Source organism: Rana temporaria, chromosome 10, assembly GCF_905171775.1.
Source record: "Rana temporaria chromosome 10, aRanTem1.1, whole genome shotgun sequence".
Taxonomy (NCBI): domain Eukaryota; kingdom Metazoa; phylum Chordata; class Amphibia; order Anura; family Ranidae; genus Rana; species Rana temporaria.
The window spans coordinates 121,143,649-121,287,827 of NC_053498.1; the positions used below are offsets into that span (position 1 = coordinate 121,143,649).

At 44.4% G+C, this 144,179-nt stretch overlaps 6 protein-coding genes and 3 non-coding genes across 12 annotated transcripts in view; 2 read left to right on the plus strand and 7 right to left on the minus strand.

Moving 5' to 3' along the window:
* UBASH3B (ubiquitin associated and SH3 domain containing B) overlaps positions 1-17,763 on the minus strand; it is a 122,417-nt gene extending 104,654 nt beyond the window's left edge. The window contains exon 1 of one of the 2 annotated variants that reach the window (XM_040326135.1): positions 17,276-17,763. In XM_040326135.1, the coding sequence (XP_040182069.1) occupies positions 17,276-17,403 (128 nt within the window). In that variant the 5' untranslated portion in view covers positions 17,404-17,763. The remainder of the gene's footprint in view (positions 1-17,275) is intronic. The other variant, XM_040326134.1, reaches the window with a different exon arrangement.
* A 25,010-nt stretch (positions 17,764-42,773) lies between these two features.
* On the minus strand, positions 42,774-54,823 carry LOC120915555 (60S ribosomal protein L27a). Its single transcript, XM_040326137.1, has 5 exons — positions 54,680-54,823; positions 49,501-49,564; positions 46,940-47,015; positions 44,474-44,648; positions 42,774-42,936 (listed from the first exon to the last, which is right to left on the minus strand). The coding sequence occupies exons 1-5, from the start codon at positions 54,680-54,682 to the stop codon at positions 42,808-42,810; spliced, it is 447 nt and encodes a 148-aa protein (XP_040182071.1). The 5' UTR covers positions 54,683-54,823; the 3' UTR covers positions 42,774-42,807.
* Positions 44,806-44,933, minus strand: LOC120916674. Its single transcript, XR_005744084.1, has one exon. It is a non-coding gene; the product is annotated as a small nucleolar RNA SNORA3/SNORA45 family (small nucleolar RNA).
* LOC120916673 lies at positions 47,273-47,404 on the minus strand. The gene has a single exon (XR_005744083.1). It is a non-coding gene; the product is annotated as a small nucleolar RNA SNORA3/SNORA45 family (small nucleolar RNA).
* Positions 49,652-49,782, minus strand: LOC120916675. The gene has a single exon (XR_005744085.1). It is a non-coding gene; the product is annotated as a small nucleolar RNA SNORA3/SNORA45 family (small nucleolar RNA).
* LOC120915554 (peroxynitrite isomerase THAP4-like) lies at positions 54,820-65,386 on the plus strand. The gene is made up of 4 exons (XM_040326136.1): positions 54,820-54,906; positions 58,969-59,114; positions 61,608-61,704; positions 63,549-65,386. The coding sequence occupies exons 3-4, from the start codon at positions 61,637-61,639 to the stop codon at positions 65,092-65,094; spliced, it is 1,614 nt and encodes a 537-aa protein (XP_040182070.1). The 5' UTR covers positions 54,820-54,906; positions 58,969-59,114; positions 61,608-61,636; the 3' UTR covers positions 65,095-65,386.
* Positions 65,387-75,705: 10,319 nt separating this feature from the next.
* Positions 75,706-92,802, plus strand: TBRG1 (transforming growth factor beta regulator 1). The gene is made up of 10 exons (XM_040326138.1): positions 75,706-75,887; positions 78,432-78,575; positions 80,525-80,595; positions 82,360-82,568; positions 84,701-84,840; positions 85,208-85,354; positions 86,523-86,620; positions 89,161-89,271; positions 90,933-91,075; positions 92,402-92,802. The coding sequence occupies exons 2-10, from the start codon at positions 78,447-78,449 to the stop codon at positions 92,539-92,541; spliced, it is 1,188 nt and encodes a 395-aa protein (XP_040182072.1). The 5' UTR covers positions 75,706-75,887; positions 78,432-78,446; the 3' UTR covers positions 92,542-92,802.
* A 1,785-nt stretch (positions 92,803-94,587) lies between these two features.
* Positions 94,588-102,258, minus strand: PANX3 (pannexin 3). Its single transcript, XM_040326140.1, has 5 exons — positions 101,369-102,258; positions 99,048-99,190; positions 97,593-97,807; positions 96,645-97,321; positions 94,588-95,298 (listed from the first exon to the last, which is right to left on the minus strand). Exons 1-5 carry the CDS (start codon positions 101,544-101,546, stop codon positions 95,270-95,272), a joined length of 1,242 nt encoding a protein of 413 aa, XP_040182074.1. The 5' UTR covers positions 101,547-102,258; the 3' UTR covers positions 94,588-95,269.
* A 9,880-nt stretch (positions 102,259-112,138) lies between these two features.
* Positions 112,139-138,254, minus strand: LOC120915558 (sialate O-acetylesterase-like). Of its 3 annotated transcripts, XM_040326142.1 has the most exons (11): positions 138,194-138,254; positions 137,968-138,097; positions 125,589-125,774; positions 124,345-124,514; positions 123,224-123,362; positions 122,204-122,396; positions 121,613-121,725; positions 120,641-120,774; positions 118,135-118,289; positions 115,244-115,439; positions 112,139-112,533 (listed from the first exon to the last, which is right to left on the minus strand). In XM_040326142.1, exons 2-11 carry the CDS (start codon positions 138,020-138,022, stop codon positions 112,306-112,308), a joined length of 1,569 nt encoding a protein of 522 aa, XP_040182076.1. In that variant the 5' UTR covers positions 138,023-138,097; positions 138,194-138,254; the 3' UTR covers positions 112,139-112,305. The 3 variants fall into 3 exon arrangements, with proteins under 3 accessions (XP_040182076.1, XP_040182077.1, XP_040182075.1); XM_040326143.1 differs by lacking the exon at positions 138,194-138,254 and having other exon boundaries at positions 121,613-121,695; positions 137,968-138,159; XM_040326141.1 differs by lacking the exon at positions 138,194-138,254 and having other exon boundaries at positions 137,968-138,158.
* Between the last annotated feature and the right edge of the window lie 5,925 nt (positions 138,255-144,179).

The following is a 144,179-nucleotide window of genomic DNA, read 5'->3' on the forward strand; positions in this document are numbered from 1 at the left end:
CGTCTCACCTCTCCCCCTGACCTTTTACTGTATTGATCGCCGATCTGAGCGTGCCGTAGCAGCTTTGCGTCATGCGATAGATGTGGGTCTGGCGGCGTGTCCTTGTGTAAGAAATGCAGCGGTTTATCTTTTCTGTGATGTAATGGCCACATTGCTAAACGTTTACTGTACACACAGAACGGAAAAAAATCATTTAAACATTGTGACAAATGCTGCTCGTTAGAACCAAGAGATATTTTTAATTGCTTTGTGGTGCGGGATAAACCACTTCTGACCACATTGATGTCAGTGCGCTGCAAATAAGGACGTAGTTTGAGTGTCTGTATTATAAGAAGGTTCCAGATATGTCACAATATACAGCAACAGCATTATTTTTCAGAAAAGCCTCATCTTTATCCATTTAAGGACCCGCTCACGTATATATACGTCATTTTTTTTAAAGATGGATATCTCGGTAACGGCAGCAGCCACTGCCACAACCGAGATATCCATCTTTCCTGTGAGCGGTCCTTTAAACGATAACCGTGGTCTACGCGTTATCAGCGGCAGGAGAGGGCCCCCCTCCCGCGCCCTCTGTCGGTTACCGGAGCGGTTGGCAGCGGCGGAGGTGATCGGGTCCTCTCTCCTGCTCGGCTGGGATACGAGTGAGGGCAAGATGGCCCCCACCCGTCTCCATAGCATAGCAGGGCGGAAGCGACGTCAAAACGGCACTTCCACCCATACTTCTTAAAAGGGACATTTTCTTGTTGTCATTTTTTCAAATGACAAATATTTATTTTATTTTTTTGCATTTTAGTCTAAATATGAGATCTGAGGTCTTTTTGACCCCAGATCTCATATTTAAGAGGACCTGTCATGCTTTTTTCTATTCAACAAACTGTTTGCGGGATTCCTTGTGCTTCATCTTTAGAAGAGGCTTCCTTCTGGGGCGACATGCACGGCAAATTTGATGCAGTGTGCGGCGTATGGTCTGACCCCCCACCCCTTTAACCTCTGCAGCAGTGCTTGCAGCACTCATGTCTATTTCCCAAAAGACAACCTCTGGATAGGACATGAACACGTGCACTTAACTTCTTTGGTCGACCATGGTGAGGCCTGTTCTGAATGGAACCTGTCCCGTTAAACCACTGCATGGTCTTGGCCACCATGCTGCAGCTCAGTTTTAGGGTCTTGGCAATCTTCTTATAGCCTAGGCCTCTTTATGTAGAGCAACAATTCTTTTTTTCAGATCCCCAGAGAGTTCTTTGCCATGAGGTGCCGTGGAAAATGGCTAATTGGGCCCAATTTGGACATTTTCATGTAGGGGTGTACTTACTTTAGTTGCCAGCGGTTTAGACATTAATGGCTGTGTGTTGTAACAGACCACATAACAAGCTGAGAGAGAGAGAGAGAGAGATGCTGCAGACGGGACAGCACTGGATTGAGAGAGGGTAAGGGGGACTGGGGTGCATTACTATTTAAAGTTTATTTGTTTTATCTTAATGCAGAAAAATTTATTTTATTTTAGGTACAAAAAAAAATATTTTTTTACTTATAATACCACTTTGTAGGGGGGACGGAGGGAACGATAGAGGGTGTGGTAAAATGTGGCTCAATTGCCTGTTTTTTTTTTACAACACCCAACAGAAAGTGTAAACGAGCCCTAACACATTACATAGCATACTACTTACTAAACCCAAGATCACATTACTTAGCAAGCATGGACTCATCATGAATATATCTGATGGGTAATTCATTTTAAACAAAGAAAAAAATATATATATATTTCGGAAAATTATAAAAATATTAAGGCCTCGTACACACGATAGGTTAACCAGAGGACAACGGGCTGATGGACCATTTTCATCGGTCCAAACCGATCGTGTAGAGGGCCCCATAGGTTATTTAACCTTAGGTTAAAAAAAAGCCAACTTGCTTTAAAATTAACCTATGGAATCCTAACCGATGGGAAAAAAACGATCGTTAGTAGGTACGTCCATCGGTTAAAAATCCACGCATGCTCAGAATCAAGTGGACGCATGCTTGGAAGCATTGAACTTCGTTTTTTTCAGCACGTCGTCGTGTTTTACGCCACCGCGTTCTGACACGATCGTTTTTTTAACTGATGGTGTGTAGGCACGACGGACCATTAGTCAGCTTCATAGGTTAACCCAAGACAACGGTCCTTCAGACCGTTGTCCTCTGGTTAACCTATCGTGTGTACGAGGCCTAATACTTTGTGAATTTGGAAAAGGAAAGGCGTCATTATGTTGTTACCATAATTACAAAGTCTGGGCCTTATAAACAAATTCTGCGTGGTCTCCGATTCCAGCACCATCCCTGTTTAAGCCCACAAAGCAGCCTTGCCTACATGCAATTAAACAGCACATCATCATATGACAAGAGACTGCAGTGCTGCCTGGAAGCACTGTGGGAAGTATAGATCGGGCTGAAGCAAATTATATGAAACTAAAGTAAAAAAAGGTAAATGCAGGATCTTTCTAAAATCAACTACATGGAGTGGTTTCCCTATCTCCCATGTGAGCCTGTATTGTCCTGTCCATGGCCAAGGAGCACACCCATCCTCTGCCATGGCCAAGGAGCCCACCCATCCTCTGCCATGGCCAAAACGACCATCCTTTCTCTTCCATGGCCAAAGCGACCATCCATTCTCTTCCATGGCCAAAGCGACCTTCCATTCTATTCCATGGCCAAAGCGACCTTCCATTCTATTCCATGGCCAAAGCGACCATCCATTCTATTCCATGGCCAAAACGACCATCCATTCTCTTCCATGGCCAAAGCGACCATCCATTCTCTTCCATGGCCAAAGCGACCATCCATTCTCTTCCATGGCCAAAGCGACCATCCATTCTCTTCCATGGCCAAAGCGACCATCCATTCTCTTCCATGGCCAAAGCGACCATCCATTCTCTTCCATGGCCAAAGCGACCATCCATTCTATTCCATGGCCAAAACGACCATCCATTCTCTTCCATGGACAAAGCGACCATCCATTCTCCTCCATGGACAAAGCGACCATCCATTCTCCTCCATGGACAAAGCGACCATCCATTCTCTTCCATGGCCAAAGCGACCATCCATTCTCTTCCATGGCCAAAGCGACCATCCATTCTCTTCCATGGCCAAAGCGACCATCCATTCTCTTCCATGGCCAAAGCGACCATCCATTCTCTTCCATGGCCAAAGCGACCATCCATTCTCTTCCATGGACAAGGCACATGCCCCCCTCTTTTCTATAGCCCACCCTACCCCCATTAAATCATCAGGACCTGGCAGAAGTGTTCACATTTACAGTTATAAGGTGTGAATATTATCTATAACTTATCTTAACAAACAGTTCTAAATGGAGTTGCAGCAGCTTTGCAGATGACACTTCTTATATTCTTTGTATATTATTTAGGCTAAACACCAGGGCAAAGTTTGGAGCAATGCAGCGTATTTAGGAATTTAAACAAGCTGGTTATCTAAAGTTAGGTTTTATTTTTAGTTTTGCGTTGGGGAGATACCCCTTCACTTCTTGCCCCACAGACACAACAGGAAGAGAAAAGGTATAGTTACAAAATCAAGGGTTAAGCCCCTCTTGGACAGTTTGTGTCTCCAATGGAAAAAGCTAATCTATTACGGATAGTAAAACATTGAAATGTATTTTTTGTACAGCACTATGGAATATGTATGAACTATATAAATGTATAATAAAGTTTGAGATTGTGGTTTAGTGTTCTTTGTACAGCACTGCAGAATATGTCAGAGCTATAATCAATGTATAATAATAGTAATGTGTGACTGTGGTGGGACAGTAGAGGGTAAGCTCCTCTGGTGCAGAGAATTATGGGAATGGGTCTGTGTTTTTTTTTTTTTTTTTTTTTACACTACTGTGGAATATGTCAGAGCTACATAAATGTATAATAATGGTGTGTGATTGTGGGGGGACATTAGAGTGTAAGCTCCTCTGGTTCAGAGACTGATGTGGCTGGCTCAGTGTTCTTTGTACAGCACTGTGGAATATGTCAGAGTTTGTTACTGTGGTGGGACAGTTTAGTGTAAGCTCCTCTGGTGCAGAGAATCATTGGACTAGACCAGTGTTTTGGGAGTTATGGGAATGGGTCTGTGTTTTTTTTTTTTAATCACTTTAGCCCCGGACCAATATGCAGCTAAAGGAACAGGCCCCTTTCTGCGAATAGGTACTGCGTCACTTTAACTGACAATTGCGCAGTCGTGCGACGTGGCTCCCAAACAAAATTGGACGTCCTTTTTTTTCCCCACAAATAGAGCTTTCTTTTGGTGGTATTTGATCACCTCTGCGTTTGTTTGTTTTTTGCTCTATAAACAAAAAAGAGCGACAATTTTGAAAAAAAAAAAAAAAAATGCAATATTTTTAACTTTTTGCTATAATAAATATCCCCCAAAAACATATACATAAAAAAACATTTTTTTTCTCAGTTTAGGCCGATACGTATTCTTCTACATATTTTTGGTAAAAAAAAAAAAATAGCAATAAGCGTTTATTGATTGGTTTGCGCAAAATAGGGGATAGTTTTATGGCATTTTTATTAATAATTTTTTTTTAATACTAATGGCAGCGATCAGTGTTTTTTTTTCATGACTGACGTTATGGCGGACACATCGGACACTTTTGACACATTTTTGGGACCCTTGTAATTTTTACAGCGAAAAGTGCTATACAAATGCACGGATTACTGTGAAAATGACACTGGCCGTGAAGGGGTTAACCTGTAGGAGGCGCTGAAGGGGTTAAGTGTTTCCTAGGGAGAGTTTACTACTGTGTGGGGGCGTGGCTTTGCGTGTGACATCACTGATCGTCGTTCCCTATGACAGGGAACAGACGATCAGTGGCAGTCACACTAGGAAGAATGGGGAAAGGTTTGTTTACACTTACCTCTCCCGTTCTTCAGCTCTGTGACCTGATCGATGGACACCGGTTCCGTGTGCGCGGTCACGGAGCTCGCGACCCACGGCTGGGCTCTTAAAGACAATGTACAGGTACGTGCCTGTGCCCAGCCGTGCCCTTCTGCCGACGTATATCGGGGTGAAGCAGGGCCGAACTGCCCTATAGGCTCACTATGCAAGCCGCTTAGGGCCCCGCAAAGCTGCAGAGGGCCGCCCAAATTACTAGAGGCCCAGACAGGTGAGAAGTCATTTTCGGCCCCTCACGCCGCTTCTCAACTCGCTGGCTGCATGGAAGAAGAGGTAAGAAGTCAGCACCCCCCCCTTCTCACTTTAATGTAAGATGTAATTTCCGACAACAGAACACCCCCTCCCCCCGCTTCTCAACTTTAATCTTTAATTTTCAGCAGCCCCCCCCCCCCCCCCACTTTAATGTGACATGTCCTTTTTGCTTGGGGCCCCAGGGAGGTCAGGATCTGCACTAGGGTGAAGGGGTCCTTAAGTGGTTAAACCACTATGGAATATGTCAGAGCTGTATAAATGTATAATAATAATAGTGTGTGACTGTGGGTGGGACATTAGAGTGTAAGCTCCTCTGGTGCAGAGACTGATGCGACTGTCCCAGTGTTCTATGTACAGCACTGCTGAATATGTTAGAACTATATAAAATTAGCAGAATACAATTCTCTGATATTTTATCTGTTAAATATACATCACTAAGTAAATAAGATAATTGCATGAGCCTGTGGTTGGCCACAGGTGAATTGAGGCTCATATCAGGTTCACACTAATTTTTTTTTAAATGTACATAATCATCATCATTATCATTTCCCTTGGCACAAATTATAATATCCAAGTGATTATATAAGCACATGAAAGAGCGAGGGTTCTACAGGAAGCTTGCGCTGTGGGTACGCCTGGAATGCTCAACAATTACAAGCTGGACATCGAACTTTCCTCGCTTACACAACTCCGCGCTGTTCCTGCGACACAGGAGCCCCTCTTCACATGGTGTCACATGAGGAAACCCAGACAGGGGAAGTCACACTCTCAGAGCCACCAACGCTTTCACACTGATAAGTGTCACTAAATGAGTCGGGCAAGTCCTACATGTCCTTCGTACACAGGCAACTGCCTTTGATTATCTGGGGGATCTCTGAAGTATCACATCAGTCATATTTCTTCATAGGCTGGGTTTATGTACAATGCATTTTTATCCATTTCATGAATAGGACCCACTGATCACAGATGATGCACTTTCACATTCTATGCTATGAGAGGTAGACTGTAAAGACATTAAAAGTAGATGTAAGCACTCAGACTTCATTCTCTGTTGCTGTGCGTTCCATATGTCACGTGTTAATGTGCGTTGTATTGCAGCAGTCCATTCATTAAGGGCTGGCAATGCACAGGAACAGACCAAAAGCTGGACGTTTAGCATTTTTCCCAATGCAGCACACCACAACGCACAGCAGTGGGCAGTGGCATCACTAGGGGGGGCATGCCCCTCCCCAACATTATATTAGATTTTTTTATCGCAACGGCACCACCAGATGTCAGCTGAAGACAGCAGAGCACTTAATTAAATGAATAGGTGCCGCCACTGCGAAAACACTCTCACGGCGCCTATATAATCGGGGACAGGGTCAGGCCAGCATAGCGTCGGCGTTCGTGTCAGAGGCGTGACATCACAAGACACGGCAGTGTGGGAGTGCACGTGCCTGCGCTGTGTGTGCAGTGCACCAGCCCAGCAGAGGAGTGGAGCAGAGCCAGAGCACAGGACAGGGGAAGTGGGGCATCCATTTTAGAGGCGATTTGAGCAGAGAATTTTCACTACACATTTTACAGTCATACCACCTTCACACCCCCACAAAGAACAATGTATCAAATGTATTGTATATTGCACCAATAAAACAAAGGTGAATTTGTAATAAGACCTCTGGAATGCATTCTATTCTTGAAATAAATATAATTGTGTTTTATAGTTGGCCCCCCTACTTTTGTCCCTGTCCCGTCCCCCCTAAATATGACAACTGGAGAGGCCACTGGTAGTGTGTTTTGGTGGTCTTTAATGCAAGTTGGAGCTATGTGCATTGGGGTGTCATGCTAAGGCTGGCCATAGATGGCTCCGTTTTTTTTTTCGATGAGCTAGAGCAGGGGGTCTCCAAACTTTCTAAACAAAGGGCCAGCTTACCGTCTTTCAGACTTTAGGAGGGCCGGACTGTGGAAATTGGGAGTAGAGAAGGTCCTTAGGTCAGTGAAGAAAAAAAAAAGTGCCCCATCATTTGTTTCAGTGGAAGCAATTGTGCCTCATCATTGGTGTCAATGGGGGGGAATTGTGCCCCATTGTAGATGTCATAGGGCCCCATTGAGAGGAATAGGGCCCCATTGTTGGTGTCATTGGGAAAAATTGTGTCCCAGTATTGGTATTAGTGGGAGGAATTTGCGCCCCTTCACTGGTGTCATTGGGAGAAATTGTTGGTCCCATTGAGAGGAATAGTGCCCCATCGTTGGCTGTCATTGGGCCCATTGTTGGTACCATTGGGAAAAATTGTGCCCCAGCTTTGGTACTAGTGGGGGGAATGGTGTCCTCCCTTCATTGGTGTCAGTGGAAAGCAATTATGGCCCCAAGGGCCGGATAAAAGCAAGCAAAGGGCCGCATCTGGCCCCCGGGCCGCAGTTTGGAGACCACTGAGCTAGAGGACTGATTGAAAAAAAAAAAAAATATATATAATAATAATAATAATAATAATAATAATAATAACAGTTTTCCCCCCATCCACACATCAATGGAGGAATTCTACCCGCTGTTCCATTGTATTCTGAGAGTGGGACCCCTCGACTGTCAGAATATACTGATCAAGGGCTGCAGCTGATCGGCCGATCGACTAAAGATTTCCAACAGCCGCATTTAACAGAAGCTGATCGTTAGATCTACTTCTGTCGAACGGGATCGGCTATAGATGGAAATTCAGCCGGTCCCTGCTGAAGCAGCCACATTTTGATCAATCTATGGCCAGCTTAAAATTAATGGAATTGCAGTGAAAATGCACAAAACATTCTATAAATGTTTCTGCAACACATCTTATTATTATAAAAAGGTGCGTCTCAGCTAGGGCCGAAACAACTAATCGATTATGAAATTAATCGATTACAATTTTCATAATCGATTGGCCAGTAACATAATGGGGTTAAAAAAAAAAAAAAAAAAACTAAAATTAGCCTTTTATAGTACAAAAAAGAAAATCACTACTGTAAATATTACTTTCATTGTCCCACAGTAAAAAAATGAACCCCTTACAGTAGCGATTATTTGCTCTTTTTGTACTTATTTTTTTTAACCCCATTATGTTACTAAACATCTCAGGCCGGGGTCACACCTGTTTTTTGGTGCTTTTTGCAGAAACATACTACAGATCATTTCCATGTTTTCCTATGGGACACGTTCACATCTATGATTTTTTTTCAGCTGCTGCGTATTTGGAAAGGGAAAGGACTTTTTAAACGCAAAACGGTGCGATTTAGTTTTTTTTCAATATCCTTTAATGGAGAAGCTGCAGAAAAGCATGTAATGTGTTTTTGCGGCAATTTGTGTTTTGTAATCTGCCCAACAAGAAATTGGCCCAATTTTTTTTTTAAATGTTAATTATTTTTTTTTTTTTTAAGGCTATTATCCGATTAATCGAAACAATAATCGGCCAACTAATCGATTATGAAAATAATCGTTAGTTGCAGCCCTAAATAAATACAATTTATCTTGCTAAAGAATGTTATATCAAATCATTTCCTTTTAATTAACCACTTGCTGACCGCTGCACACACATATACGTCGGCAGAATGGCTCAGGCAGACAAATGGGCGTACCTGTACGTCCCTTTGAATTTGCTGCCCACCTGTGCAAGCGTGCCTGCGGGTCCCGCAAACTCTATGTTCTCTGGCAGCCTGCGATTGCGGCGAGGAGCGGCAGAACGGGGAGATGCCTATGTAAACATGCCTAGCAACATCACAGGGATCTACTGCTCGGGAGCAGTAATCTCTGTCATGTTGTAGTGAGCCCATCCTCCCCACAGTTAGAATCACTCCCTAGGACACACATAACCCCTTGATCGCCCCCTAGTGTTTAATCCCTTCCAGTGTCATTTATACATTAATCAGTGGCTATTTGTAGCTCTGATCGCTGTATAAATTACATTGGTCCCAAAATAGTGTCAAAAACGTCCGACATAATGTCGCAGTTACGATAAAAAAAAAAAGCCATTAATCTATCCCCTATTTTGTAGACGCTATAAGTTTTGCGCAAACCAATCAATATACGCTTATTGCGATTTTTTTTTTACCAAGAATAAGTAGAATACAAAATCGGCCTAAACTGAGGAACAAATTATATTTTTTTATAATTTTTTAGGGGATATTTATTATAGCAAAAGAAAATTCTTTTTTTTAAATTGCAAAACATGAGATATATATATATATATATATATATATATATATATATATATATATATATATATATATATATATATATATATATATATATATATATATATATATATATATATATAGTGGAGTGAAATTTAGAGGCGCTAGCTGATAGTGTGTGTACACTGAATAAATAATAGAAAAATATATGCATCAATAATAAATATAAATGAGTGAATGTAACAAAAAACATGTGAGTAAATCGTGACCATATATAACAAATATAAACCACAAAAGTTATTATAGGTCAAAATATGGTAGTGCACAATAAAAATTGGAAAATGACAATTGTGCCAAAAAAATAGAGTCCATATATATATAAATGATGAATCTTCAAAACCATAGACAGAAGATCTTCCACCTTCACCAAGATAAAGAAAGACCACCAAAAGTGCTCATGGATGGCACCTTACCGCAAATAATTGACCACTTTAATTAAAAAGAGGTCAATCAGGCAGATAAAGATAATATTCCAGACCCAGATCTCTCAGTCTCAATAGAGCAACACTCCACGCCACATGGGATAATTAAAGCAAAAGAGAGAAAATCGCCATAGAATAATATTGTTTTTATTGGGTAAAACAGAGAAAAAAACGCCAAGTGGCCTCTTACTTGATGGGGTGCCTAGCCCCGGCACTGAGGTTGAGAGCGTGGATATTATGGGGAGAATAGATAGAGTCCCGTTGCCGGCATTAGAACCGTGCAAAGCCGCACTAACGCTGATGGCGTACGTTCCACCCTCTGAGATGAGAGAGCCAGCGGGACCAGGAAGTGGGTGGGTCGAGCGTGACCTGCAAGCCTCGACGTACGTTTCGTGATGATGTCACGTCGTCAGGAAGCACGGTTCTAATGCCGGCCACGGGACTCTATCTATTCTCCCCATAATATCCACGCTCTCAACCTCAGTGCCGGGGCTAGGCACCCCATCAAGTAAGAGGCCACTTGGCGTTTTTTTCTCTGTTTTACCCAATAAAAACAATATTACTCTATGGCGGTTTTCTCTCTTTTGCTTTAATTATCCCATGTGGCGTGGAGTGTTGCTCTATCAAGACTGTGAGACAGAGATCTGGGTCTGGAATATTATCTTTATCTGCCTGATTGACCTCTTTTTAATTAAAGTGGTCCATTATTTGCGGTAAGGTGCCATCCATGAGCACTTTTGGTGGTCTTTCTTTATCTTGGTGAAGGTGGAAGATCTTCTGTCTATGGTTTTGAAGATTCATCATTTATATATATGGACAATTTTTTTGGCACAATTGTCATTTTCCAATTTTTATTGTGCACTACCATATTTTGACCTATAATAACTTTTGTGGTTTATATTTGTTATATATGGTCACGATTTACTCACATGTTTTTTGTTACATTCACTCATTTATATTTATTATTGATGCATATATTTTTCTATTATTTATTCAGTGTACACACACTATCAGCTAGCGCCTCTAAATTTCACTCCACTGTCCAAAATTGCATTCATGTAATTTCACAGAGAGCAGCTTGGCTATCTATATATTGTTAATTTATTTATTTCACTTATATATTGGCGCGAGATTTCATTTCTATATATATATATATATAAATAAAATAATACACACGCAATTTTTTTTTTGGTGTTCTTCCTTCATTGATTAGTAGCAGGTTGGGGATCTCTCCTTGACCAATCTGTATTGTTTAATTGCAGCAGAGAATTTTGAGGTCACTGTCTCTGCTAAAGTCCCATGTACACGGGACGCTGCTAAACGTATGTTCAAAGGCAGTTGGACGCTTTTTTTTCAACTGCCCCTGAACTCATTCAATGTTATCCTACGTGACCATGTACACTGTCTTGTTAATTGACGTTTTTTTAGCCAGTTGCATTTAACAGCGTTTCTTTGAAAGCACAAAAAATGGGTTCAGACGCCGAAGATTTCCACGTTTCAGATGCCAAACGTGACTAAACGCGGTAACGCAAACGCAGCAAAACTGCTCTCAGTTACCATGAAGTATGACAAGGTCAGAGGCATGCCACCGGGCCAAACAGGTACTTGTAGTCTGTCATGCTGTTAGACTGTTCCAGGTCTTTGCTAAATCAATCTACTACATTGCCAACCAGCAGAGCTTGCAATCCATCTTAATAAGCAACTGCTTTTTGCCAGCCTGGAAGTGAAATCAGTATGGACGGGGGTTTGCAGTGTCCGGAAGTCAAAGTACGACATTATAGGAAGTCAGTGACTTATAAAAAAGGACCACCGTTTGCCCCGCAAATTACCATTATTCTTATTTTCAATATAATAAAAGCGGTTTACCAAACTGCCCAATGGTGGCATAATCTGTCAAAGAATTGACTTCCAGCTGAAGCAATATGTCTGACAACGGCGGGTTTACCTGGGGAGAGGGGCAATCTGCTCAATGTCTGTCCACAAAAGGTCACCCATTGTCAAGCTTTCATTATCAAAGATCGCTTTGTATTACTTGTATATTCCAGTCCATACCGACAACTAGAAGACACCCTGACAGATATAAAATACGCCATCGTCCGACATGTGCCAAGGTGGGAACGGTGCAAAAAGATAAGTAATTGCTTCCTTTTGATCAAAGTGTCTAAGAAACAATTCACATTTTCCTTCTCAGTCTCTTTTTCCCCTTCTGGGTTTATCTGATTGGCTGAAATGGGGCAGCAGGACCAAGAGAGCCAATCAGATCTAATTCCACCCTGGAAAATAACTGTTCTTTTTTTAGACAAATGTATTCTTGCGGTTGCTGCTTTTATTAGATGGAGTCGCATTGAAGAATAAATACATTTGATGGAAGTTTCGATATCTTCATTTTTCTTTTTTGCATTCTTTTCTCAATGGCATTTTATGTAGATGATGTATGTTGAAGTTTAAAGTAGAACATCACCCAAAAGTTCCTCTCTTCCCGCTTCCCCTCCCTTTACATTTGCCACATTATTTTTTTGTCGGGGGGAGGGGGAAGACGACAGGTATCTGAATTTGCCAGGTAACCCCTCCCTCCCGCACAGCGTTTAGAAACATTTCACAGAACCAATCACAAAGCGCAGCACAACTGGGCCCCTCCCACAGCTCTGCTCTCTGCACAGTGGTGATCTCATTGCTACTTTTACAAGGTGATATCAGGAATTTTTAAGACACTTCCTGCACACAAATTGGATATTTTTTTGTGGTTATTGAGGAACATATTTGAATTAATATTTTTGTGACTGGAGTTCAGCTTTAAAAAAAAACAAAAAAACATTTAGCTTCAATTAGTGTCTCACAGCACATTAAGCAACGCATTTACTCTGTAGCTGCAAACACTCCGCTTCCCTATGCAAGTGTTATGTAACAGACAGAGTAACCTTGTTAGCACTAAATGGACACAAATTGCCATGCATTATAAAGTGATCACTATGCACGGCAGACAAACATCCCATGATCACATACAGCATTCTGTACATGGCTATCTTTTTCATTTTTATACAGAAAAAATGGAGACACATTGCTCACTACACAATGGTAGACAAGTCTTCCCACTGACCCCCCCCCCCCCCACAGGGTAGGGGCCTTCTTCCCACTGACCCCCCCTAGTGTAAGGGGCCCTCTTTCCACTGACCCCCCTAGTGTAAGGGGCCCTCTTCCCACTGACCCCCCTAGTGTAAGGGGCCCTCTTCCCACTGACCCCCCTAGTGTAAGGGGCCCTCTTTCCACTGACCCCCCTAGTGTAAGGGGCCCTCTTTCCACTGACCCCCCTAGTGTAAGGGGCCCTCTTTCCACTGACCCCCCTAGTGTAAGGGGCCTTCTTCCCACTGACCCCCCTAGTGTAAGGGGCACTCTTCCCACTGACCCCCCTAGTGTAAGGGGCCTTCTTCCCACTGACCCCCTTGTGTAAGGGGCCTTCTTCCCACTGACCCCCTTGTGTAAGGGGCCTTCATCCCACTGACCCCCCCCCCCCCAATGTAGGGAGTATTCTTCCCACGGACCACCATTGTAAGGGGCATTCTTCACACTGACCACCAAAGTAAGGGGGCATTCTTCCTACTTAAATCTTTGGGGGGAAAAAGCCAGCACACGAAAGCTTCTTCTTTGCAAAAGTTTATTCCAGCTTTGACAGCAGTTTCAACATGACAAATACTAATGCGTTTTGGCCTAAAGTCTTCTCAATGACCATGAATGTAAGGAGGATTCTTCCCACTGACCCCCCCCCCCCCACCCAATGCAAGGGGCATTCTTCCCACTGACCAGCAATATAAGGGGCATTCATCCCACTGACCACCAATATAAGGGGCATTCTTCCCACTGACCACCAATATAAGGGGCATTCTTCCCACTGACCACCAATATAAGGGGCATTCTTCCCACTGACCACCAATATAAGGGGCATTCTTCCCACTGACCACCAATATAAGGGGCATTCTTCCCACTGACCACCAATATAAGGGGCATTCTTCCCACTGACCACCAATATAAGGGGCATTCTTCCCACTGACCACCAATATAAGGGGCATTCTTCCCACTGACCACCAATATAAGGGGCATTCTTCTCACTGACCTCCAATATAAGGGGCATTCTTCTCACTGACCTCCAATATAAGGGGCATTCATCCCACTGACCACCAATATAAGGGGCATTCTTCCCACTGACCACCAATATAAGGGGCATTCTTCTCACTGACCTCCAATATAAGGGGCATTCTTCTCACTGACCTCCAATATAAGGGGCATTCTTCTCACTGACCTCCAATATAAGGGGCATTCTTCCCACTGACCACCAATATAAGGGGCATTCTTCCCACTGACCACCAATATAAGGGGCATTCTTCTCACTGACCTCCAATATAAGGGGCATTCTTCTCACTGACCTCCAATATAAGGGGCATTCTTCTCACTGACCTCCAATATAAGGGGCATTCTTCCCACTGACCTCCAATATAAGGGGCATTCTTCTCACTGACCTCCAATATAAGGGGCATTCTTCTCACTGACCTCCAATATAAGGGGCATTCTTCCCACTGACCACCAATATAAGGGGCATTCTTCCCACTGACCACCAATATAAGGGGCATTCTTCCCACTGACCACCAATATAAGGGGCATTCTTCTCACTGACCTCCAATATAAGGGGCATTCTTCTCACTGACCTCCAATATAAGGGGCATTCTTCTCACTGACCTCCAATATAAGGGGCATTCTTCCCACTGACCTCCAATATAAGGGGCATTCTTCTCACTGACCTCCAATATAAGGGGCATTCTTCTCACTGACCTCCAATATAAGGGGCATTCATCCCACTGACCACCAATATAAGGGGCATTCTTCCCACTGACCACCAATATAAGGGGCATTCTTCCCACTGACCACCAATATATGGGGCATTCTTCCCACTGACCACCAATATAAGGGGCATTCTTCCCATTGACCACCAATATAAGGGGCATTCTTCCCACTGACCTACAATATAAGGGGCATTCTTCCCACTGACCACCAATATAAGGGGCATTCTTCCCACTGACCACCAATATAAGGAACAGTCTCCTCCGCTGACCCCCCAAATGTAAGGGGCATTCTCCTCCACTGAGCCCCCCCCCCCCCCCCCCCAATTGTAAGGGCCATTGTTCCCATTGACCACCAATGTAAGGACGATTCTTCCCATTGACTCTTGATAAGTTACATTCAGCAGTGGGTCCCCTGAGAAATTAAAATGTGTTTGAAGGTTCCTTTGGGGTAAAAAGCCTGGGAACGGTTCAAGCAGAAGCTCTTTTAAAGATGGGATCACTCATTTATAGAATTAGTATATAAATACATCATTATAATTCATATTAATATCCTACCTATACATTTCATTCTGCTCCATTCCTACAGACAATGAGGAAGGTTTGGGTCACATCTACTTGTCAACTTAATACATGCGCCATTTTTTTACATTGGCTTCTAAACACAAAGAGCTTCAGGAGGAATTTACTAAGCAGTGTATAATCAATCACAGAGCTCAGCCCAGTGCTTTATAAATGCTTGATGAAGCTTACAAAATGCTTGCCAAAGCCATGGCCAGCACTCTAAGATGTGGATTCGGCACTTTTCAGTCTAAAGCTGAAGGGACGTTCAAGACAGCCGCTCCAAACTTGTTACATGCCTGCTGAACACAAAGCCCATCAGACAAGATTAAACCCTGCTCCTGTATACCCAACACAGAGGCCTCCAACAGGCTGCAAAAAAAAAAAATGCACATAAAAGCGAGATAAAAATTAGACAAAATTTATTGCCATCACTTTAATGACAACACGGCTTTTTATTGTAGGTTGTAAACTGCTGCAAATAATTACTAAGTGTCATAACCGTTCTTCAATAATAATCTCCACATGAATAGTCTTCATCCCTACATTAAATGACAATTCGCTATTGCAGAGCAACAGCTGGAGACGAACATACACACCTCATAGATCTGCGATAGGTTTGGGAGATATGGTAGGCTCAAAAGGTAACAAACAAACAATGTTATGTATACCTTGGTTATATATATATATATATATATATATATATATATATATTTTTTTTTTTTTTTTTTTTTCCACCTCCATCCTAGAGAAAAAATTTAACAAACACACTATTAAAAAAAAAAAAAAAAAAAAATCTATTGGTAATAACCGAGAGTAACTCTTATGCACATGTTCTGCAGAACAAATTTTTTATATATATATATATATATATATATATATATATATATATATATATATATATATATATATATATATATATATATATATATATATAAAAAAAATCATTCTATATGAAAAAATAATAAAAAAATATAAAATACAAAAAAATAATTGTAATTATGTAAAATTATATAAAAAAAAAGTAAAAAAAGATGCGATTATGTATTCTATATGAAAAAAATAATAATAAAAAAAAAATGTATAATATATATATATATAAAAAAAATTAAGATAAAATCACTCCCAGCAACTCTTTTGCTACTGTTCTACAAAAAATATAAACAAAGTATGTTTTTATTTGCGCCACATTAATGGAAACGTTATCGTGGGTGATTATCAATATTTTCTTTTAATATAGTTTACATAACTACATCATTTATTTTTCCTGCAGAACATTGGCATAAGAGTTACTGTCAGTGATTATAAATACATTTTTTATTTTTGTGTGTGCCCGTTTATTTATGTTTCTCTAGGGAGGAAGGTGAAAATAAATATATATATATATATATATATATATATATATATATATATATATATATATATATATATAAAAAATAAGAGAATAGAAATTTATATATTTTTTTTATTATTGATAATCGCCGATAGGCCCCCCCCTCCCCTTATTAAAGACCGTTTAGAACTTTTTCCCTGCGCTCCAGCTGAGTTGGCCCGTCTGCGCTGCACACACATTCTTGCCACATTACTAAACATTTGAAACTCTTGTTGCACATGTCTAAAAAAAAAATTCTACAACTCAGTATCCACGCTCTCTGTTGCAAGGAGGCACATCCCAAATTCTTGCCAATATGTTACAGAATTGGCAATTACAACCCGGGCGCTCACAAGAAAAATCGATAACCCTCACGCTGAAGCTGCACCCTCTGATATTTGCAAGTCATTTTTTATTAGACAGATGCTGCGCTTCCAAGAGATTTTGCAGCAGAGGCTCCAATCGTAACTTGGCCAGCCACGGATGGAGACATGCCAGCGGCGATCGTCTCCCGTTAGCACTGCAGCTGTGCGCTCTTGTTCGCTGCAGACGGTCTACAGTGCTTAACGCTGCTAAATATTCCGCGAACGTGCCAAACGCCATCCGCGCTTTTTTTGCAAATCATTCATAAATTTCTGAGACTAGACTGAAGTGTGAGACCCCCCCCCCCCCCCCCGGGTATTAGCGGACAAGACACAACTTACGCCCTGGCTTTCGGGAAGCCCATGGAGAGAAGGATTTCAAGGGAAGATCCATGCTTGATGGTTCCTGTGCGTTGCTGTCTATTCCTTCGAGGGATGATCTTGCTGTACATCTCTTCCTTGGCTGCCATGGTGGGAGGGTGGTGGGGAGAGGGGGGGTGGGGGGGGGGGGCAGTTTACTGTCTCATTCAGCCATGTCACAAAACACAAGCTTATGATAAGAGGCAGCTTGTAGTGTCAGCAGCTGCAGCAGCTTCCTGCAGTAGTCACAGGCAGCGTAGGAAGTGACACATTGTATCAATGATCCAGCACGCCTGCTGTGACCTCACAATTCTCCAGGAGAGCACCCCCTGCACTTCCTCCAGCCAGGTAATGGGCTCCTTCCTTACAAGTCATGTTTGAATGGATCAAAAAGATGTGTCTTCAGGCCACGCTCCCCACTCCCTCCTTCTTAAAGGGGCAGCAAAGGAATCCAGTGTGTCAGTAAGAAGCAGTATAGTTGCCCATTTTATGCACATTCACTGCCTCTGACAAGGATTACTGCATCCAGGCTGCCACCTGGTGGGGGATAATTGGAGCTGCAAGATCTGATTGTGATTTGCAAGGAAGAAAAAAAATGTACGAGGAGTTAAAGCGGATGTGCCATGGGGAAAAAATATTAAAAGCCAGCAGCTACAAATACTGCAGCTGCTGACTTTTAATATAAGGACACTTACCTGTCCTGGAGTCCAGCGCCGATCGCAGCAGATGACGAGCCGATCGCTCATCACTCTGCTGCTCCCCCCGCCATCCACGCTGAGGGAACCAGGAAGTGAAGCGCTGCGGCTTCACTGCCCGGTTCCCTACGGCGCATGCGCGAGTCGAGCTGCGCCCGCCGATTGGCTCACACGCTGTGTGCTGGGAACCGAGTGTTCCCAGCACACAACGGGCGACAGACGGGAAGTCAGAAAAACCCGTCTTTTGCCCGTAGCGTGTGGCCGGAAGTGGGTGCAAATACCTGTCTTTAGACAGGTGTCTGCACCCCCCTCCCCCCTGAAAGGTGTCAAATGTGACACCGGAGGGGGGGAGGGTTCCGATCAGCGGGACTCCACTTTAGGGTGGAGAACCACTTTAAGCTGGCCCATACACGTATATTGCCCACCGGGCCTATTCTGGCACGTCTCTCCTTCATGCAAAAATCACAATTTTTTTGCTAGAAAATTAATCAGAACCCCCAAACATTATATATATTTTTTTTAGCAGACATCCTAGGGTATTCCCTAGGATGTCTGCGCAAATACGGTGTGACAAAGTATTGCAATGACTGCCATTTTATTAAATGGCAGTCATTGCAATACTTTGTCACACCGTATTTGCGCAGCGGTCTTACAAGCGCACTTTTTTGGGGAAAAAAATCACTTTTTTTAATTAAAAAATAAGACAACAATAAATTTTGCCCAAATTTTTTTATATATTGTGAAAGATAATGTAACGCCGAGTAAAATGATACCCAACATGACACGCTTAAAAATTGCGCCCGCTCGTGGCATGGCGTCAAACTTTTACCCTTAAAAATCTCGATAGGCGAAGTTTAAAACACAGGTTGCATTTTTTGAGTTACAGAGGAGGGCTAGAATTATTGCTCTCGCTCTAACGATCGCGGCGATACCTCACTTGTGTGGTATGCGGGCGTTACTTGCGTATGCGTTCGCTTCTGTGCGCGAGCTCGTCAGGACGGGGCGCTTTAAAAAAAAATTTTTTTTTGTTTTCTTATTTTTAATTTAGTTTATAATTTTTTACACTGAAATAAAAAAATAAAAAATTGATCACTTTTATTCCTATTACAAGGAATGTAAACATCCCTTGTAATAGAAAAAGCATGACAGGTCCTCTTAAGTATGAGATCTGGGGTCAAAAAGACCTCAGATCTCATATTTAGACTTAAATGCAAAAAAAAAAAAAAAAAATTTAAACTGTCATTTTTTCAAATGACAAAAAAAAAAAAATGTTGCTTTAAGACGCTGGGCGGAACTGACGTTTTGACGTCACTTCCCCCCAGCAGAGCTATGGGGACGGGTGGGGGTGATTTTTTCCTCACTCGCAACCCCAGTCAGCTGCCGAACGGACCGGATCGCCTCCGCCGCTACCGACGGCTCCGGTAAACGGCGGAGGGCGCGGGAGAGCAGCGGGAGGGGGGGGCCTCTCTCCCGCCACCGATAACGGCGATCTCGCGGCGAATCCGCCGCGGAGACCGCCGTTATCGTTTACAGGACCGTTGGCACTAAAGATGGATACCTCGGTTGTGGCAGCAACAGGACGTATTTTGGGCAGGTGGGTAAGTGGTTAATTGGCAGACAGAATATATAAAAAATCCAACAGATTCCTCCAGCCCGCTATACGTGGACGAATCTCCCGATGACAGCCAGCCCCGCCACCCGTCAAAATATTCAAATATTTTAAAGGATGCCAGGTGGCAAAAGAGCCACCAACCAATCGATATTTGTACAGTGCATAGCCAGTTTAAGGTTTCTGTTTGGAACAATGGTAAATTTGTCCCAAACATTGCAGTTCTGGTTCTGAAAAGCCAAAACATCTATGATATTTAAAAGAGATGTATGGGCTTTTTTTTTTTTTTTAAAGAACCATAATTACCTAGGTGGATGCAGCATCAGTGTGATGCTGTATCTGACCCCTGACACCTCTAACACTGAGAAAACTGGAGCGATCAAACACTGCCGATCGCTCGGTTCTTACAGCTCTCTAGCCCCCCCAGTGCTGGGCTGTGGAGGGGGCGGGAGCGGCTGGCTTAGGCTCTCAGCGGATCGCTTAGAAGCTGGGCGCCGGTCGTCCAGGCATGTCAGCGGATCCCGACTCCATTGTTGCGATCTTGCCTGAGTCTGGACCAGCTGTGACTTCGGCCAATAGCGGGCTTCAGCCTGCTGTCTGCTTAAAACGGGTCACAGGCGTGCAGAACGAATTGCTCTCCCGTGATCCACAGGAGAAGTACAGCCAAATGAGCATTGGCTGTAATCTTGCTTTAGGGCTGGTTCACACTGGTGCGACGTCAGAGTTCGGATGTGATTCGCTCCGCACTGCAAATCACATGCGATTCTCTGTGCGATGCAATTTCAGTCATACAAATCGCATGGCCGAATTCGCATCAAAGTCGCGCAGAACCCGTTTTTTTTTTTTGTCCGCAGCAGAATCGGATCCCATGGGTGTTCACACCCATGCGATCCGATTCCTGTCCAAGTTTGCAGATCGCACTGCGATATGCGAACTGAGTTGGGGGTGTCATTACCCTTTAATTGACACTCCCAGCAGTTCGCATAGGGCAGTGTGAACTGCCGCCGAGAAACATGCGATGCGGGAACATGCGCAGTGAATTTTCAGCGTTCCCGCATCGCAGCAGTGTGAACCGGCCCTAAAGCACACTCAGTTTGGGTGATGTCACCGAGGATTCCCAGGGGTATTACTGCAGCTGGGAATCAGTAATGTTGCGGCGTGGTGTGAGGCATGTACAGATTAATGGGTGACGGATCATTCTGAATGATGCTGGATTTACTTCAGAAGACATTTATTAAAAAAAAATAAAAAAATAATGTAATGCCAGTCAATATGTCTGCCTTTCAACCAAACATGCAGCCTGGATAGCCAGGAAAGGCCTTCCTGTACCAGACCAGGCCACATGCCTTTCAATACAGGGGAACATACCTTCCATGGGGAGCCTCCCCCCTTTCACAGTACCATTGTCCTAATGTTAAAAGGACAAGGGGGGCCCCCTTCTTCACCCACCCACCTTGAGGGGTCTTTTGGTGGAATCTGGAAGCCCCAAATAGAAAAAGAAGGGGGGGTTGCCAGATATCTGCCCCCTTATTTTTTACTTTTTGCCATAATAAATATCCCCCCCCAAAAAAAAAAATTCCTCAGGTTTAGGCCGATACGTATTCTTCTACATATTTTTCGTAAAAAATAATAAAAAAAAAAAAAAAAAAATTAAAAAAAAAATCGCAATAAACGTTTATTGATTGGTTTGCGCAAAAGGTATAGCGTTTACAAACTAGGGGGTCGTTTTATGGCATTTTTATTAATATTGTTTTTTCTACTAGTAATGGCGGCGATCAGCGATTTTTATCGGTACTGCGACATTATGGCGGACACTTTTGACACATTTTTGGGACCATTGGCATTTTTATAGCGATCAGTGCTATAAAAATGCATTGAATTACTAGAAAAATGCCACTGGCAGGGAAGAGGTTAACACTAGGGGGCAGGGAAGGGTATGTTCCCTGGGTGTGTTCCAACTGTAGGGGGGTGGCCTCACTAGGGGAAATGACTGATCGCTGTTCATACATTGTATGAACAGACGGTCAGGCATCTCTCCCCTGACAGGACCGGGAGCTGTGTGCTTACACACACAGCTCCCGATCCTCGCTCTGTAACGAGCAATCGTGGGCGCCCGCCTGGCACGCGCATGGGAGTCAGGGACAACCCTTAGTGGCCACGTAGAGAGCCGACGTTATAGTACAGGCTATCGCGCAGGGGAGCCGACCTGCCGCCGTAGAACTGCGGCAGCTGGTCGGCAAGTAGTTAAAAACGCACTCACTATGGAAAAGTCCTTTAGGCTAGGTTCACACTGCTGCAAATTCAAAATCGCGGTAAAAATCGCAATTTCGCGGCTGCGGTTTTGCAGGGTTCAATGTAAATCGCGGCCCGAAATCGCAAAAAGTAGTACAGGAACTACTTTTTGAAATTGGTGCAGCGCCGCAGATGCGGCGTCGCACCAATTAGGACAGTGCCATTGCCGGCAAATGCCGCTGATTTGAGATACGATTTGACATGTGAAATCGCATCTCAAATCGTACCAAATCATACCCAGTGTGAACCTGGGCTAAATGAAATTAAAACACTAATACCACATACACACAATCGGCTTTTGCCTGGCCAAATCACATAAAAAAATAGAACATGTTCTATATCTAAACTCTGATGGAATTCATCGGAATTTCCAATGAAAAACTCAGGTGGGGCTACACACCATAGGAAAATCCTATGTAAAAAGTCCATCGGAAATTCCGATCGTGTGTACGGGGCATTACTGACTTTAATTAAAAGTTAATAATGTCTTCCAAAGCAAATTCAGCAATAATCATGGTGTCTACTATGTAATCTACATCCATTGGGATGACGTGTTGCCCACCGATATGTACAAGGTGTACTACATGACAGATCCCTAGCTGTAGCCATTTAAATTTACCGCCAGGAGGATCTGTATCCCAAGTGTCAAGGCGCCACTAGACAAGTCAGTGAGGCACCCGGTGCTACAACATGCATGAATGTCGGAGCTTGAAGGGACCCAAACTGAGCATCCAAGTGGCCTCAACATAATGTTTTTTTTGTGGCTAAAAAAACATGCAATCCTTACACTCCAGGCTATTTACCCCCAAAGAACAAGGCCTGTCATAGGAAGACACAGCAACTCTTTCAACATACAAATGTAACACAGCAAATAAGGACAAGAGTGTGAGAAGTACAAAGCACAGCAGTGTAACTGGGCACAGATAAAATTCCCACAGGCTGAAATGCTGAGAATGTCTGCGTTTGGCATATTTGTTTCCTCAGTGAATGTGTTGTCTTGTGTGGAGCACATTATTTATATAACTGAATACTTCCTACGCTGCAAGGTCACAAAACAAAACACTTATTTTTAGTAGGGAGCAGAGGATGCCCAGTGCAAGTTTTATACAGTCATTGGATTGTAATTACCGTCTAACAATGTATAAATATTTCCTGCGGACGGATCCAATCCACAAACAAATGCAACAATTTCATCTACTGATCACACAAAGGAGGGTCTCTTACCAGTGCTGGAAATTGCTGGGGGGCTGCCAGGGCGGGTACAGAAGGACCCCAGAGCAAACACACTGGCAAGCTGTGGCTGATACAATGCTCAGGTCCTTCCCCAAATAATTAAGCCCAGGCTGATGCAATAACCAATCAGGTGGGTGTCATTTGTTCTGGATCAGACTGTGGGGGGGCTGCTGTGTGGCCAATGTGATTCATATCACTGGGGGACATCAAATCCTGTTAGATCCCTTCTGTCCCTCAAGAAAAAACTGAACAGCCAACACTCCCTTTTGAACGATCTGAATCAAAACAAAGATACATTTATAGAAACAAAAATGTAAAGTAAAAAGTTACTCCTTAATAATAAAAAGTTAACCTGTATAGAATTGTTAGGGCCTTTTCACACTGGGGCAGGAGCTGCGTCGGCGGTAAAGTGCCGCTATTTTTAGTGACGCTTTACCGCCAATTTTGTGGCGCTATTTGGCCGCCAGCATGGTGATTTTACCCCCGCTAGAGGCCGTGAAAGGGTTAAAAACTGCAGCAAAGCTCATTGCTGGTGGTATAGCCGTGGTGTCCCATTGATTTCAATGGGCGGAAGTGGTGGAGGAGCGGTACACACACCGCTCCAAAGATGCGGCTAGCAGGACTTTTTTACCGCCCTGCTAGCGCACCGCTCCAGTGTGAAAGCCCTCAGGGGGAGACACAGCAACGGCTGTTTAGGGGCGGTTTGCAGGCGCTATTTTGAGGCGCAGTAGCGCCTGCAAACCGATCCAGTATGAAAGTAGTCTCATGATCCACTAAATTCTAAGGGTCCATTCACATGCGTGATCATTGCATGTCAGCACATTTTAAAAGAAATATATTTCAATCAGAGCAGATCATACCAGGGCATGATGTAGCACCTCAAGAGTCATAACAGTCAGTTGAAGCTTTGTTTACAAATAAAGCTTAGACCCCTTTCATACTCATGCGTTTTTCAGGCGCTAAAGGGCTAAAAATAGCGACTGAAAAACGCCTGAGTGTGAAAGGGATCTAAGCTTTATTTCACACTGGAGCGGTGCGCTGGTAGGACGCAAAAAAAAAAAAAAAAGTAGCATCTTTGGGGCGGTGGGGGAGTGGTGTATACACCGCTCCTGCCCATTGGAATGAATGGGCACTGCTGCCGAAGCGCATGCAAAGCGGTTCGGCACCGGCGCTACACGGGCAAATTTAACCCTTTCCTCGTCTGCTAGCAGGGGTTAAAAGTGCCCTACTAGTAGCAGAATAAAGCCACTAAAACTTGCGGTGCTTTACCGCCTAAAGCTGCCCACAGCTCAGTGTGAAAGGGGCTCTTAAGGAATTTTAAATAAAGTTAAAAAGCATTGCAGCACATTTTAAAATGTAGATGTGTGTTTACATGCACTCAACACACATTAGGGCCTCATTCACAAGGGTGGTAAAAACAGCCTGTTGAGCCATGATCCCTCCTTTTTTGCCCACCTCAACACAACACATAGCTGCTCAGAGTTCTACTTACAAAAAATAAACCCCTGGCGCATTTGGGCAGTACTGCCGGCAAATAGGAGCTATTCAAGTGAATGGTGGTGAGGAATGGTTTCCACATAAATACCCATTCTGCTGTCAAAAAAATAAAAAATAAAAATTCAGGAGGCAGCAGTATCACCTCCTGAATGCATGTCAGCTGCTGCACACAATACTCTGTGCCTGAACTTTGTCCAACCTCAGAGTTTTATTAAACCGAAAATTAGACACCTGGCAGAGAAGCAAACCCTGCCTTTATTCAGAAAGACAAGTTTGGAAGTCAAGCACGCTGCTCCTTACTAGACACGTGTAGAATGGAAAAAACGTGTTTAGTTTGGTAGCGAATACATTTGTTATGTATTCGTTTCGGTTAAAATTAGTTTAATTTATTAATTTTCTAAAGAATTCCAACTTTTCAGAACGATTAGAATTCGGATCGGTCAAAAAACGTTTGGGAAGCCGGCCGCCCGCGTCCTTAACAACCATGAGTCATTATCTGTCAGCGGGCTTCTCCACTTACAGATGAATATAAAAATAAAGAATGCCCGCAATTGAAAAACGTTTAACCACTTAAGCCCCGGACCTTTAGGCAGCTAAAGGACCCGGCCAGGTTTTGCGATTAGGCACTGCGTCGCTTTAACAGACAATTGCGCGGTCGTGCGACGTGGCTCCCAAACAAAGTTGGCGTGCTTTTTTTCCCACAAATAGAGCTTTCTTTTGGTGGTATTTGATCACCTCTGCGGTTTTTATTTTTTGCGCTATAAACAAAAATAGAGCGACAATTTTGAAAAAAATGCAATATTTTTTACTTTTTGCTGTAATAAATATCCCCCAAAATTTTTTTAAAAACATTTTTTTTCCCCTCAGTTTAGGCCGATACGTATTCTTCTACCTATTTTTGGTAAAAAAAATTGCAATAAGCGTTTATCGGTTGGTTTGCGCAAAATTTATAGCATTTACAAAATAGGGGATAGTTTTATTGCATTTTTTTTTATTACTAATGGTGGCGATCAGCGATTTTTTTCATGACTGCGACATTATGGCGGACACTTCGGACAATTTTGACACATTTTTGGGACCATTGTCATTTTCACAGCAAAAAATGCATTTAAATTGCAGTTTATTGTGAAAATGACAGTTGCAGTTTGGGAGTTAACCACAAGGGGGCGCTAAAGGGGTTAAGTGTGACCTCATTTGTGTTTCTAACTGTAGGGGGGTGTGGCTGTAGGTGTGACGTCATTGATTGTGTTTCCCTATTAAAGGCATCACACGATCAATGACGGAGCCACAGTGAAGAACGGGGAAGCTGTGTTTTCAATTATGTTTGAGTACAGCGTCGCATGACGTGCAATTGTCAGAACTACGCAGTGCCGAATCGCAAAAAAAAATGCTCTGGTCAGGAAGGGGGTAAATTCTTCCGGGGCTGAAGTGGTTAAGGACGGGGGCGGCCGGCTTCATGGCCCGCTGCTAAACAACCAGCTATTTCTTCGCACAGAATTCAAATTGGTCGAACGTTTTTCAACCAATCCCAATTCTAATTGTTCTAAAGAGTTGCCATTCGTTAGAAAACGAATAAACAAAACAAATCTTAATGGATTTCTATGAAATTCGTTACTATTTTTTATTTGGAGACATCCGAATAACCAAAAATTTGTTTGAATTTGTATTCGGACTGAAACAAATTGCACATGTCTACTCTTTACACAATATTGGAGGGCCTACAACGGTGGTTCTCAACCTTCCTAGTGCCGTGACCCCTTGATAAAATGTCCCAAGTTGTGGGGATCCCTAACAGTATAAAAAAAATCGTAACGTGCGTTTTCAGCACCCAAGACAAGACAAGTAATTTGCGCCCTTAACCCATGGACATTTAGCGCTCCCTGAGTCCCTTCCACTCGTACTGTATTAAAACCCCTTATGGTACATTTTAGGATCTACCACCCTGTACGGACCAGTGAGGAGGCGCAGCGCGACTCGCGCATGCGCAGTAGGGAACTGGGAAATGAAGCCGCAACGATTCACTTACTGATTCCTTCACCGTGGATGGCCGGTTGGGCAGCCAAGAGCCGAGCAATTGATCAGCTTCGGCTGCCGACATCGTGGGCACCCTGGAGAGGTAAGTGTCCATTTATTAAAAGTCAACAGATGCAGTAAGTATTTGTATCTGCTGGCTTTTTTTTTTTTTATAAATTCTTTATATAAGAAGAGCGAGCATGCGGATATACAGAATACCACCATAATACAGGTCGAAGAATCATTAAAGGGTTTGTAAAAGAATTTTTTTTTTTATCTTAATAGCTTCCTTTACCTTAATGCAGTGCTGTTTTCATGTCCTCATTGTTCGTTTTTGCTCTCAAGTTGCTGTAATTCTTCTCTGATCTCCACACTTCCTGGTTGTCCGTATCCTGATGACCACAGTACTGGGAGCTTTCTCTCTGTGGTCACTAATCAAGGAGGTGTGATTACTGTGTGTCTAAAACCCCTCAGCACCAATCAGTTTTGTTTTCCAAACCATCACTGCCCTGTATTGGCTCTGTACAGCAGAGGGAGGAAACAACATGCAAAAACGAAACTACAGGTACATTATATGATTGATTTTTATCTATTTTTAATCATTTTTAAAAGGAATCAGTTAACTATTATGTCTCTATACCAGAGGTGCCCAACCAGTGGCCCGCGGAGCCCTCTGATGTGGCCCGCGACCTCCTGCTCTGGGATGGAATAGAATAGAATACTGTTTTTAAAAGGTCAGTTTATTACTAAAACCTGCGGGTTACCTGCACTGAGCCATAGACTTCTGTTATTACCTGAGGGTTTAGCGAGCTTTCTGAAAGTGAACCAAAATTGCAAAATATAATAGAACTCTATTGCAAAGTGCGGGAAAGCCAAAAGGTACACTGTGTTGCACACGTGACGCGAGTAAACCACAGTTCATCAATGTGGAAGCGGCCTTGGGCCCCTTTCACACTGTCAGTCTGACAGTCCGACTAATTGGACTCTCCATTCACCTCTAAAGAGTGGCAGACATAAACCGACTTGTGTCCTACCTCCAATCCGATCCACTAAAAACAAGAGTATAGCAGAGTAGACACGGACATGCCATCCACCCGCTCCACTCATTGTGGCCCACGACCGGTTACCAAGATGCTTAAGTGGCCCTCGCTCTTCAAAAGGTTGGGCACCCCTGCTCTATACCCTGTAAACAGTCATTTCAGCATAACATTTTTTTTTAATGTAGTATAGGTCTACTTTTCATTAGGGAGTATCAGCAATCTATGGAGGCAGTAGTGTATTTAGGTTTTGTGCTGCCCTAGGCCTGACTAAACTTGTGCACCCCCCAATTTAAATATGACCCACCCCTTCCTGACAAGGCCACACCCCTTGCTGTTTAAGACCCGCCATTCACTTACTCTATCCAAAATGAGAAAAAAAAAAGTGTTCCTATACTTCCACTTTAGGCACAAAATTCTGATCATTTTATGGAGAGGACTAAGAAGATATAACCATGACAATGGTGCAGCAGAAAACATATAGCACAGTGAGGAAGGTTTGTGGTCCAGGGTGATAGGACAGTCAAAATTAGAAGCACCCCCCCACACACAGTTTCAGAATGCTGTCTGCACGCATACCAGAAGCAGTGCGGCCGCTTTACGGGTACACTAGACTAATTTGCCTCTCTGCCCAGTCCGCCCCATAAGACTGACGCTACACTAACAGTGTAGCGCAAGCCGATGGGGACCCTTTCCGTGCTGCCCTAAGCCTGGGCCTTGTTGGCCTAGGCCAGTGTTTCTCAATTCCAGTCCTCAGGCCCCCCCAACAGGTCAGGTTTTCAGGATTTCCCTCAGATGAAAAGGCTGTGGTGATTACTAAGGCAGTGAAACTGATCAAATCACCTGTGCAAAATAATGGAAATCCTGAAAACCTGACCTGTTGGGGGGGCCTGAGGACTGGAATTGAGAAACACTGGCCTAGGCCATGATACAGCATTGCACTGAGGATGAGGGAGGCTCTGCACCCCTCACAACCAAGTTTCTATGGCAAAACACAGTTTTATATTAAAGAAAAGAAGACTCAGACTAACACCGCATAGACCCCAAGTCTAGAGTTAGAGAAGAAAGAATTGGGGAGGGGCAAAGTGACACAACAAAAAAAAGGGGGGGGAGGGGGTTATCCCCAGTCTCCCACAGAAAGGGGAGGTGGAGAGAGCAACTACCTTCAGCCAGACCCACTATCCCCATCCGGGGAGCATTCAGATTCGTCGGACCATCGGGGAGCCAAGCCATCAGCTCCCTATATTCATCGGAGTAGACGAATTCATGCCAAAAGTAAAACATTTTTGAAAATTGCTCAGAGGCCTTTTTCCGTGGCTATCAAGTCCTCCGTTGCTTTGAGCTCCGAGACCTTTCTCAACCAGATGGCCACCGACGGGGTTGGGACTGCTTCCAAAGCCGAGGGATGTAGCTTTTCGTCACTGTGAGTAGGAGAGGCAGAATGGATCTCCTGTAGATTTTACTAGGGATGTAAGAGAAAGAACTCCGGGGTAGCTGGCACCTCTCGGTCAGTGAATTTTTGCACTATGCGATGTACTTCTGACCAAAATGGCTGGAGAATACGAAAAAAAAAAGAGACCAAAAGATGTGAAGGAGTGATCCGGTTTCCTCCCCACAATTTCAGCAAAGATTTGTACTCTGAGGGAACATCTTGTGGATTTTCTCTGGAGTGCAATATCTAGCTGCTGGCTTTCGATAATTGATAAAACATGCCCCCTCAGCTGAATTTGAATTAGGCGCGCTTACGCCGGCCCGATTTACGCTACGCCGCCGTAACTTAGCAGGCAAGTACTTTGTGAATCATGTACTTGCCTCGCTAACTTACGGCGGCGTAGTGTAAACACGATACACTACGCCGCCGCAAAGTTAAGGCGGTCTTTCTGAATCCACCCAACTGTCACGGTCCCTACCATGCCAAGTAGACGGCCAGGCGTGGTCGTGCCCCAAGTGGCTCTAGGTGGTATTGAACCCAGGACTGTATGTTGCTGCATCTGTTCATTTACCTCTGAGCCACTCCTCAGTTTGGTATTCTGCCTGCTTTCCAGCTAAGCCTGGTTCTGAATGATGTGCTGATCTCCTTTCTTTGGATCTCCTTTCAATCTGCACTTGTCTCACCTGATTCAGCTGAGGCAGGTTACCCAATCAACTAGGGTATAAAACACTGCCTCTCTGAGGGATTTGTACGTTCATTGTTCTGCCATTGCCAAAGGTTCCGGTGTTCTGTTTCAGCTACAAGACTGACTCCAGCTTTTGATCCTGGCTATGTTGATCGTTTATTCTGAATTCTGGAATCCCTGACCACGGCTTTACTTCAGCTATCCTTTGGCAAATCCCCATCAAGCCCCCGTGCACAGACTCACAGCCCAGGTAGATTCTTACCTTGTTACTGTGTGCTGTGTGTATTTGCAAGGGTGAGCATACAACGCTGCATTATGAACTCCAACCAAGGTAAGCCCTTACACATACGCATCGAAGAATAAGGACTCTTGAAGATTTAATCTACTGTGATCCCTTACTGCCAGAGAATTAGCAACTATACTCACAGAAAGAATCATCCTCCCCTTAAAGTAGAGCAAGATATCCTTATGCTGGACCTACTACATGAATCCAGCTGAAAAGGGCGTAGTGGGGTCACCTACAAGATCCACCTTCTAAGGAACCCCTACAGCCAACAGCACAGGAGTAGGGGTACTTGGCACTGGTCAGGGGTTTCATCCCAACGCTCTATCCGAAGCGCTTCTAGTTGGGGAGTGGGCGCATGCCCTTACGCTGAGCCGCTTTAGCCACACCTGCCGTGTGGTAGATAGGGAGAGCCCAACAGTGCCCTGTCACATTAAAGGGGTTGTAAAGCTTGTTTAATTTTTTTTTTAATAAAAAAAAGAACAAAAAAACACATCATACTTACCTCCTCTGTGCAAAAGATCCTCCTTTAGTGGGATCCCTCAGTGGCACTAGTAGAGTGCCACGTCGGAGAAGCGCTCTCCTTCGGAACACCTGTGCGGGCGTGCTCCCGAGTTCTGCGTCTCTTGACACAGAAAGCAGGACTCAGCCCTGCCTTCCACATCATTGGATTTGATAGCCCTGGGAGCCAATGACTGCGCTGCTATCAATCCATCCAATCAGGACCCGAGACATCGGCTTTTGCACGTCCCTGGTGCGGGCGAGATAGAGTTCAGGTTAGTTAAAGGGAGGCTGCAGCATTACAGGAGGTTTTTCATAGAATGCTTTGAAGTGAAAAACCTTGAGGGTTTACAACCACTTTAAGCTCAACATTTAGGGTCCCCAGGTGACATGTGTTTGCGCCTAGGTTTTTACCAAGCCTGTAACAAATGAAAAGTAGGTAGGTACAGTAACCTCCATCTTGAGCTCCGACTGAGTCTGCATCGAAGAATCAAAAATGCAGTATTAGCTCCTCCGCCTATAGCATCCTGAACGCCCGTCCTTGAAGGAAACGCTATTAAAAAGTCACCAACCAGCCCTTCCCCAACAATGAGGCTTGGAACCAGAGTGTCCGGCACCTGGAAATGACTTCACCCCTACCAGGATTAATGTCCCTGCATCATCTGGTCAAATAGGAATCCAGACAGGCCACAAACCCAAAGCAGCTACTGCGCTAGCCCCCGCCAAAAAGTGTCCTACAGTGCACGCACCCAGACTGGAAACTCACGCTGCCTGTGACAGTCCCTGTCAAGTGGATATGCCAAAATTCCGTTAAAAAAAAAAAAAAAAAAAAAAAAAGAGAACCTGCTCCGATGGGGCATACACAAAGTTGGAATATCCTTCTGACTTTTTCCATCAGCAATTCAGACCTTGTGTACGCGGCATTAGTCATGCACTCCACAAATCTGGCCTTTATGGAAAAGTGGCAAGAAGAAATGCATTGTGTAAAGAAAGCCGTTAAGTCCCGTTTGCGAGGAGCCATGTGGGGGACACAGCAAACATGTGGAAGAAGGTGCTCTGGTCAGATGAGACAAAAATGTTACTTTTTGGCCTAAAAGCCAAACGCTATGTGTGGCAGAAAACGAATAACGCACATCACCGTGAACACACCATCACCACCGTGAAACATGTTGGTGGCAGCATCATGTTGTGGGGATGCTTTTGTTCAGCAGGGACAGGGAAGCTGGTAAGAATTGATGGAAAGATTAATGAGCCAAATACAGGGCAATCTTAGAAGAAAACCTGGTAAGAGTCTGCAAAAGACTTGAGACTGGGGTGGAGGTTCACCTTCTAGCAGGACAACAACCCTAAACATACAGCCAGAGCTACAATGGAATGGTTTAGATCAAATCATATTCATGTGTTAGAATGGCCCAGTCAAAGTCCAGACCTAAATCCAATTGAGAATCTGTGGCAAGACTTGAAAATTGCTGTTCAGACACTCTCCATCCAATCTGACAAAGAAAAGGTGGTAGAGACACATCCAAAATGACTTGCAGCTGTAATTGCAGCGAAATGTGGTTCTGTGAAGTATTAACTCAGGGGGGCCGAATACAAATGCACACCACACTTTTCAGATATTTGTAAAAAATTAAATAAAAATTAAAAGCATTTATAATTTTCCTTCCACTTCACAATAAATGTGCCACTTTGTGTTGGTCTCACATAAAATCCATTTACGTTTTTGGTTGCAACATGACAAAAGGTAAGAAATTTCAAGGGGTATAAATCAATTTTTCAAGGCTGTAGGTAAAAAGGTGTGGGTAGAAGAAAAGGATAGTTTGTAGCTGCTATATTTTGTCACGCAAATCAACAAATACTCATTGGGATTTTTTTTTTTTTTTTTTATGAAAGACATGAAGCAGAACACATTTTGGCCAAAAATTTTGAAGAAATGTTACTTTTATTAACCACTTGCCGACCGCGCACCGTCGATATACGTCCACAAGGTGGCTCTGCTGGGCGAGAGCACGTAATATGACGTCCTCTCTCCCAGCCGACGGAGGCGCGCGATCGCCGCTGGGCACACACGATCACGCGGTACAGAGCAGGGACCGGGAGCTGTGTGTGTAAACACACAGCTCCCGGTCCTGTCAGCAGGGGAAATGCTGATCTTCGGTTCATACAATGTATGAACCAAGGATCAGTGTTTCCCCTAGTGAGGCCACCCCCCCCCCCACAGTAAGAACACACCCAGGCATACTTAACCCCTTCCCCTAGTGTTAACCCCTTCACTGCCAGTGGCATTTTTATAGTAATCCAATGCATTTTTATAGCACTGATCGTTATACAAATGCCAATGGTCCCAAAAATGTGTCAAACGTGTCCGAAGTGTCCGCCATAATGTCGCAGTACCGGGGGAAAAAAAAAATAAAATAAAAATAAAATAAAAAAAAAAAATCGCTGATCGCCGCCATTACTAGTAAAAAAAAATATAATAAAAATGACATAAAACTACCCCCTATTTTGTAAAAACGCTATAACTTTTGCGCAAACCAATCAATAAACGCTTATTGCGATTTTTTTTTTACGAAAAATATGTAGAAGAAAACGTATCGGCCTAAACTGAGGAAAAAAAATGTTTTTATATATTTTTGGGGGATATTTATTATAGCAAAATGTAAAAAATATTCATTTTTTTCAAAATTGTCGCTCTATTTTTGTTTATAGCGCAAAAACTAAAAACCGCAGAGGTGATCAAATACCACCAAAAGAAAGCTCTATTTGTGGGAAAAAAGGACGCCAATTTTGTTTGGGAGCCACGTCGAACGACCGTGCAATTGTCTGTTAAAGCGACAGAGTCCCGAATCGCAAAAAGTACTCTGGTCTTTGGGCAGCAATATGGTCCGGGGGGTAAGTGGTTAAATATATTTCATAGCAGAATGTAAAAAATATTGTATTTATTAAAAAAAAAAGTTATTTTTTCATTTAGATCACAAAAAATAAAAAACCCAGCTGTGATCAAAATACCCCCAAAAGAAAGCTCAATTTGTATGAGGAAAAAAAAAAAAAAAAAAAAAAATAGGATTTTTTGTACTCACCGTAAAATCCTTTTCTCTGAAGTCCATGGACGGACACAGCTCCTTAAATCTTGACAAGTGGGTTATGTTCCCTGTTTACAGGAGAGGACTAGGCAGAAACATGTTAAATAGTTAAATACATGTTACATTAACAGAGTTAAACAGCCCCGCCCAGGGGGCGGTCCCTCCAGACATAACCCTCCTCACTGCAGCTTGCAGCCTCAGTTCGTAACAAGCAGTACAAACCTAAAAAGGAGGGGTGGGAGCTGTGTCCGTCCATGGACTTCAGAGAAAAGGATTTTACGGTGAGTACAAAAAATCCTATTTTCTCTTATCGTCCATGGACGGACACAGCTCCTTAAATCTTGACAAGTGGGACGTCCCCAAGCAGTGTCAAAAAAACGAGGGGTGGGAAATATATCAGTAAAACACAATTTTAACTTCACCCCAAAACAAGCAGAGCTCCTCAACGGAGGAGGTACAACTTTAAACAGCCGCCGGCAAAAACTAGCGGCTGAAAAAAACATCATAAGATGCACTCACATCAACCATGTAAATTCTGGAAAAAGCGTGAACGGACGAGCAAATCGCCGCCTCGCACACCTGTGAGACCGACGCATGATGTCGGAAAAAAAAACAAAACCCAGGAAGCACCAATTGCCCTGGTCGAAAGTGCCGTGACCGGAAAGGGGGGCCCGCCCCTTAGGAGCATAGGCCTGTATGACGGCCTGCCTGATCCACCGAGAAATGGTGGTCGACGAGACCGCCAGGCCCTTTTGTGGACCAGACACCGACACAAAAGAGAGTCAGAAGCTCCGAAATGGAGCCGTAGTAGGCTGGTATACCCGCAAAGCGCGTACCACGCCTAAAGTATGAAAGGCCGAAACCTCCTTCGGAAGAAAGGAAGGTCGCGGGCGCCCCATCACCTAATCCTTATGGGGGATCAAGCATGGCGGCTTGCAAGACAAGACCGCCAACTCAGAAACCCCTCTAACAGAGGTAAAGGCCACTAAAGGGGCCACCTTCTGAGATAGTGTCAAGAGAAAATCTCTGTTTCCAAAAGGAAGGTTCCTGAAGAAACGAGAGCACCAGAGTCAAAACTCATGGGGGGGAAGAGATGGGCCAAGAGGGGAAAGTATAGGACAAACCCCTTGCATGCAAAAAAAGGGGACCCACCAGGGAACGGGCCACAAAAAGGCCACTAAAAGAACACAGCCAAGGCTGAAATCGGCCCCCAAACGGTGCTTTAAGCAATTTTTAGATCCAATCCAAGCTTTAAAAACAGCAGGACCCTGGACACCGAGAGTACGCCCGTGGACGTCACTCCATCCCTTCGCACCAAGAGAGGTGCGACGGTAGATCCTCCGGAAGAAGACTACGGTGCCCTGTTGAGATGACCGAGTCAGACAGACCCTGGTCACCTAAAGTCTGGCTTCCAATAACCATGTTGAGCAAGTCAGTGACTGTACAACAGGAGGAAGTATGGGACCTTGAGACAGGAACCTCCTGCCCTGGCAAGCGCCAGGGTGCCTCTGCTACCAGGCGCCCGATATCAGCGTACCAAGGACGCCAAGGTCAATCTGGAGCGATTAGAATCATCGGGATCTCCTCAGCATCCACTCTGTGGAGCGGCCGAGGAAGCAACTACCATGGAGAAATGGCAAAAAATCACCAATACAGACAACACAGGGCCACCAGCGCGACTGACGCGTCTGTACAAGATCACTAGACCTGGCCACTAACTTTGACACCCTTGCGGCGGGGACAAGCTGCCAGGAGATCCATGCCATGTGAGGCTCACCTCCTGCAAGGGAGCCGAAACACCCCAAGCACAAAGACCAGTCGCCCTGGTCCAGCATCTGGCGACTCCAGTAGTCCGCCTGCCGGCATACCTGAAGGTAGACTGAAGCCACGGCCGTGGCGCTGTCCGGCTGAAACCAGATCGGTCGACCACAAGGAGAAGCATAGCCTGATCGCCTAAAATAGTAGGACAATGAACAGTAAACAGCACCTGGTATTCCCAGGCGGTCTCCCACCAGGCACTAGCCAGGCCCGACCCTGGGTAGCTACCGAGACCAGACACATTCAAGGAGGTGTGGTCATAGGTCCACGCAAGTCCAGCGACTCAGGGCCGACTGGACCCCCAAGTTTTGTGAACCCCCAGGTTCACAACCCGTGAGCTGGCCTCCGTCGTAAACACCGACCACTGGAAGGCAGAAACAACTTCCCGGACCGAAGAGTCGGGAATCTCTGTCACCAACTCAGAGAGACTCTGACTAAGTGGCGCACAGGAATCTAATGATTTCAGAGACAAGAGATTTTTACCACCTGGACAGTAGTTCCCCTGGAAAACCAGGGTGTGGAACTGGGCATACAGTACTGCCTTGAAGGAGGCTACCCACAGACCCCGAACCAGCAGGCGCCCGGAGAGAAGACCGATTGCGTGATGCCAATACCTTCACCGCAGACTGAAGAGTCTGCAATTTCTCCAGGGGAATAAGGACCTTTGCCACTGAGGAGTCTGGATCAACACTAGATACTCCAACGCTGAGTCGGAACCTAGCATGCCCATGATTTGAACCCTGGGTCGCACACATGGAGGGCAGGCTTGCTGCCACTGAGCTACACTTTCTGGCCTAAACGTTTAACGTCCACCCGAATCTTCGGAGGGTCTGAATGGGAATAACCCATCCACTAGGTCGGAGACAGAAGCTGCTCTCAGAAGAAAGTCGTCCAAGTAGCCAATGAGGCAAAGCCTCGCTGTCCCAACAAAATTCAAATAAGTGCAAGCTCCTAGCTGAAAACCCATGGTGCTGACGCCAGATCAAAAGGGAGGGCCACAGGCTGACAGAGACCCTTCTCTCATCACGAAGCACAGAAAAAAACACTGACATGTGCAAAACAGGACATGCATGTATGCGTCCCTGATGTCCGAGGACATCCCCCGGATGAAGCGCAGCTACCACCGAACAAATGGATTCCATGCAGAACTACCCGACGTTCACAAAGGTATTTAGGGCCCGAGGCCCATAGAAAACCCCAAAACTCTCGTCCTGCAGGAAAGGTAAAATTACCTCGCAGCTTAGCAAATCCCACACTGCCCAAGGCAGACCGACGGGCCGGGAGAGGAAGACACAAGGACAGAACTTTGTTCTGTGGATAGGAGGAAACCCTATCTAGTACTCCGAAGAGACCACCTCGCAGACCCACTAGTCAGAGAGCAGGGAGGTTTCACTGAATTGTGAACCTGCAAGCCGCCCCTCCCACCTAGAGACAGGGAGGGAAGGCTATATACATTGGCAGGATTTGGGTGCCGGCGTGATCGGCTTATGCACCCAGGAACAGATTAGTCCCCCAGCTGGGCCTTTGACGGCCTGGGAGGGTTGCCCCTGAATAATACACACACATAGTGTGTATGTATATTATGTAGGTGTATGCACACATGTCTTTGGAGGAAACCGGAGTACCCGGAGGAAACCCACGCAGACACAGAGAGCGACAATGCAAGCTCCAGGCAGATTGGCGTCAGTGTGTGGATTCAAACCAATGACTCTTTTGCTGCCAAGTAATGGAGTTAAGCACTACACCACCGTGTGCATAAAACCATTCTGAAACAGACGCCCTGGATAACAAGGGCGCAGCATTCAATGAAGCATCACAGACATATATGAGGCCCAGGACCAGCTGGTCCGCTAGGCTAATAACCTCAGGAGAGATTGCAAAATGCTCACTCTGAGTTGTATACAGCACTAGGGGTCAGGACTACTCCAGGATGGCCGCCGAGCGTTCAGAACGCGGCCACAGGAAAACGGCCGGCACAATGTAAGCTGCGCCATAGCGCGGCTACGACAAAATGGGCGCCAATGGGAGTTTTCAATGTAATTGAAAAACCTCCCAAAAAATGGCGCCAGCATCGACTGAGACCCCAGTGTAGTGGCCACAATAGGCCCGCAAGCCAGACCCCAGCATGGTAAACATGGAACGGGTCAGTACTTCGGATCTTCTATCAGTCAGATCCATACAAGCGGGGGTTCCCGCCCGGCGGTGAGGGACTACAAAAGCCCTCAGCGGCTTTTCTCATTCCGCATCTCAGAAATTATCAAAGAAGGGCACAGAAGGAAAAAACCTACACAGCGGTCTGATTTGTGTGATCCAAAAAAGACCGAGCCCTCGGCGGAAACCCAGCTGCACTATGCAGCTTAGGAGAGTCCCTTGCAGCAGTAAAAAGCGCACCCATAAATGCCTTATTCTGCCTTTTTTTTTTTTTAACTAGGTACCTGGTCCATGGCTCCATAACAGAGCATTCCCCAGGGGATAACGGGGTAAGGGGGCACTCTTACCGCCCGCAGTCCACCCCCACCCTGGCACAAACTGTGTCCAGGACTAACAATAAAAACTCTGTGGGAATCCCAGGTGCTAACACCTGCTGCCACCACCAGCATGTGGGGGAAGGACCCAGATACTGACTCCAATATTTACATAGTGTGTATTATAATATGCACACCTGTCCATACAAATAGACAAAAGCTCCTAGAGCCCTATTCAGGGCCTCTCACCCACTTGCTGCGCTGACCAGGGGTAACCAGGGGACTCCCTCAGGAGGAGACTGCCCAGCGCTGCCTGTGAGGAAAAGAACCGTGAGGTAACTCTGCAGGGACCTGTGTTTAAACAGGAAAAGCCTCATAGGGCTGTTTTATTTAAGGATAAGACACAGATACAGCATAAAAAGCAAAACCGTTACAGGTGTCACCAATCAGTCAGCGTCTGCTGAAGTATAATCATAAACATCTGTGCTCATCACAGGGCTTTTTACCTCACAGGAAAGCCCAATACAAAAAAGAAAAAACACAGGCCAGATAACACAGTCCCCTCAGGAAGGCCCCCTCCCCCCCTGACAGCGGCAATGTTAGCAATGCAGCAAGGGAAAGGAGCAGGGAAGTAAGGGGAAGGGACCCCCGAACCCCAGGAATGCCCAGCAGTACCAACCCACCGAAGCAGGAGGGACTGTACTTACCCGTCCAAGCGAGGACTCGCTGACGCATTCCTGACAGAACTACAACCGAAATGGAGGTAGCTGTCGGCCCGGTCCACTGTGAGTGAGACAACACCACAGCCCAGTCATATGTGGACCTCGGAGCAAAGCTCACCGGCCACCCCAGGAGTCATGGGGTATGGCGTGGCAGACCAAGCCTCTTTGCAAAGGTGTGCCCACGCTTGCTGGTCGGACTGAGTAGACTACAAGGATCTATATTATCCAGCCTGTCTCTCAGCCGACAGTTGAAAGAAGATTCTTCAAGAAAAAGTAAAATAAAATAAAATTTCTCCTCAGGGCGCTGGGCCCAAAGGGAGCCATACGTCCTCCTTTGCTAGGCAGAACGAAACTGAGGCTGCAAGCTGCAGTGAGGAGGGTTATGTCTGGAGGGACCGCCCCCTGGGCGGGGCTGTTCAACTCTGTTAATGTAACATGTATTTAACTATTTAACATGTTTCTGCCTAGTCCTCTCCTGTAAACAGGGAACATAACCCACTTGTCAAGATTTAAGGAGCTGTGTCCGTCCATGGACGATAAGAGAAAATCAAATTTTGTTTGGGTACAGCATTGCATAACCGCGCAATTACCAGTAAAGAAGCACAGTGCCAAATAGCAAAAAATGGACTGTCATGAAGGGGGTAAAACCTTCCAGAGCTGAAGTGGCTAATGGTTGATGTATGCCACAGCAGGGTCCAACTGAATCCCGACAGGGATACCTGTATACAGATCACTGTAGATGAGTCAGTCAGGTCACCAAGTTCCAGGATGCTAAGCCACAATTTCTACTCCGGTGACAATTTTCCATAAATTGAGTTTCTCCTGAACACCTTCCAATTCATCAAAAGGATCTCCTAATATCCAGCATCTGCTTGGATATCCGCCGATCCAGACCTGGTCTCAGGAGTCAGATGAATTAGCAGGTTTAAGGACTCTGACGTTAATCCAGTACTGATAAGGTAGGTGAGTAAAACTGGGCATAAGGGAACCCATCAAAAGTTGCCATTGGCCCGAGCACTCTCATTCAGGCCCAAATCAAGGGACTTTCCCACAACTTCAGGGATAAGAGGCATTTCTCCTACAAAAGTAGTACTTTTGCCTAAACCGGAGCCAACACTTTGGTAAACACTCTGGGAGCCATGGCACAAACTTATGACGATTCTGCAAATCGCAGAAACCATTGGCGAGACCGAAAAAAAAAAAAAACAACCTTATGAAATGAAAGCAATGATTGATGAGGTGGATTTCATTCAGAATTTTTGAATGGCTTAGTATGCACCGCATACTAGCTCATTATGAAATACTTACCTTAGAACGAGACGTCGGTAGGTAATCGCGGTCCACGCCGAGGGAGGCGACATTTCCCCTCAGCGTGTCTTCCAGGCAAGTTTCCGGCAACGTCTGCTGGACCTTCAGCTCGGCATTCAGAGCATATGTGCCACTGACGTCAGCGTGCAAAGGGAATATCTCCCAAACCGTACAGGTTTAGGAGATGTTCTTTACCTACAGGTAAGTCTTACCATTAAAAAAAAAGCTTGCACTTCTGAGACCATCCTACCTTTCTTTTCCCTCTTACGAACCTTCTTTTCCATTTCAACATTCTCACCCTCCTCTTCTGCCCTAGAAGTTCTTTATGTCTCTGTAGCACAACAGCCAGACTTATGGCTTACCAGGTGAAATTTAATACTTTAATGCCCCCAACTTTGCTGTGTTTTTTTTGGGGGCCATTATACAGGTTATGTCCTTTTTAAAGAACACCTGTGAATTACCTTGATATGGTAGTCCAGCTTACCTATTGGAATATTTTGTTCAATGTAACTACCTTTCACTTAGCCTTGGATTTAAACCTTGCGTTATGTTTCATGTGTTGTTTATTTCCATAGCCCAGCAGACGATTTTTTTGGGTATACTCATGCTACTTAAAGGGGTGGTTCCCCCTAAAACACATTGCTAACAATAGATTCGTAAGACCCGTTACACTGCGGGTAGGCTGGCTTTTTTTTTTTTTTTTTTTTAGTACATACCGATATCTCCCCGTCTCGTTCCTTGTCGGTGGGCGTTCCTAGTTGATTGACGTTCCTCGGACGGGCGCGTACGTGACGTCACGACTTTACGAAAGAAGCCGAACGTCGCTGCGCATGCGCCGTATAGAGCCGACTCTATACGGCGCATGCGCAGCGACGTTCGGCTTCTTTCGGAAAGTCGTGACGTCACGTACGCGCCCGTCCGAGGAACGTCAATCAACTAGTTCCGCCCACCGCCTAGGGACGAGACGGGGAGATCTCGGTATGTACGAATAAAAAAAAAAAAAAGCCAGCCTACCCGCAGTGTAACGGGTCTTACGAATCTATTGTTAGAAATTAGTTTTAGGGGGAACCACCGCTTTAATAAAAACGTGAGTGAGAGAGATCAAATAAAAATAAACACTTAAAAAGGGTGCAGTAGGTCGCTGTGTTACTAAGGAAAAAAAAAAAAAATCTCATTAAGTGAATGCTTGAATACCCTATGCAAAATATATATATATATATATATATATATATAAAATGTATACAAGGTGACAATTTAACAAACCAGTGAAAAAGTCTGAAAAAAAGTCCCGAAATAAAACCATTTGACGTAAAAAGAAAAAAAAAAAAAAAAAAAGGAACAGTGAAATTCCAGGCAACTTTATCCAGCCCTCTTTCACCACTGTGTTTAAAGTAATAGATAGCAGCTTACCAGATCCTAGGATCTAAACACACCTGTCTCCACAAACAGAAATCGGCTGTGAAGGATCGCTCTTTAAGACTCAAGTTGGACTCCGGCTCCCCCCGCAGGTACAGACTTCTCAACCAGGTCCACAGATGTGTGTCCCCACCAAGGCAAATAGGTTCCAGATGATCAGTAAAAAAAACTCATAGTAAATCAACTCCTTAAAAACCAATTAAGTTTAATAAAAAGTTGCACTTACAAAAAGGTAAAAAAAAAAAAAAAAAAACACATACGAGTATGGCCACCTGCAGTGCTGTCCATGCTCCAAACGCCACACTACTAGCTCCTTATCCAACACGTTTCCCCTGAATAGGCATCAACTGCCTCTTCAGTGGAAAAGGGTGTCATTTGGAGCACGGATTGCACTGCAGAAAGCTGTGCTCATACTATTTTTACTCAAGTTTTTGGAAGTGCAACTGTTTATTAAACTTGATTTTTAATGAGTTAATGTACTATGAGTTTACCTCCTCCACGGGGTATCAGCTGAGCACATGAAGTCTGTGCTCCATCTATATCCCAGTGACTGATCATCAGGAACCTTTTTTGGTGGAGACACGCGTCTGGACCTGGTTGAGACGTCTGCACTTGTGGGTGGATCCGGAGTCCAGCTTGAGTCTTACAGAGCGATCCTTCACAGCCGATTTCTCTTTGTGGAGACAGGTGTATTTTAGATCCTAGGATCTGGTAAGCTGCCATCTACTACTTTAAACACGGTGGTGAAAGCGGGCTGGATAAGGTTACCTGAAATCTCACTGTACCCTTCAGTTTTGGATGGACACAGTCTTTTTTACAGTTGATTCATTCATGTATGGAGTTACAGTTTGTTATTTAACACCTTTAAACCGATTTAAGATTTTTACAAACTTTTACCAGACTGTTTCACCGATTTGTTTCAATTTGTCACTTTGTATCCGTTTATATACATAGGGTATGAAAACATTAACTTCATGAGGTTTTGCACTCAAGCTGATTGACAGCACACTTTATTTTTATTAAGTCATACCATTGCTTTAGAAAATGAGGCCCAGAGGGCATGTGCAATTCAGTTTTCTGACCTAGAAAATCTACATTTGCATAATGAGCCCCCAGAAAGCTCTACAGGGCAGTAAACTCCTGTAGGTTCTAGCTTTAAGCATGCTCATCTGTAAGCAGATATCACATTTTATCATGGAGACTCAGAAACACCCCAGCCATCTCTACTGCTTCTTGTAAACTGCATTGTCAAAGCTTCTTAAACACCAGATTCATGAATACAGTTCTTCCTTCTCTGAAGTATATTGTGCCCAGAAGCAGTTGGGAATATAATTAGTATTTTGATGTAAAACAGTTACTCTAAAGCAGGAAGAGATAACAGAACACAAATGTACAGAATGGAAGTTTAATTGTTTCATACAGCTTTTATGCTACCAGCACACAAGCACCGCCGACACCTTTAATCTTCTCCTCGGCACGTCGGCTGAAGAACTTGGCTTTTACAATGACTGGCTGCTTGGGGAGCTTGCCTTTGCCGAGCACCTTGAAATAACCCTGCCAAAACAACAAGAGAGAGTAAAGAGTCACTTAGATCCTACGAGCAAAAAGGCGAGTTATCAAAACTCATTAAATGTGTACACAGTTTTAGATTTTTTTTCCCCCAGGAATGTTGTGCAGATTATAAAGTAGGAACGACCGATGTTACCGCATACACAAGTTCCATTGTGTCTGGCAAAACCTGGAGTGGCCAAGGTGCATTACAGCAGGCCTTCTGCATAACCCAGTCACTACTCACACCCAGCACAGCAATGTATATACAACACATGGAAGCCAGCTGCTGGAAAATGGAGCATGCCAATATCATTTAAAGTTTGGGGGGGGGGGGGGCAGTCCCCCCTCTTCCCTGTACCAAGGAGGAGTCCTGGAGGGCAAGGCAAAAAGAAAATACACCAGCAGCTCCACAGCAGTGAGGTAAGTGAAGGGATGACAAGAATGATATCCAGTGAGACAGAAGCTTCTCACAGGTTCCAGGAAATTAATCTTTGGATAAGAGGAGAGTCGGCAGCCCCTCCATTTAAAGTAGTGTTTAACCCCAAACGCAAACATTGTATTGCAGCTCATCAATTCTCAGATGTGGTGGCTGCACAAGTTTTTTTTTTAGGCCTTTTCACCTAGTGATCTGGCTAGTAAGTCTGTCCTGCAGGTGTTGGCAGAGGACTGCGACCAAACCACTTACCAGGGGTGCTTACAATGATCAAATGTATCTACTTAAAATCTTTATCCCAAAAAGGAGAAAAACTGTTGCTGTAATTATATAGAGTTTGTCTTCAATTTGTTTAGTAAACCTAAATCTGCCTGTGCAGCCAACACTTCCCTCCCCCCCAGGATGGACAATGCTGCTCCTCCATCCAGAGTGGGGGCACGCTAATACAGCAAGTTACTGGCCTATCATTAGGTGAAGAGGGGAAAAGCCTAAAAAGAAAGATGAAAGCAGCCACCACATCTAGCGATTAGTTTCAGCCCTACAGCTTACCAATCGATTATGAAAATTGTAATCGAATAATCTGCCAGTAACATAATGGGGTTAAAAAAAAAACAATTAGCCCTTTATAGTACAAAAAAGTTAATTCCTACTGTAAATATTACTTTCACTGTCCCACAGTAAAAATGAACCCCTTACAGTAGCGATTTGCTCTTTTTGTACTTATTTGTTTTTTAACCCATTATGTAACTAAACATCTCAGGCCTGGGTTCACACCTCTGTTTGTTGGTGCTTTTTGCAGAAACACACTACAATTCATTTACATGTTTTCCTATGGGACACATTCACATCCATGATATTTTTTTCCCAGCTGCTGCGTATTTGGAAAGGGCAAGGACTTGTGTTTTGCCAGCATTGCAGTGCAATTTGAAATTGCAGGCAGAATCACAGCTATTCCAAATCGATAGACGGGGGCCTTCAGTATTGTGCAGTTGTTGGGGTTTGAATAAGTACTATATTACATAAAACATTTGTCCCAACACTGGAGCACAAATAGTAGAGCTGTAGTCATCCCCAACTCCCCATGTAGACAAGAAAACAAGCACTTACGGCATGCACTGCGTCAATGACTGGTGCTGGTCCCTCTGGGTTCTTAGCGTGGTTCAGTCTGGTCTGTTCACTGACCAAAGTCCACAGTTTGTCCAAGTTGATTGTGGGACAAAAATGCTGATTCTTCTTCAGATGGTAATGCCTCATGCCGACCTTACCAAAGTAACCAGGGTGGCTGGAAAACAAGTTACACACATTATACATCTTCTGAAAATACACACAACAAGCTGGAAGATGCATTTGTCTGATATTGTCAATTTAATAGCAGAATTTTAGGAAACTCTATGCATCCCAGAAGGCTGCAGGGCCATATGTGCCAAATGTCGGTGGGCAGATGTTGCTGCATCGGTGACTGGTTGGGCTACATGGAAAACCAACCGTTAAACATCAGCAATTACTCTTCGAGAACTCTAGCACACCAAAGCCACTAGGAGTGCAGAGGTGTGACTCTAGTCTCGACACGCACTGGGCACCAGAAACAGACAAGAAACTCTTGATCAGTTTTTTTTCAGATAAATGTTTCCATCTGTAGGAAAGCAGTAAGTTCTCTGGATCAGAGAAGAGAACAGTCCTGCATGCTGTCATTTCATTAAGGGCTGCTGTGCAGGTTGGTGCCTATTTGTATATATGCACTGAAACCATTGTGCATCTTTATTTTACAAAGAATGCTTATGACGGATAACTGACATTAAAGGGGTGGTTCACCCTAAAAACTACTTTTTTTATTACACTGCCCCCCCACATTACAATACGATTAAGGCTATTAATTTTTTTTATGCTGTACATACCTTTGTACAGAATATTCACCCGTGGAATCTGGCTTGGGAGTCCCGCGGGAGTGGGCATTCTTAACATGTCTGATTGACGTTTGACCAAAAACGAGCTCCCCCCGTCGCGCAAGCCGCGTCACGGTTGGCGAAAGGAGCCGAACGGCGAGTCAGCGATATACTGTGCATCGCAGTTCGGCTCCTTTCGCCAATCGTGACGCGGCTTACGCGACGGGGGGAGCTCGTTTTTGGTCAAACGTTAATCAGACATGTTAGAAACGCCCTTTCCCGCGGGACTCGCAAGCCAGATGCCACGGGTGAATATGCTGTACAAAGGTATGTACAGCATAAAAAAAATTAATAGCCTTAATCGTATTGTAATGTGGGGGCGCAGTGTAATAATAAAAAAGTCGTTGTTGGGGTGAACCACCCCTTTAAATTATATTGAAAATCCTCAGCATGTAAAAATAACCCATTCATTTTAAAAGAAATGAAAAGGTAAAATGTGTGTATACATGAATATATTTACCCCTTTTTTCCCCCACATACCCTCTATTCTCGGCTGCATAAAGGAGCTCAGAGAGCTGGGGGAGGAGAAACAGGACACTGGTCTTCACAATGAGAGGCTGTGCACAGGGGGCGTGTCAGCACAAGTCTGATCATTGGAAGAGAGAAGTGAACAGCCTCAGATGATACACAGATGAACCAAATCGCCCTACATAGGTTACATGTACCGTATTTTCCGGCGTATGAGACTACTTTCTGGATGCAAAAAAATGCATCCAAAGTCGGGGGTCGTCTTATACGCCAGGTACGGTCTCCGTGCTGCTGCGAGCGTCAATGATTTAAAAGACGCTCCTTCTCCTCAGTGTGTTCTGTGATAGAAGGAACACAAATCTTCCCAGCAGCGCCTCTGTTCTGTGTTCCTCCTATCACAGATGCCTTCTCATCCTCAGACGAGATGAAGACGTCCGTGATAGGAGGAACACAGAACAGAGGCGCCGCTGGGAAAATTTGTGTTCCGCCTAACACAGGACACTGAGAAGACGCGTCTTTTAAATCCTTGACGCTCGCAGCAATGAGACTGTCACCGCACCGCCTGGCCTGCTATTCAGAAAAAAAAAAAGCGAGTACCGTAAATGCACCGTTTGCAGTGATGGCACAGAGAGGGGGCAAGTGATGTAATAGCACAGAGAGGGGGCAAGTGATGTAATAGCACAGAGAGGAATGTAATGGCTCAGTGAGATTTGAAAAAGTCTGTTTCTGTCAGCGGTTCTGGCTCCCCCTTAGCTTCCAGAAAGACTAGTAAGAAGGGGGTAGTCTTATACAGTGAGTATATCCCAAAATCAACATTTTTCCAGGAAAATTAGGGGGTTGTCTTATACGCCAGAAAATACGGTATATCTTCTGTCTTCACATTTATATACTGTTTAGAAAGTTCAAATCGCGTTAGGAAATTTTCTGTCTGTTTAACAGAGTGTGATGTCTGGGCATACAGCCAAGATGGAAAGGCACACACCCCTTATCATAGGCTGAGACTCAGAGGTGTTTTGTAACAGGGCCAGCTCCATGCTAATCAATTTTAGCAACATCCCCACATATTAGGGTTATTTAATGTTGGGTTGATATTCTTTAAAAGTTGTATTAAAACTTACAAGTGTAAAAGGACATCATGAAGGAATAAAATGTGACCACTCACTATTTATCAAAGTTGATTCTGTGATGATGCAAACCACCGGCATTACCACGACCACCAGGATGCTTTCTGTGTTTGCCTAGAAGGAAAGAAGTCAGTATAACAAGTTTGGCCAACCAACAAAATCACAAACTCAACCTGGCTGTGTAATGCAATGTAAAAACATCCCCATGCACAATTTAAATATTTTGTAATGTACTGCTTATACAAAACGCAAAACAAGAGATGTTACTGCTGCATCTGCACATCGGACACCACAGCAGTTACAAGCAGAACTAATTTTTCACACACCATTCCTCCCCATACAGAACACTACAGAAGAGCAGAGCGGTGGGCGGATGTCGCTGTATCAGAGACTGGTTGGGCTACATGGAAAACCAACCAGAAAATAAAGACCAGCAATTACTCTACGAAAACTCTAGCACACCAAAGCCACTAGGAGTGCAGAGGTGTGACTCTAGTCTCGACACACACTGGGCACCAGAAACAAACGGAAAAAAAAAAACTCTTGATAAGTTGTTTGTCAGATCCAAATGTTTCCAAAGTTCCAAGAGTATTAGAAAGTTGATTAGTCATTAGCCTTGTGTATGAAATGGTATCTTCTCCCCCCTCAATCCAGTCCCCTGCACACCAACACACAAGGTTTAAACACTTGCCTTTTGGGCACAGGTCACCCCTTCCAGCCCTGGCCAATGGTCATGCAACAATACTCATTTGAAATGGTTATTTTTTTTCACAAAAAGACCTTTTGGTGGTAAATCACCACTGGATTATTTTTAGCTAAACGAAGAAAAAAAAAAAAAGTTTCTATTACAAAATTCTGCAAATGTGCAATTTTTCTTGGCCACGGATAGGCTGCACCCTGTGGCCACGCGAGGGCAGGGATCCGAGAGGATGTCAATAGACACCCCCCAGAAATGGACGACTGCTCTAGCCATCATTTGGCTATAGCACAGTTGGCAAGTGGTTAAAAACAGGGGTCGACCGATATTTTTCAGGGCCAATAACGAATTTTCGGCTGCCTTTCAAGCAGATGTCGGGTGCCAAGTCTGTAGATTTAAACTTAATTTTTTATCACTTTTATTGCTGTCACAAGGCATGTAAATATTCCTTGTGACAGCAATAGGCAGTGACAGGTACTATTTATGAAGGAATCTGGGGTCTAAAAGACCCCAAAAACCTCTGCTGTACTTGAAAGTATTCAAAACGCCAAGATCAGCATTTTGAATACTTTCTATTTAGGGTGCCATTAAAATGGAAGTGATGCCATGACATCGTTTTGGGGTTACTAGATCTGAGACCCGATCAAAACCGATTCTGGCTTTGTTCGGGTCTCCATACAGCGGACGTGCAGGCTGGTCACTCGGGACTCCCAGTGGGAGTGTCCCCTCCCGCTGCTTGTATTAATGGGCGAGCATCTGCTTAGCCACATCTGTTAGTACAAGGAACCCGACTGTCCGCTCTAAATGGTACCTGCAGTTGCAGGCATCACCCCAGTACAACCACTTAAAGCAACATCGGTTGTGAATATCAGCCGCTCTGATAATCGGTCGACCCCTATTAACTAACCTCTTTACAATAGACATCCTGCTTATTTGCACTGCTGCACCCAATTGGACACAAGACCATCAATAACAGGATTGAGTAAAACATGAACAAAAAAAAAAAAAGTACCTGAACTTCTAAATAGGATTGTGGGATCCCAAGTGATCCATGTCTTATTCTAGCTCCTGAGATGGAAGGCAGCAAATTAAGGGGTACTGGTCGCAATTGTTACCTGGCAATAGCCAAAGCTCCCATGACCCATCACTGAGTAGCAGTTTTATATCTGCAGCACCATGCACAAGAGGATGGTCTGCCTTAATAAGCAGTTGAGCCCTGGCAGTCTTCTACTGGATAGGACCTTGGCTTTAGCAGGCCGCTACCAAACTGACATGGTAGCTTTAATCCAGAACTGTGTTGTCAGTTCAATTTTAGGTGCCACCACCAACAAAATAAAATGCTTTTAAATTGATGCATGAGCTGTACCAAGTGTTAAGATCTTTTACAGCACAAATCCTGGGATGTCATATCTTGGTTCTGGGACCATAAAGTAGACCTCAGAAACCAAGAAAATAGTTGTCCCATTACAAGCCATCTTTTTTCAGCCTGCACTAGTAGGATAACTATTATTAGCTGTAGTGGGAAACCTCATCCTTTACTCCAGTCATATAGTAATCATCAATTATACTCAAGTTGAAACAATTGATCCATAAGCGATACGTCAGTTTTAGGCAAGCTGATGGGCCAAGCTACCCCCCTGGCTTCCAGCATCTCTAAAGGACCTACAGCTGTAATATCCTGCCTTTAGATGCACTTATCTCTTCTACAGAATGTTCCATCAAAGAATTAGCAGGTAGAGCAGGATCACCTTTGACTTTTGAAGGCCTACAGACTTGGAAGTCCCTATAGAATTCTGTTGGATTTCCCAAAGTATATGTAACCATTCAGCGATTTAACATCCCAGCATTTCCCAGAAATAGCCCTTTAGGTGGATTGGCTTTTATATTTGAAATTGTACTTACCAACACGACCATGGCCGTGACTGACGTGTCCACGGAGCTTCCTTGTCTTTCTTAGCTTAGTAGGCTGTTAAAAACACAAAAACACAAATCAGCACAAATTTGATCCTTGGCATCTTGGATAAACCCAACAGTAAATTCTCTAGTGTCAGACAGATGTTGCTGCGCCGGTGACTGGTTGAGCTACATGGAAAACCAACCAGTGAATAAAGTTCAGCAAACACTTTATGAGATCTCAAGCACACCAAAGCCACTGAAGTGCAGAGATGTGACTCTTGTCTCAGTCAATAATAAAATGCACTAATCAGACCAAACCCCATGTCCACAACATTTGTGGAGATCCAAACATACAGCAAATATCACATTATAGGACACATGTGCACAAAGAGAAACATTGTCACATCCCAAACTTTTATTTTCTCATAGAGGAGGAATGTGAACTTGCTAGACCTGTTGTGTCCCCACTAAAAAGATCACCACTATAGACTGATCACACTTCAATCCAGGAAAGTTAGTTGCAGACATGAACTTCTGTTGCCACTGATGTACTATATATGCTTACATGAGAACAGACTGCTGGCTACATTTTTTTTCTTCCCACCAGTTGCTGTAAAGCTGGCTGATCATTTATAATGCTGTGAAAGGGGTATAAATCAGCCTGTCACCTGTACTAGGCTATCACATGATGTGATAAAGGAAGACTTCATCGCAAAGTAGATATCGCCACAGCGGGAGCATCAATTCCAGGGCCACCAATCACTGGACGCTAGATCAGCAAGGACTTTTAAAGCACCACCCAACAAGGTTAGGTACCACAGTGTGTCACCCATTTCACAGGTTAAGGTTTGGCACATTTGTCATCTATAAATGTGATGATCACTTGGGTACCATGATTGGGATTTGTGCAAACTTAGGCCCACACCACAATACTTTCCAGGCTCTCGGGTTTAAAAATAGTTGGCTCCAGCTGAAAAAGGATTTTCTCTGCATCCAATTCACATGACAGGAGAGTGTGCCCAGGGCAGCCGCGGTGCGGTTTGAAGAAGGCTCATGTGTGTTTTTGGCTCTGAATCAGGTGAAAATTCAGGCTGAAGTTCAGGGCCGATTCACACCCGAGATCAGTATACAAGAATGCACCAGACCCCCTGCTGTGAGCCGCAGCAAGCGTGAACCCAGCCCAAGTGCCTTAAATGCACTGGGATTTACATGCATTGATGCTTTTTTTGCCATAGCAGAGACCAAAATACTTTGAGCTGTCACACATTGTACGGCATTTACCCCCCAACATGTTGCTGTTAATTGGGCCTACTGGAAACAATGGATTCCTGCTGGTCACTGGGCATACATTGAGTAACAGCCTGTAACATGATGTAAATGGGAGATGAACCGTGAAGAGATCTTTACTGTCACTACCACATTAAAGGCAAAGTTCACCTTTAGGCGCCTGTTACACTCATATTTAGGGGTAACATGCTCCTATCCACCCACCTACTGCACTCCCTGCTCTGTGACAGCAGGTGGGGGAAAAGTCTCCCTGCTGTCACAATTTAAACACAGTGCGGCTATACAGGGTTCCACCCACACCGCTGCGTCATTCAGTTTCCTGTGAATGAATACAAAAAACAAGTACTGTCAGCCGGCCGACAGCTTGTAATTCTCAATAACTGGGAGGGTGCTGATGAGCGCTGTCACAGTTCATGGATTCTTCCTGCCATTCAGTAACTGCCCGCCCACATCGGCGGTATGAGCAGACAGTGTACAGGATCCAAGCATTGCACCCATGAGCTGCTGATCGCAGGTGCAATGCTTTATAGGATGCACGGTATAAAAAATAAAAGGAATGCACTTTATTTACCTGCAAAAAGAGGTTTATTTTTACATAAAGTGAACTACGCCTTTTAGAGCCCTTTCACACTGGTGCATTTCTGTGGCGTTTTTGCAGTAAAAATAGCGCTATTAAAACGCTCCCCATGCATCTCAATGGACCCTTTCACACTGAGGTGTTGTGCTGGAGGAGCGTTGAGAAAAGTCCTGCAAGCAGCATCTTTGGAGCAGCTTTTGAGCGCTGAAAAAAATGCTCCAAAAACACCCCTCTCCATTGAAATGAATTGAAAACGCTGTAAAAACGCAGTTTTACCGCTATTTAACGCTCTGCTATAGGCGTTTCCAGTGTGAAAGGGCTCTAAGTGTTCACCTGTGCAGAACAGTGGAGCCTTCACAAAGCCCTGTTCACCTGCAGTTAGAGGCAAAGAAAAGGGGCAGCTTATGTGCCCAGATCTCCTAATCTTACTGCATCAAGTGCTTTAACCCCTTCCCTGTCCTTAGGCGGTTTATAAATGGCCTACAGTTCAAGTGGTTATACCGGGATCATGACTACGGCAACAGTCACGGATCCCTGTATTGTTGGTTTTGAAGCCAGCGATTTCTAGCAAAGCAGAGGGGGCTATACAGTTGCTGGATTATCTTTACAGGCGGCAGATCAGGAAGCCCAGTAAAGAAGCGACCGGCAGCGAGGATTTTGTGACGTCCGGTTTCAGTCTGTTACTGGCGAGTAAAAGCATCAAATCAAACTTTAGAGGCCAGTGAAGAGATATGGGAGGTTTATCGTCACTTTAGGGTTCCGATGTCACATTCCTCAGCCAGTACGCCTGGGGAAGTAACAAATGGACTGCACTACACAGGGGGGGGGGGGACGAGAGACATCGGGGATCTGTTAGCCCCTGATAATACCTAACATTTTTGGGTTTGTCCCTTCAGATAATTTCAGATGAACTGTCCTGATTGGCTCTCGAACACCCTGTACCAAGAACCAGATCATCGGAAGATTGCATTGAAAGCGGTATTTTTCCTAAAATTTTCTGATGGTGTGTACCCGGGCTTTGGGCTCCATTCACACTTGTGTGACTTTGGACATGACAAGTCGCAGCCATTTTTAATTGAACCCATTCAGATCAGTGTGACTTAAAGTCACAGCCATTTTGAAAAAGGTGCCTGCACTACTTTGGTGTGACCTTTGATGCAACTCCGGTCTATTGAGTGTAAAGTTGGATCAAAGTTGCACTGGAAATCCTGTGGCTGGTGTGAACGGAGCCCAGAAGAAACCTGATACAAAAAATACACATTGGGACAAAAAGGACCACCTAGGTGATGGAACCAAACATTTAGCAAAAAGTTAAAAAAAGTTACACCCAACCTCCCTCCCATCCCCACCCCCTATTTGAACCCAATAGGGTGACAAAAAAAATAAAAATTTAGGGCAGTGAAATCTGTTGGCGTTACACGGGAACATGCAATTTTAATGTTTGACATGTTCGGCACAACTACCACTAGAGGTGCACCGAACGGAAATCTTGGTACCGAAAACGCAGAATGCACTTGGCCGAAAACAGTTTAATATACTTTAATTGTATATTAAACTTTTTAATATCGCAAATTTAAATTAATACAAATTTTTTAGCCATTATCTGCACCATTGGTGCAAGAAAAAAAAAAAAAATGCACCTCCCTGTTCAAAACGCATAAGCCACATGATAAATGAAAAACGATATAAGCAATATTAAAAATCAACGGTTTGCCACCATTTACTTTTATCGTCAAAATTCCAATCACATAATTTTCAGCTGCTGAAATTTCACTACCACTACTTAATTCTCCGGGGTCTCTGCTTTCAGCAAGTATAGATTGCTTGGGGGTTTTAAAGTGGAGGTTCACCCAAAAAATTATTTTTTAACATTACATTCAGCCGAGTTGTCCTAATGACTATCCGCTGTTTTTTTTTTTTATTTATTTTTCCCGTACATACCGTATTTTTACCGCCGCTTCCGGATGTTTTCTGCGGGACTGGGCGTCCCTATCCGATTGACAGGCTTCCGACCGTCGCATACTACGCGTCACGAGTTGGCGAAAGAAGCCGAACGTCGGTGCGCAGGCGCCATAGAGCCGCACCGACTTTCGGCAACTCGTGACGCGTAGTATGCGACGGTCGGAAGCCTGTCAACTGGATAGGAACGCCCAGTCCCGCAGAAGACATACCCGGAAGCGGCGGTGAAAATACGGTATGCACGGGGGAAAAAAACTAAAAAAAAAAAACAGCGGATTGTCACTAGGACAACTCGGCTGAATGTAATGTTAAAAAATGTTGGGTGAACCCCCGCTTTAAGTTAACTTCAGGCGCAAAATTATTCTTTTTTTTGTAAAGTTGCGTGCAAAAACGGCTGCAGTGTTCTATAGAGAAACACCTCCGACGGGTCTGCACATGCACAGTAACAAACGTCACTCCAGCTGATATGTTGATTAGCCGGCGTGACATTACCATAGCGCATGCGCACATTTTCAGAGGCATCAACCCAACGCACTACAAACAACGGAGGGGAACGTACTTGTCAGATTCTGCCTCGCTGTTGCCGGGCAGGTTTTGCCTGTATTGATCGGGCTTTCTGTCTTTTGCATGGCAGGTTCCGTGTGATGAACAGCACCGTGTTGACGTCACGCCAGATGATCAACATACCAGCTGGGGTGACATTGGTTACTGTGTATACCCATCACATGCATTTTTCAACCGGGGGCATTTTTTTGATAGAACGCCAGCAGTGAAAAGGGTTAAAGCCTACCACTGAGGAGATTCCTTTTTATTTCCTGTCCTAAAAACACAACGGGAAGTGATCAGGAATCTGAAAATCCCATATTATTGGGAGATTTCTCCTCTATATTGTGGATCTCATCACAATAATCTCCATGACAAGGCAACGAATCTCCCAATAGAGAAACAGCAAGAAAAGCCTGTCAGGGGCTCGGATCCATCCCTATGGCAGAGCTCTCCTCCATGTTGCTCCCTCCTCTCCCCGCACACAGCAGGCCGTGTCTGGGCTCTCCTGGCTTCTCCTCCATCATGCAGCTTCTTCGGGGCCCAGTCACACAAAAGCGAAGTAGGCGCCCCCGGTAACCAATCGGGTGCCAGCCCGCTCGTTCGGGATAACCGCTCAGCTCCTCACACACGGGCCCGGGGACATGTCATGTATGGCCGCTGTGTAAGCACGTGGCTGGCTCCCCGGCCTCTCAATCCTCCCCTCACCCAGCCCTGTCTCTCTATGAACCCCTCCTGTACACCCCGGGACTTTCTCCCGTCCTCCCCCGCACACTTCTCCCCGGTCCCCCACACCACGCTCCGCTCCCAGCTACCTACCATGGCGGCGGCTGCGAGAGAAAGAGAGAGATCCCGGAAGCTCTCGCGAGAACTAAGAGCCAGGTCTCGGGCGCACTTCCGGTCTGATGACGAGGGGAGAGGGGACGGGAGTTCTCGCCCGGGCTGGGGGAAGATCTCGCGAGAGGAGCGGGCCGCGGACACTAGGGCGAGCGCGGTGAGGCTGGCGGCTCCGGGCGGCGGACATTTTGTGGAGGACACGTGATCTGGTACAGTGGGTCGTTCAGCCCGTAGTGACTTGGGCTCCCCCCCCCCTCTTAGGGCCACTGATCAGAGCTGGGGGGCCACCCTGTCCCCGTGTATAGAGAAGTGCCCCCACAGGTCACAAAGTAGGCCCAGTACATGGGGGGCTGGATGGGGCAACTCCACACACACAACATTCATTGGTCAGTTGTGGGGGTGATGAGGACCCCGGTCTGGTCTGTGTCCCCCCCCTGAGGAGATTCACCCTCTCTGTGTGTCCTGGTGATCCCTGAGACAGGAAGGCCACCATAATACATACATTATACATTCTGCTCACTGGGTTCCTCTAACTTCCTGTTGTGTCCCAAGGACAGGAAGTGGAGGAAAATCTCCCAAGTGGGACACCAGCTACTAAGGTTGCCACCTCACCCCTTTAAACCCGAACACCTATGAATCGCACAGGTTACGAGGCTCATTGAATGCAGATAAGTGAGTTTAACCGCATTAATACCAGGCATTTTATTACCCCCTCCCTGCTCAGACCAATTTTTCGTTTTCAGCGCTGTCGCACTTTGAATAGCAATTGCGCAGTTCGTGCGACGTGGCTTCCGAATAAAATTGACGTCCTTTTTTCCCCCCACAAATAAAGTTTTCGTTTGGTGGTATTTGATCACCTCTGCGGTTTTTATTTTTTGCGCTATAAACAAAAAAAGAGCGACAATTTTGAAGAAACAAAAATACTATTTTTTACTTTTTGATTTAATAAATATCACAAACTTATATTTTCCTCAGGTTAGGCCGATACGTATTCTTCTACATGTTTTTGGTAAAAAAATTGCAATAAGCATTTATTGATTGGGTTTCGCAAAAGTTATAGCATTTACAAAATAGGGGATAGAATTATTGCGTTTTATTTATATATTTTTTTTTACTAGTAATGACGGCGATCTGCGTTTTTTTTTTGCGACGGACATATCGGCCACTTTTGACACATTGTTGGGACCATTCACATTTATACAGCGATTAGTGCTATAAAACTACACTGATTACTGTATAAATGTGACTGTCAGGGAAGGGGTTAACACTAGAGGGCGATCAAGGGGTTAAATGTGTTCCCCAGGGAGTGATTCTAACTGTAGGGGGAGGGGACTCACAGGGGGATGAGACCGATCAGTGTTCCTCTGTACTGGGAACACAGATCACCTGACAGGACCTGGATCTCGGTGTTTACATTACACACACAGATCCACGGTCCTGCTGTGATCCAGGACATTGCGGCCGCCAGGCACGCGCACCAGGTCCTGAGCGATGGCATGTGCATCGCCCTGGATGGCCGGGAAGCCCAGGACGTCATATGACGTCCACCCAGGATGGGAGATCCTATCTGTGGACGTCATTTGACTATGGGCGGGTAGGGCCACAGAACCTGTGTAATTAATATTTGTTCGGGTTTAAAACGATGAGGTGGCAACTCTACCGGCTGCTGACACTATGAATCTAACTATTCTCCAATCCACCCAACACTGAGCCTTGTGCCAGATAGGAACTGAGCAATGTCTGCATTCCTCCCATCCTCCAGGGGGCGCAGGCTGACATCCTCCAGTTCTATCATAGGACTCCTTTACACTGGAGGTTGGGGAGGGGCAATAAAACCCTGCAGATGAGCTATTTATTATTTATTTTTTACCACCACTCAAGCTCTCCCCCTTTAGCTGGGAAGGCAGCGGCTGGGTGTGAACAAGAAGCCTGATGAAGGGTCCTGCGTGGCACACTCAATAACTCACCCACTCACACACTCACTCAATAACTCACACAATAACTCACTCATTCACACACTCAATAACTCACCCACTCACTCATTCGCACACTCAATAACTCACTCATTCACCCATTCACACACTCAATAACTCACTCACCCACCCATACACTCACTCATTCACACACTCAATAACTCACTCACTCACCCATACACTCACCCATTCACCCACTCAATAACTCATCCATTCACCCACTCAATAACTCATCCATTCACACACTCAATAACTCACCCACTTATTCACGCACTTAATAACTCATTCACCACCCACTCATTCACGCACTTAATAACTCATTCACCCACTCATTCACACACCCACCCACTCATTCACACACTCAACTCACCCACCCACTCACACATTCACCCACCCACTCACTCATTCACACACTCAATAACTCACCCACCCACTCATTCACCCACTCACTCATTTACACACTCAATAACACACTCGCCCACCCACTCATTCACCCACCCACTCGCTCATTCACCCACCCACTCACTCATTCACCCACTCACTCATTTATTCACACACCCACCCACTCATTCACACACTCAACTCACCCACCCACTAACACATTCACCCACCCATTCACACATTCACACACTCAATAACTCACCCACTCACCCACCCACTCACTCACTCACCCACCCACCCACTCACTCATTTACACACTCAATAACACACTCACCCACCCACTCATTCACACACTCAATAACTCACTCACACACTCAATAACTCACCTATTCACACACTCAACTCACCCACTCATTCACCCACTCAATAACTCACCCATTTACACACTTAATAACTTATTCACCCACTCGCTCACCCACTCACTTATTCACCCACCCACTCATTCACCCACCCACTCACTCACTCATTCACACACTCAATAACTCACGCCAGCATTTCAGGTTTTAAAACAGGTGGTGAGGAGGTGCATCAAAGGCTCTCTGAAGAGGATTTACTTCCTCTTTAAAGTGATTGTAAAGTCTTATTTTCCCTTTCCTTTTAAAAATAACAAACATGTTATACTTACCTGCTCTGTGCAGTTGGTTTTGCACTGAGCAGCCCGGATCCTCCTCTTCTCGGGTCCCTCTTCGCTGCTCCTGGCCCCTCCCTCCTGTTGGGTGTCGTAACTTAGGACGCAAGTGCTTTGTGAATACAGCACTTGCCTCTCTAACTTACGGCGGCGTAGCGTAAATACGATACGCTACCCTGGCTCAAACATACGCCGGCCTACGTGGATCTAGCTATGTGTCTTTTATGGAGAATCAATACATTTTCAAGATTTTAAAGAGCAAGCAAAGAGTTGCGGATCATCTTTTCTCATATCATGAAGCCTGACTGGAAAACTCCTAGGATGTTGCCAACAGACACCTAGCTGTTATCGTTTACCTCCACCATCTCAGGACTGGAGGGTGTGGGGTGTTCACCTTTTCTGAACAGGTGAACTTACACTTGAATAAACATCTACAGGTCACCCCCCCCCCCAGCCTGTGACTGGACAGGAGGAGAAGCATAAGACTAGGGCTGCAACTTATTTTCATAATCGATTAGTTGGCCGATTATTGTTTCGATTAATCGATTAATCGGATAATGGCCTTTAAAAAAAAAAAAATTAAATGTTTTAATTTTTTTGGGACAATTTGTTGTTGGGCAGATTACAAAACACAAATTGCCGCAAAAACACATCAAATGGTTTTCTGCAGCTTCTCCATTGAAGTATATTGAACCAAAAAAAACAAATGGCACCGTTTTGCATTAAAAACTCCTCGCCCTTTCCAAATACGCAGCAACTGAAAAAAAATCATGGATGTGAACGTGTCCCATAGGAAGACATGTAAATTAACTGTAGTGTGTTTCTGCAAAAAGCACCAAAAAACAGGTGTGACCCCAGGCCTGAGATGTTTAGTAACATAATGGGGTTAAAAAAAACACAAACTAAGTACAAAAAGAGCAAATAATCGCTACTGTAAGGGGTTAATTTTTTTACTGTGGGACAGTGAAAGTAATATTTACAGTAGCGATTTGCTTTTTTGTACTATAAAGGGCTAATTTTAGTTGTTTTAACCCCATTTTGTTACTGGCCGATTAATCGATTATTAAAATAATCGATTACAATTTTCATAATCGATTAGTTGCCGATTAATCGATTAGTTGTTTCGGCCCTACATAAGACTAATAAACTTGTCTCTCTGCTCTCTCCTGTAATCCATGTAGTGGTCCAGGGATCTTAAATTCCCGCTCTTCTTCCCCTTCTTTCTGCAGGACTTCCAGGGTGGAATCTGATTGGTCAGCGCTAGCACAGAGAATCGTTGTGATCCGACCCAGAAGCCCTACATAAAGAAGAGGGAGAAGAACGGGGAGCTCAAATCTCTGGTTACATGGGCGCTGATAACTCCTCATCCCTTGAGGTAAGTACATTGAGGAGCAGGGGGGTGGGGAGGTTGTAAGGTGTCGGTTCACCTTCAATTTTTTTTTATGAAGAGATGAACTAACCCTTTAACTTTAGCAGATAAAGCTCATGTCTCCTGGCCAGCCAGACAGGACTGCTGTGTGACAGAGCTGTGTGAATCCCAGGACTGGGTAGAATATTGTTACCCTATGCCACTGTCCCCCTTTCCTGATAGAAACCTCGCTGCCATAAGATCTAGGCTCCACCCATATCGGCACAGGATAGTCCTATATAATAATAATAAAAGGCTTGACCTTTACTCCCCCGGAGCATTGAGATACTAACAAAGCATATATACCAATCAGGACCCCTGCAGGCAGGGGCCGACTGACAACTCATGGGGCCCCCGGGCAATCGGAGATTATGGGCCCCGGGCAATAGATTACGGGGCCACACAGTATAAACACACATACAGTATACACACAATATACACATACACACACTGAAAAGGTACCGTAGAGGCGGGCAGCTATAATCTTGGGATTTAAAAAACACAGATTTTTATATACTGTCCCTGGTTTTACTGAGGCTGGCAACCCTGATGGAGCCCCCTTAGTGGCATGGGGCCCTCGGGCAGTGCCCGAATGATCAGTCCGCCCCTGCCTGCAGGGCAAAGTGACAGGTGCTCTTTATTAGACACCCATCCCATACCCTAAAGCTCAGCCAGGTGGGGGCGCCTTATCAAGAGAGCCTGTCACTGAACCCAGCCTCAGGCTTTTTTCCCCATTTTATTTTCACCTGGTGATCCAGCCAGTAACACGCTTCCTGTCCTAGGGTGACAATGCTCACTCTAATGTATCTGTTGTTGCCGTAGGCTGCTCCCCTGATGTGGACTACAAACACCTCCCCCTCCTCTCATCTCTATTGCATGGGGAGGGGGATTTGTAGTTTATAGAAGATCGCCAGGAAAGCTGATAACATTGCTTGAGATTATAATTCGGTACACAGGAAGTGAAAAGGACACTGGTTTTCTGGCAGGATCAGCAAATATTTTCTTGCAGAAAACCTTATTGGCCTAAAAAAACGAATGCAGACACCATGTTTACCACATTTTTTTTCATGGGTTTAGATACTAGAAATGTGCAATTCGTTTAGTTCCGAATTATTTTTTAACGGATTTCGACAAATTCGTTAATTCGGAAATACTTGAATTAACGAAAACCCGATTAACAATTTTTTTCCGCAATTCGAAAATAAGAACGAAAATTCAAAAGAAAGAAAATAAGATGAAAATTCGAAACTCTGAAATAATAACTAATAATACCTTAATTATTACTAACTATTCAATTATAGGTATTGGAATTTCCTTTTCAAATTTGGCTGTTAGTGAACATAACGAATACGAATTTATCCAAAGTTACGAATTATCCAAAATAAATGCTGTATCTAAACGAATGGAACGTAACAAATTAATAATAATAAATAACAATAATAATAAAAACTTTTGATTATTATTAGTTAGTAATTATTAGTTAGTTATTATTTCTTATTTCCGGATTTTCTTTCTTATTTTAAGATTTTTACAAAATTACGAATTTCGATCATAACGAATGATCCAAAAAACGAATGGAACGAAAACGAACACATTTTTCGGCAGTGCCCACGCCTATTCGATAAAAATGTAACTATCATGTGACATATACTAGTTAGACCTCTGAATGGGCAATATGTTCAGTTGGAAACAAATACATTTATTTATATTTTATATATAATTAGGTAGATTCAGAAAGAGTTAGGCCGGCGTATCAGTAGATACGCCGACCTAACTCAGAATCTACGCCGACTTATGTTTAAGCATATGCTCAAACAGAGATACGCTTAAACCTATCTAAGATACGACGGCTTGCGCCGTCCTATCTTAGATTGCAATATTTTGGATGGCCGCTAGGTGGCGCTTCCATTGCGGTCGGCGTAGAATATGTAAATGAGATACGCCGATTCACGAACGTACGCCCGGCCGACGCAGTACTTTTACGCCGTTTACGTAAGAGATAGGCCTCGTAAAGTTAGAGCTAGGCCCTAGTGGAATAGTAATGTCAAGTATGGCCGCCGTTCCCGCGTCGAAATTCGTTTGCGTAAGTCGTCCGTGAATCGGGATTTACGTAGTTTACGTCCACATCAAAATCAATAGGCCCGTGCGGCGTACTTAGCCGCAATGCACACTGGGAAATGTAGGCGCCCGGCACATGCGCAGTTAAAAAAAAAAACCGTAAAAAACTTAAGGTCAAGCACTATTGGCATACAACACGCCCCCCTAACACACATTTGAATTTGGCGCCCTTACGCCCGCCCGCTTTAGGCTACGCCGCCGTAACATAGCAGGCAAGTACATTGAGAATCATGTACTTGCCTAGCTAACTTACGGCGGCGTAGCCTAAACGATCAGATACGCCGCCGCCAGTTTAGGCGATTGTCTGTGAATCTACCTAAAAGTCTTTTCTTTTCCTTCTAGTGGACCTGAAAAATTCACAGAGGCGCAAAATGACGGTCTGCGCCATGTTCGGGTGCAAGAATCGCATGCACAAAGGCTGTGGGAAGCATTTCTTCAGGTAATCCGCTCATCCTATTTCTTCCAGTGAATGCTCCTGCATTCAATAATTGTATAGATCCTTTAGGTTCTAATCACATCTTGGCAATCCGAATCGTGGGCCACATGGCCGTGATTCGAAATAGCGGCAAATTGCGGGATGCCCCTGCGTCCCTGTCACTTCTAATCGCACCCCAATCGCGGTGCGATTTTGCTACGATTGTCACCTGGGAAATCACACAAACAGAATCGCAGAATCACCCAAAAGAAGTGCAAGAACTTTTTTTGGGTGACGGGCGTCCCACAATTCCGTTTGCGCCCAATCGGGCGGGAATCACAACAAAATCGCGCCGCAATTGGGGTGTCATTGGAAATGGTGGGGATCGCACAGATGTCCCACAATTTGCTGCTATTTCGAATCACAGCCTTTCCGCTCGCGATTTGGAGCGCCAAGGTGTAAATGGAGCCTGATCCACTTGGTGTCTTTTTAAAAAAGCATTGGGACTCAGCGGTGCTCTGGGCTTCCATAGGGGGGTGCAGGATGGAACCGTCAGCTATCAGGGACAGCTTGTCTTCAGCACTAAGCTCAGGAGCTGAAACTATCAACTCCTGGGCAGATAGGAGTATATATATATATATATATATATATATATATATATATATATATATGTATATATATGTATGTATATATTATAGCAAATTTATAAAAACTGGAGCAGACAAAATATGTAAAAATTGAGGGGGTTGTGCATGGCAACAATCGGCTTCTGTCATCAGCTTGTCCAGTTAAGCTTTGAAAGATGGAAGCTGATTGGTTGCCATGCACAACCTCCTCAGATTCTGTCTGCTGCAGTTTTGGTAAATTCCCCTCAATGTTTTGTTTACACTGGAAGGGATTTTATATCACAAATGATGTCTTCCTGTCAGTAAGAGGGATCGGGCAGAGCTGTTGCAACTCTGCCCACAGCAAAAGATCACTGGAGGCAGCAATAGATCACCATTAGACATTATCTGTTGCTGCACAGCAGCATGGGGGGCCTAGATCAGGTCTCCACTGACTAGATCCAGCCCCCCCCCCCCCCTGAAGGTAAATAATGTAGCTGCTGGCGTTTATTAAACAGTCACTTACCGGGACATGGATCCAGTGCTGTCATCACCCAAGCTAGTTCTCCACTGGTATTTTTGGGTCCCCGGCACCGCCATCTTGGATGTGGAAAGCCAGCTGTGACTTCCTGACATTTTACAGCCGGTTTCCCACTGCGCATGCGTGAGACGTGATGCGCATTCAGACTGGCCCCCGCAGGAGGTTGCGGACGGGAATTGGTTGGGGTGGGGGATTCTGTCAGAAATAGGTACCCGCTCCCAGAAAAAAAAAAAAAACAATAATGGGGGGAGTGGGAGGATGATAAGTGGAACTTCCTTTTTCAGATGAAGATCCGTTTTAAATTATGTGAATATTATGTTAGGAAAAAATACAGAAAAATGCATTTTCTTTCTGTATTTTTACAATTTATTCCCAAGAAAAAACAGGAAAATAAAAATTCATGTACCCAAATGTTCTACCAATTTAAAGCCGTATCTGTCCACATAATAAGATAAATGTATAATATGTAGACTACAAACACTGCAAGGTATAAAAACTGTAAAAGGACTGAGACATCGCTGAAATAAAAACAAAAAATGCTCCAGGCAATTTCGGGAGAAATAGGCCCAGGGATTCAATGGGTTAAAACCGAACTCCTGTCTGCCTAAAAAGAAATATTACAAATGTAAATATAATTTTTTATTTTTTTTTGCTTTAAAATGACAGCCCCTTTTATTGCTTTCATCATGGGTTTCCTTCAAAATGTTCTCATTACTCTGCAGGTTCCCCATGAAGGATCCAGAGCGCCTCCTCAGGTGGATCGAAGCCGTGCAGCGCGATGAGTGGAAACCATCCGTTCACAGCAAAGTCTGTAGTGACCACTTCACAGAGAAAGATTACATGATCCGCCCCGGGGCAGCCTGCCCATACCTGCGGACGGACGCAGTGCCTACACCCCTGTTTACCCAACGCAAGAAGAAGTTCAAGAGGAGGAAATTTATAACAAATTCTGCAAGTTGGGCCTCAGAATCGAATGAAACGGAAGGTGAGATGCAGATGGTGGAGGCTCAGAGTGAGAACCAGATGAAGGAGCACCCAGTGGATGATCATGTAGTGGAGGATGAAGCAGCACCAAGCAACGAGACCCAGGAACCTCCAAAACAAGATCAGACTCTAGTGGCAGAACCTCACAGCAATGAGAAGGAATCCAAAACGCCAGACAAAGAGCCGGGAGCAACTGAAATGGACAAATCGCAGGAGAAAGGGCCAGAGGCTCAAACACACAGAGGGGAACAGACAGCAGAAACACAAAGCCAAGAGCAAATAGAAACCTGGGGACCTGCAATGGCAGAAGAAACAGAGAAGCGTGTGCTGGAAACGAGGGGTGAGCAACTGCCGAGACATGACAGAATGACAGACATTGACGTCAGCAGCACTACACAAAATGAGAGGCAAGTGGCTCTAATTTTAGCCGAACTGGAGGACACACACTGCGAGATGCGCGCCGCGGAGGCCAGGGCCGCAAGAGAGGCAGCGGCGATCAACAATAACAAATGCCCTGGTGATGACATGGCTACAAGTGAGGCCCCTAACAGTGACAACCAGTCCTCAAGTGACAATCCGGCAGATCACATCCCATTTGACCACGCTTATACGTCACTAACTGTGAGCGACAAGGAAAACGACATTCCGGCACCCACCCCGGCCCCAGTCTTCGCCACTACTCTTGCCCCTGGCCCTGCGCCCACCCCTGGCCCTGCACCCACCCCTGTCCCCAACCCTGTCGTGAACCCAAAAATTGTTAAACTACGGAAGAAAATCAAGACCTTACAGAAGCAGGTGCTGCGACAGGGTGTGAAGATAAAGGGCCTAAAACAGACGCTGGGGGAATTACGACGGAACAACCTGTCGGAGAAGGACCCGGAGCGGTTGATATCAGAGCACTGCAGTGGACTGGCACTGGCCCTGTTCACCACCCAGCTGAAAAACCACAGGAAATACAGTGCTATGCAGTACAGCAACCTCCTGAAGGACTTCGCCTTAAGCCTGTACCAAGCTTCCCCAAAGGCCTACAAGTTCTGCAGGCTGTTTCTGTCCCTGCCACACCCAGTGTCGCTGAGGCACTGGAAGACTTCACTTGATGCCAACCAGGGGGCGCTGCAAGAGGTGATAATGCAGGCAGAGACAGAAGAGGGTGAGGACCCGCAGGGCGAGTTGTCACAGGACGATATTTTGGCAGGAGCATTGAAGGCCGTGGCATTGGAATCTGAGACTTCACGAGAAGAGGAGCTGCAGAATGAAGCCCCGCCAGAGCCACAAACGCAGTAGTAGACTTTTATACTTGTGAACTCTGTCTCCGTTCATTTAAGAGCTTTAATGATAAAATTCCACTTAGAGCCATATCAGACTAGCGACCCTTTCTCTGGTGGCTAATTGCCAGCAAAGGGATCTCTAGAAAGCACCTACTTATACGGTTCATCTGAACCTGACCCATAAAGAATTCTTAAAGTGGGACCATCTATAAAAAAACACAGAAGGTCCACATCCCTACCAGCCCCCCACTGTCCAAAAGTTATCAATAGATTTAAACCCTTAAAATAAAGAAAACATAAAGATTTAACCTTAATGGCTTGTGGAAGGTATAGGCTTATGGAAGTACATCCCAGCTCGTGGCAGGAGTGCATTCTTGTGGTATCTACAATGGCTGCAGTGAGGGGCGGTGATGACGCTCACACTTCTCTAGGAAGCCGGGACTGACGGGAGTAGATTTTTATCTTAGGAATTATTTTATTGTTAAAGTTTTATTTATAGTTTATTTGTTTTGGGTGGCTGGGAGCTGGCAGTGGTGCTTACCTTCCATTTGCATTTAAAGGTCACTTTCAGCCCTCAGCACATTAAAGGGAATCTCTAGTCTTTTTAAAGTTTTACACTTGCGGTTGGGAGTCGGTAAAACCCCACGAGTGAGCCACGCTTTTACCACCCCTCAACCGCTCTCCCTTTAGCTGGAATGGGAGCGGCTGGGAATGTGCACACGCCATGTCAGCAATGCTTTGCAGCTGCAGCAGGAACTATACCTCCCGTTGCTCTCGGCAATACTGTCCGCTAAATGTGACCCGTTCAAATGGATGGGGCTGCACTGCAACCGCCCTGCACAATGTATCTGGTCGCCGTTTGGTAATACGACATTTAGGCGGCTAAAACAGAAAGTGAGGAGAAGATGCAACACCTCCTCGCCACCTGTCAAATGTTTTTTAAACAGAAATCCTAATGCTGCATACAGACGATCGGATTTTCCGATGAATGAAGTCGGATGGGCCCTATCTGATTTTTTTCCATCGGAGTAAAAAAATAGAACATGTTTTAACCAATGGAAAAATATCCGATGGAAAATTCCGATCGCCTGTGTGGAATTCCGTTGGAGAAAAATCCACGCATGCTCAGAATCTAGTCGACGCATGCTCGGAAGCATTGAACTTCATTTTTCTCGGCTTGTCGTAGTGTTTTACGTCACCGCGTTTTGGACAGTCGAAATTTAGTCTGACAGTGTGTATGCAAGACAGCTTGAACGGAATTCCGATGAAAAAATCCATCGGATTTTAGACCATCGGATAAGCCCCCTTTCACAAGATAAGTCCGCTCGGATCTGCCTGTCTGTTTTTCAGGTGAATCTGGGTCAGGCCACCTATTGACTCCTATCGGCAGGCTGATGTCAGCGGAGTTGTGTCCACTGACACCCGTCTGCCATCCGATCCGCTCAAGACGGATGTATGACGATACGTTCGCCATCTGTCTTGGCTTATCGGATCGGATGAGATCTGATGAAAACGGTAATGCAGTCTGTTTTCATCCGATCTCCCCATAGAGATCAGCTGCGTTCTGACAGGTCCCTCCTCGCTCAGTGAGCAGAGACGGACCTGTCATCTGCCGACTCAGCGGAGATCAACAAAGGGATCCCTCGCTAAGCTGGCGGGCTCCGCTGAGTGGACCCGCCTTGTGTGAAAGGGGCCCATAGATATGAAATGATACATTAATGCAATTATATTTTCTTATGTATTTTTGTGCCAATAAAGCAGGTCATACACGGTCGAATTTCGAACGAATTTTCTTTTCAAAATCAGAAAGTTCATTTTTTTTTTGTGATCCGATGATGCCACCATTGATTTTCGACATTCGGCCGACCAAACCTTTATGTTGCCGGGAATGTTCTTTTCTCTCTGGGAATATTTGTTTCTCTCCGGGAATATTCTTTTCTTGCACATGCGCATTTTTTTTTCTATTATATTTCTCGCACGATTCTCCCATCATTGATCAGAAAATCATTTGTTTTTCAAAAAAATTACAACATGTCGGATTCCTCAAATTTGATTGCCGAACGAAAATCGGCTGTTGCTGCAGCCCACTAACGGTGTGAAATTTGTACGAAAATTCTTTGATACGATTTTCGAAAGAAAATTCTTTCGAAATTCGAACCGTGTATGGCCACCTTAAAGGAACACTAAAGGCAAAAAAAATTTTTTTTCTAAATAACAAACATGTTATACTTACCTCCACTGTGCAGCTCGTTTTGCACAGAGTGGCCCCTAACCCTGTCTTCTGGGGTCCCTCGGCCGCTGTCTCGGCTCCTCCTCGCAAAAGCTTTCCACCTTCATGCGAGCGAGCTTGCATGGTGGAAAGCTTTTGCGAGCGCGTTCACGTGATACAGCGGTGCCCATAGCCGCCGACTGTATCACTCGCCCCCGCCCCCCGGGTCAGGTAAGTAATTCAGGGGTTCGGGGGGGGGGGGGGGCGGTACCGTCGGATGTTTTTTCACCTTAATGCATAGGATGCATTAAGGTGAAAAAACATTTACCTTTACAACCCCTTTAAGGACTTCACACTTGTTAGTTTCCATATAAATTGCTTAACCAGGTGAAGAGCGGGGCTTACAGGGTCCATGTTAAAGGAAGCCCTCTACGTGCTTTATCTGTCTGCTGCAGCTGATCCAGTGATTGGATTTGAATTCCTAACAAGTCTTTAAAAGTTCCTTTCCCTCTCAACACCTATGCTGACTAACCCGTGTAAAAAAGATAAATACTGTATTATATATATGTCTACTTGCTTATTTTTAAGTCTGCTTAGATCCTGTCTTGTGATCCCCTATGTCAGCCAGCGGTGGCTGCAGGGGACAGGACGGATCCCTCGACAAGGGCTGTGACATCACCCATAGGCTCCCATGTCCCAGCTGTTGTTGGCGCTCCCCTCTCTTTTCTGCAGCTGCCGCTGGCTGACACGATGGAGCCGGATCATGTGACCAGGTCAGAGCAGGCTGAAAATAGGTAAGTATATACATTTTTTTTTTTTTACACAGGTTAGTCAGCATAGGTGATAAGAGGGGGAGGGGGCATTTTTAGGACTAGTTAGGTTAGGTTGGGATTGTACTTTTAAGTCGGGTAGGGAGGAGTGGAAAGGCTGAGCGGTAGCTTATAGAAAGTATAAGGAAACACGCTTGCTGCCACTGTGTCCTTTGCTTTTGGCACTTGTGAGCTGTTGGCTTCGATAAACCAGGAGCAAATTACTTACTAAAGCCTAACAGCCAGGCAAGTAGCATTTTCAGATGGAAGAAAGCAACAGCCTTCTATGTATTCCTCTTAGAACATTTATCCTTTAGCTCTTCAACACACGGCCTCCGCTTGTATAAGCGCAATGTGTACAGCAACAATTGTGATCCTTTCCGTTTCCAGCAGCTTTGCTGAAGCCTTTAACGCTTCCTTCAGTTCCAATTTGGGAATATTAAACTCCAGTAGTAGTAGCAGTGCTGTCACTGTGCAAGACTGAAGGGAAGGCTGGAGTTCAGCTTTAGTTCCCCGGTCACACTTGGTGCGACTTTCCATGCGATTTGATAGTTTCAAATCGCGTGACAAGTCGCACCTTATTGTCTGCAATGGAGGTGGTCAAATCAGTGCGACTCTTGGAGTTGCAAATATTTTGGAAGTAGTCCCTGCACTACTTTGTGCAAGTTCAGGTGAAACTTGCATAAACATCTGTGCATGAAGTCAACCAGATGTCCTCCAAGTCGCACCTGAAGTCGCACTGACATGTGGCTTCGAAATTGTGTGATATCAAGTGACGTTGCACAATTTAAAAGTCGTATATGGTGTGATCGAAATGTTACAGTTGTATAGGCTCCTCTCCTTCTGATTTTACTAGCATGTTAAAGCGGGAGTTCACCCAAAAAAAAATGTTTACCCTTAGATTGATGCTCATTTTGTCAAGGGGAATCGGGTATTTTTTTTAAAATCTAAGCAGTACTTACCGTTTTAGAGAGAGATCTTCTCCGCCGCTTCCGGGTATGGGTCTTCGGGACTGGGCGTTCCTATTTGATTGACAGTCTTCCGACAGGCTTCCGACGGTCGCATACATCGCGTCACGAGTAGCCGAAAGAAGCCGAACGTCGGTGCGGCTCTATACGGCGCCTGCGCACCGACGTTTGGCTACTTTCGGAAAATCGTGGCGCGATGTATGCGACCGTCGGAAGCCTGTCAGAAGACTGTCAATCAAAATAGGAATGCCCAGTCCCGCAGCCCATACCCGGAAGCGGCGGAGAAGATCGCTCTCTAAAACGGTAAGTACTGCTTAGATTTTAAAAAAACTACCCGATTCCCCTAGACAAAATGAGCATCAATCTAATGTTAAAAATTTACTTTTCCGGGTGAACCTCCACTTTAAGGGAGAAAAGAGGGACGCTGTAATGACATTGTGGCTTATACATGATCCATTTGATGCTTCCTCCATATTGTTGATGGATCTCAATCTTTTTTTATTACGTTTATTCCAGGGATTTCAGTTTTAAACATGCGGTGGGTTCAGCTCTACTGTTACTCTAAATTATTAAAGGTCTGCTAGTAAATGCTTTAACTGACAGTTGCGACGCTGTACCCAAACAAAACTGATGTCCTCCCCCCAACCCGCCCCGCACAAAAAGAGCTTTCTTTTGGTGGTATTCGACCACATCTGCGGTTTTAATTTTTTGTGCTATAAACAAAAAAGAGCGAAAATTTTGAGAATTTCTTTTACTTTCTGCTATAATAAGTATCCCAAAAAAATATATTAAAAAAACAAATGTATTCATCAGTTTAAGCCAATATGTATTCTTCTACATATTTTTGGTAAAAAAAAAAAAAAAGCATTAAGGCGTAAATGGATTGGTTTGCGTGAAAGTTATCGCTTCTACAAACTATGAGATTTAGGGATTTTAATGTTTTTTTTTTTATTGTTTTTACTGGTAATGGAGGGGATCTGCGATTTTTAGCGAGACGGCGACATTGCAGTGGACACATCTTACCCCCAAATGACACTTTTTGGGGACCAGTGACATTATTACATTGATCGGTGCTATAAAAATGCACTGATCAATGTATAAATGACACTGGCAGGGAAGGAGTTAACACTAGGGGGCGATCAAGGGGTTAAATGTGTTCCCTTGGCGTGTTCTAACTGTAGGGGGGATGGGCCACCAGGGACATAACATAGATAGCTGTCACGATCACTGGGAACAGAAGATCTGAGATGTTCCCTGTCAGAACGGGGATCCGCCTTGTTTACAATGACAGATCCCGGTTCTGCCTTTGTATACAGCAGTCGTGGGCGGCCGGATATTCACTATATCTGAGCAAAACAAACCAAAAACACTATTTTATTCATTTTTATTATTTTATAGCAAACTCTGTGTGTTTTGTTGAGAAATCACTTTGAAAAACAAAACACCCCCTAGCATTTCTGTCCGTGGCCATCTTGAGTAAGGGCAAATTATTCATGTAGCATTCACTTCCTGAAATCCATTTGCCCTTACAATACGTATGCAGGCAGGAGGGCGAGCTTAGCTGAGAACACCCCCTCCCCCTCCTGAAGACTCCTGTGATGTATGACATCATTTGCCTAGGTAAGAAACCAGGAAGTAACTGAAGAAATGTAAAACAAAAAGTTTTTAAAACAATCAATTATAATCTACTTTCCTATCTATTCACTATAGCTAAAAGAATGAGGATTAAAAATAATACTTTTTTTTTTAAAGGCTTCAACAAAGTAGGTGAAAGCTTACAAATGGTTTCTGCACACACGGCTCATATATGATCTGAAGTCCGTCCATACACGGCTGGTAGGGAACACGGCTCTGTATGCGGGAAGTCCTATATAGATATAATTATACGATATATCGGGAAACAAGCAAGCAATTTCTGTGTCTGTTTTGGAAATAGCCATTGTGTGTACTTCGCTCTTATGTTGTATATTTGTTTATTAGGTTGTGGATAATTTGTGTGTAAATAGGTGTATTGTTTGGCTTGCTTTTTGCCATGATTGTATACCAGCTGTAATAATAATAAAATTCCTGTGTTTAGTCTGCTGTGTTTTTCTGTCCCTGTGGACGGGGGAGTCTCCTGTGGACGGGGAGTCTCCTGTGGACGGGGGAGTCTCCTGCGGACGGGGGAGTCTCCTGTGGACGGGGAGTCTCCTGTGGACGGGGGAGTCTCCTGTGGACGGGGGAGTCTCCTGCGGACGGGGGAGTCTCCTGCGGACGGGGGAGTCTCCTGCGGACGGGGGAGTCTCCTGCGGACGGGGGAGTCTCCTGCGGACGGGGAGTCTCCTGCGGACGGGGAGTCTCCTGCGGACGGGGGAGTCTCCTGCGGACGGGGGAGTCTCCTGCGGACGGGGGAGTCTCCTGCGGACGGGGGAGTCTCCTGCGAACAGATCTCTAAGCTGCCCGTAGACATGAGATGACAAACTCGGGGACGCATGTTGAGATGTGCCCACTACAAAACACTCGGCGATCGTATTCAGAATGTTTATTCATCATTTAGTTACGTAATTGCATTTCCGTGCCAGTCATATCACATCCACTGTTTTTAGTCCTGATGAAGGGGAAGGCATGAAATGCGTGGGCTTTACTTCTACATCTATGAATGTGTATTTCATATAAGATCTGTGAGTGTTTTGGACCTTTTGTACTGGGCGCACCTCAACACATATCAATGATGTCATCTGCTGCATGCTCTCCGTATTGTGATCAGGAAAGCGGCAGCCCGAGACCGGGACAAGGTGCGTCCAACACTGTACCTTCATGACTCACTAGTCCATTTCAAAGGAAGCCTCACTTCACATTAGACATGTGCAATTCGTTTAGTTTCTAATTGTTTTTTTAAGGGAAATTCGTTAATTCCGAATTTTCGTATTAACACATTTTTTATTTCCGAATTTTTGTTTTTCCAAATTTTTCAATTTCCGAAATTTCGAATTTTCGTATTTCCAAAAATTTGTATTTGCGAATTTCGGAAATTTGGATTTTCGGAAATACGAAAAATTTTCTTTTTTAATTTTCAAATTTTTTAATTTTCGAAATTCCCAAATTTTTTTTTTTTTCTAATATCAGAAATTTGGGGCCAGATTCATAAAGAATTGCGGCGGCGTAACGTATCGTCTCTAGGTTACACCGCCGCATATTTTTAAGGCGCCAGTGCCTGATTCACCAAGCATTTGCGTTTAAACTTACGGCGGTGTAACGTAAAGCCGTCCGGCGCAAGCCCGCCTAATTCAAATGGGGCGTGTACGTGTACCATTTAAATTAGGCGCGCTCCCGCACCGAACGTTCTGCGCATGCTCCGTTAGGAAATGTCCCGACGTGCTTTGCGCGAAATTACGGCGCCCCAACGTATTGTTTGAACGGCGACGTGCGTAACGTATTCCTGGACGTCATAGGAAAAAAAATTGAAATTTGACGTGGGAACGACGGCCATATTTTAACATGGCTGGTCTAAAGTTAAGCCATGAAAAAGCAGGCTTAACTTTGCGACGGGAAAAAACGACTTGCGACGACTTAACGCACATGAGTACCTTCGTGGATCGCCGTAAAAGCTAATTTGCATACCAGACGCTGGAAAACTACGCGAACTCCACCCAGCGGCGGCCGAAGTATTGCAGCCTAAGATCCAAAGGCGTCTTAGCCGGATCTTAGCCAAAAGCCGTCGTATCTTGTTTGTGAATCACAAATTAAGATACGACGCGGCAAATTTTAAAATACGCCGGAGTATCAGTAGATACTCCGGCGTATTTCTTCTGTGAATCTGGTCCTTAGAATATTCAAATTTTTTCAATTCTCGAATTCCCGAAAATGTTTTTTTTTGTTTCATTCGTTTTTTTCGGAAATTTCTTTTTTTCCGTTCTTTTCTTTTTTGGAAATCTGAAAATTCGGAATTCCGAATTTCCCAAAAAAGCAAAAAAAACCGAATAAAACGGAAAAAAATATTTTTTTGATTTTCATGAATTTCCGAAAAAAGGAAAAAAAAGGAAAATAACATAAACGAAAAAAACGAATTTTTTGGCAGTGCACATGTCTACTTCACATCAGGCCCATCAGAGCCAATGAATCACTTTTACGGTTCCAGATCGCACACACTCATCATACACATGAGATGGAACTTAAAGCTGAACTTCAGTAATTTTTTCATCTTTCCGTCTATTAAATCTTCTGCCCTTGTTTTAACTTTGGATAGTAATTACCTTATACAGCCCACTTCCTGTTTCTTGTCTGGTCATTAGCCTAGGCTTATGACATCATGCACAGCTCTCTCTCTCACTCACTCTGGTGAGAGTTTGCCAGGAAGGAAGGGGAGATGAGTCATAAGAGGGCCAATGAGAGCTGGAGGTGTGTCTGTGTAAATCCAAGACGTGAACAGGCAGTAGCTTCAGCTGCCCACAGTTAAAATAGTTGCAGACAGACTCTGTGGAGGGAGATTTCTGCAGCATATTTGGCAAGTACAGAATCCCAGTATATATAAAATAATACGCAAAGTGGTTGGAGGGAAGCTTCAGAATGGCAAAGATGTTTTTATTACAAATTATGTTAGCAGACTGCAGTTCCTCTTTAAAGCGGTATGTCACCCAAAAGGCGATGTTGCGCTCTTACTCCCCCCTCCCCCTTTACATTTTCCACTTTTTTGGGGGGGGGGGTGAGGGAGCGGGGTACATGATTTTGACAGGCACTCCCTCCCCTATATCTGGTCACTTCCCCCACAGTCTTCTGGGACAAATCGCAAGGCCCCAGAGGATTAGGGGACCAAGTGGTTTAACCACTTCCCACCCGCCGTATGCAGAATGATGGCCAGCAAGTGGTTCTGTTATCCTGACTGGGCGTCAAATGACATCCAGCAAGATAACATGCTGGCGCACGCCCGCGGTGGTTCGCGGCAAGTGTGGCGTGTCAGTCTGACACCCCACATCTCCGATCGTGATATGAAGCCTCTGTCAGAGGCTTCATACCATGTGATCCGCTGTGGCCAATCACAGCTGATCATCGTGTGATCCAGGAAGTGCCGCTAAACGGCATTTCTCGGTTCGCGCTGACAGGGAGAGCCAATCGGTGGCTCTCCCTGTCAGGGGGGGTCTGTGCTGATAATCAGCACATTGATTATCAGCAAGCCCCCCCTCAGTTGTGCAAATCACCTGTCAATCAGATCCCAGCAGTGTCCCAACAATAAAGTGTGCCAGTGTCCTCCACAGTGCCAATCAGACCCCACCACAGTGCCAATCGGTGCCCAGCAGTAACATCTGTCAGTAATCTATCAGTACCTCATCATCAGTGCCACCTGTCAGTGCCCATCACAGCCACCTGTCAGTGCTGCATATCAGTGCCGCCTATTGGTGCCCATCCGTGCTGCATATCAGTGCCCAATAATTCTACATATCAGTGCCCGTCAGTGAAGAGGAAAACAACATTTAGGCCGGATTCACACTTGTGCGGTGTGAATTTCAGGGAGATGGGAGGGGGAGGGGGGAAGTGTATTGAGGTGAATGAGAGAAATCCTGAAGAGAAATGAACACCTCTGCGAATCAGATGCGTGCCCATAGAAGATAATGGGCCTGAATTCGCACCTGAGCCGCACCGCAATGCCTAGAAAACTCACACGTTTTTTCAGCAGTGCGAAGGCATCGCACATATGTGAACCAGCCTCATTGAAAACAATGTATTTTATAATGTTATGCAAATTGGATGCGGTTTAAGCCGTAACCAATTCGCATAGGTGTGAATCCGGCCTTAATGACAAAAACTTAGAATTTATTTATTTATTTATTTTAACAATTTTGGCCTTTTTTAGTTTGTATAGCAAAAAATAAAACCCCCAGAGGTGATCAAATGCCACCGAAAAAAATCTCTATTTGTGGGAAGAAAATTATAAAAATGTAGTTTGGGTACAGTGTTACCATTCAAAGTGTGACAGCGCTGAAAGCTGAAAATTGTCCTGGGCAGGAATGGCCGAAAGTGCCCGGTATTGAGGTGGTTAATCACTTGACCTCCGGAAGAATTACCCCCTTCCTGACCAGGCCATTTTTGCGATTCGGCACTGCGTTAATTCAACTGACAATTGCGCGGTCATGCGCTATAAACAAAAAAACACCAACAATTTTTTAAAAATATATATATATTTATTTATTTTACTTTCTGCTATAAAACATCCAATAAAAACAAAATGTAAAAAAAACGAATTTCTTCATCAATTTGGGCCAATGTGTATTCTACAGATTTTTGGTAAAAAAGATTACTCCCCATAACGTGTGCCAAAATGTACAAAAACAGCTCAAGCTGCGAAAGGTTTCATTTCCTTTATACTGTAATAACTTCGGGATTGAGTTCAAAATACAATCGTTTGGCAGTTTCAAAAGTCCAGGATTTTTTTTAGAACACCGTCTAGTTAGTAGAACCCTTTCACAACCGCAGCCAATCATAGGCCGCCTTCGTATCTGTTTAGGCGGACTCTAGCACAGCCTCAGCCAATCACAAGTACATAATGCTAGTTTTGCACATCTGAGCGGAGAGGGGTCTGGCTGCGGAGTGGAGCTCTACGGTTGACAGGAAGCATGTGTCCTCCACTCCACCTATTCTTTTTTTAGGCCACATGCTTCCTGTCAAACGTGGAGCTCCACTTGCCAGACTCCCTCCCTTGTCTCAGCGTGCTTGCTGATTGGTAGGAGGCGGGATCGGTGTAAGGGCGGAAATGTCTTGCTCGTAGAGGTGTAGTGCTGGCGCGGCTGTACAGTGCACCATAGAGATGGCCGGAAGTGCGGCTTGAGTGGACACACTTGGTTTATTCTGGGTCAGTACAGCTTGTTTATCGTTATTTTAATTTAAATTACGTGATATGTTTAATGTGACGCAACATAGAAGAGCTCAGCTTATTGTTCAGAGGACGACAATGGATGTCATGTGAAGGGGGCCTGACAGTTTAGTGGGGGCGTTATGTGAAGGTTACTACAGTGACTGTATAATGGGGGGGGGGAATGTGCAGGGGGGCTGAGGACTGTGAAGGGGGGCTAAAGACAGTAATGGGAGGGGGGGGGGTTATGTGAAGGGGGGCTGAGGACAGTAATGGGAGGGGGGGGGGGTTTGTGAAGGGGGGCTGAGGACAGTAATGGGAGGGGGGGGGGTTATGTGAAGGGGGGCTGAGGACAGTAATGGGAGGGGGGGTTATGTGAAGGGGGGCTGAGGACAGTAATGGGAGGGGGGGTTATGTGAAGGGGGGCTGAGGACAGTAATGGGAGGGGGGGTTATGTGAAGGGGGGCTGAGGACAGTAATGGGAGGGGGGGTTATGTGAAGGGGGGCTGAGGACAGTAATGGGAGGGGGGGTTATGTGAAGGGGGGCTGAGGATAGTAATGGGAGGGGGGGTTATGTGAAGGGGGGCTGAGGATAGTAATGGGAGGGGGGGTTATGTGAAGGGGGGCTGAGGATAGTAATGGGAGGGGGGGTTATGTGAAGGGGGGCTGAGGATAGTAATGGGAGGGGGGGTTATGTGAAGGGGGGCTGAGGACAGTAATGTGAAGGGGGGCTGAGGACAGTAATGGGAAGGGGGGCTGAGGACAGTAATGGGGGGGTTATGTGAAGGGGGGCTGAGGACAGTAATGTGAAGGGGGGCTGAGGACAGTAATGGGGGGGTTATGTGAAGGGGGGCTGAGGACAGTAATGGGGGGGGGGGATGTGAAGGGGGCTAATGACAGTAATGGGTGTTGATGTGAAGGGGGGCTAACAGTTTGGGGGGGGGGAATTATGTGAAGGCTACTAGCGACTGTAATGGGGGGGGGGGGGGGGGGGCTTAGGACTGTGAAGGGGGGGGCTGAGGACAGTAATGAGGGGAGGGGGTTATGTGAAGGGGGGCTGAGGACAGTAATGAGGGGAGGGGGTTATGTGAAGGGGGCTGAGGACAGTAATGGGGGGGGGGGGGGGATGTGAAGGGGGCTGAGGACAGTAATGGGGGGGGGGGGATGTGAAGGGGGCTAACGACAGTAATGGGTGTTGATGTGGGGGGGCTGACAGTTTGGGGGGGAATTATGTGAAGGCTACTAGCGACTGTAATGGGGGGGGGGTGATGTGAAGGGGAGCTAAGGACAGTAAAGGGGGGTTATTTGTAGGGTGCTGATGACAGTTATGGGGGGGGGGGGTGATGGGGGCTTAGGACTGTGAAGAAGGGCTGAGGACAGTACAATGGGGGAGGGTGATGTGAAGGGGGATTGAGAACACTGCAGTGGAGGAGTGCTGAGGCCGCCACCATTGCTAGGGGGTGATTGATGTGAAGGGGAGAGAACTGTGATGTCATGGGGGGGGGGCCTGATGTAATAACATAATAAGCTCTCCTACCTGCAGAAACCCAGGGAAAGAGGTTACGACTTAAAAAAAAAATATATATATATATATATATATATATATATATATAAAATGTTTTTCCAGTACATAATACTAAAGTAGATGCTTGATTTATTTTTTTATTATTAAAATAATAAATACATCATACTTGGCTGCTTACCCTGATTCTCCTCTTCTCGGACCCCCCTCTGGAGCTCCTGGCCCCCATAGCAAGCCGCTTACTATAGTGGGCACTCATGTGTACTCGCTTCCGATGTATCAGCTGGAGGGATGAGACAAACCATTTAACACTGACAGGGATGCTTACAGTGATCAGCTTTTATTTATTTATGTAAAACCCTTATCCAAAAACGGGGGGGGGGGGGGGTAAAAAATAGTTGCTGTAACTAATTATAAAGCAGTAGCTGGAGTTTGGCTTTAATTTGTTGGTGTAGCCCCCATCAACCCCCCCCCCCCCATAACTGTCATCAGCACCCTACAAATAACCCCCCTTTACTGTCCTTAGCTCCCCTTCACATCACCCCCCCCCCCATTACAGTCGCTAGTAGCCTTCACATAATTCCCCCCCAAACTGTCAGCCCCCCCCACATATCTAACCCCCCCCCCCCCCAGACTGACATTCCTGCTGTCCAGAGATGTGTTTGTTGCTGCTTCATCCAGAGTTGGGGCACTAATGCAGCCACCACATCTAATAATTGGTAAACTGCAATATATATATATATATATATATATATATATATATATATATCTCATTTTTGGTAATGAATTGAATATCACTGTTGATATACATTTTCCTCCTCAGTTTGTGAAGGAATAGAAGGGGTATGATAAATGGAACAGTGATGTGAATAACCTGATATTGAATGCACTCCTGTGACTGACATAAACCAGTGTTCAAAAAAGACTAGAAAACCTTTTAATATATATAAATCACTAGGAGCGGATGGTTTGGCCCATGTGTGATGATTTTTTATTCACTCTTCTGATTCTCGCTATTCCAGCGTTCTGCAGCAGCCATGAATCGGCCATTCTTGTCGCATTCCTCGTACCATGACGGGAAAATGAAGTCAAAGAAGAGAAGTCACAAGGAGAAATATCGGCTGAAGTGTCTGCGGCTCCGACGACTGGCGAAAACCATGGTGTTTGTGAGTGTGGTGTTCCCACATATTACTCATCACGTCACCGCCATCCTATATAAAAACTGGTGATCTGTTCCAGAGGGAGCAACCAATCAAATGACAGATCTTATATTGCTAACCTGTGCTTGCAGAATCGGGGGTGGATTCCTACTGACGGGGGGACGACGACGACGCAGTCCCCCCGTGAGCTGTATTGGATTTCCACCAGACATATCGTTTGGTGTTGAGGCCAAATAATTACATTTTAGTCTCATCTGACCACATTAAATGCATCTTGAACATTCTGAGGCCACCGGGAAAAATATGTTGGGGTCAGATGAGACTAAAATTTAATTATTTAAGTCTAGATGTGCAAAGTTAGTAGAGACATATCTCAATAGACTAAAGGCTGGAATTAAAGCAGAGTTCCACCCGAAAGTGGAAGCTCTACTTTTCTGCCCCCCCCCCATATTTGTCACCTTTTGGGGGAAGCAGGTACCTGTTTTTTGACAAGTGAGACTGTGCCGGGGTGATTCCCCTTCCTCTGCCGCTGGGCCCCAGTTAGTGCAGGGCGCTTCACACATGCGCAGTAGAGAGCTGGCTGTGAAACTGAAAAGGCTTCACAGCTGGTTTCCCTTACCACGAATGGCAACAACGGCACCCAAGAGCTGATTGAAAAATTGGCTGGGGAGCGGACATCGTGGGATCCCGAGACAGGTATGTCCTAATATTAAAAGTCAGCTACTGTATTTGTAGCTGCTGACTTTAATTTTTTTGGTGGGGGGCTGGACCTCCTCTTTAAAACACAAGGTGGTTCAACAAAATACTGACATAAGGGGGTGATCCTTTTTCCAACTCATTCATTCTGTTTTTTATCTTTTTCTGACATGTTGGTTTTATATCTTTCACTTGGATGTTATACGTTGCACTAGTAAATACAGCTGTATAGAACAAAAACTGTCTGTCTTAAAGTGGAGTTCCACCCATAAATATAACATTACATCAGTAGTTTAAAAAAAATGTCATTAGTCCTTTACGAAAACATTTTTTTTTTTTAGATGCCTTCAAAGTGTTGTTGCTAGGCAGAATAGTTAATCTTCCCACTTCCTGCACCTAGGTGCTTAATGCTTCCTAACCTATACCGCACAGACTCCTGGGAATGTAGTGGGTGTAACTTTCCAGGAGTCTGTGCATTCCCCAGTCTCAAAGAATCATGTGACTTGGACAGCACAGGTGCTGAAACCTGATCTGATACTGCTTGTGCAGCACTGAGCATGTGCAAGATTTGCAAGGCTGAAATCCAGGAAGTCATACAGTTTGGCTTCATGATGCCCACACTTAAGATGGCCCCATTCAATTTCTATTTTATAAAGTGTCTAAATGCTGTAACAACCTAACAAAACGGACCTTAGTTTACAGACTAACTTTACTAGAATACATTAAGCTTGTGCATTACAGGGGTATTTATATTTAAAAAGTGAATTTGTGGCCGGAACTCCGCTTTAATATCAGGCTACAAAGCAACAAAATGTGATTATTTAAAAGGGGGGTGATTTATTTTCTATACCCTCTGTATACTGCAGTGTTGTACAGAAAAACACTGAACCAACCACATCAGTCTCTGTACTAGAGGGGCTTACACTCTATTGTCCCACCACAGTGACACTTTATTATTATTCATGCAAATAGCACTGTCATATACCACAGCGCTGTACCGAAAACACTAAACCATGTACCTCTGCATCAGAGGAGCTTACACTCTAATGCACCATCCACAGACTATTATTATACATTTACATACTATAGTACTATACAGAGAATGCTGAGCCAGTCACATCAGTCCCTGCATCAGAGGAACTTGCACTCTAATGTCCCCCCACAGTTTATTTAATTTCTGCTGCAGTGGGACAGTCTTGGTGTTCACAGTTCAGTAATGTGTGTTTTTTTTTTTTTTTTTATCTTCTTATCCTGTACAGGAAAACGCAGCACTCTGTGATGAAGTCGCACGTGTCGAAAGTAAATTTGTGCAAGCAAAAGAAGAGAGAAGGTGAATTTTTAGTTCTAGCTCCATTTTTCTCTGTGATATGGTTTCCAATGGGTGTAAATGCACAACTACCTGAAAACCATCCCCTTCACAGTGTGGGCAGAGCATGGCCTAAGGAACACCCTGGGTGCCATATTGCTTCCAGCAGCCTTGTAAATATATACTAAGGGAATTTGACCTGCCCAACGCGTCTTTTCCAGTACTTACAACTTTGACACGCCATTGCCGCGCAGGCCAGGACCTCCACATGGGAGCTCACTAGACCGGTGGTGCTTCCGCAGCTGGCTATATCATCATCCAGGAAGGGACAAATTTTGTCTCTGTATAGCTCCCTTCTTTGTCACGTCTCTAAGGCGATGACTTTGAGTTGTAGAGCTGGCTGGGGAGACGACATAGGACATATTTCTGACGAGGAGTGGGACGCAATACTGGGCAATGTTCTTGGGGTGTCGCTCTTCTCGGCTCAGAAGCTCACCCAACTCTTCATCATACACCGTACATATCGCACTCCTGAAAAGTTACATAAATGGCACAGAAGAGATGACCCGCTCTGCGGGACACTTGTACATATGCTTTGGTGATGCCCGAAATTGCAACAATACTGGGCTGCGGTGATGGCCACTATTAATAGCATATGGAACCTTAACCTTAAGACTGATCCTAAACTCTGTCTGTTGGGCTGGCTAGATGAGGAATTATATACACAACACATGTTCATTGCCATTATTAGGGTCCTGTTTTTGGCTAGGAAACTCATTGCCAGAAAGTGGTTGTCTGCAGTAGCCCCTACACACTCAGAATGGATTGCATCTGTAAACGATTCTCTTATTAGGGAACAACTCGCATACAAACACCAGGGTAGTCCGGGGAAATTTGAAAATATCTGGGATCCCTGGTTAGACGTCTCAGGTCTGGCACTGTTGCGACTTGTACAAAATAGAATTTTGGGGGGCAGACCCGCACCAGCTACTACATCACCCTAGTTGGTTATATTAGATGGGAACCAATTGAGCTAGAGAGAAGGAGAGGAGCCAGCAATACTCCCACACTGTCTCCCAGAGGGAGGCCAACATATATTTACAGGGCCCTGCGGAGATAGATTGTTTTTTGTAGGTTTTACCCAAAAGTTAAATGTTTATGACCAATTTAGGCCGCCCCCCCATGTTCTGGGGAGATTGGCACCCTGTTCTGCTTCATGGTCCCGTTCGGGTCGGCAGCAGAGTAGAGGAGAGTGCAACACGTAATCTACACAGGGTCCTAGATCCTACGTACACGGCTGATTCATGTACCACTGAATAATTGTCTTTAGACGTATATGTTGGAACAAATGCTATACTGGAGTGTATGGTTATGCTGTTTGGATATTTGTGTGTCCTCAATGATATGTTGCTTTTAAAAAAATGTATAATATATTGCGCTACCTTGTAATACACAAACAAAAAAGGCAGCCAACACAACAAAGGAAAATTTGTGACAGAAAAAAGAAAAAAGTGCAGCGCCAATGTGAAAAAGCTTTTGTTTGTTTTTTGTAGCGCATTGGAAAATGTATTTGTGTTTTTTTGTGTCTGTTTTTTAATAAAAATTATCTGATTTTAAAAAAAATATACTAAGGACTGCACAGACTCTGAAAGTATCCTTGTGTCTTAATAGGAGGACCTGTAGGCACTGAGCAATAAGTGTGAGATTATGTATGTGTATATAATCCTCAATAGCTAAAGCTGTGATCCTAAAACCCAGTCTTATGAAGCATCCATTTTCCCCATTCAGGTTTCTATTGAAAAGGTTCTTGCAGCTTCAAGCGTTAGGTGAAGATGATCGGCCCACTACGCATAGTTCCAGCTTGTCGCTAAGTTTTGACATGCCGAGCATGAGTGATGGGAACCTGGACATGAGCCTGCCCAGTGTGTCGGACAATGGATTGGGGAAGAAGCTGAAAAAGGACAAGAGAGAAAAGGGCAAAGAGAACAAATCAGAAGGTGAGTTCTGGGCACCATAGGCTGGCTAATTTCTTAAAGCAAAACAAAGTCACCTACTCCACAGGGCTGTAGTACTAAGTGTCATTTCTGTCCACTGCCTTGTTCCTGCTATCGGTATGAATCACTTCTGACAGAGGAGGGACCTCCAGCTGATTGACGGCATCAGTCATGTTTCTGTGTGTTGTGTGAAGTTGTGTGCATCTCCTTCAATCCTATCGTCTCTCAGTGCTCTCCTCACTGATGTAACTTCATCTTCCCGCCCCCTGCTTTTAGGAGCTGAGAGATCTTGTGTAATTTTAGCACTTTGAATAGATGTAGAGGAAAGACTGCTGTAAACAGGTACAACTTGGAGGATTTGTTTCATTTCTGTGTATCACCTGAGGCCAGTCACTTCACTGGATGTGAGGGTTTACATCCACATTAAGACTGTCGGCAAATTCAAAAGTGCCTAATAATAATCAAGAGCAACTAAGCATGTGCAGAGCAGAGTGAGACAGTTTATTACTGGATTTTAAAGTAAAGTTCTGCCTAAACCTAACCGACTAGCCTGTTAATTGGGAACTAGCTAAATGTCCAGCAGTCTATTTAAGAACTCCTAATTGAGTCAGGTGTGCATGGCAGAGAGCTGTTCAAATTGGTGCACAGTAGTTCCTGCACTACTTTTGGCGCTTTCGGGTGCGACTTGCATAGACACCTGTGCATGAAGTCGCACAGATGTCAGCAAAGTCGCAATGACATGTGGTAGTCACGTCCCTTCACGTCACAAACCCCCCCCTGCTGTCGTCTTGGAAACGGTGTTCCCGGGAGAGAGCGGGGACCAGTGACTGCGTGCCGCGCACTCGCGTATGCGCACTAGGGAACCGGGCAGTGAAGCCGCAAGGCTTCACTTCCTGATTCCCTCACCGAGCATGGCAGCGGCAGTATCCGAAGACCGAACGATTACTCGTCCTCATCTGCCGACTTCGCGGGCACGCTGGACAGGTAAGTGTTAATTTTTTAAAAGTCAGCAGCTGCAGTATTTGTAGCTGCTGGCTTTAAAAAATAAAATTCCGGGGGGGTCCTCTGCTTTTAAGAGTAAACAAAACAGTTGCGGTTGGTATCGGCGGCTACTAAAAAAAAAATATCGGTACTCTTTGATAAACAAAAAATGGTATCGGTGCATCCCTTGCGAGTATAACAATCATGCTCTGCTGCATACACAGACTGATTTTACCGTTTTTGGGTTTGGTAACACTTTTAAGGCTGGTTTCACACGTCCGGCTGCAGTTTGCAGTCGGGAGACTGGTGTGGTTTTGTTCACCAGTTCAGGTGCAATTCAGGTGTAGCTTTTTACTTGATTTTTGCACCTAAAATGGACCCAAAATTGCACAGGACCCTTTTCAGAAACGAACTGCGGCCCCCCCACCAGACATGTGTGAACTGGCTACATTGAAGCTGGTCTGATTCGCATGTTATCCGATTCGTATATATTTGAAATGAGCCTAAAGGCTTCAAAAAACATGCTGAAAGTGCTGCAAGTGCTTTGTAAAAGCTTGCTTTTTACACCGCTTATATAGAAGCTGAAGCCCACATGAAACAGGACTAATAATCAGCAGGGTGTGAAGATTCAAGGTGGAACGTTAGAAAAAAATTACATTCTGACACCACAAAGATTCCAGCACGTGGGCTGTTAAATGCAAAGATAAAATTATCCTTTTGAACTTTTATTACAATGCACACCCAAAAACGTCATTATGTTCTGTGTTTAGTGTAGTATTTATATATAAAAAAAAAAAAGAAGAATATAAAATTATATATATATATATATAAATTTTTTTTATATTCTTCTTTTTTTATTTTTTTTTATGTAATTTTACCCATAGAAGTTCAGCTAGGTAGTTATAACTGTTTGAAAACAGCAGTGCTTTCTTAGATGACAATACAAAAATAGTGGCTTGTTCACCTAAGACTCGGGTGATGGAAACACTTTACATGTATAGAAATTGAGGCCTGATGCACACTGGGTATAAAAAATGCTGCTTGTACAGGCATTTTTTTGTGTTTTTTCTTTCAGCCTGTAGAAGCAACTGACTGTCTGGATCTATGATTGTGAGCACAACTTGCTAACCAGAAATCTTAATTTACATTTACAGGTATAAAGAAATTAACAAAAAAGAAGAGGGCGACAGACGGGGCACCGCGCAGGTGGGTTCAGCCGATTCTCCTGGACCCGTGTGGACGGCCAGTCTTCCCCATTGTTATAGACGGTCTGACAGTTTACAGTCTGGGAGAGGTGAGGATCACTTCTAAATTGGGCGTACTATTCCTGTTCTAATAACAAACTTAAATTTGGGATTTTCTTTACTGTCTTCACCAGGAGTGAAAGTAAAAGACAGAAAGGTTGAGACTCCCTAACGGGGACACAAAGCAATAAAAACCTGGTAGTTGCTCTAATATCGCTCTACTCATGCAAAAAAAACGAAGAAAGAAAATTGGGCTTTAGTTATACTTTAAAACCAAACCTTCTTCCTTTTTTATTTTTTTTTATTTTTTTTAAGTTACATTTTGCTTAAATGTATATTCTGATATGGAGTCCCCTCTGCTTCAGTCAATACTGTTTATATAATTTCAGAAATAACACATTGATGTTTTTACACCAGATTGTATCCGACCGGAGCGGTTTCCACGACAGGAGCGCCATTTATCCTGTGGGTTTCTGCAGCACAAGAGTTTATGCCAGCATGCGTAACCCGGAGCAGAAATGTCTATATACATGTCAGATCAAAGATGGCTGGACAAGGCCTCAGGTGACCAATTTACACTTTTCTGTTGGATTTAAATTGTGACATTTGTATTACAAAGTATGAAGCATTATAATACAAAGTGCCCACTTGCCAAAAAGCATTGTACAGCATGTTACTGACACAATGGGAGATGTTTATAAAGCTCGCCTGTACTAATAACTGGACAGTTCGTGGATTGGCTACTGTTAAAATGCAGTGAAAATACAGATGGCTGCTGAAGGACAATGAAGAATAGTCACTCGTAAACAAGGATGGATACCATAAAGATTTCAGATTATGATGCTGACATCCTCTAGAAGACTTCTATCTAGACAATAAATTAAACTTTCTTTTCAGCACTCAAACGTTCATAAAAAGAGAAACTAAAATCAGTCTAAAATCATTTATTTTGTCTGTTAAAACCCTGTAGATTAAGCATCCATTTTCTTTAAAAGAACATTTGTGCATCCAGGTAAGAAGGTTCATACAAATACCACCTTGGCATGCAAAACAGCATTCTCTTGCTTTTTTACAAATATGTGTATCAGATTTTGGGGTCAACACGTTTCGTGGAACAGGTTGACTTCTTCAGTGACCTGATGTGTACTGCTACCCACAAATATGGAAGATCAGGCGGTACTTTTTTGATGTTTTGAGCGCTGAAAATAAAGCCATGTTGTTTGTCTGGACATAAATGTACAATTGTGGTCGATAGAGACTCTTCACATGGCTGATTCTCTCAGAAGTCCTTTGTGGATCATCGGTGTGTATCCAATATATGTACAACCACAGGAGGGGGCACTTCCATGCGAATGGAAAATGATGGTTTAAAAATGTGTTATATATATATATATATATATATACACATACACATACACACACACACTCTATATATATATATATATATATATATATATATATATATATATATATATATATATATATATGTGTGTGTGTGTGTGTGTGTGTGTGTGTGTGTGTGTGTGTGTGTGTGTGTGTGTGTATATATATATATATATATATATATATATATATATATATATATATATATATATATATATATATATATATATATAAATTTTATTATTTTTTTTGTAGGAATAAATCCACACACTTAATCCCTGAAGGCACAACTGTGTAAGCGTTTATGCAACATCTAAACCAGAAAAATATCTCTCTTCTGTTCCCCCAGTTTGAGATCGTCCCTGAAGATGACCCCCAGAATACGATATCTGGTAGCTCGGCTGTAGAATGTCACAATGCTTTACTGAAGAGCATCGGAGCTGTGCGGTGAGTGCACTCTACTTCCAGATCTGTCTTTTACTGCAGGAGCTAGGGGTAATGGGCTCTACCGCCAGCAGGGAGCAGCAGGTATCCTCCGTCTGGGAGCTCTAGGTAATGAACTCTCCCACCAGAGGGGGAAACTGGTATCTGAAGGCCTTCTCTAACTTTATTTGAAATAGTTCCATAATCCATCAGGCTAATATTCTTTCAGTGTCCCGTTCCGGTCACTGCACAGGAATTGAAGGAGAATCTAAGAGACATGTGCTCTGCCGAAAAAAAATTGTTTTAGTTTCATTCGTTTTATTTTGTTTTTCAGGTCATTCGTTATGATCAAAAATCCCAAAATTTGAAAATAAGAATGAAGATTCTAAAGAATGAAAATTCCAAATAATAGCTACCGTATATACTCGAGTATAAGCCGACCCGAATACAAGCAGAGGCACCTAATTTTACCACAAAAAAAATGGGAAAACTTATTGACTCGAGTATAGGCCTAGGGTATCCATCTGCATGCCTCACTGTGCCCATGCCTCACTGTGCCCATGACTATACTGACGTTTAACATGGGAGTCTATGGAAGGGGTGCCTGGCTTTGAAAAATATGTGCTCTCCAGCCGTAAGTCCCCCAGACAACAAATTTTGCACACTTGTAGAGGAGAAATGGGGCTACATGTGTGCCAAGTTCTGGTGCCGGGTCCCCAAAGTCTGGGAGATCAGGCGCAAAAAAGTGACTTGAGTATAAGCCGAGGGGGGCATTTTCAGCACAAAAAAAATTTGCTGATAAACTCGGCTTATACTCGAGTACCGTATTTTCCGGCGTATAAGACGACTTTTTGGATGCAAAAAAATGCATCCAAGTCCGGGGGTCGTCTTATACGCCGAGGACAGTCTCCATGACTCCGTCAGGCTGTGGGCATCCATGCTTTGAAAGCCGCGCCTCCTCCTCAGACTGTGCCGTGATAGGCGGAACACAAATTTTCCCAGCGGGGCCTTTGTTTAGTGTTCCGCCTATCACGGATGCCTTCTCATCCTCGGACGAGAGGACATCCGTGATAGGCGGAAACACTGAACAGAGGCCCTGCTGGGAAAATTTGTGTTCCACCTATCACGGAACAGTCTGAGGAGAAGGCACGGCTTTTAAATCATGGATGCCCGCAGCCTGGAAAACAGAATCTACAAAAAAATAAGGTAGGGAGATTGTCTTGGCCGGCATAGTGGGGGCGAGTGATGGCACAGTGGGGGCAAGTGATGGCACAGTGGAGGCATGTAATGGCACAGTGAGGCATGTAATGGCACAGTGAGATTTGAAAAAAGCCTGTTTCTGTCAGCGGTTGTTCCCGTCACCCCTCAGCTTCCAAAAAGACTAGTAGGAAGGGGGTAGTCTTATACGGCGAGTATATCCCAAAACCCCCAAATTTCCTGGAGAATTAGGGGGTCGTCTTATACGCCGGTAGATACGGTAACTAACAACTAACTATTAAACTATAGTTATTGGAATTTCCTTTCAATTTTGGCTGTTGGTCAACATAGCGGATATGAATTTATCCAAAGTTACAAATTATCCGAAATAACGAATGCTTCATCTTAACAAATGGAAAGAATTAATAATAAAACATTTTTAATATTATTTATTATTAATTTGTTAAGTTCCATTCGTTTAGATGCGGCATTTGTTATTTTGGATAGATTCGTATTCGTTATATTCACTAACACAAATTTGAAAGGGACATTCCAATACCTATAATTTAATGGTTAGTAATAGTTCAGATTTTCGCATTCTTATTTTCGGATTTTGAATATTCAAATTTAAAAATATATGAAAAAATTAGTTACATGGGTTTTTGTTAATTTGGATATTTCCGAATTAGTGAATTTGTCTAAATTTGTTAAACAAATTCAGGAACTAAACTCATTGCACATGTCTGTTTCCTACAGAAAGCAATGGCGGCTCCTGCTCTGTCATTGCTGCTACCTTGAACTTCTGGTCTTCACAGGAAAGAGTTAAGTGGACAGTGCAGTCTCCAGTCCATCTGTTAATTTGGAAAGGGGAGGAGCAGCAAGGGAGTGCCTTACCAAGCTAGGTTATGGTGCTGCGTGTTTCTGTTGATGCACACAGTGTAGGGAGTTACAACTCTAGTCCCTGCATGCAAAATAAACTGCTTACTCAGCAAGTGATTAGGTGCACTGCTGAGGGTTTAAAATCACTTAAATGTATAGTTCCATTTATGTGTTTCCATATCTGCAGTTTTTTATGATTCTGATGTTATGTGGAAGGAACTTGACATTAAATATTTAAATTTCCCAGCTGGCGCTGAGCGTATTCTGAATCTGCTGTAAGTTGCACTGTGCAGACAGCTAGTAGCGCTTGTGTTCCATACATTAGGGGGCTCTTTGATGCAGATCCCCCAGTAAAATCCACAAATGTGCACAGAGCCAGAAAGGAACAAATTCAAAGTGAAGAATCCAGAAATATGATTCTAGATGACAATAAAAATGAACTTTGCTCAGTAAATGTTTGTGGCTCACCATGCTGCTTTTCTCTGCAGAGGACGGAGGGTCTCCGCTCCAGAAAATGCCGGGCCGTACTTTTTTGGGTTTGCGCACCCCACCATTCAGAACTTAATACAAAGCTGCCCTGGAGCTCGCAAATGCTCAAGGTGAGATTTATATACAATTTCTATATACAGAAACCATCATGCTGTTTGTAAGGGTGAGAAGGGACAAAGGAGAAAGACGGGTTGTATTTCTGCCCGTAGATTTCAGAGTCCGTGCTGCGTGAGATAGCGATCTAATTTATCAGAAATGGGCTCTGTCTTTCACTTTGGTTTTTCTTGAGTTTTATTGAATAGAGAAGGAAAGAGTTAAAATTCTTAGGCATTTTTTTTTTTTTTTTTTGTCATGGCCATCCATTGCTGGGGCATTTCCCTTAAAGCGGTGGTTCACCCTAAATAACAAGTTTCTACCATAAAATCCAGCATACTAGCGTGAGCGACAGTATGCCTTTATTTTATTTTTTTGCGCCGTGCTCACAGTTTAATCCCGTAGTTAAGTTTCAGACTCCATGATTGATGGTCGGCTATGGCGCGTCACGCTTCCCGAAAATAGCCGGAGTAGGACTCGGCTCTTCACTGCGCTATACGGCGCCTGCGTACAGGCTAGGAGCTGACTGCGCAGGCGCTGTGAAGAGCCGAGTCCTATTTCGGCTATTTTCGGGAAGCGTGACGCGCCATAGCCGGCCGTCAATCATGTTCCCCTCTGCATAGGAACGCCTACTCCTCGCGGGGAGTCTGAAACTTAACTACGGGATTAAACTGTGAGTACGGCGCAAAAAAATAAAATAAAGGCATGCTGTAGCTCACGCTAGTATGCTGGATGACATGGTAGAAAAAACAAAGTGGAAGTATTTTTCTCCAAGGTGCCTGCTCGTACCATCAGCAGAGACTTGAATGAAAAGGCAGGGTCCTGAAACATGTAGGTAGAGGTACTTTGCTCCAGGGTGCCAGCTCGTACCATTATCAGAGACTCTGTTGAAGATTCAGGGCTCTAAAACGTGTAGGTGGAAATACTTTGCTCCAGGGTGCCAGCTCATACCATCAGCAGAAAATCTGATGAAGAGGCAGGGTCCTGAAACGTGTAGGTGGAGGTACTTTGCTCTAGGGTGCCAGCTCGTACCATTATTGGAAACTCTACTGAAGAGTCAGGGCTCCAAAACATGTAGGTGGAAGTACTTTGTGCCAGCTCATGTAATTATCCGAGACTCTGATGAAGCGTCAGGGCCCTGAACTTTTAGGTGGATGTACTTTGCTCCAGGGTGCCAGTTCCAGAGACTCTAATGAAGAGGCAGGGCTCCAAAATATGTAGGTGGAGGTACTTTGCTTCAAGTTGCCAGCTCGGTCCCCATCTAGGATATTACATTCTGGATGAGTAGTGGCTGATTTTTATTTATTTTTTGTCCCGGATGATTTAATTTCCTTTATAGTCATGTTTTCCCACCACACGCTATCCCTCGTTTTGCTCTCTGGAAGTGGTAGTTTTTGCATCTATACAAAGGACCGGATATCCAATAGGATTTGATTTGCTAGGTTACACATTCTGATGAAGTGTCTTCTTTGTAAGTGCATGTTATCTATATTTATTGATAGGTGTTCTATCTGCACTATACAGTGTGCACTGTTTTTTTTTTTTTTACCCTCAGTAATGTCTTTGGGTATACAGTACATGGAGCATGGAAGGATGAGCAAACAGCCTAGGCACCAGTGAGGTGTGTTAATTTTGTTGGGTACAATTCAATCTTGTCATCTAATTGTTGTTTTTTCAGTTACGAGTGGGTAAAGTTTGAAGTATGGAAGCCGGTGGATGGGCCAATGCCGCAGGAGATTTATGAAAACAGCACAGCCGTAAGCTTTGAGACATTTCAGAGGCAATCCCTGGAGGAGATGAAACCAGATCATGTGTTATCAGGTAAGATGTCAGATGCCTGAGCACTATAAACTCACAGTGTACCCGCAGCAACTGCCCACTGAAAGACCTGAGAGCGCACAGCTGTACAGAGTTTTACCAGAACCCAAAGACACCCACAGATTGCACCTGTGGCTCTGCCAGTTTTATCTTCTGCTCCAGGGTTCATTTTGTTTAACCCTCCTGGCGGTATTCCCGAATCTGGCTCGGGGTAAGATATTTTTATACCAAGAGCGGTATCCCCGAGCCAGATTCGGGCTCGCCTCGCTGCAGCCAGAGACAAAGTTACTTACCTTGTCCCTGGATCCTGCCGCGCTGTGTGAGAGAACGGCGCCAAATTCAAAAAAGTAAACAAACAAATTACAGTATGCAATCTTATAGATTACAGTAATGTATGTAAAAAATACACACCCCCTTTGTCCCTAGTGGTCTGCCCAGTGTCCTACATGTACTTTTGTATAATAAAAACTGTTCTTTCTGCCTGCAAACTGTAGATTGTCCATAGCAACCAAAAGTGTCCCTGTATGTCAAAAGTGGTTTTAGAGCAGCTAAAAAACAGCGATAATAAATTATAATCACTTTCAGAATTGTGCGATAGTGATTTGTGGGGAAATTCGTCATAAAAAAAAATAAAAGTAATGACAGCGACAATTCTGCAACTGAGTACATTTCAGTGATTTTGAGTTGATTACATTATTAAATCATTTTTATTATAATTATATTATTATTTGTTATAATTATTTATTATATTATAATTTTGTTTTTCGTACGCGGGATGCCTACTAGACTCTTGTTTGGTCAGATTTAAGTGAGTTATTCCTAGGAATTACAGGCCTACAGTATAAAACGCCAAATTTCCATGCAAAATAATGGTACCGCTTTCAGCACCTAAAATGATCATACCGCCAGGGAGGTTAAATGGACATCGAAAATATTCTTGCTACTTTTGGTGTGTGTTTCTGCCTAGAAACTCACTCCTCCAGACTGATACCCATAGCATCTGTATTATTGCATAACTGCTTGCATTGGAGCTGAAGGCTGTGTAGAGGAGTGCTGGGGCTGCATGGTGCTGTAATGATTTCAAGAAGCTATGTACAGCACCCTGCCTGCCCCTCCCACCAGCCTTGATCTGCCTGCATTGCAAAGAGAAGCACAGAGACCGGTGATGACATCACTGGGTCTAAAATAAGGTATGTAATAAAAACATACAGGTTTTATTTAAAAATGTCTTCGGCTTTAATGAGATGGTAACTTATATTTCTGTTGATGCTTCCTCCATGTTAGTGAAAAGTTCTTGAATCTTGTTTTATGAAGTTTTTCTCTTTGCAGGAACGTTGGATCTTCCAGATATTCATGCCTCACATGATTACATCTCCACCTATCAGGAAATATTCCTGTCACCCCCACACATCTCCCGAGACATCCAGCAACTGAAGTCTTCCTCGTCCAGCCAGTACAGCCCATCTTGATCCCCTGAGGGCAATTTGTAAAGACTGTCACCCCAAGAAATGTACTATAATGTATATTTTCATCTTTTTTTTTTTTTTTTTATTTATTGAAATATTGTTTATAAACTGCAAACATGTTCTAAATTTTTTTTAACCGTCATACAAAATTTGTATTTCTTGTAGCTCATATCCATTACATGTTTAGGACTATTGGAATTGTACATGGTGAACTTTTGTAGTCTAGTTCAGTGGTCATCAATTCCTGTCCTCAGGGCCCACTAACAGGCCAGGTTTTATGTATTACCTTGGGGCGATGCAGATTAGAATAATTCACCTATGCATTTCAGTTATCTTGCAAACCTGGCCTGTTAGTGGGTCCAGGGTTGATGATCACTGGTCTAGATAAAGGAAAATGTCACTTTCACATAAAAAAAATATATATAAATAATAAATATATATATATATATATATATATATATATATATATATATATATACCATATTTGCTGGCTTATAAGACGACCTTTTGGATGCAAAAAAATGCATCCAAAGTCGGGGGTCGTCTTATACGCCGGATCTGTCTCTGTCAGGCTGCGGGCATCCATGATTTAAAAGCCGCGCCGCCTCCTCAGACTGTTCCGTGATAGGCGGAACACTCATTTTTCCAGCAGGGCCTCTGTTCAGTGTTCCGCCTATCATGGATGCATTCTCATCCTCGAACGAGAGGACGTCCGTGATAGGCGGAACGCTGAACAGAGGCCCTGCTGGGAAAATTAGTGTTCCGCCTATCACGGAACAGTCTGAGGAGGAGGCGCGGCTTTTGAATCATGGATGTCCGCAGCAAAAAATAAGGTAGGGAGATTGTCTTGGGATGGCACAGTGGGGGCATGTAATGGGATGGCACAGTGGGGGCATGTAATGGGATGGCACAGTGAGATTTGAAAAATGCCTGTTTCTGTCAGCGGTTGTTCTGGCTACCCCTCGGCTTCCAGACAGACTAGTAGGAAGGGGGTAGTCTTATACGGCGAGTATATCCCAAAACCAACATTTTTCCTGGAAAGGAAGGGGGTCGTCTTATACGCCGGCAAATACGGTATATATAAAGTTTTATCATGTTATTTAAAGCCCATCTATGGGTAAAAACAGTTTAAGGTCCCACTTACACCTGCCTTGCTTTTTGAAGAGTTATTCAGATCGCTCTTCAGCAAGCATTAGACAGGCAGTGAGAGGAGGTGTTGAATGAATGGGTATATATGTATATCTGTGTGTATGACTGTGTGTCCCAAGCGTGTCGAGATCCTACGGGGTAAAATGACCGCACCAGCCAAGCAGACACTGGCTGGAAAAAGCGCCTAGTAGCGATTCAGTTCGCATGTGTAGCTCTATACAAGTCATTCATTCAGGGTCAGGTTTCCCATCAATAATACATTTTAGATTGGAGTGCCTCAAGATTTTGCATTTTTTTTTTTTTAAAAAGGTGCCGCTAATAATAAAAGGTTGAGAAATGTGAAGTAAAAGTGGTTCTAAAGCCAGAAGGTTTTATTTTTTTACCCTAATGCAGGGATATGCAATTAGCGGACCTCCAGCTGTTACAGAACTACAAGCCCCCATGAAGCATAGCAAGACTGACAACCACAAGCATGACACCCAGAAGCAGAGGCATTATGGGACTTTTGCAACAGCTGGAGGTCTGCGAATTGCATATCCCTGCCCTAATGCATTAAGGTAAAAAAACCTTTGGCATGCAACTTTCCCACCCAGCCCCCCTTATACTTACTTGAGCTCAATCTTGATCCAGCAAGGTGCATAACAACAGTGACTCTCTTGGCTCTCTCTCCTCATTGGATAGAAAGGCAGCAGCGGGAGACATTTGCTCCTGCTGCAGTCATTTACAGCCAGGGAGGAGAGAGCATCAGTGGATACACAGAGCTGGTGATCTCTGCTGCCGTCAAGGGAGAGCGAGCGCCTTGCTAAGGGGGCACTTGGCAGGAGGGAGGGGACAGGAGCACTGGTGGGGGACCCAAGAAGAGAAGGATCCTTTGTGAAAAAACACTGCAGAGAGAGCAGGTAGGTCTGTAACATTTTTATTTTTTAAATATAACATAGTAGGTGAGGTTGAAAAAAGACAAGTCCATTCTTTGTGTGTCATTGTAGGTCATGTGTTGTCTTTTAGAATCACTTTAAAGTACAAGTGAGGTATCTGTCTCTATTGCACATTACATATGCAACAGCTTATAATTCTGCACTTATAAAACAAATAAGATGCCCTAAAGCTTGATCACCTTCATACTTTTTTGCAAAGCTTCTGCCCCCAGAGACAGGTCTACAAACTATATCTTCCAACATTCATAGCGCTATTTCTATGCAGAAGGGCTCCAGGGAATGTCGGCAGAGTTGAAGAATAGGTAATTAATGTGCATATTTGCTACAGTATATCACACAACCCAACATTACATGGCTGCCTCCTCCGGCTGTGGTTCATGAAACCTTTGGCAACAAGGTATTCAGGGAGGATGCAGATCTGTTTTCACCACTCCAAAGGAAATAAAAGAAAAAGGTAGATTGTGCGACTTTACAGTACATTTTAAAGGAACAAAGACACTGATCCACATTATCTTGTGTTGCTGCATGACATTGATATGCTTTATCTATAATTCTACTTTAAATAAACACACATTGTTCTACAAAAAAAAAAAAAAACACTTTAAAAAACATATAGAACATAAAGACGCTGATCTTTCTTCCATAGATTAGTTTCTGCTCACTATACTTGACATTTCTGTAAAAGATATAAAAAATAAAATTACTTCTCTTGTTATATAAAAAGTGAGACAAAACCGAACAAGTGGATTAGACTTCAAGTGATTTGTAAATTATTAAAATAATAAACATGTCCTACTTACCTGCTCTGTGCAATGGTTTTGCACAGAGCAGCCCCGATCATCTTCTTTCTCTGGGGTGCCCTGCCGGTGTTCCTGGCTACTCCTCTTGGGCTGGTGCCCAAAATTGAACGCCACTTTCTATGGGGGCATTCATGTGGGCTCTCTCCTGAGCTGCCCCGTCTGCATCTATAGACACAGGCAGTGTGACTTGGCCCTGCCCCCTGCTTTAGTCACAGAATTTGATTGACAGCAGTAGGAGCCAATGATTTTCACTGCTATCAATTTGCCCAGTGAGGAACGAGAGCCGCGGCTATATATTGTTGGTTCGAGATAATGCTTAGGTAAGTATGGGGGAGGGGTGGTGGGTCCTACAGCACCTTAATGCATAGAATGCGTTTTTGATTTGCTCTATTACATTACTTTCTATCTCCATTTTGTGAGGAAGAGCTCTAAGCACATCCAGAAAAATTCAGGAGAGATCCCCAGAGATGACTTTTCTGACATACGTTCCCTTTAAATCTTTTTTTTTATCTGGTTGTCTACTCCATCCTAACCTTTATCCTAAACCTCTAAAAAAAAATCCCTAGGATTTTTGGGGGTTGGAGGGTTAGGGTAAGTTTAAAAGTTAGGGTTATGTTTGGTTAAGGTTGAGTTAGGCTAGGGTTAGGTTTTGCAGGGTGTTTAGGGTAGGGTTAGGTTAGGTTTTCGAGTTAGTTTTTTATTTATTTATAGATGTGCAACAAATAAATAATAAATCATAGACATCTCATACATACCAACCAATGACATGGTACAAGGGGTACAGCAAGTAGGCAGATACATTCAATAAATAAATTAAAGTAAGGAGCACGTTAAAGTCAGCAATTATTCGGGGGAGAACCAAAGGAGCCTCCTGGGGTGACATATCTGGATCTAATCTGAAATACAAAGAAAGTCCTCCCAGAAGAGATTATCAATCAGGGAGGAATTTAAAAGGAGGTCCAGCTGGATTTTGGGTTTGTTAAAAAAAAAAAAAAAATTGTATTTTATGGTTGGAGCAGGTTAGGTTTTTTTATGATTAGGGTTAGGTTGGGATCAGGTTTTGTAGAGAGTGAGAGTTGTGCAAGGGTTAATAATAGGATTAGGCTTTTTATGGTAGGCTTAGGTTTGTTAGTCAGTATAATCCATTATTAATTTCGGGTGGAGTGACTATAAAACCTGCAAGGACTCCACACAGGCCAGATTTAGGAAAGCCTAATCTTACCGATGTTTTCCACTTTTGATGGTGGCTGAAGTTCGTTGCTTGTTATGATCCCATCATACCCTGAGGTAAGGAAGGTTTCACTGTCCTCTTCCATTCCCACCAGCAACGTCATGAAGTCCACCACTGTGTCAATGTTCTCCCGGTTCCTGGACATGTCCTTGAGTGAGCAGAGAACACTGAGGCGACTGAATGATTTAAGCTCGCATATATTGGCCCGAAGGAACTGAATAATAATATTTAGGTCATTAACAGGGCAACCCAACATCTTCTTGCTCAAGAGATCGAAAGCTGGGAGCATTTCATAGACATTCAGGAATTGTTTGTCCCAGTGGAAGAGCTTAGTCAAATTGTACAATATCACCGGAACCAAGAGGATGTAGACAGCGGCATTGACCACGCTGATTAGCTGGAAGATGGTCAGTGATATCAGTTTACATCTGACAAAGATGGAGGAGGAAGTGTCAGATGCAAGAAAGTCCGGTTTGATATGGCAGTTGAACTCTTCTTGATAGAAGACGCTGAGGTGGAAGAAGCCCAGGTAGAAACAGGTAATGACAATGAAAAGAAGCAAGAGAATGTTCCGGAAGAGATAGGTGAATGCGATGAAGTGGGAACGCTGTTTGCTGCTCAGGTAACGTTCCAACAGGGGATATTCAAAGTAGCGCACATGGCGGGCACTAAAAATTAAGAAAAAGAAGTGTGATTGATCTATAGTATTGGATGATGGCCACCAAGGTTTTCATTTATGAGTTCCTCTTACAAAGTTAGGGCAATCTTACTAAACATGAGTGCATTGTATCTCAGTATATTTTTATTGCTGATACAGTATGTGTTTGGTATTGATGATTAACCATGGGACATAATACTAAGGGATGGAAACCCTAATCTACATTCTAGACCTAACACCAACTCCCAAATTTCAACCCAACCCTACTACGCTCACAGCACCTTTTCAGCTCCTCCCAGAACAGCTGGGGATCAGGACAGCTCCTGTGGGTCTTCACCAAGTGTTGGACCAGCTTGATGGATCGATTGTAGGATTTGTCCAGTTCGTCGATAATGAAGAGGAGATCAGTGTACAGCGCAGACCTGGAGATATACTTCCAAAGTACGACCGGAATGTACATGGCGATAGCCACAACTGTCAGTGTGAATGGGAAAACCTGTGAAGTGACAGGACAGGGTGAACATCTTGGCAATGACAACCTCCTTGTTTCTTTCTTAACTACTTCAGCACTGTAAACTTTTATCCCTTTCCATGACCAGGCCATTTTTAATATTTGGCAATGCGCCACTTTAACTGGTAATTGTGTGGTCAATTAACACTGTCCCCAAATAACATTTATATATATATATTTTTTTTTTCCACACAAATAGAGCTTTCTTCTGGTGGTATTTAATCACCACTGGGTTTTTTATTGTATAAGCGAAAAAAAAAAACGTGTGATCTAATCCAGGACGCAGGCAGCAATGTACGGGTATGACACTTTGCCTGTACGGGCAGCCCATCCATGGTACAATGCGGGTGGGTGTTCTTCAAGTGGTTAAAGCGGTGTTCCACCGAAAAAATTTAAAGTCAGCAGCTACAACTACTGCAGCTGCTGATTTTTAATATTAGGACACTTACCTGTCCAGGGTGCCCGCGATGTCCTCATCCAAAGCCGATCTGTCCCTTGGTTCCCAGGAGGCGGCACCGGCATCTTCGGTAAGGGAATTAGGAAGTGAAGCCTTGCACTGTTTAGGAGATATTTACTGTATACCACACCGATGATGTCATTGGCACATGCGCTCTGAAGGAACAGGTGCCCGTGCCGTTTCTTCAGAAGCGTAAGCCATAACTCCACGCGGCTCTGGAAGGAAAACGGGCGAAGATGGATGCGGCCTCCAGTGGGGGCAACGCGGGCTTTGTTTGCAGGTAAGTGTCACATAATATGCTAGTATGTGATGCATACTAGCACATTATGCCTTTACTTTGCAGGGGGGGCGAGTCAGCTCCCAGATTCTAATATGTCTTGGATACTCCAACAATGAGATGTCCCGGTCATATAGCCAGACTCTTCTCCTCTCCATCTTGACTAACTTTTGTGTCTTATTTCCTACTGTTACCTTCACCATGCAGGTGTGCGGACCTGGGAGCACACAACAGGGATGGTGGGAACCCCTGAAAATGGGCACAGCAGGTGTAAAGACTCGGGAACTCGGTGCAGGGATGGTGGGAGCTCTTTATAATGAGCACAACAGATGGCCGGCTGACCTCCTGGCAGATATGAAGGGCAGCTTTCCTTGTTACAAAGACTTCTAGATGTGAGGACACATGGAAATGAATGTCCTATGTATGGCTGATGAGTATAGAATGCATTGTCGGTACAAAAGTCAGCACGCCATTCTCAAAATTGTTCTTACCTTGTGGATCCACAGGGAGGAGACAATGTGCTGCCCGCCGGCGGTGAAGTCGTGGTGCGTCAGGGACTGCCAACAGTGCTTATCTACAAACTGCGTTTGCTTCAATGAGAAGTTATTTGGAGGGAAGCAGATTACTTGTGAACCTGGAAGAGGAGAATGATTTCAGGATGATGAGGGCTCATTCACACCAGTGGGGGGCATACTGTATGTTAAGGGGCACATAGTGCACGCTCGCTGGTGTGTACAACTGGAATATCTGTGCAACACATCCACAATTTTAACATTAGGCACATTAATGTGCTATAAAGGCCGTTTTACTTAACCACTTAAGACCCGGACCAAAATGCAGGTAAAGGACCCGGACAGTTTTTGCGATTCGGCACTGCGTCGCTTTAACTGACAAACAAAATTGGCGTTCTTTTTTCCCCACAAATAGAGCTTTCTTTTGGTGGTATTTGATCACCTCTGCGGTTTTTATTTTTTGCGCTATAAACAAAAATAGAGCGACAATTTTGAAAAAAATTCAATATTTTTTACTTTTTGCTATAATAAATATCCCCCAAAAATATATAAAAAAAAAATTTTTTTCCTCAGTTTAGGCCGATACTTATTCTACCTATTTTTGGTAAAAAAAATATCCCAATAAGCATATAACGATTGGTTTGCGCAAAATTTATAGTGTTTATAAATAAGGGATAGTTTTATTGCATTTTTATTAATAATTTTTTTTTTACTACTAATGGCGGCGATCAGCGATTTTTTTCGGACAATTTTGACACATTTTTGGGACAATTGTCATTTTCACAGCAAAAAATGCTATAAAATTCATTGTTTACTGTGAAAATTACAATTTTGGGAGTTAACCACTAGGGGGCGCTGAAGGGGTTAAGTGTGACCTCATATGTGTTTCTAACTGTAAGGGGGCGGGGCTGGACGTGTCACATCATTGATCGTGTTTCCCTATATTAGGGAACACACGATCAATGACAGTGCCACAGTGAAGAATGGGGAAGCTGTGTTTACACACAGCTCTCCTCGTTCTTCAGCTCCGGGGACCGATTGAGGGACTCCAGCGGCGATCGGGGGCGCGGTCACGGAGCTTCGTACCGGGTCGCGGGCACGCGCCCGCGACCCACGGCTGGGCACTTAAAGAGGACGTACAGGTATGTGCTTGTGCCCAGCCGTGCCATTCTGTTGACATAAATATGCAGGTGGCAGTCCTTAAGTGGTTAAAGCAGTATTAAACCCAAAAGCAAACTTTTATTATATTGCAGCTTACTAAATCTTAGATGTGATGGCTGCATTCGTTTCCTTTTTAAGACTTTCTTTTTTCTATTTTCCTTTGTTGATCCAGCCAGCAAGTCTGTTGCTTTTCACAAGGTCAAGCACTCCAGCAGAGTGTATCAGTTTACATGGCTGAGACAAACCATTAAGCACTGGCAGGGGTGATTACAATAATTCGATTTTTATTCAAGAAAACTTACTGTTAGGTTGTAATTGATTATAAGGTGTGAGCTGGAGTTTGAATTGAATTTGTTAGAGTATCTAAACCTGCTAATACATTTAACACTATCCTCCCCCCAGACTGACAATGCTGCTGTGCTCATTCCTCCAGAGTTGTGTCTCACTAGTACTCGAGATGTGTTGCTGGCAAGATCAATAGTCAATAGAGAACTGAAGCAGCCATCCCATCTAATGATTGGTAACATAGGTGTGGCATAGCCTATTGCATTAGGGTGTGCACCTCAAAGCCAAAACATATATATATATATATATATATATATATATATATATATATATATATATATATATACACACACACAGAGATACATAGGGCAGTAGAGTAATGGACGGTGTCAGTAGTTTTATTTTTATTTCATTTTTTTATTATAACTTTTTACAATTTTATTATTTTTTTACAATAATTTATTATTATTATTTTTTTTTTTTTTTACATTTTTTTTTTAGGAGCCTCATTGGGAGGGGGTTGGTGAAATATCAGGGGTCTAAACAGACCCCGGATGTCTCACTTTTGAGAAAGAGAAAGAGACGGAGGACAAAGATTCCCCAGCCAAGCAGCAGGGTGAATCTGGGCAGCACAGTGTGATCAGGGCGTGCCCAGGCACACCCGGCACACATTGTGCACATGCCTATGATTGGTAAGCTGCACTATATTACATTGTTGGTTTAATACTGCTTTAAAGTGATTAATTTTGTATTAATACAGTGGGTAAGGATATAAGGAAGGTTGTGCTGATTATTTGAATACGACTTGCTAGCTTTTTGTCAAAAACAAATTTGGTTATACATAGGTCACTTACCTGAAGACATTTCCCGGGCAAATGTTAAAGAAACGAGCAACAGCGGCAGACCGACCGTCACCAACTTTATAATACGGTCCAGAGGCAACTCCAATCGCAGGGCTTTCTTGTTGGGTGGTTGGTCGGGCAGTAACGCATCCGATAGCATATACTCCGCTGCTCTGTGCGCGATCGACATGTTGTCCGCTGATATTAATTCCCAAAGAATCCAATGTATAAAAAAATTCAACTGAATCTCCGTTCCCCTTCTAGCTCACACGACCCACCAGAATGTCAGCGCCCGGCTCCTTCTCATAACGTTTAAATACTCCTGTCATTTTCTGCCAAAAATAAAACGCTTTTTCGCTATGAAAGAGCAGGATCGCACACAAGGCAGGCGAAAATAGACACCAATGTCCCCGCCTATTGACAGGCTGTAATTTGCTGACCACCAAGTTGTAACGCTGCACTTTGCGAGCCCGAAAAGACAGAATATTTGTGGTGGGCTTCCTTGTACAAGTAGAATTTTATAGTAGAAGTTACAATTACCGAAGAACGATTTTCCCAGCTGGTTCTATATAAAGACATCTGAGGTTTTACATTCTTTATTCATTATTCCTCCCAACAAAGGGCCAGCCTTGTGTCGTAAAATGTGTTAAAAATCATCCTTTCTCCAATCGGGGACTCTGGCCAGGAACAAGATTAGTGTGAAGTTTTTTCTTAGTGAAATAAAGGATGAGAGAATATTATTGGATATTATAAAGTCCCATGAGTCTTTATAATATCAGACGGACTGCTTCATATGCCGCCCTCTGTCACCCCATAGCCGCATTCACGCTTAGCGTTTTGTAATCGTGTGAAAAACTCATTTAATAAAAAAATAAATAGAAACCTATTTATTGTGCAATAAGATCTGCTTTAGATGCATGGTTAAAACAAAGTCTGGCAACACAAAAATACATGAGCTACTTTGCCGCGTTTTACTGCATGTAGGGCAGCTCATTCAAATGAATTGGCTGCCGCATGCAAAATGCACAAAAAATGGGCACTAGGGTGACACTGACCTGCTCTGGTGACAGTATGTAAAAGAACAAAAAATAATTATTTCACTGTAGTTTTTTTTTATTATTTCATGGTGACTGCTATCGCAGTGGTCATGTACAAGGCCGGCTGCGCTCATATTCTTGATTGTCAGTGCCACCAGCTGTTTTCTGTGGTCACTGCCACAGCAGTACAATGTCACTGGACCAGTGCTGCCAGTCAGTGTCCCTAACCACTACTGGGCTGTTACCTATCCGGCCACCTTTCTGCCCCCCTGGCTTGTTCCCATGGTCTTGACATACCTGTAAGTAAGTTGGGGAATAGTTATTACTCTATTCCTTCTCCCCTGCCCCCTAGACTGGGTTTACTATGCATACCCTTATTCTAAATTATTTTATGTTTAATATCTACAGACACCTACCTCATACCCTGCTCCTGAAGAGTGGCAGTAGCCACGAAACGCGTTGAGCCAATAGACGCCCCCCTTCTTTGTTCGTTGACAGTTTACCATCTACCAACTTTTATATATTGAATGTATTATACCATGGCTACGAGTACTATGGAGGAGCCACCAGATGCCCCCTTTTACCAGCTGCTATTATACTTTTAACCCTCCCTTCTATACATCGACTATAATGTAATTTGTAGATACCCCAACGAATTGGAGATTGTATAATGGCTACATTATGCACTTACTTTATATTACTGTGAGCTATTAGAGGCTCCCCTTTTGTCATCATTTGACACTCTAATATCAATTATCTCTTCTCTATACTAGTGGATTGTACCAACGTACTAATATTATATCTATATACCATGGAGACACGCTCCAATGAATTGGCCCCCCCTTTCTTGATATCATTCCCAGTATGTACCTGTTTCAATTATGTTGATTACCAATACCATGAACTGTTGTAAGTTATACAATATTCCTTTGATTATTGTAACAGTTTTATCATGTGATTACTGTATTTATTGTATAATTATCATGCTACTAAATAACTGACTGCCCATTGTTATCACGCAATGCTTTCATATTATTTGTTTGGTACTACTGGGTCAATCACCTGCCAATGTCTATCGTTACCGTTGTCCTCCTGGGGTGCATGCCTCATTTAAAGTCCCACCCTTGTTCTTCCTTGCTCTAAGTATCGGGGATGGAAGCGCTCGGCTCTATGCCTTACGCTTCATTTAAAGTCCCACCCGTTTAGTGTTCTCTATTTACATATTTTCCGGGGATGGATACATGCACCCTTATAATTAAACAACACTAACGTTGGTACTCTCCCTCCCCTAGGCTACCCAGTTGTCTGTTGATTTTAAACTTTATAGTTACATTATTATGCTCCAACTTTTATTTTATTTTACCAGCTTAGGTTTCAGGGGTTTAGTTATACAGTACCCCTCACATCGTTACCCACGATGTGTTCTTTTGATATGTTGCTGCCCTATATTGGGACAGCCTTTGTCTGGGCGGATCTACATAGGCCGGTCCTTTCAGTCCCGGGAGCTGTGATGCGTTCTTGGGGCCCGCCCTCTCTCGATCTCCCCATTGCCCTCGGGCATGGCGGGAGTTGGGCGGACGCCCAATTTCGCATCGACGGCACGTCTCCTCCGTCATGTTCGCTGCGACACTACCAGTGACGTCAGCGGACAGACGCTGTTGAAATCCATCCGGAAGTCCTTCACCGGACGACCTACGTGCCGGTGGTGAGCCACCCCCCACCCTCAGTGAGTATATATACTCCCTCCAGTCCAGCGGTTCCTCTCATGGCGGTGCATATCATGGTCTTGGCTGTTTCCCTGGCACGTATAGCACTTTACAAACTCAGGTACATATTTTTACTCTTGTTACCATGTCTCACTAAACTTATTTTTACATACACTAGGTCCCAATTCTCTATCCTTTCCTGTTTCTGGCATATCACCCCATTTCCCTGTATTGGGGTCCACTTACAGTTCCCTTATGACGCTTGGTACCATATTGGGACACAGTGCACTTTTTCACATTTGTTTTTGCTACAATTTATGTATCATTACACCCCTGGCTTATGCCTCATTACACCATTACACTAATTTTTGTTGGTGCCACACCATTTCACGTCCCAGCTACTATTAGCTCCTACTTTTTATAATTTTATATTTTTTTTTATTTTATTTTCACAGATCACTTTTTCTATATGAGTCATACCAACCTCCATGCACCCATGATTCCGCCATTGGGAGAATTCAGCGCTTTTTACTGGATCAGCTCCATCCTGTGGTGGGTTTAGCCCACCGCAGCTCCCGTGGGCTGTTACCTATCCGGCCACCTTTCTGCCCCCCTGGCTTGTTCCCATGGTCTTGACATACCTGTAAGTAAGTTGGGGAATAGTTATTACTCTATTCCTTCTCCCCTGCCCCCTAGACTGGGTTTACTATGCATACCCTTATTCTAAATTATTTTATGTTTAATATCTACAGACACCTACCTCATACCCTGCTCCTGAAGAGTGGCAGTAGCCACGAAACGCGTTGAGCCAATAGACGCCCCCCTTCTTTGTTCGTTGACAGTTTACCATCTACCAACTTTTATATATTGAATGTATTATACCATGGCTACGAGTACTATGGAGGAGCCACCAGATGCCCCCTTTTACCAGCTGCTATTATACTTTTAACCCTCCCTTCTATACATCGACTATAATGTAATTTGTAGATACCCCAACGAATTGGAGATTGTATAATGGCTACATTATGCACTTACTTTATATTACTGTGAGCTATTAGAGGCTCCCCTTTTGTCATCATTTGACACTCTAATATCAATTATCTCTTCTCTATACTAGTGGATTGTACCAACGTACTAATATTATATCTATATACCATGGAGACACGCTCCAATGAATTGGCCCCCCCTTTCTTGATATCATTCCCAGTATGTACCTGTTTCAATTATGTTGATTACCAATACCATGAACTGTTGTAAGTTATACAATATTCCTTTGATTATTGTAACAGTTTTATCATGTGATTACTGTATTTATTGTATAATTATCATGCTACTAAATAACTGACTGCCCATTGTTATCACGCAATGCTTTCATATTATTTGTTTGGTACTACTGGGTCAATCACCTGCCAATGTCTATCGTTACCGTTGTCCTCCTGGGGTGCATGCCTCATTTAAAGTCCCACCCTTGTTCTTCCTTGCTCTAAGTATCGGGGATGGAAGCGCTCGGCTCTATGCCTTACGCTTCATTTAAAGTCCCACCCGTTTAGTGTTCTCTATTTACCTAACCACTACTGCACCAGTCACAGTGTCCTTTATCACAGTCCCTGCACTCTGATCGTCGCCAGACCAGTGACAGTGCCCTGATCACCACCACACCAGCCACAGTGACCCCGCACCACCACACCAATGTCCCTGATCGCCGCCACACCAGTCACAGTGTCCCTGATCACTGCCAGACTAGTCCCTGTACCCTGATCGCCGCCACACCAGTCCCTGTACCCTGATCGCCGCCACACCAGTCCCATTGCCCTGATTGACGCCACACCAGTCACAGAGTCCCCGATTGCTGCCACATCAGTTCCATAGCCCTGATCGCTGCCACACTAGTCCCTTTGTCCTGATCGCCGCCACACCAGTTCCAGTGTCCCTAATCGCCGCCACACCAGTTCCAGTGTCCCTAATCACCGCTACACCTGTCCCATTGCCCTGATCGCAGCCACACCAGTCCCTGTGTTTATCACCGCCACACCAGTCACAGTGTCCCTGATCGCCGCCACACCAGTTCCAGTGTTCTTTATCACCGCCACACCAGTTCCAGTGTTCTTTATCACCGCCACACCAGTTCCAGTGTTCTTTATCACCGCCACACCAGTTCCAGTGTTCTTTATCACCGCCACACCAGTTCCAGTGTTCTTTATCACCGCCACACCAGTCACAGTGTCCCTGATCGCTGCCACACCAGTTCCAGTGTTCTTTATCACCGCCACACCAGTTCCAGTGTTCTTTATCACCGCCACACCAGTCACAGTGTCCCTGATCGCCGCCACACCAGTTCCAGTGTTCTTTATCACCGCCACACCAGTTCCAGTGTTCTTTATCACCGCCACACCAGTCACAGTGTCCCTGATCACTGCCAGACTAGTCCCTGTACCCTGATCGCCGCCACACCAGTCCCTGTACCCTGATCGCCGCCACACCAGTCCCATTGCCCTGATTGACGCCACACCAGTCACAGAGTCCCCGATTGCTGCCACACCAGTTCCATAGCCCTGATCGCTGCCACACTAGTCCCTTTGTCCTGATCGCCGCCACACCAATTCCAGTGTCCCTAATCGCCGCCACACCAGTTCCAGTGTTCTTTATCACCGCCACACCAGTCACAGTGTTCTTTATCACCGCCACACCAGTCACAGTGTCCCTGATCGCCGCCGCACCAGTGAAACCATTAGGACTGTGTAAATATATGGCATTCGGCTCCGTAAATACACAGGTTGGGAGCGCAGGGACTACTCTCTCCCCATAGCCAGTGGCTGACTATAGTGGTCCCTCAAGAGAAGGAGCCAAGATCACTGCCGGGGACCCCAGAAGAGGAGGTTCGGGGTCACTCTGTGCAATATCACTGCACAGAGCAGGCAAGTATAACATGTTTGTCATTTTACTAAAAATAAAAAATAAAACTTTTTGAGAGTTTAGTAACACCTTTGAACCCCACATCCAATTCGCATGACAGGAGATGGTGACCAACTCTCTATGGAGCCGGTTCATTTATCTCTGTTAAGGCTGCAGAGAGACTTGCACAGGCATGCTTTGCGTCTTTGGCTCTGTTTTAGGGCCGAATTCAGGCAAAAATTCAACCCCCAATTTGTCCCTGAAAGGGAGACCAAGTACGCACCGGACCCCTGCTGCGACCTGCATCCGTCTGAGGTGTAAACCCAGCCTGAAGCTTGTTGAAATCCTGCTAGCAGCTTGTTTAAGGTGGCAATCAGCACTCCTATTAAAATCTGTGTATAACATTTCCAAGCAAGAGCTGAAAGGCTCTTTAACCACTAGACGACCACCCACCATAGATGTACTGTGGCAGGCGGCTGCTCGTACGCGATTTGATACTCCTGGGTCTCGGGTGCGCACGATGCCGTCGGCAGGTACCGCAGACTCGATGTCCACCAGCTGTTCGGTACACAGACAGGACGATGGTAATAAAAAAAAATAAAAACTGCAGAGGTGAACAAATACCACCAAAAGACTTTGGGGAAAAAGAAAAGAAAAAGAACCAGGAAAATTTGGGTACAGCGTTGCACGACCGTGCAATTGTCAGTTAAAATAATGTAGTGTCGTATTGCAAAAAGAACGGGTGTAAACTTTCAGGAGGGCAAGTGGTTAAGGAAATTTCCCCACTAGGATAAAAACGGCATTAAGCCCGCATTCACACTTCAAACCGGCCATGCAGGCCGACTTTGGGGGGGGGGGGGGGTTGGGTTTGACAGACATCTGTGCGCCACCGAAAGTCGCCAAAAGGTAGTGCAACTTTTGGGAATTGGTGCAGCGCCAGATTCGGACGGTGCCATTGCCGGCAATAGCCGCTGATTTGGCGTGTCGGGACAATGTGAACGTGGGCTAAAAACATGAAAGCGTATCAAACCCTCCTATCAAATCAAGCCCTCCTCTGCATTAGGGATCTCTCTCTCCCATCACCAATAGAGATCCACACATAATGAGATACAACGTACACTTTAGCGGTGAGAAAGACACACCTTGCTATTCTGCTAAAGTAAAACTCCAGGATTGTTAAGGAAAAAATATATAATTTGAGACAATTTCATTTTCAGTATTATTTTACATCCCAGCATTGTGCATGAAGAAGAGTCACCGAACAGCAACAGAAAATAATTAAATATCGGTCCTCTGTTTTCACAGGCAGGATTGTGCTTTTTATAGGGGCTTATGGCCTTCTTACAATGTGCACTAGAAGCTGCAGACCGATAGAGCCACCTAATTTCCTGGCTGGAGGACATCCAGCATCATCTAGCCCTCTCCTTCCCAGCCTGACTATCCCTAGTGTTCCCCTTTCAATCATGGACCTTGGGTAGTCTTCCTTGCAAATACAACCTGCCTAGAACACCCATCAAGGCATTGGAAATTTGCATATCTCCTCCCCAAGAGCCAGCCCACTGCTTATATCCGATCTGAGCATTCTTGGGGAGTACTGAGGCCGGGTGCTGGGATGTTTTCAGGAAGCCATGTACAGCACTCTGCTGGCTCCTGACACCAGGCATTAAATAGAGAAGAACAGAGGCCCAGTGATGAAGTGGCTGGGTCTAAAGTAGGATATGAAATTAAAAAAAAAAAAAATTTTTATTTAAAGTATATGTGAACCTTGACCTTGCAAAACAACCAATTCAGTTTAGAATAGAAATGAAAGGCAAACAATATGTATATAAAAAACAAAAACACACACACACACACACTTTTAAAGGAGTTGTAAAGGTAAAAGTTTTTTTACCTTAATGCATCCTATGCATTAAGGTAAAAAAACATCTGACAGCACCGCCCCCCCCCCCCGAGCCCCCGTTTTACTTACCTCACCGTTCGAAAGTCCCGGGCGCGTGCTTGTCGTCCTGCTCGGTTCCCAGCCTGGCCGTTGATTGGCTAGGCTGGGCGGATTGATAGCAGCGCAGCCATTGGCTGGCGCTGCTGTCAATCACAGCGGATGACGCGGCGCGCCGGGGGGCGGGGCCGAGTGATACAGTCGGCGGCTATGGCCGCTGCTGTATCACGGGAGCGCGCTCGCAAAAGCTTTCCACCATGCGAGGGAGCTCGCATGAACGTGGAAAGCTTTTGCGAGGAGGAGCCGAGACAGCCGCCGAGGGACCCCAGAAGACACGGATCCGGGTCACTCTGTGCAAAACGATCTGCACAGTGGAGGTAAGTAGAACATGTATGTTATTTAAAAAAAAAAAAAAAAATTGTACCTTTAGTGTTCCTTTAAGTACACAATGGGGTTTATTTACTATCGCTGGAAAGCGCAAAATCATGCTCACTTCTGCATAGAAACCAATGAGCTTCTAACCCAGCTTGTTCAATCAAGCCTGGTAATAAAACCTGGAAGCTCATTGGTTGCAGAAGTGAGCCTGATTTTGCGCTTTCCAGCTTTAGTAAAAAAAAAAACCCATTGTGTACTTAAAAGTGGGGTATGTCTGTATAAATACCCCCCCCCCCCTTTTCATAAGTGATCACATTCCCTCTGTTGTCAGCTGCACAAGTAGCTCAGGGAGGAGAAGCAGCATTACACTGATCTTTCCAGTAAGGGCCCTTTCACACGGGCGGACAAACGCAAAGATTCGCTTTTTCAGACGGAAGAAAACCCTATTTTTCTTCCGTCTGGCGGAACGGATCGGATGAATACGGACATGCGGTCCGTGTTCATCCGATTCCCCATAGGGGAGAGCGGAGGAAAGACAGGGCGGTCTCTGCACAGTGTGCGGGGACCGCCCTGTCCGCCGACAGATCAGCAGGGATTTGCGGATGATCCCCGCTGAGCAGACGGACACACACGGGGCGGATCAATACGGATCCACTCCGTGTGAAAGAGCCCTAAATGGCTGTGCGGGGGGGGGGGGGGGGGAGGCGTGTCAGCACAAGTATGATCATTGGAGGAGAAAAAACGGACCACACTGTGCTGTCATGCTTAGTGTGGTCAGTTTTTGGTAGGAAAGCAGGAACACCAGGGATTTTACACAAAGTAAGTAATACAAAGAGAACAGGATACTCTTACAAGTACATGGTATAGCAGACCCATCAGGAATAGAAGATGTTGGGTTTACATATTCTTTAAAATGTAAATCAACAATAGAATATACTTCTGCTTTGCACAGATCAGTGAAGAGGGAAAACTTCTGATGGGGACACCAGCTTCAGTGACCACCGTCTGGTGGTTAAAAAAAAAAAAAAAAAAAAGCAAAAGGAATGAAGGACCGACAATCATTTCCTATTCCATCATTTGTGTGCCATGGACCTCAATCAAAGTATAAGGCTGGATTCACACCTATGGCATTTTTAGTGCTTTTTGCATTTTGCAGTTTTGTACTACAGAACATGTTCCATAGGAAAATGTTCTGTAGTGCAAATCTGCAAAAAGCACTAAAAATGCATAGGTGAGAATCCAGCCTAAAGAAATAGACCAGCAGGACATCTAGACGAATATCATCTCTATATTTAACAGATTTCATTAAGGCTTGGCTCACACCTATGCATTTTTTAGTGCGTTTTCAGTTTTGCAGAAACACTATAGTCCATTTAACATGGTTTCCTATGGATGCAGTTCACATCTGTGCGTTTTATAGAATGAACCAAAAACCAGAACAAAGTCCCTGGTCCTATTAATCAAAAACACATATTGAAAAAACACAAAATACAACCTGCATAGGTGTGAACCAGCCAGGCCTTCATGTATCCCTGATGGGGGACTCTTCCTGCATTAGCAGTGACCCAGCTCCTGTATGATGGGACGGCAGTCTCTGCTGTGCACCTTCTGTTCCTGGGCACATGCCAACCCTACACAGCCATACCATGCCAGGTCCGGAACACAGAGCCCATTCACATTGCACATTCAACCTGCCGGGGGGGGGGGGGGGGGGGCGCTGTGTACACCGGCTGATTTTAGAACTCAAATAGAACATATCCAAAATTAACAGCATATAATATTATGTGCAGAAAATATCCTCAACCTGGAAGGCCAGAGCAGTCTAGTTTAAACATGGAGTAGCTGGGATATTTGGAGCCAATAGCCCCATTTGCAAGAGTGAATGGAGCCATAAGGGTAAGTTCACTTTTTCACAAAAAATTTGGAAAGTGAACTTGCTCTTTAGGCCCCATTTACACTTGCGAATGGGATGGTTAGTGATAACATGAGAGACCCAGCAAGGGTTCCCAGGATTTGCTTTCAATGGGGCTGCTGCCCACAGCTATGGAAGGCTGACAACTCCCGCATGTAATCGCTCCTGGACCCATTACCAGTTATTTACCAGCCCTGGACATAGCATACATCAAGCATGTTGCAGTGCACACTGAGAGGAGGATAGAGCAGATTGCAAGAGAGATTAGCTCATCACTGTGCTGATTTAGCTTTTACTGTCCAGTCAAAGAATGAGGGCGGGGTGGGGACCTGTAAGTAAAAGTGAAACTGCAGCAGAGAAAGATCTGATCCTCTGCCAGACAGGACTATGCTTTGTGGCAGAGCTGTAAAAAAACACACCCCACACCTCATGGGCAGAAATGCAAATATTTAGGCAGGTAAAATCATATATATACATACACACTAATTATATATATATACATATATATATATATATATATATCTCACACACACACACACATATTCTCTGAGTATTTAGGAGTTTGCCCGGAGTTCAGCTTTATATTTGCAATGGGCACAAAGCTCCTGTGTGCTAAGCCAACCTACAGATGGCAAAAAAAAAAAAAAAAAGGAAGAAGTTTAGCTCAGCATGTATACTTTTCCACTCCACAGAAATCTATTTTTTTTTTAACTTTGTTTTTTATTAAATTTTAATTTGCACATACATAATGAAAAAAGAAAAGAAAAAAATTTATATTTATATATATATATATATATATATATATATATATATATATATATATATATATATATATATATATATATATATATATATATATATATATATATATATCATACATATACATATATACACACATATACACACACAAATTTCCCTTCCCAGTGGAACTATACTTTACCATATTTACCCGTGCCTTTCATACCCCTCCCCTATTTTTTATTCGACAGGTTTGAACATTTTCTATTGATCAGCAGCTGCAGACAATGATCAGTGCACTTTGATAAACGTAGGTGTCAAATGTAGAGGTAATTGAAATCAGAACAGAGGGTTCAAGTGGCAAAATATTTCACAAAGAGAGGAGCAGGAAGTTTCTTTTGGACGCTGTAGAGTGAACATCGCTTATACTCGCATGGCCAGTCATTCCAGGCATAGCGGACTCCTTGAGCATCAGGGCATCCATCAAATGAGATGGTGACTCTTTTTGGAGATATAACCAGATAGGAGGCCGGTACAGGGACCCACTTGTAGCTTTTGCCTTTGTCAGTGCTGCAATATACCTGGAGACAAACAAAGGGGAGGTCACCGTTATAACAAGCACATACTATTTTGTAGTCACAATTTTCAAAGCCCTAGTCAATTATGAAATATCCTAATAGTATTAATAATATCCCAAATCATTTGGCTTTGAATAGATTAGGAAAGGCTTGGATCTTTTGTCCGGCTAGACTCACATTGGTGCATTTGAATCTTGATACTTTAAAGCGGTTCTCCACCCTAAAGTGGAGTCCCGCTGATCGGAACCCTCCCCCCCTCCGGTGTCACATTTGACAACTTTCAGGGGGGAGGGGGGTGCAGATACCTGTCTAAAGACAGGTATTTGCACCCACTTCCGGCCCGGCATTCACGGGCAAAAGACGGACATTCCGTCACATCCCGTCGCCCCCCCCCCCCCCCCGTTGTGTGCTGGGAACACTCGGCTCCCAGCACACAGCGGGAGCCAATCGGCGGGCGCGGCGCGACTCGCGCATGCGCCGTAGGGAACCGGGCAGTGAAGCCGCAGCGCTTCACTTCCTGGTTCCCTCAGCGTGGATGGCGGGGGGAGCAGCAGAGAGACGAGCGATCACTCGTACTCTGCTGCGATCGGCGCTGGACTCCAGGACAGGTAAGTGTCCTAATATTAAAAGTCAGCAGCTGCAGTATTTGTAGCTGCTGGCTTTTAATATTATTTTCCCCATGGCACATCCGCTTTAATGCACTTTTAATGCTCACCCATTAAATTCAGTGGGAGAAACGTCCCACTGTCTCTCTCTTTTGGCATCTATGATTTACTTTTATGCTCAACGCCTAATCTACAACTATTTTTTGTACTTGCTGGCCAGCAATGATATAGGAATTTTACTGAAAGACCTTAAAGCGGACCTTGGCATGTCATTTTTTATTTTTTTTGGGAGTAGGGGCTTTGGTAGGAGTGGGACTTCCTGTCCTACTTCCAACTAGGGATCGCCTAGGTGACTCCTCCTCTGCCCCTAAGCAGCCCCTCCCTCTAGGCGATCTCCTGGGACACGTGACAGTTCCCAGGAGATCGCCTCTCCATTTGGGGAGCGCAGCGCGGCTCGCGCATTCGCAGTGTGTACCCGGCTGTGAAGCCGAAAGCGGTCACGGCCAGGTGCCCAGAATGTAAATGGAGGCGCCAAGGAGAAGAGCGAGGCTTCATGCGGTAGGAGTGGGACTTCCTGTCCTACTTCCACCTAGGGATCACCTAGGCAGCCCCTCCCTCTAGGCGATCTCCTAGGACACGTGACAGGTCCCAGGAGATCGCCTGTCCATTCGGGGAGCGTAGCGCGGCTCGCGCATTCGCAGTGTGTACCCGGCTGTGAAGCCGAAAGCGGTCATGGCCAGGTGCCCAGAATGTGAATGGAGGCACCGAGGAGAGGAGCGAGGCTCCATGCGGCCGCATCGCTGGACCGTGGAACAGGTAAGTAAGTGTCTATTTATTAAAAGTCAGCAGCTATACTTTTTGTAGCTGCTGACCTTTAATAAACAGTAAAAGGCTGGAACTCCGCTTTAACAAAATAATGGGGTGGGCAAATACATGGCAAATGAGGTTTAATGTGAAGAAACGTAAAGTGATGCACTTCGGGGCTAAAAACAAATGCAAACTAATCACTAAGGGGAGAACCTTAGGCTGGAGAAAGATCTGGGGGTCCTAGTTAAAGACAGACTTTATTTTTTTTTTTCCCCCCATGCTAAAAAGATAAAATTATAATCGTGCCACTTTATAAAAACTCTGGTTGGGCCACATCTGGATTATTCCATCCAGTTCTGGTCACCAGTACTCAGAAGGGAATTGATGAAGAGAGTCCAGAGAAGGATGAATACAGGGATTGGAGGACCTCAATTATGAGGAACGACTTCAAGCACTACATTTATTCTCGCTGGAGAAGAGACGCTTGAGAGGGGACATAACGATTTACAAATACCTCAATGGTGACCCCAGCATAAGAACAAACTATTCAGTCTCAGGGAGTGTAAGAGGACATGGGACTACACAATGAGATTGGAGGAGAAGAGGTTTAACCTAAAGCTGCGCAGGGGGATTTTCACTGTCAGGGCGGTAAGAATGTGGAACTCTCTTCCACAATTGGTGGTGTCCACAGGGAGTATTGCTATTTTTAAGAGACTTCTGGATGTGCATCTTAGTGAACACAACATACATGGATATGGGAAATGATTTAGACACCGACACATGTTCACCTACATAGGTTGAACTGGATGGACTATTGTCTTTATTCAACCTTACCTACTATGTAACTATTATATACATAAATCACTCATCCAAGGGCTACTAAAACATTTCTCATGGTTTTACATCTGTTATAAATAACAAGGAATTCAAAGTCTGGGACCTGGATCCCCCACTTATACCCCCAGCACAAGCACAGTACCACACCACCCCCCCCCCCCCCCCCAAAACAAAATTGTCTGACCATATATGGTTTGATCCTTGAACCATTAATGGGCAGGCTGAATGTAACAAATTGAGCGATCAACTTGGGTACAACCAGCCTGCCGAATTCGCTTCTGATTATCGCAAGCGGTTGCTATAACCGCTAGCAATAATCACCGTCTTCTCCTGGCGGGGACGGCTTCCCCCCCATGGTTGCAAGAAAGAAATTAGCACTGTGTATGGTCAGCCCAAGTCAGGTGATATACAGTGATTAAACAGACTATCTGTACAAAATTTATCATCACTTCTTCCCTCCTTACCTCAAACATATTGTCGCAGGTTCCAGTCATTAGGAGCTTCTGGTCGTATGTAATATTCATGTACAGGTATTCATAATAGACGTCAATACGAACTGGAAACGGACCCTGAAACTGGACTTCTTTCTCGCCGTAGGCGATGGCACGTGCCCCCAGGTAGAGCCTGTACCCCACCGTCCCTTTATCCCGTGGGTGAACACTGGAAAGGAAAAACCACTTCAGTACAATTTGAGGTTAAAGCTGAAGTTTTCTGCTGGTTGAATTTTAAAAGCCACAACACACACCTCTAGATCTTGCCTTGGTCCTTTGTCAGCTTATTTGAGGTACTCACTAGATTAGAAAATCGGAAATAAACTAGAAAATGCATTTCCTGCAGAAAATGTGTGGGAATGCTGAATTGCTGAGCCCACACCAAAGCCATTCACCATAACCACTACACTATCTTTAGGACATACAAGCAGCATTCCTTCAGTACTTATAACGCCTATTTTTGATCATTAAAGGGGTTGTAAAGGTAAAACACATTTTCCCTAAATAGCTTCCTTTACCTTAGTGCAGTCCTCTTTCACTTATTTCATCCTTTGGTTTTGCTTTTATATGTCTTTATTTCTTCACTTCCTGTTCTTCTGTCTGTAACTACACACAGTGATGTAAGGCTTTCTCCCTGGTGTGGAGAAAGCCTCTTGAGGGGGGAGGGGGTAATCAGGATGTCCAATAACACACAGCTCCTTTCTCTATCTGCAAAGTAGAGCGTTTCCTGACTTGCCTGGGCGCCCCTCCCCCCTGCACTGAGGTAAAGGAAGCTATTTAGGGAAAAAAAATACCCTTCAAACAAACCTTAATAAATCCACAACAGTACATGCTATCGAAACAGCGACTTCACCGTTAGAAACACAAAGCCTTTGTAAAACGTATCGGTATAAAATTTATGTAGATAAAAAACGTAAAAATGTGGGCATGTCAGCGATTTAAAAAAGAGGTTCTGTGTGCGTTTTGATTGAAAATGTATAGGTTTTTTTTTACATGACAGTCAATGGAAGAAAATTTGGAACTCTTGTCATTTAGAAGCTCCATCAACCAAAAGTAAAAGGTGCATCACAAAACTGAGCACATTGCCTGAAACCAGACAAAAATACCTACGTTTTGATATATAAATTGTGTATGACAAGTAGATCTTGAGAGGGCAATTTGTTCCCCCTTTATAAAAGAGAATTTTTTTTTATAGCTCCGTGCTCTCCTGAACTTTGCACTCTGTACTTAGTAGAATCTTAATCTTTTTCTCTTTATATATCACACACTTCTAATCTTTGCACTCTGTATGTAGCACACCTCTGAAGTCTGCACGGTGTACGCAGTGCACTCCTGAACTCTGTTTGCAGTGCGCTCTTCACTCTGTATGAAGTGCACTCTGAACTCTGTACCTAGCACTCTCCTAAACTTTACACTCTGTACTTGGGGTACTCCTGATCTTTACACTCTGTACGCAGTACACTCATGAACTCTGTATGTACTGCACTCCTGAACGCTACACTGTGCAGAATGCACCACTAGTATTTAATAATGCCCCATTAAGACTCTCCCACTGTTAGGCGGTGGAGGTGTGGTTAAGGTCCTGCACTTATTTTCTGAGAAAAAAAAATCCCTGCCTATAGTATGTCTGCAGTCTCTGACCATCTCCTGTAATGTGTCGGCAGTCTGACCATCTCCTGTAATGTGTCGGCAGTCTGACCATCTCCTGTAATGTGTCTGCAGTCTCTGACCATCTCCTGTAATGTGTCTGCAGTCTCTGACCATCTCCTGTAATGTGTCTGCAGTCTCTGACCATCTCCTGTAATGTGTCTGCAGTCTCTGACCATCTCCTGTAGTATATCTATCACTAAATAAAATGCACAACCCTTATGTCTGGTTTATTTTTGGCTGCCTGCTCTGCTGTATATAGGTATTCCTCGTTATTTGCAACCCAAGCCTCCGATTGGCTGAGAAGATATCTGACTACTGTAATCAAAGAGATATTTCAATTCTAACCAATAATAAAAGGCTGCAGGAAGCCAATCAAAGGCTCAGGCTGTGAGTGGAGGAACCTGGGCCCCCATTCTTGTGTGCTTAAAGTCCACAAGTTAGGGGGTGCAAATTACTTGCCTTGCCCCGGGTGCTGATAACCCACACAGGGATGTATTTAGGTTTTGTGCTGCCCTAGGCCTGACTAAACTCATGCACCCCCTAATTTAAATATGACCCACCCCTTCCTGTCAAGGCCACACCCCTTGTGGTTTAAGACCCACCCTGAAATTTTCAAGTAGGGACACTAGTTCTGATGGCCTGGGGGGGGGCAATGGATTCCCTTAATTTGCATAGATTTCCTCTCACTTCCTGTTTGGTTATGGGGCAGGAAGTGAAGGGAAATCTCTGCAATGGGACAGGGATGGTAAAAAAATTTGAAGCGACGCCCCCCCCCCCCCACAGTTGCAGAATGCCAACCGCCCACATACTGGAAGCAGATTTATGGGGGTGCTAAACTAATTTGCCTAACAGTGTAGCGCAAGCCGGCGGGGACACTGTCTGTGCTGCACCCCTGCAAAGTGCTGCCCTAGGCCTGGGCCTTGTTGGCCTAGGCCAGGATACAGCATTGAACCCACGCTATGCCACTGATCTAGATCATCAGCATGTGCCTTCTCCTTTAACTGTCCAGGTACATGACAAGCCTTCTGGCACTGTGCGACAGAACTGTGTAAAGCTTAAGACTGGGTGGGCAAAAATAGAATTACTTTGACAGGTAAAACAGCTGGCATACAAAATTAATTTGTGGATTTAGCGGTATTCAGCTTTTTCATATCAGAACTTCATGACACAGAAAACAGATCTGTAAGAAGAGAAATGCATTCCTTTTATCTGACCTGCCGTACGGTGACTTTTCATCTCCGAGGTCCATTGTCACAGCCATGAATGTGTTTGGCATCTTTGAATTAGGTGTGTAGCCAAAATCTGCAGTCTGGTGCCATCGGATCACAGGATAGTTGTCTTTTTGTTTGGCTTTCTGGTATGTAGACAGCTAGGGAACCATGAACAAAAAATTGTTATATTACAACAATACAATGTCTGTACAATCAACTTTAGATTTTTCTAAAACTGGGTAACATGAGCACCTACCTAATCTATTTAATCGGTCTGTATCCAATCAGGCAGGCCCTTGCACTATATAGTGGTTACTAGATCTAAAGTAGATTGTACAGCGGCTGCTGCAGGGAGGAGGGAGCACCGACAATGACTGGGCCATGGGAGCCTATGAGTGATGTCACCACTCCCGAAATTCACAGCTGCTGTCAAGTGCTCCCTTACACAGGGGAGCCAGAACTGCAGGATCACAGCAGTATAGGTAGGAGGAAGAGCGGGGACACCAACGATACAATTAGAGAGAGTGCACCAACAAGAATTTCTTTTTAGGTTAAAATGCTGGTTAGTGAGGCAGCCGCTGGCCCCAGCCAGAAGGGAAAAGGTCACCCTAAAATTTCCACACTTTTTGCAGAGCTCTGCCTCTCTCCCTGTGCCGTTAATAAAAGAGGGAAGGGCTCTGCCCAGATAGACAGTCTGCATGAGAAGAGACACAGACATATCACAGGGCAGCCAGAGAAAGTCTTGCCTGCCTCTAGGAACCTTTCACATGTAGGGGGATGAGAGAGAGATGAGAGAGACTATATTACACCAACCAATGGGATGGTATCTGGGTGGGCCGCTACATGTATGTGGCCCCAAACCCTTTCTAAAGCAGCCCAATCATTGGCTGGTGTAATTTAGCTGCTGGGTCCCGCCGACCCCTGACATTGAGCTGACAGCTCCTCTCTCTGTCCTCTGTTAGTTTCACACAGTTACACTCGGCTTCGTGTGAAACCTGCCAGTGCCACCGCCAATCAGTGCCATCTGACAGTGCCACCGCCAGCCAGTGCCAACCACTGCCAGTCAGTGTCACCCGCCACTGCCAGCCAATGCCACCGCCAATCTGTTCCAATTGCCAGTGCCACTGCCAACCAGTGCCACCTGTCCCAAACTAGTGCCATATGTCAGTGCCACCTGCCAGTGCCATCTGTCAGTGCCAGCCAGTGCCACCTGCTAATGCCAAACCAGTGCCATCTGTCAGTTCCAAAACAGTGCCACCTGACAATGCCAACCAGTGCCACCTGCCAGTTCCAAACCAGTGCCACCTGCCAGTGCCAATCAGTGCCATCTGTACTGAGAACATCAAGTGTGTGTTAGAGTGACAGGAGTAAGCAGGAAGGAGTAGAGTGGGTGAGGGTTTTTTTTTTTTTAAATCTGCCTAAAACAATCGGCCACAAAAATCGGCATCATATATTGGCCATCGGCCGCCCCAATTTCTAAATATAGGCAACGGACAGAAAAAAATCCATATCGGTCTACCTCTACTTTTTTCCCCCTGAAAATCACGGGTGCGCTTTATACGCCGATAGTGCACCTCTGAAGGGAACGATGGCTCACACATCCCTGAGGCCAGGAGGGCCATCAGGTCAGGATCGGAAGACGAACCCCGCCATCTCATCTCCTGTTCACCTCGGCTCTCACGTCACACACACAGTCCAACCTCCACCACCGGCATTGGACCAGTGTTCTGTCTATTACAGGAGCTGGTCCAATGCCAATGGTGGAGGTGGGACTGTGTGTGTGTGACTGTCAAGTAAGAGCAGAGTAAACAGGAGAAGATAGCTTGGTGATTTCCTGCACAGTTCAGGCTACAGTGAGGAGACATGGTTCAGGCTGCAAATAGGCATGGAGTTGAAAAACTGCATCAGGCTGCAGATTGGCATTGATCAGGCTGCATTGATGGGAGGTGGGGAGGCTGCAGATGGGCACTAATCAGGCTGCATTCATGGGCACTGACTCGCCAATTAATACGGTAACTGCTATGGTTATATAATAAATAAAAATACTGTAACTTAAACATTGGTCAAATTAAAGTAACGCCAACACATAGGGAGTGTGGACATTACAAATCGTTCTGGTAAGGAATGAGTGGTAGATTGTGGAGGGGAGGGGGTCTGCCTCCTTGGCAATAATAAAAATTCCCCTGGTTGTATTAGCCTGGTAACCGGAGCCCCCACGTCTCATGAGATTCAGGTGTCGGGAGGACCTTCTTGTGGACTAGGCCTGTAATCACTGAAAAATTAGAGGCCTCTCGTAAATATGTAAGTGAAGGATCCCAGAAGGCACTTGTAGTTACTGGGGTTTGGACTCCCCAGCACAGACTTTACTATAGGCCACGGTATGGGAACTAACCCAAAACACACAACCCCCACCCCCACACCTTCCAGGTATTTAAACTGCAATCTAAGCTCAGGACTCTTTTTTTTTTTTTTTTTTTTAAGAAAGTAGAGTTAAAAAAAAATGTGTTACCTGAACAAAGCCAAAGGGGAAGATGGGATCTGTCTGGCCGAGGGAGCCCTCATGGAACCTACGTCTCCAGTCTGAGATGAGGGTCGGAAAAGTGCAATTGTACAGATCCGTGTTAATCTCTGTGTTCTGCTCCCCTGAAATCAGCACAGAAGACAACTTGGTACAAGGTGACAATATCATGGTAGTGATCCAAGTGAAACTTGCAGTGCCGCTCAAAGAGTATATAGGAAATTCCCCCCCCCCCCCCCCCGCTGGTTGCAGTAAAGGGACAAAAACGCATAACAGCATGGCTGGAGTGGCACTGGCTGAGGCCACATTTATGCACATACTAATGCACTCTGTTGGTGAGCAGCATGGGCGTCCGCTGAAATTTTTTCAGGGGGGGGGGGCGCACTTTGGCAGCGACGTTACACATTCGTATTTTACCCTTTCGACCGCTAGCGGGGGTTAAAAGTGCCCCCATGTTAAAATGTAAAAACACCCCACTGTGCCCCCTGCATCTTTCAATACCTTTGTCACTACTGTGTACCCCTCCCCACAACTGCCCCTCCGGACCCCTTTACATTACACAGCACCTCACAGCTCTGGGCCCCTTTACATTACACAGCACCCTGCATCACTGGCCCCCTTTACATTACACAGCACTAGGGGTGCAACGGTTTAAAAAACTCACGGATCGGATCATTTTTCGGATCAGCAAATAAAAATAAAAAAATTCTCCCCCACTGTAATATACACATCTCCCCCCCCCCCCCCCCCCCACTGTAATATACACATCTCCCCCTCCACTGTAATATACACATTCCCCCCACTGTTCATCTCCCCCCCCCCACCAACTATAGTACCCCCTCGGTGCAAACACCCCCCCCTCCTCTCAGTACAAGAGATCACGGTCACTCATTTGTACAATGGCCAATGCCATGATAGAGCTTTTATAAACAGGTCATACTGCAATCATGGAATAAGATTTACCTTGATACCATATTGCTCCTTTAATGGTCATGTTGATGAGGGGGTGAATCATGGCATTCCACAAGACTGAGTACATGGATGAACTGGCAACCATCATGTCAAAGAAATTAAAACTTTTAGAAAAAAAAAAAAAAAAGGATGCAGTTAGTGTACAGTATAGAAAAAACAAAATACATAATGAGTAAACGTCTATTTTTTATATAAAAATGGTAAGCATACACACGGCAGGACTTTTTTCAACAAACTTTCCCAAAATCACATGGTTTTTCAGCTCCTTTCTGATCTTTACCGCCACCCTTTGGTCAACTTCTGCTATTGTTGGTTGATTTTAACATTGGTTCTGAGCATGCGTGTTTGTACTTTGGACTAAAGTCCGATGGACTTCTGTACACACGATAGGACTTTGCACCGTAGGACTTTTGTTGCCGAAAAGTTTGTCCGTTTTCAAAGCAAACTTTTGTCCGATGGAGTGTTCACACGGTAGGATTTGTTTGAAAACCTGCTCATTTGGAAGTTTGTTGTCAAACAGTCTGATCGTGTGTATGGGCCTTTAGTCTACCCAGATTTGTGTGTTGTGAATACATTACTCACCTGTATGAATTGTCTGCTGCATTTGACAGCCCACATTTTTTCAGAGCAGTTTTCGATGACCAAGCCTCAACCGGAGTGCCGCTATAGGAGGATTCCACCAGTCCTATTGGATATTTCAGCCTGTGTGCCAAATGCCGCCCAAACACCCAGCAAACAGCCGAGAAGTAGGTGAAGTTGCCTTGTCCGAGGGTTCCTTTTAAAAAAAGAAAGCAAACAAAACCATTAGCACCAGATTGTCAAAATGATAGGTGAGGTTTAACCCGCTTACATACTTTTACCTTCCCTGGTCCTCCCGTGATAAGACCCGGCATCAGATCCCTGCCCTTCCCACACACTCCTGACAAAGGACTGGCCAATCGCACACCACGCTGTCACTTACGCAACAATGCCACTCTCAGCTAGAACCATGCAGAAAGATTTTCCAGCTTGCAGGACCCAATCTAGGTGCCAGCGGAGTGTGATTGTCACTGGGCTACGACAATTAAGCCCCTTAAAAACCCACCACTCCCCTTTTTTACTGAGGAGGAGGAAACTCACAATCTTGGTAACAACTATGATTTTAGAATAAATGTCTGTAAAATGCACTGCCAACACGGGTATATTCAAAGATTTATACTATAGTAGCGCTCTTCACGTAGAACTATGGGCAAGGGAGGGTTATAACACTTGTCAGATTTTTTTTATCACCATCTGTGTCCCATTGGGGAGATTTCCCTTCACTTCCTGTCCCACAGCCAAACAGGAAGTGAAAGGAAATCCCTGAAAATTATGGGAATTCCTTGGGGACCCCCGTGTCCCCGTTGGCAGATTTATCCTCTATTACTTTTCTGGGGACAACCCAAACTTTGGGATTTTATTTGCAAGACTGGTAAAATCGGACAAAGTTTAGAGCTACTTTTTACTAAAAACCAGTCGTGTTGATTCTTCCTCATTGACATTACCTCCAGAACAGGAGCAGATAACTCATATGATGAGTCCAGTTACATAATTTCAATATGTGTTATACAAGGAGAGCCTCACCGGCACTTGGAAGTGACCACTGCAGGTCCACCTTGATAAGATCTTGGAGTTCTACATCAGACTGTTCTAGGGAAGCTGCGAATAGTCGTATATAAGGGTAATCAGAGGCCATCTTCAGCTCTTCACTGGCATTGAACATCTGTTGGCAAATGACATTTCTTTTACTTGATACTGTACAACATTCCTGCAGAAACTAAGGCCTGGTTCACACTATAAGGCCTTACACACCAGGGCTGTACAGTCAGATCCTCACCTGCCATGAATAACCCCCCCCCCCCCGAAGATTGAGGGTCATAGTTCGGCGACCTGGGGGTCACAGAAACCCCAAATTTGGGGGTAGGTAGCTGAATTTGGGGCTTCTACGACTTATGGTTACAGAGATACGGGGCTCCTTGCTCAGCCTGTCAGAAGCTACATACAGAGCGGCCAGTTTAAATACAAGCTGGTACAATGTTTGCAGCAGACAGAGGATGAGCTCACAGTGCCTCTCCTCGTCAGAGGCACTGAGTTCAATGGACAGCTTGGAGCCTTGGACCAAAAGGTAAAGTACCATTGGCCCAATAAAAATGCTGCAGTAGAGGCACACCTGCAGAATCATAGAAGGGGGCATGTATCTAAAAGACACCTACTCCCTTCCAGCCCAGCCCTCTTAACTAGAAGGAAAATACATGAGTTTATTGGTATAAGATTTACCCACAATCCCATGTTTTTCTCACGCAGTTAAGAGGGAGAATGAAAAAAAAAGGGGTCACAATATGGGGCCACTTTCCTGGGATTGCGGCCTCCCTAGCCCAGGTTATGGGATCAGGTGGTTTAGCTGGCTAAGGGTTAATTAGGCAGCACCTGCCCCTTTAAGGGGCCAGAGGGGAGCTAGCTAGGAAGAGCAAATGGGGGCCCAGGGAATGTGCTGGAAGGACGGGGAGAGGCTATTTAAGGGCCAGCAGGTGCCGGGGAAACTTCCTCTTGCCAGGTGGACAGCAAGGAATCTGTAGAACTTCCTTCCCCCTGCCCCAGTCGCGATTTTTTGCTAGAAAATTACTCAGAGCCTCCAAACATTATATATATTGTTTTAGCAGAGACCCTAGGTAATACAATGGTGGTCATAGGATTGAGTGACATACCTGCGATACGGTCATCTCCATATTGCTCTGTCCACTGCACAGCCAGACATCACCAAATAGGATGTCCTTCAGGTAGATGGTGGTTGTGTTGGTTGTAAATTGTTGGGCCACCAAGTGGTAGGGACCTCCATAACCCATGGCGGGCAGCATCAACTTCCACACCCCTTCATCTGAAACATAGATAGGTGTACAGAAATATTTTATTATGCAGGGATTTCTTGGAAACTGATGTAAAATGAAATCACAATGATACTCAGAAAAAATAAATACAAATAAAACAAACAAACATTGTACAGTGTCGCTGAGAGAAGCCAAAAAATGAACCCAATGCATGGGTTGGCCCTTTCCATACAAAGATCAGATCTTTCAGGCCAGGTTCACGCCTATGCGAATTGAATGTGCGCTTCTCCGCATTCAATTCGCATAGCAGGAAAATGTGACTTGCTCTCTATGGAGGCGGTACACATTTCCGCAGCGGGTCTATTGCAGTGTGCCGGAAAAAAGTGTGCCTTTTTTGGTGCGTTTCAGCCCAAAATTCAGGCTGAAATCGGACCTGAACCGGTGAACCAGCACGCACCGGACCCCTGCTGTGTGTTGCATGCGGTGACAGTTTGAACCCAGCCTAAAAGTGACAATATCAATCAATGGATTCTCCATATGGGTTGTCTTGGTAGAAGAGAAAAATCCCCTCCCACCAACCCATATACAGGTTTGCCAAAGAAGGGGAGAATTTTGAGCCCATAGGTATAATATAAATAATCTTCATCAACTTAGGCCAATATGTATTCTGCTACATATTGTTGGTAAAAAAAAAAAAAAAAAAAATCCCAATAAGCGTATATTGCCTGGTTTGCACAAAAGTTATAATGTCTACAAACTATGGGATAGTTATTTATTTTTACTAGTAATGGTGGCGAACATCGATTTATAGCGGGATTGTGGTGGACAAAATTGGACACTGACACTTTTTGGTACTAGTGCTAAAAATATGCACGGTCACTGTACTAATGACACAGGCTGGCAAGGGGTTAACATCATGGGCGATCAAAGGGTTAACTGTGTGCCTAGCTGCTGTTCCCGCTACTATAATCCCAGTGCCCTGGGACCAATGACATAAGAATTCCAGGAGACTGGACATAGGACAGAATTACATGACCTAGGTAAAAAAAAAAAAAAAGGAAGAAGAGGATATAAAAGTTGCTACACAGTTCGAGAACAAGCACTACAGATTCCATTCCACTTACCATTGATGGTCACGGCTGTCTTTGAGATAGTTAAAGATCCAGGTCCCAATCCAGGTTCCAATCCGGGTTCAAGTGATACTGTCAACTCGGCACCAGGCTCACCGTACCCCCAGACAACGGCACGTGCCGGCTGCTGCTGCAGAACCATGTGATCTCCATAGTACGAAGCAAATCGAAATGTGCAATCTGGAATATAGAAAACCAGTAAAAGTCTCAAGCAAACTTCCATATCCAGTAGAAATGTGGGGTCAGCCGGCCTGCATGTCATGTACATCCTCAGGATTCACCAAGTAGGCGGTTAGCGTCTCACCAATTGATAGCTCACCCCCAATATAAATTTTTGTTTTTGACTAGTTCACAATCTGTTTCAAACAACATTAGAATGTTCCCACTTCTGCTGTAGTGTACATAATATATATATATATATATATATATATATATATATATATATATATATATATATATATATATATTAAGGTCTAGCACGGATGGAGGGAGCCCCTCCCAATGGTGGTAGGAGGTGTGCAGACTCAGAAACGCAATGCACTATATTACCAAAAGTATTGGGACACCTGTCTTTACACACATATGCACGTTATTGGTGTCTTATAGCTGGATTCAGGTAGGGATACGCCATTGTAACTCTGAATCTACGCCAGCGTAAATTTAAGCGTATTCTGGAAACTAGATACACTTAAATTAGGCTAAGATACGAGCGGCGTAAGTCTCCTACGCCGTCGTATCTTAGGGTGCAATTTTTCCGCTGGCCGCTAGGTGGCGCTTCCGTTAAGTTCAGCGTAGAATATGTAAATGACTAGATCCGTAGATTCACGAACGTACGTGCGCCCGTTGCAGTAAAGATACGCCGTTTCCGTAAGAGGTACTCCGACGTAAAGATAAAGCTGCCCCCTAGGTGGCGTAGCCAATGTTAAGTATGGCCGTTGTTCCCGCGTCGAAATTTTAAATTTTTACGTTGTTTGCGCAAGTCGTCCGTGAATGGGGCTGGACGTAATTTACGTTCACGTCGAAACCAATACGTCCTTGCGGCGTTCTTTGGAGCAATGCACACTGGGATATGTACACGGACGGCGCATGCGCCGTTCGTAAAAAACGTCAATCACGTCGGGTCACCACCCATTTACATAAAACATGCCCCCTCATCCTCATTTGAATTAGGCGCGCTTACGCCGGCCCCATTTACGCTACGCCGCCGTAACTTAGGAGGCAAGTGCTTTGTGAATACAGCCCTTGCCTCTCTGACTTACGGCGGCGTAGCATAAATACTATGCCGCCGCAAAGATACACACATGTACCTGAATCTAGCTAGGAGTCTGTAGGGTTCAATATTGAGTAGGCCCACCATTTGCAGCTATAACAGCTTCAACTCTTCTGGGAAGACTGTCCACAAAGTTTAGGAGTGTGTCTATAGGAATGTTAAACCATTCTTCCAGCAGCGCATTTGTGAGGTCAGGCACGGATGTGGACGAGAAGGCCTGGCTCACAGTCTCTAGATGTTCTATTGGGTTGAGGTCAGGAGCTCATGTGTAGCTCTTTATAAAAAAAGGTTGAGTTCTCCTGAAAATTGATACAGTTGCTGACATATTGTAGATTATTGTCACAATTGTATTAATTTGACTTGTAAAGTCACTTTAGCCATTTTCAATGAATTCTGACATGCAGTCACAGCAGAGGACGGCACTCAACTTGCAGTAAACCAGGGCACGGGTGGGTGAGAACTGCTAACAATACAGGTACAGAGACACAACAGGCTCTACAATCCCGAATAACCAGTTATTGATTTATCTAGTGACATCCGCACAAAGGAAAGCAACACGCAAAAAAAAAAAAAAAATATTAAATCACCTTAACCCCCTTACTTTATTTGCAACACACTGATTTGGTCCAACCAGCAGAAGTGTCAGGGCTTCTACAGCTTCAGGAAGGCCATCGGATGCCATCTGCTGTGATCAGACCATGTAGTGCCAGGCCAAGCGATGGTCACCTTGGGTTGCAAAAAGGGCAGGACCTGCAACCTTCAAGAAGCGCACAGGTTATGGTGGTGCTAGTGGTTGCACTTTTGACTGCCGCTGCTTAGGTGCTAAAAGACCTTCTTCTAGCACTGCTAGTCATTGATTGTTATTACACACCATATCCCAACTAGGGTGACTACGTGTCCCGGATTGCCCGGGACAGTCCCGCATTCTGCAGGTCTGTCCCGGCACCTTCACTCTGGGACAATACAGTGTCCCGGAATGAAACTGACACAGGTCCCAGCATGAACCCCTCAGAGCTTGAGATGTGACACCCCCCCCCAAACTAGTGAAGAACTACAGGTCCCAGCATAGATCTGTGAAATCTATGGGGTCACACCCTTAGATCTCATGGGTTCATGCGGGGAGTTTCAAAATGGGGGTGGGGGGGTCACATCTTTAGATATCAACGGTTCATGCTGGGATTTGTAGTCCTTTACTTTGGGGGGGGGGGTGACCTCCCCAAAGTTAAGGACTACACTTCCCAGCATGAACCCCCCCCCCCCCCCAGAGCTGAAGATGCGAGACCCCCTGCCCCCCAAATAGTGAAGAACTATAGGTCCCAGCATAAACCTGTGAAATCTATGGGATCACACCCTTAGATCTCAGGGGTTTCATGCTGGGTGTTGTAGTCCTTCAAATTGGGGGGGGGGGGAGTCACATCTTTAGATATTAGGAGTTTATGCTGGGACTTGTAGTCCTTCACTTTTGGGGGGAATGTGACCCCCAAAAGTGAAGAACTACAGGTCCCACCATGAACCCCTCAGAGCTGAAGATGCGACCCCCCCCCCCAACTAATGAAGAACTACAGGTCCCAGGATGAACCGGTAAAAACCATGGGGGGGGGGGGTCACAATTTTTTTTTTATAAAAAGTTATCTTTTTATAAAGGGGGGGGGGGGTCCCTGAATGGCAGTTTGGAAATGTGGTCACCCTAATCCCAACCCGCTGGAAAAACTTGCAGTTGCAGATCCCATGTATAAAAGGGAAGGAAGCTTTGACCAGGTTTCCACCGCTATCACATGATTGAGTCACACAGACGTCTGAGGTTGTCTGATGATCTCCACATTCTAATAGCCGTATAAGACCCCTACACATTACAAATCGGCCGTGGGAATTGCTGAACTTTGACTATCCACACTCATTGCAGGCAAGATCATGTGACACCAACCTTCTCTCCACAAGCCAAACAACGTTGTTTTGGCACAGTAAATGTTAAAACCTGGACAAAGTATAATCCAGGTCTCCATTTAAAGGCTTGGCTGGAGTCACACCATTACGTGTGCGTTTTCGTGTATGCTGGTAACATGCGTTCTACATGCTTTATTGGTTACATCCCATTCATTTTAATGGGCCTTCAACGCAGAACAACTAATCTGATCTCACAGTGCATAGATGTTATTATACATGTGGTTAAAATAAAAAAATATAGTCAAGCATGTTTTAATGAGGCTTGTTCAGAGCCGGTGCAAGGAACAAGGGGCCAGATTCACAGAGGAGATATGACGGCGTATCTCCTGATACACCGTCGTAGCTCCTGTCCTATCTATGCGGCTGATTCATAGAATCAGTTCCGCATAGATAGGCCTTAGATCCGACAGGTGTAATTGACTTACACAGTCGGATCTTAGGATGCAATACTTCGGCCGCCTCTGGGGGGAGTTTGCGTCGTATTCCAGCGTCGGGTATGCAAATGAGGATTTACGGCGATCCACAAAGGTTTTTCCCGTCGTTACGTTGTCGCTAGTAATTTTTTCCCGTCGCAAATTTACACCTGCTTTAACATGGCTTAACTTTAGTCGAGCCATGTTAAAGTATGGCCGTCGTTCCCGGGTCGAATTTCAATTTTTTTTTGTTTTCGCGTAAGACGTCCGGGAATAAGAATGGACGCTACACACGTCGCCGTTCTAAAAAATGACATCACATCACGCAAAGCACGGCGGGAATTGCTAAACCGAGCATGCGCAGTACGTCCGGTGCGGGAGCGCGTCTAATTTAAATGGTACCCGCCCCATTTGAATTGGGCGGGCTTGCGCCGGACGTGTTTACGATACACCGCCGCAAGTTTACAGGTAAGTGCTTTGTGGATCGGGCACTTACACCGAAAACTTGCGGCAGTGTAACAGAAAACGTGAATCTGGCCCAAGATCCTTTAGCACTCAAAGTCAAAAGACCAAAGTGCGACGACCCCCCCCAACCCTGCTGCAGCACCCATCTATTCGGCCTACCTCTTGGCCCCACCAATCTGTATATAAAATATACAATCAGACTGATAAAAAAAAGAAAAAGTTATGCCTATATTGAATAACAGTTGTAACATGAGACTAAGGCCGCGTACACACGACCGAGAAACTCGACGGGCGAAACACATCGTTTTCCCCGTCGAGTTCCTTGTTCGGCTGTCAAAAAACTCGTCGAGCCAAATTTGTCGAGGAAATAGAGAACATGCTCCCTTTTTGGCTCGACGAGTTTCCCGACGGGTTTCTCGGCGAAAAGTGTACACACGACCAGTTTTCTCGGCAGAATACGTCTCCCATCGAGTTCCTTGCTGGATTGTGCCGAGAAAACCGGTCGTGTGTACAAAAAGTACAAATCAGGTGAGCAAAACTGAACCAGGAAGTCTAAATATTATTTTTGCCTCACTGGCTTGGGAAAGTACAGATTTTATGCTGGGGCCCATACACAAAATATCAAACAACTGCATACCGACCCCAGGTTGTGAACCAGGAACTAAGAGCAACAAACAGATGAAAAAAAATGCCTCTAATCACACAAAGTCGGGGCACTGTGCAATCATATGCAATTGCTCCTTTGCACTACTCATGTAGCTCACACCATAGGCAGCGGTTTGCAGGGATCAATAAATACTTTTAGGCTTGGTTCACAATGGAGAACGCAGAGGCTCACAGCAGGAGTCCGGTGTGTCGGATTTTAGCCCAAATTTTTGGCTGAAGTCGGACCTTAAAAATGGACCAAATGAAGCAATTTGCACGGAAGCCACGGCAGAGATGTGGGAAACGGCTCCAAAGATGGCCAGTCACAATCTCCAGCTATGCAAATTGGATGCGAGGAAACCCACATCCAATTTGTAATAGTGTGTACCCAGCCTTAGCGATTGATCATTAGCAATTTTAGTAGTACTACTACATAGTTGAAGGTAAATCTAAAGGAAATTGAACAAATAAAAAAAATTATATGTGTGGCCAGTGTAACAGTTCTGCAGCACAGCAACCTGCTGAGTTCCTGGTGCCCAACCCTGCAGCTCTTTGACACTTCGGCAAGTCACAGAAGAACTCATAAAATTGTGCCATGGTTTCGGAATTTGCCTGTAAAAACAAATTTTTCTTCATCTGCAGAAGCAATGCAATGTATTGTTTTTTTTTTAACACAATGCTAATTCAGACTCGAAATAACACAGGGTTTTATTTTTGCTTCACAAACTTCCAGCCCGGTCTGTCTGGATTCCTTGTTGCGATTACAAGGCTGTAATACACAAAATGTTGAATTGTCTTGTCCCCTACAATGCTCTGGCTATAGGAAATGTTTATTAGAAAAACTCCCTCAGACCCGGTTCACACTGGGGCGACTCGTCAGGCGACACAGCCGCCTGACAAGTCGCGTCCCATTGTAGTGAATGGAACCGTTCTAATAGGAGCGACAGAAGTCATTTTGCAAATCGCCTTAGAAGTCGTCTTCAGGTCGCCTGGCCGAGTCGCCCCCGAAGTCGTGCCGCCCCTGTGTGAACCGGCTCTCACTATAATGTAGCGATGGGTTGCTACTTGTTACAACATCCACACATTTCACCTTGCTCCCAGACCTCCATTAGACATACTTTTCAGTCAATGAACAGTCTTTTGCTTGTTTTTATTAGGGGGGGTTAAACTTGGTTGGGGAAAAGGGACATGGAATGCCCACCATAGGATCAATTAGTACTTTGTAAAAAAAAGTAACTACGTCACACTTAGTAGAACAAGATGGTTGACCTAAACTTGACAGTCTTACCTCAGAAACACTTCTTCCTCACTACATACCTCAACAGACTGTTACCTCAGAACACTTATTCACCTCTTCCTCCAACACACTACTTCACTGTCCAAGTCTTAGTAATACTGGGCCAGATTCAGGTACAATGACGTTACTCCTCGGCGGCGTAACGTATCCCATTTACGTTACACCGCCGCAGGTTTACAGCGTAAGTGCCCGATTCACAAAGCTCTTACCTGTAAACTTGCGGCGGTGTAACGTAAATCCGCTCGGCGCAAGCCCGCCTAATTCAAATGGGGCGGACACCATTTAAATTAGGCGCGTTCCCGCGCCGAGCGTACTGCGCATGCTCCGTCGGGTGCATTGCGCTAAATGACGTTGCAAGGACGTCATTGGTTTCGGCGTTAACGTAAATGGCGTCCAGCGCCATTCACGGACGACTTACGCAAACGACGTGAAATTAAAAATTTCAATGCGGGAACGACGGCCATACTTAACATTGCTTAGAACACCTAGGAGGTAGCCCTAATTTTACGATGCGTATCTCGACGGAAACAACGTAAATTTAGATCGACGGGCATCGCGGACGTTCGTGAATCGCCGTAACTAGTCATTTGCATATTCTACGCTGACTGCAATGGCCTCGCCACCTAGCGGCCGGCCTAGAATTGCATCCTAGGATCCGACGGTGTAAGTCAATTACACCTGTCGGATCTTAGGGCTATCTATGCGTAACTGATTCTATGAATCAGCCGCATAGTTAGGACGGGCGCATCACAGAGATACGACGGCGTATCTCTTTTGTGAATCTGGCCCACTGTCTTTTTTTATTTTTTATTTATTTTCTTTTCATATATTTGTTTATTAAAAAAATGTTTTCCAACATTAAAAACAAATAAATACACATTATACAAACATAATTACATAGTCTCAATATAACTCCTATTATAAAATCAGGCTGGTGTCTATATTAATAATAGGTTATAATTACATTTCCCCTTATTTCAAACATTTCCTTCCCAATCCTATACCTTCCATCGTCCCTCTCCAGCTTAAACAACCTAGCAAGAGATAATGAAGGGACAAGGGGAATGGCAGCCTCTAGCCCCCCTTTTCCTCATGGGAAAGTGGCGGGAGAACAGTTTTCAGGTTCCCCTTTGGAGCCCGACGCTCTCAGGGGGGATTTGAGCGGGCTCCCAGGTCTGAGGGGAGAAAGGTATAGTGACCTCTCTGTGACCTGTGAAAGCCCGCTCAAAAATACAGGTCAAATCCAGTTAGGCAGGTCATCTCTCTGGCCGCAGGGAAAGCCCACGCAAAGTGGGTTCAAACTAGCCAGAACTGGCCTGATTTGGGGCTATATAAAGAGGGTTCCGTAGGAGGGAGCTCAGTCGCCTCAGAGGACAGAAGAACTGTGGTGTTCTCCCTCCCCCCCTCCCCGTTATGTCGTGGCTGTTATGTGGTTGGGTCACCTTTGCATTTTTGCAGAGGGGGACAAATTTTTAATATAAGATTATATTTTATAATAAAGTTTAAAAAAAAAAAAGGAAAAGAAATTATGCTTATGCTGTTTTTGTCGAGTGCATTGTTTAAGGCTCCATTCACATCTAGGCGGACGAAATCGTGGCGTTTTGTCGCCGCAAATCGCGGTAAAAATAGCGGCGTTTTGTACCGTGATTTGCGCCGGTATTGTCCGCCTAGATGTGCCCCAAGATGACCCCCTCTATGGAGATGATTCCCATCTCCTAGCCGAACGCTCGAAGACGCCTGAAAAAAAGGTCCGGGACCTTTTTGCAGGCGACAGGCGTTCGGCGTGGAGATGTGAACCATCTCCATAGAGGGACATCTGTTTTCAGCCCTCTGGCGGCAGCGGCGTAGCGCTACAGGCGTAAAAACGCCTAGGTGTGAATGCGGGCTAAGTTGGAGTTGGGTAATTTGTTTGCAGCCTGAGCCGTAGTGGCTAGGCTTGCTAAAGTTATTTATATATTTATTACCATCTTAATTTATTGTTTACCCACTAGTTATTTGTTTATTTAAAACCAATAATAAACAACCGCGGCCTTTAATATCTAATGAGTTGTCTGCTGTAGTTTTTTCTATTGTAAGGTTTTAAGGGAGTTTTATTTATTTTACTGTCTACTTTCCCATAAGCTAGAGAGAAACAGACACAAGCAAAAAGGGTATAATGGAAAGATGGAGTTGGATGATGGAATACCAAGGAAGGCCCAAAAAAAAAAAAGGGGTGTATATTTCTTGGGAAGGCTTTCCCTCCTAGCCCTATAAATGTGAAAAAAGTTCTCCATATAAATGCCATGTTATGAAGGAATATAAAAAAGATAGAATGTACATGGAAAGAAAGAGGGAGGGGGGACATCCCTCCACATTTGGGAGGAAAATACACAGATTTCATCCCCCTCCATTTCCATGTCTAGATTTAGAGGGACTCCAAATCCCTGTGTTCTTCCGTATCTACTTAAACATCCAGCTCCTTGAAAACTTTCCATGTACTCCATATCTTATCATATCCTGGCCTACTGTGGTTGTGGATTGATATTAGTTCCTCCATCCTACTAATCCTATCTATTTCTTTTATCCATTCTCCCATTGATGGGGTTTTCTTTTCCTTCCAATTTTTTGGAATTAGTGCTTTAGCGCCATTCAATAGGTAAGGGACCAGAGACCTTCTATACTTTTTCCTAGCCATCCCATACAATGGAACAGACAATGCCAAGGATCTTGTCTCACCTCCCGACCACTTATCCTTTTATTTTTTTTTAGAATCTGTACCCAATATACCTGTATCAGGGGGCATTGCCACCAGATATGGGCATGTGTACCCTCCATCCCACACTCTCCCCAACATAAAGATGATGTTTCACCATTAATTCTATGGAGTTCCGTTGGGACATAGTACCATTTGGTAAGAAGTTTGTAGTTAATCTCTTTTACTTTTGAGTCCGTTGATGTAGAATGGACCAGATCTAACTTGTCTCCTTTTCTTTTTCTATCTTCTGGAATGTTTTGGTTTAATTCTTGTTCCCAACCTTCCAGTGTTTTCAGTGTGCCAGTCTCTCCATTAGATATTTGAGATCCCCTGCCTTCCTGTTCCTCCCCGCACTATAAGTTTTTCCCATGGGTTTAATTCCTTCATATCTCGTAGGGGTTTCTGTAGTGTACCTACAAAGTGTTGGACCTGTCTGTATCTCCATTCATCTCCTGGGGTTGGTCCATATTTTCCTCGCAATTCTAGCAGAGAACACAGGATATTATTTTTAATTAAATCCTTTAGTCTCAATGTGTCCGAAGTTGTCCATCTCAGGTACATGCCCCCCTCCCTTTCTTAGTAATACTGTCATGCCATCAGAACATGGACTAGGCCTCACTCTCAATAAGTCCCAGTGTAATTACTTGATGACCTGTTGTAGGCCGGGGGCCTGCAGTACCCTTTTGTGTCAGAAATCGATCTTCTTGAGAAGAATAGAAGGTGATGGACTAATGATCCCTGTAAGTCTAACCAAATCGATTTGACACAAACTCCACAGTAGGGTGACCACGTGTCCCGGATTGCACGGGACAGTCCCGCATTTTGCAGGTCTGTCCTGGGTACCTTTATTCCAGGACAATACAGTGTCCCGAAATTAAAAAACTGACACTGACTGATTTTTGGGAAGGGGGGTGTCCCTGAATGGTAGTTTGGAAATGTGGTCACCCTACTCCACAGTCTTTCCCTCTGGCTCTATATCCAGCTCCCCTGGCAAGTCTCCTCCAGATCTCTCCACTGTGCTTTCCACTCACCGACATCTGCCCTGGATCGTTCCTGAATGACTTTACTCCAAGCGTGCGGACCAACTGTCTCCTCCAGCTCCTGTACACCTCTCCATGACCGTGTAAGGAGACCCCAGAAAGGAGGTTCCCTCAGGCACGCCAGTCTAACACTCCATCATCCAGTTCACCCAGCCGACAACTCCTCCCCCAGCAGGCTGACCATGGGTATACGTAGGAGGCCTGCCCCCTATCAATCCTAGTTTGGGGATTGTTTAGAGATCCTCACATGCACCCCATGTCACTCCAGCTCTCTGCCCTGACCGTTTTCCAGAACATTCTCCCTGGAAACAGAGGAGGCGCCCAAGAGTTGAAGTAAATGTCAGTCACCCACTGCTACACTAAACATCTCCCCTGCCCCCAGATCAAAACAAAACAGGCCTAGCTCACAGCATAGGCCTGCTTAACCTCTTCAGATCCGCGCTATAGCCAAAAGACGGCTGCAGCACAGACCTGAATTGCCGGGAGGGCGTCCCTGGACGTCCTCCTGTTCGAGCGGCCTGCGCGGCCCCTGATCAGCGAGTCAATGAAACTGGATCACAGATCAGAGTAATGTAAAAAATTTTTTATAAATAAATATGTGAAAGTGTGGTGTGCATTTGTATTCAGCCCCCCTGAGAATACTTTGTAGAACCACCTTTCACTGCAATTTCTGTCTTTTTGGAGATGTCTCTACCAGCTTTGCACATCTAGAGAGTGACATTCTTGCCCATTCTTTGCAAAATAGCTCAAGCTCTGTCAGATTGGATGGAGAGTGTCTGTACAGCAATTTTCAAGTCTTGCCACAGATTCTCAATTGGATTTAGGTCTGGACCATTTCAACACATGAATATGCTTTGACCCATTGGTGTATTTAGGTTTTGTGCGGCCCTAGGCCTGACTAAAGTCGTGCACCCCCCAGTTAAAATATGACCCACCCCTTCCCTTCAAGACCACATCCCTTCCTTTTTAAGGCCCACATGGTCATCGCCATGACAGGAGGGCATCTTTTAATTTGGGGAGAGAGTGGGGGGGGGGGTTAAAGGGCATCTTTTAATTAAAAAGAAGTATATAACATTACATTCTGTATACCTCAAACATGTACAGTATGCTGTTTGTTTGTTTTTTGGGGGGTGTACTTATGGTATTATCGCTATTTTTCACCTGGCTTCCGGGTACTAGCTCCCGCGGGAGTAGGCGTTCCTATGCAGTGGCGCAATGTCCTCTGAGACTTTGCCCAGATGATTGACGTGCCTGTCAAAAACTTCCCCCCGGCAGATAAGGCGCGTCGCGAGTTTCCGTAACTAGCCGAACTCCGAGTCGGCTCTATACGGCACCTGCGCAGTCAGCTCTATACGACTCCTAGTCGGTGCGCAGGTGCCGTATAGAGCTGACTCGGAGTTCGGCTAGTTTCGGAAACTCGTGACGCACCTTATACGCCGAGGGGAAGGTTTTGTCAGGCACGTCAATCATCTGTCCCAGAGGACATTTCGCCACTGCATAGGAACTCCTGCTCCCGTGGGAGCTAGTACCCGGAAGCCAGGTGAAAAATAGCAATAATACCGTATGTACACCCCCCAAAAAACAAAAAAACAGCAGTATGCACATGTTTGAGGTATACAGAATGTAATGTTATATACTTGTTTTTTGGGTGAACCTCCGCTTTAAGATATTTGTTAAAAAAAAAAAAGGGAAAAAAACATTAATAAATATTTGAAATAATATTTGAAAAACATTTATCATTTTCCTTCCACGTCACAATTATGTGCCAATTTGTGTTAGTCCATCACATAAAATCCCAATAAAATACACATTTATGTTTTCGGTAACATGACAAAATGTGGAAATTTAAGGGGGTATGAATACTTTTTCAAAGCACTATATCAAATGTGGCACAAATAATTTTCAAAAGGGTTGTAGGGAGCACAAATGAGGAAGAGTTGATTTGTAAACGGGCAGTAATAGTAGTGATCTTCAGCAGTCTCATGTAATGCATCTCTGGCCACGTCCTGCAGAATTGTCTGGCAGTTCCTGTAGGATTTAAAATTCACTGAATATTATTTACAAACCTTTGGTTATGTCAGGGGCCACACCTGAGGCCCCCTTTAGGCTCGATTCACACCTATGCATGTTGTTTGAGAGTTTTTGCTGCGTTTTCGCCACACGTTTTTACCACGATTTTTTTTTTTTATCATTTTTTTTAGCCGCCATTTTTTTTTTTTACATTTCCTTTAACAACCTGCTATAAACAGGTTTAAAAAAAAAAAACGCAAACCGCAAATCACGGCGAAATACCGGTATTTGCGTTTTGGATGCGGGTCCATTGAATTCTATTACATGCAAAACGCTGCTTTTTGCGGGAAAAAAAGTCCCCGACCCTTTCCAAAAACGCAGAGGCACAAAAAAGCATTGATGTGAACATGTTCCATAGGAAACCATTTCTGCAAAATGCATAAAAAAACGCATTAATGTGAATGGAGCCTTAGCAAGTAAGCTGACCACCCCTGTGCTAAGCTATAGCTGGGAGGGAACCTAGGCAATGTATACAGAGTGGTAGACTGTTGGTACCTGCACTTGTGACAAACGACAGTCCCAGCAGCAGGAGTGACACCAAAGTCTTCATAGCAGCAGCAGCAATTTTCCGCCACCAGGAAACTTCTTCATACAGCAACCAAGGCAGGAGGGCTCCTTCCACTGCCTACAATGAGATGAGAAAGGGAAGACTTCCTATAGAGAACACAAACAACACTGAGACCCTGCTGAATGTGCATGCTACACCTTTTGCCCTACTCACCCCAGCCACACTTCCTTATTATGGTGTCAGCTGACTTCCCTCCTCCTCATGTCAGTATACTCTGTTCAGGGTGGAAACTGTCTATAACCGCCCAGAAGCCTGACTTTAACCCCTTACCATCTCTACATGCCGCAGTTGCATGTGTTTATAGAGTGCATTTATTACACATGCACTCGGGGGGGGGCTCCAGACACCAGGGGTCCCATGCTGGAGACCAAATCCTATGTTGTATGAAAAGCAGATACAACATAATGAGAAAGGCTTCCTCAAAAAAAAACAAAAAAAAAACATTTACAGTCCAATAAGAACACACACTGTTATTGGCATGATAAGTTGCTGCTTCACGCAGGTAACCACACATCCATGCAATTACTTGCATACAGGGATGGTGTGAACACAAACCACCGCCATCCATCCATCCCTGTGTGCGTATAAATAATCAGATTTGTGGTTACCAGCATGTATGTAGACACTCATTGATTTGTACAGATGTACACACCTGTCACTCCTAGGCAGGGATTCTGATAAGGCAGTAGAGCCGGTGTCTTGTCGAGCTAGTTCCCCTATCTATATGGTTCCCTGCTTGACTGCGCAGGCGCAGACGAAGCCCACGGAAATCTCCGCTTGGATTGTGCCTACGCAGTCAAGGAGGAACCATATCGATAGGAGGAACCATATCGGCAGATCACAGGCCCTCCTATAAGGCCCCGTACACACGACCGAACATGTTTGCTGAAACTGGTCCGCGGACCAGTTTCCGCGGACATGTTCGGTCGTCTGTACGGCCGACCGGACCGGATTCCCGGCCGAGCGGACAGGTTTCCAGCGGACAAATGTTTCTTAGCATGCTAAGAAACATGTCCGCTGGAAGCCTGTCCGTCGGACATGTTCGGTCGTCTGTATGACTCACTGGGCATGTCCGTTCGGCCGAAAGCCCTCGCATGCGTCGAAGTGATTCGACGCATGCGTGGAAGCATTGACCTTCCAGGGTCGCGCACGTCGCCACGTCATCGTCGCGGCCACGTCACCGTTAAAAAAAAAAAAGGTCCTGCAAGTAGCATCTAAACCAACGCTGCCCATTGAAATGAATGGGCATCACTGCCGAAGCACCTACAAAGCAGCAACGCTACATGGGCGCATTTAACCCTTTCTTCAGCCGCTAACAGGGTTTAAAAGTGCCCCGCCAGCGGCCTAATAGCGCCGCAAAAACAGCGGTAAATCACTGCTAAAAGTAGCAATGCTTTACTGCTAATGCTGCCCGCGGCTCAGTGTGAAAGGGCTCTAAAGGCCCGTACACACGGTCAGACTTTTTGTCAGCAAACTTCAAAAACAGCAAGTTTTCAAATTAGTCCGATCGTGTGTACGCTCCATCGGAAAACCTTTTTCGGGTTTCATCGGACAAAAAGTTGGGTCTGCAAACGGACAAACTTTTTGTCAACAAGAGTCCGATGGTGCCTAGTCCGACCGTGTGTACAGCAAGCAATCGGACTTTTGTACAAAGTACAAACGCACATGCTCAGAAGCAAAGACCAGCCGGAAGCATTCTGTCTGGTAAAATTAGCGTTCGTATTTGAAAGAGCACATTCGTGACGCGGCAATTCTGAAATCAAGAAAAGCAGCGCACATTCTCTTCTTCTTTATAATGTCTTAATACGAAAAGCTGCTTTGCTGGTGATACTGACGGAGTAAAAACAAATGTCTTTACTTTGGATTAGTGTATTTTGGTTATATGAATCAAACATATTTCTATATTTTTTTGTGGGTCAAGTTAGCACAACCCCATTGCGCAACATGTCTGCTTGATGAACGGAAGTTCAGAAACAAACAAAATTGCACGAAACTGAATATCGCGAATGCACACAGACGAAACCTCTACTAACTCTCGATTAGCAGAAGGAGCCCAAAGGGTGACGCCAGAGAATTGAACTTCCTCTTTTAAACTCTCGTCAGTACGTTGAAACGTCACTACGTTTGTTTTTGTTGCCGAAAAAGTCAGCACGTGTGTATACTATGGGTGTGACCGGACAACTCCCTTCGGACAAAAATCCAAGGGAAAGTTTGTTTGATGTCCGACCGTGTGTACGAGGCTTTAGGCTTTATATACAGACAGCCTTCATTGACCACCGGCCGCAGGAAAACACAAAACACAGCAAAATCGCGGATTTGCCACATTTTGCGTTTTCCAGCAGCCATCGGTCAAAACTTTCCTATCCTGAATGCAATTTTTCAGCGTTCAGGAGAGGGAGGATAAGGAAGGTTGGAACTTCCCTACCTGCAGCCGCTCCTTAACTCTGGTAAAAGTCTTTATGTACATGGACACATTATGGAGTTGAGTTTAGGAGCAAAAAAATGCCAAAAGCTCTTAAACTGAAGTTTAGGGGCTGTAGTGTACACAAAGACTTATCAGCGGCCCTGACTGTAGGGGTGCAGACTGGCACTGATTGACTTTAGGCAGTCCCAGTGTGTTTGTTCGGGTGGCCCCCCGTTGAGAGAGATTTCAGTACAGGAATAGTAAGACACAGAAACACTGTGTATCTGAAATCATTCTCTGACTTTACTGATAATATTAAGACAATTATATGCATTACAAAAAGGGGAGGGGACGAAATACATTAATTTGGGTAAGAAAAAAAAGAATTATTATGTCGGCAATATGTGATTGGTTAATACAAATACTACGTGTTCTGTACTCGACCTTCTATTCATTAAAAAGGCTTAGTAAGTGACAAACAACAGCTGCATAATATAATTGAAAAAGGAGGAAAGTACAAGATAGGGAAAATATAGATAAAAAATATAATACAGTTCTAGCAATTAATAAGGAATGTCTCACATGTAAGAGACTATATAAAAACAACACCTGTGAGAACAATAACAAAAAGAAATTATATATTATATAATTTATATTTATTTATTATATATAAATATAAAAGTGCAGAAACTTGTCAAAAACCCCTCATAGATATAGTTAAGTAGTGTATGGTATTTCATCATTATATTTTTATGTTATAGTGCAAAACAACTATATTATTATTATTATTATTATTATTATATTTTTATGAATAGTTTATATTTATATTGTGTGATATTTCATGATTATATTGTCATCTTAATATTATAGTGCTTTATTTAAATTATTGATATTTGGATTATTGTTATTATTATATTTTTCATGCATTTAAATATAATTATATTGATATAGATTTGCACCATAAGATATTGCATCGTTATATCATTCTATACTATGTCAATATTACAGTGCTATACAATCTCAATACATGTTAAATTATTAATATTATTATTCTATGGCTATAAATAATTATATTGATTTTCAACATGTGACATTTCATTATTATATTAAACATATAGTATATCACATTATATTATTTACATTACATTATTTTAGTGCTATAGAAGTAAAATGTATGTTTTATCATTATTATGTTACTATAGATTTGAATTATATGTTATATCACATTGCACCAGATTAATCATTTTAACAGCAATATTCCCATAATATTATATCTAAAATCCTCCCTTGTGTAGACATTCAAATGCCCGAGACTCAGCAGCGGCCAGTCAAAAAGGGGCGCCGCCCCCTAATCTCCAAGCGGGGCGCCGGACGCATAGATTTCTACGCGTTTTTTTTTTTAAGCACATGAGGCTCTAATTGGCTTCAAAAAAGTTGGGCTTGGGGCGCAAAGGACTGCGCCCTGAGCCCGCCCATTTGTGACATTAGCAAATCAATATTCGCGATTGTCCTCCGGCTTCTCCTACTGACCAATCAGGACAGGAAGTGGGTCTTAAAATAGGGTATTGGCGCTGCTCCATATGAATCCATGTGACTGTTGTGGAAGTGATATAAAAATTATTATTATTATAAAAATAGGTGTGGTTTATAAAAAGTATGTGGACAAAAACTGTAATAAGTGTCACTAATAAATATGGCAGATAAATGCAAAAACAATAATTGGCACAAAGCAGTGAAATGTCATACAACTCCTATGAGGAAAAAACAGAATACAAAACCTCATATACAGTCAGGTCCATAAATATTGGGACATCGACACAATTCTAATCTTTTTGGCCCTATACACCACCACAATAGATTTGAAAGTAAACAGACAAGATGTGCTTTAACTGCAGACTTTCAGCTTTAATTTGAGGGTATTTACAGCCAAATCAGTCGAACGGTGTAGGAATTACAACAGTTTGTATCTGTGCCTCCCACTTTTTAAGGGGCCAAAAGTAATGGGACAAATTAACATCATAACTCAAACTTTCACTTTTTAATACTTGGTTGCAAATCATTTGCAGTCAATTACAGCCTGAAGTGTGGAACACATAGACATCACCAGACGCTGGGTTTCATCCCTGGTGATGCTCTGCCAGGCCTCTACTGCACATGTCTTCAGTTCCTGCTTGTTCTTGGGGCATTTTCCCTTCAGTTTTGTCTTCAGCAAGTGAAATGCATGCTCAATCGGATTCAGGTCAGGTGATTAACTTGGCCATTGCATAACATTCCACTTCTTTCCCTTAAAAAAATCTTTGGTGGCTTTCGCAGTATGCTTCGGGTCATTGTCCATCTGCACTGTGAAGCGCCGTCCAATGAGTTTTGAAGCATTTGGCCGAATATGAGCCGATAATATTGCCCGAAACACTTCAGAATTCATCCTATAAATACAAGAGATAAATACAAGAAAACCAGTTTCATTGGCAGCCATACAAGCCCACACCATGACACTACCACCACCATTGGGGTGCGCAGCCTATTGCATTAGGGTGTGCACCCCAAAGTTTAAACACACATGAATGCCACCCACTGTCACAGGGAGAAGGCTCTGGGTGGTGGGAGATAGTTGATTGGGACCATATTACGTTACACCCTAAAAACAGGTGTAATGGATTCCTAAAGTTGAACCTAGCCTTTTTCTATAATGGGGGACATTTACACTGGCCACTGGCACCCCCAACCACCCACCTGGTGCTGCCCCTGGATAATGCTAATGCACATGAGGTGATTAGGGTGTGCCCAGGCACACCCAGCACACCCTGTGAGCACGCCTAAGACCACCACCATGCTTCACTGATGAGGTGGTATACTTTGGATCATGAGCAGTTCCTTTTCTTCTCCATACTTTTCTCTTCCCATCACTCCGGTACAAGTTGATCTTGGTCTCATCTGTCCATAGGATGTTCCAGAACCGTGAAGGCTTTTTTATTTGGCAAACTCTAATCTGGCCTTCCTGTTTTTGAGACTCACCAATGGTTTACATCTTGTGGTGAAACCTCTGTATTCACTCTGGTGAAGTCTTCTCTTGATTGTTGACTTTGACACACATACACCTACCTCCTGGAGAGTGTTCTTGATCTGGCCAACTGTTGTGAAGGGATTTCTTCAGCAGGGAAAGAATTCTTCGGTCATCCACCAGAGTTGTTTTCCATGGTCTTCCGGGTCTTTTGGTGTTGCTCAGCTCACCGGTGTGTTTTCTTTTTAAGAATGTTCCAAACAGTTGATTTGGCCACACCTAATGTCTTTGCTATCTCTCTGATGGTTTTTTTTTTCCCTCCACTTCAGACTCAACCAGAAAGGACAACGAGACTTGCTCACGGTTCAGTTGGCCATTACGTCTCTTTAATGGTTTCGCATAATAAATGGTTTATCCTTAATTCATCTCTTTTCCTTTTTTTTTTTCTTACTTTTTTCCTTCTTTCGTTATTTTTTTTTTCTTACTGCAAAACAGGGGTTATTAATACATCTATGTCTCCGTGGAGAGTAATTCCCATTCCCTTCCCCCCTCCTCTTCCCTCCCCCTCTCCCCTTCCCTCCCCTACTGACCTCTTAAGCGTTAACTCCTGCTTTCCGACTTCTCTATCCACAGCAATATTACCTCATACAGTAATGTCACCTCATATCTCCAGCTTATTTAGCTTTAAACTTTAGACATTAGACCTTAGGCACCCATCACTTCTGCGTATACCATCT

Coding starts and splice junctions, on each gene's coding strand:
- LOC120915555 (XM_040326137.1), bottom strand. Junction 47,016..49,500: donor TCACGGCCATGGTCGTGTTG/GTAAGTACAATT, acceptor CTTTCCTTCTAG/GCAAACACAGAAAGCATCCT. Junction 44,649..46,939: donor AGAATCAACTTTGATAAATA/GTGAGTGGTCAC, acceptor CTTGTTTTCCAG/CCACCCTGGTTACTTTGGTA.
- LOC120915554 (XM_040326136.1), top strand. CDS start 61,637: ATGACGGTCTGCGCCATGTTCGGGTGCAAGAATCGCATGCACAAAGGC. Junction 61,705..63,548: donor TGTGGGAAGCATTTCTTCAG/GTAATCCGCTCA, acceptor ATTACTCTGCAG/GTTCCCCATGAAGGATCCAG.
- TBRG1 (XM_040326138.1), top strand. CDS start 78,447: ATGAATCGGCCATTCTTGTCGCATTCCTCGTACCATGACGGGAAAATG. Junction 78,576..80,524: donor TGGCGAAAACCATGGTGTTT/GTGAGTGTGGTG, acceptor TATCCTGTACAG/GAAAACGCAGCACTCTGTGA. Junction 86,621..89,160: donor AAGAGCATCGGAGCTGTGCG/GTGAGTGCACTC, acceptor TTTTCTCTGCAG/AGGACGGAGGGTCTCCGCTC.
- PANX3 (XM_040326140.1), bottom strand. CDS start 101,546: ATGTCGATCGCGCACAGAGCAGCGGAGTATATGCTATCGGATGCGTTA. Junction 99,191..101,368: donor TGCCCGGGAAATGTCTTCAG/GTAAGTGACCTA, acceptor CTCCTCTTCCAG/GTTCACAAGTAATCTGCTTC. Junction 97,322..97,592: donor TTCTGGGAGGAGCTGAAAAG/GTGCTGTGAGCG, acceptor CTTAATTTTTAG/TGCCCGCCATGTGCGCTACT.
- LOC120915558 (XM_040326142.1), bottom strand. CDS start 138,022: ATGAAGACTTTGGTGTCACTCCTGCTGCTGGGACTGTCGTTTGTCACA. Junction 125,775..137,967: donor GTCGTTTGTCACAAGTGCAG/GTACCAACAGTC, acceptor TCTATATTCCAG/ATTGCACATTTCGATTTGCT. Junction 122,397..123,223: donor GTGGTCACTTCCAAGTGCCG/GTGAGGCTCTCC, acceptor TTTTTTTAAAAG/GAACCCTCGGACAAGGCAAC.